The sequence below is a fragment of the Lynx rufus genome, unplaced genomic scaffold, assembly GCF_022079265.1.
Source record: "Lynx rufus isolate CCGP_SWC_20201006 ecotype Redwood Valley unplaced genomic scaffold, mLynRuf1.p SCAF_24, whole genome shotgun sequence".
In the NCBI taxonomy this organism is placed as follows: Eukaryota; Metazoa; Chordata; class Mammalia; order Carnivora; family Felidae; genus Lynx; species Lynx rufus.
In genome coordinates, this window is record NW_025814839.1 from 16,541,962 (window position 1) to 16,670,434 (window position 128,473).

The window sequence follows — 128,473 nt, forward strand, 5'->3', positions numbered from 1 at the left end:
TCCTGCTCAGTTTGCAATTATACACCCAAATATCTTTCAGCAAAATCTCAGTAGCTATATATATATATATATATATATATATATATATATATATATCATATATATTACATATACATAATATATATATTATATTAAATATAATATATATATTTAATGTTTATTTATTTAAGAAAAAAATTTTTAGTATTTATTTTTGAGAGAGAGAGAGAGAGAGAGGGAGAGAGACAGAGCATGAACAGGGGAGGGGCAGAGAGAGAGGGAGGCACAGAATCCAAAGTAGGCTCCAGGCTCTGAGCTGTCAGCACAGAGCCCAACGCGGCGCTCGAACTCACAAACCACGAGATCATGACCTGAGCCGAAGTCGGACACTTAACCGACTGAGCCACCCAGGCGCCCTAATGTTTATTTATTTTTGAGAGGGGGGGAGAGAGAAAGAGAGAGAGAGAGAGAGCGAGAGCATGAGCAGGAGAGGGGCAGAAAGAGAGGGAGACACAGAATCTGAAGCAGGCTCCTGGCTCTGAGCTGTCAGCACAGAGCCTTATGTCAGGCTCAAACTCACAAACCGCGAGATCATGACCTGAGCCAAAGTTGGACACTAAACCCACTAAGCCGCCCAGGCGACCCAGTAGCTACTTCTAAAGCACATTATGGAGAGAATAGCTGGAGTCAACTCATTAGATCTTACTCCAAAGATTTTTACCAACACGTTAGCCCTCTTTTGCTGACAAAAGATTCATAAGTCTTTTAACAGCTTTATGGCTTCCTTACCAGAGCCCTTCCACTAACATACTCTGTTATCAAGATGAACTGCCCATCTTTCTTGGGAAATGCTTTGGAGGCTATTTCCTGAGTTAACAATACGGCTTTGTCTCTCTGGATCAGTACTGATTTAATATGAAACCAAGAGTCAAACATCCCTGAAATATTTAGTAAGAGTATTGTATTCACAACATTGTCCTCAGGGATATAAACAATCCAAAATGAGTATATGAGTAGTGCTGTATCATATTATTATTGCAGGAATATTTCCAGAAGAAATATGAAATTTGGAGTAACTACAGGTCATGAAATATAGCCATATTGCTTCAATACATGACACAAAGTTCAAAACTAGATCAAGAAAAAGACCAAAACATCGTCAATGATGATGAAAGGCACATCTCTAACTAAGTCCAATTTCCCTGAGGAAAAAAGGTACTCAACCTATTATAATAGGATACGTCTTTGAAGGACTGAGAAACATGCCTATCATTCCTGAAAAAAATCAAATCACACTGATAAATACCTTACAGGCGAGAAAAAAAAGAGATGACTAAACTGAAAAAAATCTCCTCTGGCCTGTCTTATATCTTTTCCAGGTAGTGATGTACCTGATAAGACACATGGCACAAAATATGTTTTTTCTGTATATCAAGGTGTGTAAATTACAGCAGATAGTAGTTTTCTGAATAGGAAACTTAGATAACAGAAACAGGTAAAGAAGCTTTGGGATTCTGAGGAAGAAATACTGGCACCCCTATATGGACCCAGTAGATAATCTGAAAATGGTACTACAGGCTTGTGTATAGCCTGTCTCTATTGTAACTGGAGGGGAAAGAATTATAATCTGGCAGAAGTAGCCCTTCAGAGTCTGAGGAGCTTTTCATCAGACAATAATTGAGCACTCACTGCATACAAAGGCAATAGATTAGCTGCTGAGGAATCAATCCAAAAGAACCCCCTGCTGCTGTGAAATTAAAAACTGCATTCTCAGAAAATAGTAATAATAAACTGCATTCTCATTTTTGCAAACCTATATATTTTATGTAATGAAACAAAATGTGTATCATATTTCTCTTATAGTAGTGTAAGAGTAGGATCTGCAAGGAAAAAGGACCTCCTCTTTGGCCTTCTGCCTACAGAAAAAGCCTATTGGTTCCCTGAAAATAGTGTAAGCTTTCTTTAGCAAGTGAAATACACCCCATTGTTCTCTCCTTGATCCTTTCACTTTTTTTTTCATAACACTTAAGACCACCTGACACTTTATATATTTATCCTTTATCTTTCCCTACTAGATTGTAAGCTCCGTAAGGGCAGAGATTTCAAGTATTTTATTCACAGACAACTTGTCAGTATCTGGAACTATATCTAGTATGCAGTAAGTTCTCAAAAAATTGTAAAATTAATAAAAGTGTTTTTAAAAAGACCCCTGAATATTATGCGAAAATTATTATAAAATTTTGGCATATCTGTGTATATATATACATGTGACTAAATTTACAGACTCTGTGTAATTTCTAGCATAGGCCAAGTCAGGAGTCAGAGGATCAGAAGTTTGTGTGGGGAGACAGGAGCGTGACTGCAAAAACAAAGCAACATGTTTTATTAAAGGGACTGAAGGAATCAAACACAGTCAGCAAACTTCTGTAAAAAGTAAACTAAGTTTATCTCTGCCCTTTCCACGTCTGAAATCTGACTGTAGTAAATTCAAATTCACTTCACAGTGGTTGGATTGACATTAGCTTTCTTCCTTGATAAAGCTTTTGAAACTTATTTAAGGAAGTTTTTTTTTTCTGCTCCCTAAATTACTGCCTAAAGATACAAGCCCTCCGATCGAAACAGTCTCTCATTTCTATTTTGAGATTTGCCTGAGTCACAAGGTAGTCCTGGAGAATCACTCTGTTCTGTCTCCACATTTACTGAGGCTTCAAACTGGGAACTCAAACTGTCAGCCAAACAGGAAGAGGACCCTTCTGCCTAACTCCAAAAGGCCTAAGTCATATGTATGTGGTGAGGTTTAATGATGGATATAAATCACTGTGAATGGATTTCCCACAGGGTGGAGGGGGGGAAAAAAAGCAAACATTTGACTTAACTTCCTCTATGAATTCAGGGCTGGTAGAAAGGGTAGACTATTAAATATAGCTGAGCAAATGTCCCAACGTTTGCCTAACATGTGTTTTAAACTAAAGAGACCTCTTCTGTATACCTAATATGTATGACACTCCAAAAATATAAACAAAGGAAAGTGACTGATCTGACCCTGGCAATGTCACACTGTTGTTTTTTTTTAAGTTCATAAAAACATAGAAACCACAAAAGCCCTTTTTCTTTTTCAGGAATGAGTATAAAGAGTTACTTCCACCTAGATACTCTTTTTTGTGCCCCTTATGTGGTCTTGAATTCCTCCTACTAGTGTAGTTAGCACATTGTCCACCCTTGTGACTATAATTTCAAACCCTTCTCCCCACAATGATGCCTCTTGACAGAGTTACTCTTTCTGTACTCACACAAATGGAAACAGAAGAGATGAAAAGCCCTGGGGATGCAGTCAGTGTAGGTCTCAAACTGATTTTCTGCTAAGCACAACCTGAACTCTGCCTCTCTCTTCTCTGGGGGGAGTTTCTCTCTTGGCTTAGTGATCTTGCCTGGCATAGGAGGCTTAGGACCCAGGGGGCGCCTTTCAGCCGAAAAACACCTCGCTGCAGCAAGCTGGCTGGGAAGCTCCCAGTTCTAAAGAGAGGCTGTTTACCAGAAGAGCATAACAAGGGCAGGTCTGACTGCAAGGCTGGGACTGGGAGGCAGAGCCGACGCCAAGGGGACCCCGGTTGGGCACTGGTTGGTCAGTCACCTGCAAGACGAAGGAGAGGAGGATGCTCTTGGCCTGGGTGAAAACATTCCTCATCGGCAACATGCTCCTAGCAGAAGCCTATGGATCTGGAGGTGAGATTACAATCTTCCTTCCTGCAGCAACTTAATCAAGTAGAAAGGGTAAAGCTCCCTATTTCCTAAGCATGGCCAGGCTACACAGGAAGATGATAGGAAATGAAGCTTTTAGCTGGTTTCTGTTGTCCTATGAAGGCTTTTTTTTTTTTTTTTCTTTCTCCTTTCCCTGTCAGTGGCTTGCAGCTCCATATTTGCCATTAAGAACAAAGGCAAGTAGCCACTTTCTTTTTCTTTTTCCTTGTCTGGGACTCATGAGTGGGTGGAATTTGGGGTTCATCTCCCCTACTAAGTCCTACTCTTTTCAGGGGCTTTGCACAGGGTGTTTAGGGCACAGGCCCTCCTTCCCCAGCGTCTTCCTGTGACTCTCCTGCTGAGGGGAGTGGGAGTTTGGAGTCACATCCAGGCAGCGATGAGGCAGGTTCCCTCCGTTTGAGGCTTTTGCCCGACCGAATTAAGGCTTTTGAAGAATTCTCTTGGGAGGGAGTGTTGCTTGTCCAAGTGTGGTCACATCCGTGAAAGGAATACCCGAGTTTATGTAACATGGAATTACAACACAGGGATGAATTTCAGGGCTGGCTGCCCCCCGACCCAAAACTCCGAACGTCTCCAAAAAGGAACCCGAACCCAGACCTCCCCCACACCCTCCTCTAAAGTGGCCACAAGTTCCAGAGTAACAACCCCTTGCACTTGTGCAGTGCTTTCTGGCTTGAAAGAAAGAAAGAAAAGGAAGGAAGGAAGGAAGAAAAGAAAAGAAAGAAAAATGAAATGAAATGCTAACAAGCTAACGTTGTCTGAGCAATGACTGAGGGCCGGGCACCAGCAAGGGGCTTTAGAAGCGCTTTCTCTTCCTTCTGTTTCAGGCGTCACAACAACCCTTCAAGGCAGGTGGGGTTTTCCAAGTGAGGGCAGGGGGGCCCCGACGGGCCCAGCGTCGCCCAGCCGGGATAGACTCGGCTTCCCTGCCGGCCACTCAGTGTCCGGGGGGCTCCTCTTCATCACAGGCTGCTTCTGGGACAACGGCCACCTGTACCGGGCGGACCAGCCCTCCCCAGCGCCGGGCCTCCGATGCCTCAACTGGCTGGAGGCGCAGAGCGGCCTGGCATCTGCCCCTGCGTCGGGTGGTGAGTGTCCGCCCCGGGCGAAGGGCGGGCGGCGACCGCGGTCTGGGTCCTGGCCCCGTCCCATGGCGCCTTCTCTCCCTTCCCAGACACCGGCAACCACAGCTATTGCCGGAACCCGGACCAGGACCCGCGCGGGCCTTGGTGCTACGTCAGGGGCGAGGCCGGCGCTCCCGAGAAGTGGCCTTGCGAGGACCTGCACTGCCCAGGTACCCGCCCAGACCCTGAAGCCCTCAGGACCCCAGGGCCCCCAGCACGTTAGGCAGCTTGGGAGCGGCCCTTACACCCGCTGCGCACGTGCGTCCGCGCGTCGCCGGTCGGCCCCGCCCCGCCCCCGCGCCACCCGATTGGCCAGGGCTGTCTCCAGGCCGCAGAGCCCAAAGCCCATTGGCCGCCGCCGCCTCTCTGAGTGAGCTCATCCCCCGCGAGCGCCTTGTAAACAACCGTGGGAGGCGAGGCCCCACCCCTTGGCCGCGAGCTCCATGCTTGGTGCGCAGCCTCGGGGAGCCCGCGGGACAGTAGTCCAGGTCTCAACGCCCTTAGGTAGCCCCTCCCTCAGCGTTTAGTGATCGTTTGGGGAGCGTATGCTGTGTGTTAAGACACTCTATTCACAGTCCCTCCTGGAAAGAAGCTGGTTGTGGGATCTGAGCCTCAGAGAAGTTTAGCGACATATTCAAAGCAATGGCAGGGTCCAGATTTGACTCTGTTTCTCAGACTCCGGAACGAAGGCTTGTTGCTCCCGAGGCAGCAAGACCATTCTCTAGGGTTAGATTAAATGGAATATGTAAAGCATATAACATAGGGATTGGCAGGCAGTGTGGGCTCAGTAAATGTGAGCTGCTCACAGGGGTCGTGGATTGTTTCCTAGCGCAGAGGGGGACCCCCCCTGGAGAAGATAGCAACTGAGCTGGGCCTTGGAAGATGGCAAGGATTCGAACAGATGAAGACGTGGGAGGCAGGAGAGGCTCTTTCTTATGTCCTTCCCCTCACATTTGCCTTGTCCCAACTGTAGTGTGACCCCATCAGACCTGGTCTTGCTCCTGGGGCAAGGATTGATTTCAATATGTACAGACATTCTAAGGTGGACCCTCTCCCCCAACAGTTTCAGCTGTGGAGTTCACTCAGGCTACGCTAATGAGAGATATTTTATACTTCACCTCCAGAGACCACTTCCCAGTCCCCTCCAACCTTCACAACAGAAACTGAGGAGGCGTCTGAAGTGCCAAGTGGAGATGAGGTGCAGGTGTTCGCTCCTGCCAACGCCCTGCCTGCCCGGAGTGAGGCAGCAGCTGTGCAGCCAGTGATTGGGATCAGCCAGCGGGTGCGGGTGAACTCCAAGGAGAAAAAAGACCTGGGAACCCTGGGTACGATTGCCTCACCCATCCTTATGCGAATCATCAAGAAATATTTGCCGATGGGCTGGGGTGAGGCTAATGGGACCTTGTGTCCTGTCCTTGGCAGGCTATGTGCTGGGCATTACCATGATGGTGATCATCATCGCCATTGGAGCTGGCATCGTCTTGGGCTACACCTACAAGAGGTCAGTAGCTTCTCTTCTGGGCCCTCTGAAAGGACGGGAGGAAGGTACATAAAGTTGAATCAGACTTTTTTGTAGCATACATACCCAAAAAGGAAGTGAAGTATTAAAAGAGGAAAACAAGCTTAAGATGTACAGACTTGGTTCTAATCTTTACCAGGTGACCTTAGAAAACCCCTTTCCTTTAGTGTCTTTACTCCTCACCCAAAAGCATTGTGAGGTAGGAGTTCTTGTTCCTCATTTTACAGATGAGGAAGCTTTCATCAGAGAGGTGAAGTGACTTGCCCAAGGTCACACTCCCTGGGAGTGGCAGAACCTAGATTCAAACCCAGCTCTTTTGATACCAAATTCTCTGCTGTCTAATCCAACATGCCTGGTATGGAAGCGAGTGGCACTGCAGAAATCAGTCTGGACACTCACTGCAGGGTCCCAGAGATTGAATTATTTCTGTGAGTTATAAAATTCTACTAGAAAAGGTTCCCAGCTACTCCTTTCACAGTTTGGGCTTGAATTTCCTGGGCCGTAAGCAGGGATCTCCTATTTAGGACAGGAGGAAAAAAAAGAGCTGGAGGATATAGAATCTGCTACTCATCACTACATATGAGAAAGCCAAAGAGGCTTCTCCTGGGAAACTCAGGGACCTGACCTGTGGCTGGGACAACAGGAGGAGGAATGCTCATTTTGAGAGGGCCCCTGAAATATCATGTGGAAAAGGCTCTCAAAGTCAGTGGTGGGTGCATGATAAGCCAGAGTTGCATTCATTTTTACAGTGCTGGCTTGTTCTGGGAAAATTATTTGCCGTTCTGGGCAAAATCAGGGGATTTGACTTCTAGCCCCGAGTGCTTTGATACGTCTCTTCTGAGGTCTGAGAAGGCTTCCTAAAAGGGATGTGACATGGTGGCCTGCATTTTCCAGTGGTAAGGGCTGTGAGTTCACAGCCCCAATGGATCACCCAGCATTAAATAAACCTGGGGTGTCCTTAGAGACAGTGTAGTCAACCTCCTCATTTTACAGATGAAAAGGGTGAAATAGTGGGTAAGAATAACAACAACAACAATAACAAGAAAGTAAACACTAACCATATGCCAGACCCTGCTTCAAGCAATTTGCATGCTTTAATTCAGTTCACACAATCACCCTTATGGTATTATGGTTACAATAACTTAATTTAATTTTTTATGGTTACCTCACACTTTATCTTATGAGGTAAATGCTGTTATTTACACGTTAGGAAACCAGTTTACATGTTAGGAAACAGAGGCAAGAGACAATACGTACCTTGTCTGAGGTCACACACCTAGCATTTGGTGGAGCCAAGTCTTAGTCCTGTCACTAGCTGTGTGACTTTGGGCAAGTTGCTTCTATTTCCTACTGCAGAGCACTGCTGTAGCTAAGGTATGTGATTGCTTAGCTCAGTGTGTAGCAGATAGTAAGTGGTCAGTAAATAATAGTTGTTTTTTCTTTTCTGTAAAATGTGAGTACTGTACTAGCACTCTCTGAGCGCTTGTTTCTTCTCTGATTTTCTATGATTCAGGGAGCAGAGATGCAAATAGAATAAGAATTGACCTAAGAGGTTCTCTTGACCTCCATTCCAAGGCTGTTGCCCTCAGTGGGATGGTTAACATGGCAGGTCCAGGGACACCTGTTTGTTCATTCAGAGAGTTAGAGGAAATGATGTGGTAGCCTTGGCCTACAAGTCATAATCAGACCTAAACCTGTTGGCTGAGTTTAGCCTTTGAAATATTTCCTCTTAACTCAGCCACTGGATAGAGTATGGCTTTACTCCAATCTTGTGATGGTTTCCAGGCCTCTAGGTATTTGAACTGACTTAAATGTTCTTAATTCTGAGCTCAATTCTCATGTGCAATGAGGAAGCCAGGCCTTTTTTTCTTCTAAATTTGCTTCTTTAGGCTGTCATAGGACTGCCCTGAAGCCTAGCATTTACTATCCTGTAAACTCAGGGCAAGGCACCAAGTCACCAGACTCCCTGTCACTAACTACTGGTCCACCCCTTTCCTCAGCAAAAGTGCTCTGAGAACAGACTATAACAGGAAACCGCATGTGGTCTAGAGGCAAGCTCTCAGCTCCCATCTCTCTCCAAAGTCAGAGAACAGAGTGTCCTGGAAAGAACTGTTGTGTATAGGTTCGGTCATTCCTCTGCACCTCCGTTTCTTGACTATTGAATAGGGATATATGCCCCCTCCATGCACCCATACCCACCCACCCAAGATTATCATAAGTATTAAATATAAGCAGTAGGACACCAATCATGTTAGATAATCATAATAGCAGCCAACATTTATTGCATGCTTTTTATTTTTATTTATATGTTTACTTATTTTTGAGAGAGAGAGAGAGACAGAGTGCGAGTGGGGGAGGGGCAGAGAGCGAGGGAGACACAGAATCCAAAGCAGGCTCCAGGCTCTGAGCTGTCAGCCCAGAGCCTGAAATGGGGCTTGAACCCATGAACCGTGAGATCATGACCTGAGCTGAAGTTGGACGCTTAACTGACTGAGCCATCTAGGCGCCTCTGTTGCATGCTTTTTAAATAAATAGGGCCCTACTGAATGCTCTTCCCTGATCATCTGGCCCAAGTCTCATGACCACACTAGAAGGATCACTTTTTATACTGTTTTACAGTGAGCTGCTGAGACCTAGAAGAGTTAAGTACCACATCCAGGCTACACAGCCAGTAAGATGTGTGCAAGGATTAACAATATCTCCCAAAAGCTCAGCGAGGCTCAGCAGTGTCCTGCAAATTTGAATTGCAAAGGATATTAGGAAAAATGAAACTTTCAAAATAAAATAGCTGGACTTGTAAGTCAAAAGAACCAGGATCTAGTTCTGCAACTGCCATCAATTCTGGGTGCAACATTGGACAAGTAATTTACGTTCCTCATCTGTAAAAAGTGCAAAGGTAGGAGGTTGGATATGATGATCCTCTCAGCTCTAATATTTCCTAAAAAGGCAATATTACCTGTTGGTGGCTGCAGACAGTACTGAGTTCAAATCCTAGTTCTGCTGTTTGCTTAAATAAATGATTTAACCTTTCTGCATCTGCCTTCCCATCTCTAATCCTAATAGATACCATACAGGTTTGTTGTGAGGATGAAATTAGACAGTATAGTTGGACATAGGTTTTGTGTTCATAGCCTTAGCTGCCTTGAGGAACTTTTCCTGAGTAGCAGTGTGGTACAGCACTGCTTTCAACTGGGCAAACAGTGAAAAGAATATTTGGAAGAAACTGTGTTGCCTGAAGAAAGTCTGGGGTGTCTCTGTCACTCCAAAGAGGATGTCAGATGTGGGCAGCAGCTCCATCCACGCTTGCTGTCTCTGGCCCTGGGGCAGTCATGGATAGAATTACTGCAACCCCTGAACTCTGCCAAAGACCATGAGGCTAATGGGATGGAGATTTCCCCTGGCTGGGAAGGGCAAGCAGGAACCAGGCTTCCTCTCAGGGGAATAAGGATGGCAGGTGGGTGTGGGTGAGGGCTCAGCCTGTCGGGTCTTTGTCACGGTTGTCTAGGCTACAAGACTCAGCCAGCCAGTCTGCAGCTCCCTCTCCCTGCCCTAAGTGCAGTGTCTGTGCTATCCAGAGGGAGCATTTATTTTCTGATAAAAAGGCAAGGGAAAAACTGTAAGTCAACACCACTCCACCCCCTTAGGAGGAGCTGAGTCAGTGAATAAACCTTTTGTTCTATCTTGGCTGCCAGACAACAGCCTGCCCCCTATCCCCACCGCCCCCCCCCCCCAAAAAAAAAGGCATAAGAAGGGGCTGAGCTGTTTGATGGTCAGTGCAGCAGGCCTGGTGGCCTCAGATCTTAAAAGGAGCTGGGGACATCCTCTGCATCTCCAGGACTCATAGGCACCATTAACAGGAGGCCTGTGGGGTTGGGTGTGTTTTGAGGCTTGTAAATGGATGAGACTGTAATCCAGATGAATCCCAGCATCTCCTTCCTTTACCCTGACTGTTCTTCCAGTCCTACTCTGCTCCATTAATATGAATTGATTTTTTTCCCCCGAAAGACTTGTTTATGATGATGTATCCTGACTATTATCGATAGCTGGCCACAGCCAGATGCTTGGTAAAGGAGGTAGCTGAGGGGGGCACCTGGGTGGCTCAGTCAGTTAAGCATCCCACTCTTGATGTCAGCTCAGTTCACGATCTTGTGGTCATGGGATCAAGCCCTACATTGGGCTCCATGCTGAGTGTGGAGCCTCATTAGGATTCTCTCTACCTCTCTCTTTGCTCCTCCACCACGTGCGTGCACTCTCTCAAAATAATAAACTTAAAAAAAAAAAAAGGTAGGGGTGCCTGGATGGCTCAGTTGGTTAAGTGTCCAACTTCAGCTCAGGTCATGATCTCACAGTCCGTGAGTTTGAGCCCCGTGTCAGGCTCTGTGCTGACAGCTCAGAGCCTGGAGTCTGCTTTGGATTCTGTGTCTCCCTCTCTCTCTGCCCTTCCCCTGCACATGCTCTGTCTCTATCTCAAGAATAAATAAAAACATTAAAAAAAAAAAAAGGTAGCTGAGGAAAGCAGGACAACTCCAAAGCCTCAGTTTATCTATAAAATGTGGATAATACTATCTTGCAAAGTTAGTGTGGAAATGGTACATGTATAAAGTGCATGGCATCCAGTAGGTGCATAGGTAGCTCTTCTCATCCTGGGTAATGGGAAGGTCATTTCCTCGCACCTTAGTAGGCACTCCGGATGTATGAGTTCTCACTTTATCTCTTCCTTTAGCCCTTTAGAGTTTGAAACTCAGGCCCTGGCAAAGGAGACTTGCATACTCCACCTCTTTTGTTAATTGCCACTTGGCCTTCTGCTGGCTTGAGGGCTCCCTTAATAAAGTTAAACCCAGACCTACATAGGCAACCTTGAAGAATCTGGCCTTTAATATGGAGGAAAGGGTTTCCTTCTGTAGTGGCAGCTGTAACTGATGAGCAGTGCCCAAGGGCAAAGTGAATCTTAGGCTGAGTGGGGATGCACTTGGTCCAGACAACTGTCTTCCCAGGTCCCTCCATTTCCTTTTTGGAGTGCTCTGGGGGTTATTCTGCTGCAGGAGTTGGTGGTGTCCAGTAGAGACAAATGATAAGGATGGGGCAAGTGCTCAGGGTTGCACATGCAAAAAACTCAGTCACCTAGGGTGACTCACAAATTTGTCTTCTGTGACCTTATGAGAATTAGGGAATCAGAGCACATCTCCTATGAGGGATCATCTAGAATATCAGGGGCCTTGGAGGTTATCAAGTCCAACTCCTTGTTTTAAAAATAATAAAATTAAGGCCCAGAGAGGAGGGGAGTTACTGAGGTCACATAAACAATAATTGCCTTGGCTGGTCAGTAGGAGTTTCCTTGGGAAACCATATTAAGATAACATTGCTTGGTGAGTCAAGTCATATTCAGGGCAAATCATAATAATCTCCTCTGTGAGTTTTACAGCAGTTCCAGTGTTTTCAAAATGCATTCACATTCATTGCTATTTTGAGGCAGATACTGTCCCCCTTTCATAGATGAGGAAACCAAGGCTCAGCAAGGCTGTTTTGCCAGGTGTCACACAGTCAAGGCTGAGCTGGTACTAGAATACAAGAAAACTGGTTGATTTAAAGACAGTTCTGAGGCACCTGTGCAGCCCCCAGGCCCCTCCAGGCCCTGCTGTTTTCTCAATACTGTTCTCCAGTCTCTGGAAACTTGTCATTGCACCTTATACCATGATGAATATGTAATCCATCTGATCTCAGCTATCTTCCTGAGGTCTGAAGTAGGCTTTTTTTTCACCTAGTCATCCATCAGCTCTCAGTTTCAAGGCCTCTTTGGGGTGGGCTCCTTCCAGAAAGATTTCCCGTGACAGTTGAGCCCATGTTTCTAGTTGTGGCTTCAGAGTATGTTAGTGTGGACCCAGATCTGGGTCCTGGGTGCTGGTTGTGGTATGCAGTGTGTTAGGCACTCACCAAACCCTTCAGCCTGCAACAGGGGTAATCCAGGCCAGTGGGAAGGACCCTACATGTGCAGCCAGAAGACTGGGTTTGAGTTCCTGTGCCACTGTTTCTTTGGGGTGACTCTGATCGGTTCAGAACTTCTCTGAATATTAGTTGGAGTCCAGCAGACTTGGGTTTGAGCCCATTATGTTATTGGAGAATTCTTTCACTTCTCCGAGCTATTTCCTCATCTGTAAAATGAATGGTAAGACCTAATTCTTAGGGTTTAGCCAAGGATCAAGTGTGATAAGGTACACATCATCCTTAGCATGGAGTAAGCACTCCATTTGAGTAAAATGGGGCAACACCATGGCCTGAGTCATTAAGCACCATGAAAATTCAAAGATGTGTGAACCTAAAGGTGTCTGATGGTCATTGTCTCATTGTTTCCCACTGACCTGAATAGCCCTCAGTCCCTTTTGCCCACTGTGTGGGCTAGGGACAGTCCTTATTTCCAGCCAGGGCTCACACCTTCCAGCACTTTAGGACAAGACAGCTGTCTCAGAACAGATCAGTTTTCTGCACAACTTTATGGGTTAGGACTGAGATGGTTCTCTGGGTCTCTTGGAGCCCTGGGCTTAAAGAACAAAATCGTTATCTTAAGAGTCTCTCTTCTATACACTATCTTCATTGAGCCTGTCTGCAGCTGTGTGAGATTCAGGCTGCTACACACCCATTTTACAGATGAGGACGCAGAGACCAGAGGTGTAAGAACTTCGTGTCAGGGCAAAATGGAAATCTTATACCTCAGCTACTGAATTGCTGACCATGGTTAGCCTCAGCCCCTGCCTGAGCGCAGCATTGCTATTTAATGAGCAAAGCCATTCAGGAGGCACAGCCTCAATGCTTACCTCTTTTCCTGCCAGGGGGAAGGACCTGAAAGAGCAGCATGACCAGCGTGTGTGTGAGAGGGAGATGCAGCGAATCACCCTGCCCTTGTCTGCCTTCACCAATCCTACCTGTGAGATCGTGGATGAGAAGACTATTGTGGTCCACACCAACCAGACTCCAGTGGACCTTCAGGAGGGCAGTGCCCCTCTCATGGGCCAGGCAGGCACTCCTGGGGCCTGAGCTGCCAACAATGGGCAAGAGCCCATGCAGACACTGGTGCAGGACATCCTACTCTCCTTCAGCTGGGAGGATCTACACTTTTTGTTGTGGTTAAAATCCTCCCTCGACTTTTTGTTTTCTTAATTCTAAAACAGAAGCAGGTGGTGTGCTGAGGGCAAGTCTGGGTAGGGTCCTACCAATGCTCCTCCTCCATCCCTTGGAGCAGGGTTTTGCCTGTGGATGGAGACAGTGGCAGCCCCCACAGCAATGCTGCTGACAAGGGCTTCCAAACATTGCTTGTGCCCTGGATCTGAACCAGGGACAGGCAAGGAGCTCCCCCAGGCTCCTCTGTGCTTTATTATCTAAGATGGCCTCAGTCTCCGCCTTTCTGTTTGTTCTCCGTGTGCTTGAGTGGCGCATACTGTTATCCATAGTTCGGGACAGACAGGTCAGGAGGCAGTATTTCAAAAATATAGTTTTTAAAATATTTGGGATGGAACTCCCTACTGACTTTGAGAACCAGAAATGAATTTGTACAAAAGTCAAAACTATGGGTTGAGAATGGGATCTAGGCTGGAGGCTCCTGGGGGGTGCTCCAGCTTGCTAGCAGTGATGTGCCTTGATAACTGTGGGCTGGCCCTGGGCCCAGGGACTCTTCCTGTTTTGAAAGGAAAGGAAGGGAAGAATCGCACTGAACATTCCACTGGGAAGAAGGTAGAGAAGGATCTATGGCTGCCTTAGGCCACAGGACTCGAGGGGGACCTGGGGAACCCTAGACAGTTTGTTCAGGGTGGACATTGGCCTCTTTTCATTTTGCAGGGGTAAGACATCAGCCAACTAACCTATGGGAATTACACTGTGGGGCCTTGTGAGCTGCTTCTGAGAGGTTAACTCAGAAACTAAGCTCAGAGGCAAGGTAATAAAGTGCTTCAGGGCTTGCCCCTGCAGTGGCTTGAGTTTGCAGGTGGCTCTGTGGCCTCCAGGCTAATGCATTCCCGTGAGGGTAGTACGGCTAGGCTCACAACCCCTAACTTGTAAAACAATCAGAACCATTGGAAGGGACCTTAGGGTTCCTCAAGCCTTTTGGACACAGGGACCCAGAGGGGGAAAGTGATGCCCAAGGTCATAGAGCATAGGCATGGCTGAGAGGAAAGTAACATTTCTCCACAGCACTGTGCTTCACTGAGCCAATGGCTCAGCAGGGCCTCCAAGTCCTGATGTCACACTTGGAGGCCTTAGCAGTGCTCCCTACCCAGAGCTTCCTTCCACTGCCCCATGTGGAAAGGGGGCTTAGAGGGGCCCACTCTCTTCAGCAGACTATTCCCGGGAGTGGTTTGCTGAGGCGCCTAGGCCTCATGGGTCCCTTGGTGTTAGTGATGCTGAAGAAAAGAACAGTACATTACTGGTTTCTACTTTTCTATAAAAGCATTTCTCTGTGTACATGTTTTATATACCTCATTCTGATACCTGCATATAAAGTGCAGTAAATTGCTCTGCATTTGACTTGTATAAATTAAAAAAACAAAAAGCTGTGTATCACCAAGTTTTTATGGGGTACAAGGACATTCCTCCGCTAAGCTGGAAGTTTTTAGTTACCTTGTCCATACCTGTGTGGCAAGCTCTGGCTTTCCCTCATTAACTCTGGCCTGTGACTGGGAGATGGCAAGTGAGTGGTGTGTTAACTGTTGCCTCTGTTCTGTCATCACCAGGAATCATTCAGGTTGAAGCTGCAGGAAAGATGGGTATGCTGGTTTGGTCACTGCAAATCCTCTCCCCTTCACCATTTTTCCCAAGGTGGAGGTAGTTAAAATGAACATCCAGGCAGCCGGTGGCAGGGGCTGGAGACAGGTGTGATTGGTGGTGCTGCAGCAGCAAAAGGGAAGGATGGATGTGCAGAGGAGGCTGGGTCCTTGGGATGCAGGAAGCAGCTCTGAGCAGAGAAAGGCCCCTGGGGATGGTGAGGGAGGGGGGTGGGGTGGGGTGAGGGGAGTGGAGGGGAACTCTTAGAGCTCTAGAAGAAGTTACCAACAGGACTTTCAGCACAAGATTTCAACAACATGTTCTCTGCCTCTAGGAATACCCAGGGTGATCTCTGTCCATGCCTAGACATTGCTCTGTAGTTCTACAAATAAGGGGCACCCTAGAATATCAGTTTTGCCAGGAATTGGAGTCTGTCCTTAAGTTGAACTTAAGGGTATATGGATTTATACTGTGTCCAGGATCCCACTAGGCAGATAATATCCTGCCCAATGCTTCACATCTCCCATGTGTAGAAGTAAGAATAGGTCTTCTCTCAAGCATTTATAGGAAAACACAAGGTGTGGAGGTGACTTGCATTCATTTCTTCCCTTTATGAAGGTGGCACCCAACCCTGCAGGGAGGATATCCAGGCTTATAGGAGTGTACATGCATCAGAGAGTGGAAGTATATGGCCCCAAGGGAAGCACTTGGCTGGGAGGTCAGAGTCAGACCTGCTTGAAGGACTGGGTTGCCTCAGGTGGGATGTGCATGTTCTCTGGAGCAGGTTAGTATCTATATAAGAGGGGATTAGAGTTGGGGTGTGAGAACTCCTGCTATGGGGAGTCACAGGGCGGGGCCTGAAAGTGGCCAGCAGACCCTCCACATGTACCCTCCTCCTGCTGAGCCAAGCCCCAAGTCACTTTCTCACTCTCCATATCATCAGTTATGTTAACTGCTCAATTTATTTGGTCTGTTCAATGGCCCATCGTGGACCCACCACTCCCATGCTTGCTGGGGACAACTGAGGCACAACCAGCCACAAAATGCTGACTTAGGGCTGCTGGGAGCCAGGGCTCAATCCTACAGCAAGCTTGCACACTGCACACATTACGTATGGTCTATATAGCAGGTAAATTCTGTCCAGAGATGACATCTAATCCCACAATTTATCAGGTCTATGTACAGTATTTCACATATCACCCAACAGATACAGCAACAAAATAGTTTTAACATCAACCACTCTTCCTGGATCACTCCCCACCACCACCTCCCCCATCCCCAAAACAACCACCACACATTGCAGTAACGTCCCAAACCCATTTCCAATTTGTTAAATATGGTGCAAGCTCACAGGAGGAAAATCTATTTGTGTTGAAGAGTCCCTGGAGCTCTGGAAGCCAAGGTGGAGGGTGCCTCTGGGGCTTTTCAGCACCCATCAGCTGTGTCAGGAAGATACAGCCAGGAGCTAGTGAGCTGGGCCAACCAACAAGGGAGGTAGAAGCCAGAAAGGCCAGCTCAGGGAGTGGTCTCCTCCAGCATCCCAGCTCTGGAGCTCTGCCACCACCTCTTCCTGCCTAGGTTGCTGCCTGGACCAGGCATAGTGAAGAGTGAGCAGTGGTTGCCACAAGGACAAGACCAAGAGACTGCTGAGATTCCCACTCCCTTGGCTCATACACTGAGCCTGTGGCAAGCCACACAATCCTCCAGAACCCATCTAACACTAAGCTAAATGTCCTGGGCTTCTGACTGAGGTGCCCACCAGGCTATGAATGACAGCAGCCAGGATATGGGCTTTCTAGAAGACAGGGCCCCTTTCTAGCCCCTAGCCTCTTCCTGCACTTGTGGGTGAGTGCTTGTTGTAGGCAGAAAAGCCCAGGAGCTCTCAGCAAGAGCCGTAGTTTGTGAACATGAGGCGGAAGCTCCCCCTCACACTGATGTGGCCCCTAGGCCTGGGAGATGAGTAGAAACTAGCCCTTCCCTGACTCCTGGCCAGTTCCACCACAAACTAAGGAACTCTTCAAGACCTACTCCCTCAACCCTTGCCCCACAGGGGGGCGGGGCATGGGGTGGAAGGGGGGTAGCACCACTGTCATTTCACATCCTTGGATAGCCACCTGGCCACCAGTCTCTCTCTCATCCACACTCCCCCTTAAAGTCCTCCTGTATCCAGTGCGACCAGAGACTTCAGAGCCCACAGGCAGGTTCACCCTGGAATCCTGCCCAGCAGGTCCAGGTCACACTGATTAGTGTAAGCAACAGCCTCCCAGAATCACACTGCCAGGGAGCTCCCCAGTGGTCATCAGTAACAGATTCCCCCAGCCCATGGGCCAGGCTTTTCTTTTTCTTTTCTTTTTTTTTTTTTTTTCTTTCTTCACAGCTTTCAGGTGAGTGTTGGATTTACAGACAGTAACCAGAACCCCAAACCTGTGATGTGTTTCCTGGTGCTGCACCCGCTGGCCTCCTGGGGAGGTAGTAGGGATGGCTTGTTCTGCTTCTGAATAAGCCGCCAATCCACAGGAAGCCCGGACGGCCCTGCCCACAGCAGAGATGGGGCGCAGAGGGGGCAATGGTGGCTGCAGAACGCCCCCCTGCAGGGGGCTGGGCCAAGGCTAGGGAGGTGAGTCCCGGGTCAGGCCATACTGCATGCTCACAGTGTGGTCCAGCTCTTCCAGCTCTGCAGGCAGTGGGATGCCCAGCTCCCCCAGATACAGGGAGAGAGCCTCAAAGGAGTCCTCCAGTTTTGAGAATGCCGGTCTAGAAAGAAAAGGGGCGAGTTGGAGGCAGGTAAGACACGGACAGGGCCACGGGGTGGTGTGAAAGGCACCCAGGCCTGCATCTCAACCACTTCCTAGTTGTGTGACCTTGGGCAAGCCCCTTAACCTGTGCCTCTGCAGGAAATGGGGATATAATGTTACTGCTATTGTGTAGGGTTGTTGTGAAGATGGGAGATAATACTGTGATAAGGCTGGACTTGCTCAAAGGGGTAGCTTAAAAAAAGAAAGTCCAGGAGAAAAAAAGCTCCTCTCATGTCTTGGAGAAAATGCAATAATTTTAAGTGCCTTTTTAAAGATTCTTTCCAGTCCTTATACTGTCTTCACATCAATAGATCTGCTCAGGAAAGGACATTTCACAGACTCACCAGCTCTTCCCAAAGGGAAAACAAACACTGGGTTTCCAGTACTGTGGAAACAGTTTAACTGCCCTGGAACCCTAAGACAGCTCAGGCTTACTCCACCTCCTCCATGTTTTTGTTTAACCGTCTTATCACCTTCTCAGCGGGGCCCACTCACTCTCACCACCGTATTTAAAATTACAACTTACAGGTACCTGGGTGGCTCAGTCAGTTAAGCATCTGACTTCGACTCAGGTCATGATCTCGCAGTTTGTGGTTCAAGCCCCCCAACGGGCTCTCTGCTGTCAGCTCGGAGCCTGAAGCTTGCTTTGGATTCTGTCTTCCTGCTCTCTCTGCCCCTACCCCACTCACGTCTGTCTCTCTCTCAAAAATAAACATTAAAACATTTTTTAGGGGTGCCTGGGTGGCTCAGTCGGTTAAGTGTCTGACTTCGGCTCAGGCCAATGATCTTGCGGTTTGAGCCCCACGTTGGGCTGTGTGCTGACAGCTCACAGCCTGGAGCCTCCTTCGAATTCTCTGTCTCCCCCCTCTCTGCCTCTCCCATGCTCATGCTCTGTCTCTCTCTCGATAATAGATAAACGTTAAAAAAAAAAATTTTTTTTTAATTACAACTTCTACCCTACACATCCTCTTTCCTCAGCTCTGCTCTTTTCCCCATACTATTTGTCACTTTCTTTTGTTCAGTGAAGTTTATTCTATCTATTGTCTATCATCTCTTCTTATTAGAATGTGAGTCCTAGGAGAGCAGGCACCTTTGCTTTGTTCACTCCAGTGTTCAGGACAGTGTCTAACACATGGTAGGCACTCAGTCAATATTTTTTGAGTGACTTAAACACAGACATTTAGAATGACTAGGAAAGGATATTAGCAAACAAATACTGTGTAGCTTTACATTTTCTCCTCATGGTCTTACTCTGATGTTAGTGAAGGACTGCAGTCCTTTGGCCCATGAAGGAACAAAATGTAAAGCCTCCCACCAGCAAATCCCAACTCTAAACTTGACCTTGGAAACCATTTTATTTTTTATTAAAAACAATTTTTTTAATGTATTTATTTTTGAGAAAGAGATAACACGAGAAGGGGAGGAGCAGAGAGAGAGGGAGACACAGAATCTGAAGCAGGCTCCAGGCTCCTAGCTGTCAGCACAGAGCCCGATTGTGGGGCTTGAACCCATAAACTGTGAGATCATGACCTGAGCTTGAAGTCAGACACTTATCCAGGTGCCACCTGGAAATCATTTTAAAATAAAGGTTATGTGCCAACTGGTTATCTTGAGGGGATGGAGCAGGAGAGTGAGGAGTGCTGGGGAGCACATTGGTTAGTAGATAATAGAAAATGTATACTTCCTGTGCTATATATTTTAGTAATACTTGAATTTTTTTTTTTTTTAAAGAAACAGGATTTTTGAGAGCAGGAAAAAGTACAGATTCTAGTTTTCTAATGTACAAACTTGAAAACAACCAGGGTAATAATGAAAACTATAACCTGAGATAAATAAAGGTCATTTAAAAAATATTTCTTTAAAGGAAAAAATTAGTTAAATGAATAAAGATGCTCACTATAGTAATACCTATTGTAAGGAGAAACTGGAAAAACCTGAATATCTATATTACGTATATTATATGTTCAGACTATATCTTAAGTGAATTTCACATAGTCAACAAAATGATAAATGGGAAGACTGGGTAGTATACTTTTTGCAGGGCAAAATATAAAACTTCTCTTTATTTGAGGGGTGGCTCAGTCAGTTAAACATCCGACTTCAGCTTAGATCATGATCTCACGATTCATGAGTTTGGTCCCTACCTCAAGCTCCTTCCTGGCAGTGTGGAGACTGCTTAGGACTCTCTCTCTCTGCCCCTCCCCCATTCACCCTTTCTCTTGCTTTCAAAATAAATACATAAACTTAAAAAAATTTTTTTTCTTTATCTGAGATTATAGCTATATGAAAAAAAATGTATGTGTTTGGAACAGATAGGTGAAGAACACTTTTTCTGTTGGAATGGCACAGGTTTGTGTGAATTTTCTTCTGTTAAAATTTCTTTTCATGGCTGTGTCTTTGTTATATCCAGGTCACTCATGACAATGCCTTTGTCCCCCCTACCACCTCACCTGGCACATCAGAGTTGTTAGGGTGGCTTCAGTGGTTGGTATCCTTGAGCTCAAGGCTTTTGCCACCCTTGTGCCTGGGAAGGGCTTGGGGATGGCTGAAGGCTGGGGCAAGCATCCGGGCTTATGTGAGCTGGGGAGAAGGGGTAGGATACCAACCTGCTCTCGGGCTCCAGTTTGCAGCAGATGGCGGCCAGGGGGAAGAAGGCTGGGGGGCAGTCTGTGGGGACAAACTTCTCCCAGAAAAGCTTCACGTTGAGACCAAAGTCCAGTGTTCGGGGCAGGCAATCAGGATCTGCATACACCTGCCCGATGATCTGCAGGTGAGAAGATAGCTGGTCAGGAATGGGCTGTGGTGTGTGCAGCCATAGGGCAGGGGAGAGGGATATTGGTGTATGGACAAGAAGGATGGGCAGAAGAGGGAGGTAAAAACCAAGGTTAGAAAGCTATCCTCCATGCCCAAATTTTGCTAGTCCAGACTTGTCTCTCAGCTGAGAGTCTGGTTACTGAGGAGGGTTTAGAAAAGACTTCTCTGCAGCAAAAGCACAATGTTCCAAATCTGGAGGAGGAGCTTCTATACATCCCACCCTGCCCTGCTGTGTGCCCTTGTGTCTATGTCCCCTGCCAGAGTTCAGGCTCTGTGAAGTGAGGTTCTGGGTCTGATGCATGTCTGAAACTTCTTGGCACCAGCCTCGTGCTTTGCACACAGTATATGCTCAATTGATCTCTATTAAAGAAAATGATTTTAAAAAACCCTCCTTCCGTTATTCCAACTGTTCTTGTCTCTCCTCTACCACTCACCATTTTGTAGGAATTACAGAAGGCTCTGAACATATGTGTTTGATTGAGTGCTTTCAGACAGACTGAGCTAAGCTCCTAAGGGGAGGAATCTTTCCAAGACTCAGCCTATACACCTCACAGTGCTTAGAACTGTGCTAGACAGGCTAGCACTTCTTGTGATGGCTACTTCCACTTGTGGGGCTGAGGGCAACAGCACTATCAGGGCCTGGGGAATGGGGATCAGAGTCAAAGGTTACATTGGCCCAACAGCTAAATGGACAACCATAAGGACAGCCTCATGCCTTTCCTAGTGGAGTTCTGAGTCTCACCTGCCCCTTACCGGCTATGTGACTAAGAGGAAGCTGCTGCCCCTTTCTGAGCCTCAGTTTCCTCACCTGAAAAAACCCTGCCCCATCCTTCTCATGGGACTGATGAGACTCAAATGTGTCAACAGATGTGTGATAACTGCACAACCCTACATTCATGTTGACTTTATTGTGAGCTACTCATCGTTAGGAGAAGCAGTCCCAGTTCTGAGGCAGGGCAGAGCCATTAGGCCTTCTGCCTCAGGCCTGGCGTCTGTGCAGGCCGGAGCTCACCTCGCAGAGAACGATCCCAAAAGAGAAGACATCCACCGTCTCATCGTAGCTCTTTCCTTGGAGAACACAGGAGAGCAGGCTGTTAGGTTTGGTCTCTTATCTGCTCTACACTGAGTCTGGGGCCAAGCCAGGCCACAGCCAAGAACCAGGGCTAGAAGAGGCTCCATGGGGATGCCTTGAAGGCTTCCCAGGAGAGGTACCATCTGAACATCTTTCCTCAGCCCTGGGTGGGCTGCCTCAGAGAGATCTTATAAAACACACTATCCAAAATGAAACTACATTGGACATTGAAAGAGAAATGGATCAGGGTTCATCTGGACTCTGTCATTAGCTAGCTGTATGTTCCTGGGCAAACCGCTGAACTTCTCTGGGCCACAAGACTCCAAAAAGTGTTGGGGTGCCTGGGTGGTTCAGTCAGTTAAGCACCCGACTCTTGATTTCAGCTCAGGTCATGATCTCACAGTTGTGAGACTGAGCCCCACATCAGGCTCTGCACTGAATGTGGAGCCTGCTTGGGGTTCTCTCTCTCCCTCTCTTGCTCTCTCTCTCTCAAAATAAATAAACATTAAAAAAAGATCACCAACAGCTTAAAAAAAAAAAAAAGACTCTAAAAAGGGTTAAACCAGCAGGCCATTTCTGAGACCTCACAACCCTGTATATTTCAAGAATCCCAGCAAGCATCTCTGGCTGGTTTGAGCATTATCCACAAGGGGGCACCATAATTCAGTTCTCAGCAGGGAGAAGAAAAGGCTAAATCTCTTGGCAATAAACAGCCTGAGCTCTCAGCTACACTTGGGGCACAAAAGCCACAGTCAGATCTCACCCTAAGCCCAGGACTTCAGGGAGGAAGGGGTTTATAAGGCCCAGTCTGGCAAGGGATAAAAATCATCCAGCTGTTAGCTCTGGGTACCTGGCCTTCCACTTCACCCAGGACTCTGATGCAAGATGTGACTCCTAACTCCCCTCTAGGGACATGTCGCCTCCAGTGTCCAGTGTCAGGACTCACCATTCAGCATCTCAGGGGCCATCCAGTAGGGGTTTCCTACCACGGTATAGCGCTTCTTACGGTCATTCTTACGCAAGGTGCGTTTCTTGGTGGTGGCCTTCTCCACTGGGGGCTTTTTCCTCTCTTCAACTATGAGCCGTGACAGCCCAAAGTCTGCCACCACCACGGTCTTGTCCTGGTAGGACAAGGGCCAGATCAGGACTTGGTGAGGACATTCCCAAGAGAAATTGAGAAGGGGAGAAAAGGTATGTAGCAAAGGAGAGTCATAGCTCATGCTCTCTCTGGTAGATAAGGCTCAGTTATTTGTTTTCTAGCAGTCTGGTATCTGCTCCTCAGACTTCCCAGACTTGGGGGTGTTCACAACAGAGCCCCTGGAGCCTGGAGGAGTAAGGCTCTGGGACTTGCAGAGTGGAACTCAGAAGCAGGAAAAGGGATTTTTTTTTCCTTTTTTTTTTTTTACCCCATCCTGCCAGTTCCCCAAAAGATTTAAGGCATGGCTAGAACCAGGATAAGACAGAAAAGGATAAGGTGTAGGGAGTCAGTGGGGGGATTTAGAGGGAGACAAGCTCTTCAAATAGCTACAGGGCAGTCATGTGGAAAAAGGGTTACGATTGTTTAGTGTGGATCTAGAGGGTGGAGCCAGGGCCAGTTAGTGGATACCTGAGAAGCTAGATTCCAAGTTAATCGGAGAAATGACATGCTAACAGCCAGAGCTGATGGTTGGTGGGAAAAAATGCTGGTCCCAAACTGGCCACTGTACATTTACTAGCTCTATGGCCTTAGACTAAGGCTTCAAGGTGCCACAGTTGTAGAATAGGGTCCTCAGTGAGCTGCTTTACAGAACTATCGTGGTGAAACCAGGAAAAACAACAGGGCTCTTTGTAGTGTTAAGGAACTTCTGAAGTCCCTTCTAACCAAAGGATTTCAAAGGCTGCTACTGGGAGGAGGTATTATTGTGTCTGCATGTGTTTGAGAGCCCCCAGAAGACAGGGGAGGGCATCAGGCACAGCAGGAAGGGTAACACAGGAGTCCTAGTGACACCTAAGGTCTAAAGCACAAGGACAGTCTCCTTTGTGACAAGACATGAGGGCTGGCCCTGGGGAAGCCCAGAATGGTTGGGACATACCAGCTTGATAAGGCAGTTGTGTGAGTTCAGATCCCGGTGGATGATGCACATGGAGTGTAAATAGGCCTGGAACAGAAGTACAAGCTGAGGCCAATGGCCAGTAATTCAAGCAGATGCAGACCCTGGAACTGGGGGAGACTGCTCTTCTCCCAGGCCATCCCCACTCAGCTTCAGAACCCAACATGGACCTTAGGGCAGGGGCCTCCTGCTGTCACCCCCTTGTCCCAACACTAACAGAAAGCCAAAGATCGCCTGGGCTTCCTCTCTCTCCCTGCTGCCACCTCTTGCCCATCCTTTGGTTCGCTGACCCCAACCCAGTGCTGCTCTAGACCCTCATTGTTCCCTCCCAAAGTCCCCAACTCTACTGGGCCCTGGCCCTTGCATGCCCCCAGCCCCTCTATCCATTTTATGTAGACCCAGGCCACCTGAAGTGAAGGTCCTCAGATGTACTGCTCCAGTCCCCCTCACCACCATCATCACCATAATCTCTGGCTTCAGCCACCCTCACTGCCAGTGATCAGAGAAGTGACTTCCTCCTGGCCAGCTGGCTCTGTATTTCTGACATTCTCCTTCCCTGAGACTCAGCACCCTCCTTGTTCTTCTACACTTTAACCTCTCCCTCTTCCTACCCCAATGTTTTCACACAAGTCTTTGCTATTTCCACCCCTAGTCTCCACTCCTGGCTCCTGTCACTCTCTGTAGCCACTTCCTTTTCTTTTCTCTTCCCCAGCAAATGTGGAAGGAGCTTCCCTCCTCCCCTGTCCTTTGCAATAATGCTTGCATCCCCTAGGCTCCTGGCTCTGCTCACATACCCGGGGAGCTCTTCCTGAATCATGGTAGCTCTTGTGACCTGCCTGCTTGCCTGTCCTTTCCCCAAAGGCTGCCAGAACTTCTCCCACGCTACCTGTTCCTGAGACTCCTGTGTGGCTGCTGTTTCCTTCTAGAATCCTTGGTGTCAGCCCTTTTTAAAGCTGCCTTCTCTACATACGCTGATGCCCACTAACAGCACATCAGCTTCAGTCGACACTAGGTCTTCCCAAACCTGTTTCCCCAACATCACTGCCTCCCCAGTATCTGGTAAATGACACCACCATTCTTCTAGGTACCTCAAAAAAGCACAGCTCTGCTCACAAAACTTCCTTACTTAAACATCTTTTACATCTGTCTAAAAAGATGCTTCCTAAGCATCCTAAGTAAAATCCAGACTCCTTAGCCTGAAATATAGGGACCTTAATGTACCCGAGACCAACACTGTCTTAATGGACACCACATGAAGAGCGGTGATTAAAGCTTCAGGCTTGGGGTCAGACTCACAAGCCCAAGCTCCTCTCTCTTTCTAGCTTTCTAGCATCAGCTTCTCATCTGGAAACCGGGGCTGTCATGAGGAACAAACATATACATGCATGTCAGTCCCTCAGCTCAGTGCCTGGCATACAGAAAGCACTCAGCGACTGTCACTGGTACTACTACTACTATATAATTGGTATCATTCTTTCCCAGGTGAAATAGACTATTACTTCCTCTCTCCTCCCAGGTATTTGCTGCTATCATCACCTCAACCTTGGTGCCTCTCTGCCAAGAGGAACTTTTATCCAATTCTGACCCATCCTTCAGGGCTCAATTAGAACACTTCCCCCTCCTCTGATTTCATAGGCAGTGAGGTTCCCTGCTTGTTCCAAGCTCCTGCAGTGGCTAGACGCTACTAGTTTGCCTCTCCAGTTTTCCCTTGAAGATTTGGAATTCTTTGAGGTAGATTGTGAGCTAAGAAAAACAACTGGGGGCAATTTCAACAGCCCAGAAAGAAGCTCAATAAATGCTGTTGACTGACCTAGCCCATACAAGCTGCCCAGGATGGGGTCTTTGCCTTCCAGTGCCTGCCTGCAGTCCTTCCCCATCACCACCTCACCACCACTCCCACACCTGGCAGGGCTGTTGACAGAACTCACCATTCCAGATGCGATGCCTTTGGCAAATCTGACCTTCTGCTGCCAGGGGAATGGGTCCTATGGGAAGGGGGAATGCCCATCAGAGGCTGTTGGGACCTGTCCCATTTGTGGTCCAGGCCCCATGGGTCAATATCGTCTGCCAGTGAACCCTCCCTGCCTGTGCCCAATCACGCTCAGCATGTCCCTTTGTAGGCAAAGCAGCGAGGGTGGTGTGCTCACCACACTGCGCAGAAAGTCCTTCAGCGTGCCCCCTTCAATGTACTCTGTCAGCAGGTTCAGCTTCTTGTCCTTGTACAGCACACCAATGAACTTGAGCACATTGGGGTGGTCCAGGCTGCGCATCACCTTCACCTGGGGGTGATGAGGCCAAGGAAGGTGGATGGTTACTTTCCACTATGTCTTCCTCACCCCTTCCCTCCAAGGAGTCAGTCTGATAACTGTTACCTGCATCTCCTACCTCCAGTCTTATGTGATGGGGCAGGACACCTCCACATGGATAGGGATGCCTCACAGGCCTCACCCTGGGATGCTGCCTTTCTAGGAATTGTACTGGGGGCAACTGGAATGGGAGGGTCCAGGAGTGAAACAAAGGCCTGGAGGGCAATACCTGAACCACAGGAGTACCAACCGAAGGAATGGAACAACTTGGGAGAGGTGGTAAAAACTGTGTAAATGCTCAAGAGATGGCAGTTCTCTGGAAGGCCCCACTCCAGGCTCCCTTAGCAGGGTGTTCAGGTGGTGAGTATAATATCTAGTTGTCCTAAATTGGCCTGTTTTCATGTCCATAACCCCCACTAACTGTAAGCTCCTCTGAACCACATCTCGTTTGTTACTGTATCCCTTGTACCCAGATCATGCTGTCTTTAGTAAATGTTTATTGAATAGGTCATTATGCTGTAATTTAGAAGGGGTAGGATATTCCTCTAGCGCTATTTTCTGCCCAGCTTTTAAGAAAGTGATTCTAAAGTAAGTTTCCACCTAGGGGTGCCTGGGTGGCTCAGTCGGTTAAGCGTTGACTTTGGCTCAGGTCATGATCTCATGGTTCGTGGTTCAAGCCCCACATCGGGCTCTGTGCTAACAGCTCAGAGCCTGGAGCCTGCTTTGGGTTCCGTGTCTCCCTCTCTCTTTGCCACTCCCATGCTTGCACTCTGTCTCCTCTATCGAAAAGAAACATTAGGGGTGCCTGGGTGGCTCAGTTGGTTAAGTGTCCGACTCGACTTAGGTCATGATCTCATGGTTTGTGGGTTTTAGCCCCACATCAGGCTCTGTGCTGACAGCTCAGAACCTAGAGCCTGCTTCAGATTCTGTGTCTCCCTCTCTGTGCCCCTTCCCTCACACATTCTTTCTCTCTCTCTCCCTCCCTCTCAAAAATAAACATTTAAAAAAAAATAGACATTAATTTTTTTTTAAAAAAGTAACAAAATAAAACAAGTTTCCTCCTGAAACCATTATTTAGTAAGATCTACCCTCTTCCAAGAGTGACAACACACTCCTAACCCCTACCCCACCTTTTTACCTCAGTCAGAAAAGTCTTCTGTGTTTCCTCATCACACCGAATTAACTCCTTCATGACCATCACTTTGCCCGTGGCTTTGTGTGTTACCTAGTTACAAGGAGGACAACTATTAGTGGTGCAGAGTTCTGGGGAAATATGTGAAAATATATGCAACTGGCCATCCCATCCCTTGGAAGACATACTGAGCCAGATCAGACTGACAGAATTTATGTGTAGAAGACACAGCATGAGGCAACAGGGGCCTCAAAGGGGAGCGTACCCTCTTTGGAGAACGGGGCATGCATAGAGGGGAGGCAAGAATGCAGAAAAGGGAAGTGAGGAGGCAGGAAGGGACACTGCCAAGCCAAGCAGGGGCTCTGGTTATCTGACAAAGGAGTGAGTCCCTTGGGTGAACAGAAGTCTGGGGACAGTAGGGGTCAGTGCCACAGACATGCACCAGGGAACTAGGTGGGTCAGGGTGAGCTCTCCAGCCCCAATGCCCTGAAAGCTGAGACACATGGCTTACCTGACCCCCCCTCCCAGCTCTCAGCAGAGGAGGAGGAGAGAAAGAGAGAGAGGTTAGTCCCTAAGACTGTTCATCAGGGAGGCAGGAGCCACTCCCCTGCAGTATACCCAACACTCAGGCCTCTGGGTACCTAAAAACATCCCTGCCTGGAGATGGCAGGGCCATGGGCAACAACTCATCCCAACCTGGGTCTCCAGGTCCACCAAGCTCACTACAACAGCAACGCTGCCCTTAGGTGGCCTGGGAGGGCAGGAGTGTAGCCCTCACACCATCACCTGCAGCAAGGAAAGGGGCCTGGTGTCCTGCAGGGTATGTATGGGGTGAGACCATGTGGTAAGAGCTCCCCAAAAGAAGGTGAGAGAAGGGTAGGGGGCCGAGAAGCAGACCAGCTGCTGCCTGTGCTCACCTTGATGGCCTGTCCAAAGAAGCCCTTCCCCAGGATCTCCCCATGGATCAGGTCACATGGCCGGAAGATCTGCTGTGAGTAGCTGCTGGAACAGCGGAGGGATTCTGAGCGGCTGATGTCACGGCTAAAGAGCAGGGGCTCCTTTGGGGAGCTGGGGCCAGGGGACTTGGAGATGCTGTTACTGCGCCTGAAGATAAGGAAAAATGAGGGTAGGGATAGGGTAGTCCTCAGAGACTTGCCAGAAAAACCATGGAGGTAGAAACCCCAAAGCTACCTTACCACCCTATCCATCCCAATTTCTGTAGTTCAGGTGCTATGATGAGGGGAAGGAACTCTTATGTCAGACAGACATGCCATTTTGGGGCTACAAACATCAGTAGTTTATTTAAGTACAATAAAACCACATTCAAAGCAGGAACCCTATAGTGCTCAATATAGGACAGCACTGTAGGATGGTAACCCACCACTTTACATGCCTGCTTGATTCAAGGTACGGAATTGGGTTAGAGTGGTAGCCTACCACCATCCGAAAAATGACCAAATGGGATTCTGGCTATTTTGCTCATTTTGTACCTGTCTATATTTCCTGAAATTTAAAATAATAAGCATGTATGATTTTTACAGCAATAAAACCAGTGTATTTACATTTTTAAAAGCAGCCAGTAATAATAATGGTTGATAACTGTTACCGACTTCCTGAAGGACAAGAAAGGTTGAAGTCCACAGCACTGCAGGTGAATTACAACCCTGCAAACTTCTCTCCAGCACATCTTCCTGTTCCATTTGGGCTACCCAGAAAGGACCACACACAGGCTTCTCAACTCTTGCTCTTTTGCTCTGCCTTCCACCAACTGTGCCCACAGAAGCACACAAGGTGTGCTGCCTTCTGCAGTATGGCCCTCCAGAGATCTGAGCAGTCCCTAGCCACCCCACATCTTCCTGCTTCCAAGCCATGTTCTTAGGCCTTCTCTGCCCTCTGGCACCTCACCTCTACCAGCTCACTCGTTCTGAGGCCACAAAGACAGCCAGAAGTGCATGCCCAGAAATCTGTGGGGAGGGCCCTGTTTCCAAAGATGCCAGTCAAGGGCCCTGAGTGATTCAGTCTGTTTGATCAGGAGGGCAGATAAAGACCTGACTCCTAATGATACTAACAACACCTCACATTGAGTTAGTGCTGACCCTGTGATGTCACTGTGCCACTTTGCATTCCTTTCCACACTGAATCCTTACATAAAGGATTGTCCTTACATAAAAGACAGCCACCTTTGTCTTAGAACTCCACTTTATAGATGCAGAAACAGAGGCTTAGAGACATGAAGTGATGTGTGAAGGGAGGGAGCTCAGCTCAAAAGCATGGTATGGGTGTGTCTACCTGGAGAGCCACTGCTCCAGACTCCTGTTCTTTCAGTCTCCCTATTTGGCACCTGTATCCAGGGTGATTGCTCCCTCCCCATGGACTTGGAACTATGAGGTTATGATTGTTGGTCCCTCAAATCTAAAACAGCTTGCATCCATCTCTTGCTTTACAGTTTTCAGTGTTCTTACTTCCACTTATTAATTCTTTCTGTGCCCCAACTCCAACCTCTGAACCCCATGCTTTACCCATGGGCCATGCTGTCCTTTGGGGGTCAGCATTTCTGCCTCCTGAGTTCAGCTCAGAAGTTCAGTGGACAGAGCCGACTCTCTGGTTTCTAACGAAACCTGGCAGACAGCTGGGTCAGATCATGTACAGGCCCTGGCTGTGAACTGTGATCCCTATGGGGAGAGCTGGGTCAGCACAATCCTCATGGCCCATCTCTGGCCAGCGGGTTTCCTTCCTAACTCTGCTGGCCTCCCAAAGTCAGCTCAGCCTCATCTGAAGGATAGGCATGGGTCAGCATGGAATCAGGGTGGGAGGCAGCACCTCAGAGAGCGTCTCCTTAGTGTTCCTTCCAAATTCTCCTTGGTGTCCAAGGTGCTGAGAGTCGGGGAGTGTCCAGCATTCTGCATGCGGGGAGAGAGCCGTGCATCCAGCCGCAGCTGGTCCAGGCGCTGGGAGACGGGGTCATGTTCAATCAAGAGCTGAAGCGTCTGGCTTGTCTTGCTAATCGCATCCTCTACCTGTAGCCAAAAGCAGTGTAAGGCTGGCTCCCACAGGCTGTCCCATCCCAGGCCACCCACTGTCAGCCCACATGATCTTAGCACAGTATGGCCAATGCTCAAGTTGGCTAATGGTGGCCTCTAGCTGCCAGTAGCCCCAGTGCCCTCTCACTGGCATCCTGTCAGGTATCCCATCTGTCAGGCCATCCCTACTGCCCTGAGAATGTGCCAGGCTGACACAGGTCATCAGTGGTCACAGGCTCAGTGGCAAGACAAAGAGATAGACTGGGGGTGGAGAAAGGCAAAGGTCCGTAGCTTGATCTCCCAGAGGGTCTATACCATGTTCCACCCCCACAAGACAGACTGGACACACACTGTACCTCTTCCACTCGGAGTGTGCGGACAGGGGTCCCATTGATCTCCAGGATGCGGTCCCCGGGGTGGATGGCATTGCGGTTGTTGGGACTGATGTGCATCCGGTTGACCCTGGGCCAGACAAGAGTTGAGGCAGGAAGAAGGCATCCTAAAATTGTGCTTGACCAATTTTACTTGTATAGGAAGGTTCACCATGCCCCAGGCCCCTACATGCCTGCAAGGCCCAGACAACTCACAGGGGAAATACAACACCCTTTACAAGATGCCTCATCTCTGAAGGGCACCCCCACTCACCCAATGGCCTAAGCCAGAGCCTTGGATGGCATCTCCCCTATCCGGAGTTCTCTCACTGCTCCACAACCCTTACCATCTTCGAGAATCCTGCCTTCACTTCATCATCATAGTTACCAACATTTCTCACCTGGATCTTTCAACAGAACTGGTCCCTGGTCTCTACATCTGTTCTAGATTTCAGCTCAGGTCACAATCCCAGGGTTGTGGGATTGAGCCCTGTGTCAGTGTGGAGCCTGTTTAAGATTCTCTCTCTCCCTCTCTGCCCCTCTCTCCCAGCTTGCACATGCCCTCTCTCTCTAAAAAGAACCTCTGGTCTAGACAGATATCTCAATGAACTAAAGAAGCTCAATCACCTCTGTTCTTCAAAAAAACTACCCATCACCAACACCATTGCTGATGTTTAAGTTTTTATTAACACCACCCTCTACATTTCCAGGCTTGCTCCTCTTCTATCCAACATCCATGCCAGCAATCCCTCTAGAACACTAACCTGGTTGTATCACCTTGTTGCTTATCCCTTAAAAGACCTGCTGAGTGTTCATAATCCAGGCCCTATATAACTTAATAGCCCCCTTTTCTGGCTATTCCCAACCACCTAATTTACACCAGACACAATCATAGACTCCCACCTCTGCCCTGAACACAATTCCCTCCCATCTTCATCTAATGAGGTTTTAGTGCAGATCTCAACTCTTGGTGACTTCCCCAACCTTAATACCTCTCACCTGTACTGCAAGCACCTAGTAAGTGCACAATCACTATTTATAGGGTTGGCAGCCATAGATTCCTCATTACTGGTATTAGACGAACACAGGCTCTTTCCCCATCTGGTCTCTGGCCTGGACCTAGGATGAAGTCTTAACCTCTTTCTCCTCCATCCTCCATTCACTCAACCAACAGAACAATAATCAATGAACATATACTACATGCCAGACACAGTTCCAGGACTTGGACATACAGTACTGAACAAGATTAAGTTCCAGAAGGAACTTGTTGGGAGGACAGATGATAAATTAATACACATAATCAAGCCAGATAATTTCAAAGAACAAACGTTATCTGAAACTTGACACATGAAAGGTGAGCGGTTCTGTCATTAAGTATCTTGTGGGAAGCAGCCTAGGCAGAAGGAAGAGTAAGTGCCAAGGCCCAGGTGCAGTTACAGCACAGTGAGCTCCAGGACAAAGATATGAGATGTGGGTGAAGAGAACTCTGCACCCCTTGAGGCCCATCTATGGACTCTGTGTAAGGACTCCTGCTTCTGGGGTTCTCAAAATACTCACTCTTTTACTTGCACAGTGGTGGCATAGTTGGAGCAGGCACTTTCCACAGACACAGAGAAGCCCCGTCTGCCCTCCGTGGTGGCTGGCATGGAGATGTGTGTGACAGAGTAGGGCAGCTGGTCCTGAACAGACTCCGTGGAGAGTCTCTCAAACATGGGTGCCAGCACCACCTCATTGTGGCACTTCCCACTAGCAAGAGGAACATAAAGGTGGTTAAGATCCTGGAGCCCCACCTGGAAGCCCCCAGTAACCACTGTACCATGTGGCTTCAAGCAATAGTACCCACAATCCCACTATTACCATCCTTGCCATGATTCCAGTTGGTTGCTCAGAAAGAAGAGCCCAGGGTCTCTGGGGTAGGCTGGAAGTGGGGGTGAGATGGCCTGGGTTCTCTTCACTCTGCCTTTGATTCACAGTGAGAACCCAGCCCTCTTCTCCATTTTGGGCCTCAGCCTGACTTCTTTGCCAACTGAGGCAATTGCGCAAATGAACTCTAAGGGGCCTTTGCTTTTAATTTTCTGGGATCCTTCTCTGAGAGCACCTTCTGAGCCATTCTCTCCCTCTGGGAAGACTGCAGCACAAAATGTCATTATTCTCATGGTCGGTAAGGACAGAGGGCAGAGAGATGTTACTTGTCTTGCTTACAGATTACAGAGCTGGTTATAGGCATTGCTGGGATAGGAATCCAGTGCTCCGATATCCCAGTACTGTTTCTGCCCAACTTGCACTGCCATCTGTTCCTCTCTCTTGACTGCTCTTGTAGGGGAGAGGGACACCATCTTACCAGTAAAGGGTGGCATGCTGCACCAGAGCATATGCATCCCCATCCTCGATGATCACCTTGCAGCTCATACAGGCAAAGCACTCTGGGTGGTACTTGAACTCCCCGGCCACCTGTGAGCAGGTGGGGAGAAGGGTAGACAGATGACAGATGGAGGAAGTGAACTGTCACTGTTGCTGAGGGTAGGGGTGGGTGAGTGACCTCTTAACTGACTGAGACACCCAGGCGCCCCTAGAGAGACCTCTAATTAAGGATCTATAGGTCCTTTGCACAACTCTGCCCCAGAGCTTCCAGAGGACAAGTCAGATTGGTGCCTCTCTGTCATTTCTGAGATTACAAAAACTGTTTTGGTCCTAGCCAAGTCCCCAGAAGTCATCATCCTCACTAGAAAGACACATAGTTCCTCTAACACAGAGTTGGAAAATCCATGATTGGGCTTAAAGCCCTTTTCTGAAGCAGGTAGTGGAGGTGGAACCTCTCTCTACCAGCCCATTCCAGGGTCTCCTTTTCAGATTCCCTCTACACAACTTGGGTGTATTCTCCTCTCAACCTGTAATGCTCTCCTTCGAGGACTTTATCCATTGAATTAAGTCTCTGCCCTGCCCGCCCACCCACCCATTCCCAATATTGGACTGTTCAGTTTTGTTTTGTTTTGTTTTTTTTTACCTTAAAAAAATGTTTATTTATTTGTTTTGAGAGAGAGAGACAGAGAGAGCACACATGCTGGGGAGGGGCAGAGAGAGAGAGGGAGACGGGAGAATCCCAAGCAGGCTCTGTGCTTAATAGCACAGAGCCTGATGCAGGGCTCGAACCCACAAACCATGAGATCATGACCTGAGCCGAAATCAACAGTTGGACACTCAACCTACTGAGCTACCCAGGTGCCCCTGGACTGTTAAGTTTTTAAGGGAAGGATACTACCTGGCACTTAATTGGTACTTAACAAACATCTGTTAAGTGAAGAAATAAAAGGGGAGGCCTTGGCTGATGGAAGACTAGAAGATGAAAGGCCATGGGAAACCAGAGGAGCTGTCAATGGACTCTGATGACTGAGAGGGACTCACTCACCATGACAGGCCCTGTCATCAGCAGAGAACACCCATGGCAGAACTCCCCAAACTTCCCCCAGTAGTCCTTGTGGCAATAAAGCTTCCCATCCTTCTCATAGTACCAGTTGGTGAGGGAATCCTGGCATTCTGAGCACCTGAAAGGCAAGACAAGAAAAAATTGTTGTGGATCCCTGGAACCAGGCTACATAGGCTGCCTCTGGCTCCCAGGTCTAACAACAAAATGGACAGACCTTTCCTTGATCCAAAGCCAGGATGGAGGAAAGTTACAGTTTACTGCCATCTCCCCAAAGGAAGCTGATTCAGAATAAAGAAGATCCCAGAAACCAGTACTGTATTGTCTGCCTAACCTGGTAGACCAGTGTCTGTTTATTAATTTTTTTAACATTTTTGTGTCTTGAAGCCCTCAGAGAATCTAGTAAGAATCAAGAAGCTGCTCTTGGAAAAAGGCATGTACAAGGAAAATGTACATATTATTTAGGTATGGGTGTGTGTGTGTGTGTGTGTGTGTGTGTGTGTGTGTGTGTGTAGGTCTGAAGCCTAGTCATGGCCCCAGCTAAGAATCTCTGTTCTAGATTTCAGCTCAGGTCACAATCCTAGGGTCATGGGATTGAGCCTTGTGTCAGTGTGGAGCCTGTTTAAGATTCTCTCTCTCTCCCTCTGCCCCTCTCTCCCAGCTTGCACATGCCCTCTCTCTCTAAAAAGAACCTCTGGTCTAGACAGACATCTCAATGAACTAAAGAAGCTCAATCACCTCTGTTCTTCAAAAAAACTACCCATCACCAACACCATTGCTGATGTTTAAGTTTTTATTAACATCATTAACATGTAGCATTCTTGTGAAAAAATTATGCTAAGCATTAAGAAACAATCAGGCAAATCCAGAATGTGGGTCATTCTAAGACTACTGTTCTTGACTCTTCCAAAAAGTTAATGTCATGGAGAAAAAAAGGTACAGGGATTAAAAAAGCCTAGAGACACAGCAACCAAATGCAGCACCTAAACCTTGGATTCAATTCTGGATTGAAAAAGAAAGCAGCTATGAGTGTCATTTTTGGAACTGAGGAAACTTGAATTTGGGCTATATATTATACTGTGAAATTACTATCCATTTTCTTAGATGTAATAATGATACCTTGGTTAGATAGAAGAATTCTTAGAAGAAACATATTAGAGTAACTAAGGGTGAAAGTCAAGATATCTACAACTTACTTTTACATAGTTCAGCAAAAAATAAAATACATCATGTGTGTACATAGTTAAAGAGAAAGTGGCTTAAAGTTAAGTCTGGGTGAAGGATATGTATGGGTGTTCTTTGAACATTTCCTTCAACTCTTCTATGTATTTGAAATTTTTCGAAATAAAATAATGGGGGGGGGGAACAAAATTCCACTAGCACTGTGCAAGATATACATGTTAGACTCCACAGCTCCTTTCCCCTCCAATTACCTGGTTGTAAAGCTCCACCCCTCAGTCAGGCTGGGTGTGTTTTCAGACCAAGTTTGCACAAGATAAGCATTTCTGAACCTCCCAGCACCCAGAGCTAAGGGCTCCCTGCCCTTGGGAGCCCATGCCACGTCTTTCTTTCCAGTGAAGACTCTATTCTTGTTGTCAAGGCTTCACACCACCCTTCACTGGCCAAATCCTTGCTTCTGAGAGGCAGGATGGAGTGGCCTCTTAGTGTGACTCCTGACCCTGCCACTTACTAGTTAGCTCATCTTGGGGAAGTTACTTCACTCCTCTGACCCAGTTTCCTCATCTGTCAAATGGACTACTGTGGAAAGGAAATAACATGCACCAAACTATATATAGTTTATATAAAAGGCTAAGTACAGTAGGAACTCATGAAGTGTTAAACTGCTATTAAAGATGATGATAATGGTAGCTGCTCATACTATTTGCCATTTTTCCTCCACTAGCTGGGTAGCTTTGGACTTCTCTCAGTTCTTCCTCCTTGACAAAATGTGACTAATAGCACAGTACTACAAAGAACACCGTGAAGACTAAATGAGCTAATGTATGAGGAAAGCCTTTTGCAAACTGTGAAGAGTGGAACTAGCTGTATTATTATAGCATCTTGCTAGGCACTGCAGATATAAGAGATAGATATATAAGGTTCCCTACTACAATTTCCAAGAGCTTATAATGGGCTGGGGAAGAGAAAGTCTAAAACAAAACTTAATTAACAATGAAAGGTGAGAGGTCACAATGGGTTGCTACTACTACTGGGCACTGCAGGAGGGAGGAGGGAGACCAGAATGAGTTGAAGCAGCTATGGAAAGCAACTGAGCCAGGAAGGTCTAGAGAAGCAGGACCCTGAGAATCGCTCTTTATGGAGTATCCACGTCTCACTGGATTTTTAACACTGATGGCTTCTGCCATCAGTCATCCCCATCCTGTAGCATCTCCTACTTGTTCTTTTTTTTTTTTTTTTTTAATGTTTACTTATTTTTGAGAGAGACAGAATGCATGCAGGGGAGGGGCAGAGAGAGAGGGGGACAGATGATCCAAAGAAGCCTCTGCATCGACAGCAGCAAGCCCAATGTGGGGCTCAAACTCACAAACTGCGAGATCATGACCTGAGCCGAAGTTGGACGCCACCCAGGTGCCCCTCTCCTACTTGTTTTATGGACACTGAACTTAAGGGACTTGAGAGCCAGACACAGCATGAAGAGTATGGATATGAAATACCTAGAATGGTACAGTGTGAACCATTAATTCTAGGAGGCAAAGGGGGAAGACCTGTTCTGGACATGCAGCTCAAATTCCTCTCAATGTAAAAGGCACGCTGGATGAGCTCTGAATTGGGAAGAGGCCTGGTTCAAGTTCTTGGGAGCTACAGGCTCTTGGACAAGGCCCTTTCTTTCTCCAGGTATAGTTTCTCCACCTATAAAATGAAGGAATTAGACTATACCCACATCCCCTTAATTCCATGCAGATCTATGTCTTTCCCTAGATGATCTAAAGTTCCAATCTCTGAACTACCACTTACCACCTAAGTGATCTTGGGCTGGCTGTTTCATTTCTCATTTGTGAAATGAGACAAAGGGCAACATCATCACCTATATTCAGGGTAGCAGTGCGGACATTAAATCCAGTTCTGAATGACTGTGAGGAGCCTAGCAAAGGGCCAGCACTAGGAGCAGGGACTTCCTTCTTGCCTCCCAGCTTCTGATTTGAAGCTCCTAGGTACCTATCTTTCTCCTTCATTAGAGTGTGAGTTCCCTGAGGACAGGAACAGTGTCCCATTTACTGTTGGTAGACTAAGCACCTAACAAAGAGCCCAGCACAGTAAGCCCTAGCAGAGGTTTCCAAACCGAAAATGGTGGGAGTGGCAAGAACCAGCAATCCAGGTGGAAGCAAAAACATTCTGTGGCTCATGGTCAGCAGGTCCTGCCCTTCTGCTGTCTGCAACGGAGAAAAGCTGTTGCACACGTTATTTGCACCCAAATGCAGGCCTGGGCCCTGTTACACCCTCTCAATGGTATGTGTGCTGCAGGGCACAGGAGTACCAGAACACGTCCTCCTTTCCACTGCCAATATTCTGCTTTTGTTTGTTGCAGGTAGCCCTGGCCAGGCCCAGGAGAGTGGGGAGAGAAACGAGTGCAGACATGCAGGAGAGAGCCACGCCAGACTTCTGGGAAGAACACCTGCCTGGAGAGCGACATCACCAAGGCACACCATGTGTTAGGGAATGCCTTTGAAGGGCATGGCCAGAGAAACAGCCAAAGTTGGCTGACACAGGTATGTCTGAATAATAGGAAGGTGAACAGCTGATAGGAGGGCTGGTTGTGGGTCCCTAAGCTGTTTTGTCACAGAACACAATTGGTTCTCAGGTCACCCGAGTAGTAGACTTAGAGTCCTAGCTTAGATATTAAGAACAATTACTGTCGACTGTTACTTAAATGCCAACCATATTCTGGGCACTCTGTGAGGTGCCTTACTTATATCCTGGCCACATCCTGCAAAGTGATAGGATTATCCCTGTCTTATAGAACACTGAAAAGCAGAGTCAAGTCACTTGTGCAAAGTTGCCTGACACACACAGGATGGAGCTAGAGTCTTAACCTATGTGTACTTGGCTATGAAGCCATTTCCACTAGACTACATCACCTGAGCACGTGAGTAATGCAGCACATCTACTAAGCTGGGCCTCAGGATTTGCATCTGTGAAAATGAGAGCTCAAGTCCCCCTGAGTGTTAACACTTTGTGAGGGCTTCCCCTTAAATCCAAGTACTGAATTTAAATGGCACAATGATTCTCCTTCTTCCTTTAGTCCACAGCATTGTTCCCCAGCAGTCTCTGCCTTTTTAAGAAAAGAATCCATGGGGCACCTGGGTGGCTCAGTCTGTTAAGTGTTGGACTTCAGCTCAGGTCATGATCTTCTGGTTGGTGGGTTTGAGCCCCACATTGGGCTCTGTGCTGACAGCAGAGAGCCAGCTTTGGATCCTCTTGTCTCCCTGTCTCTCTCTGCCCCTCCCCAACTTGCGCTCTCGAGTTCTATCTCTCAAAAAGTAAATAAACATTATGGGGTGCCTAGGTGGCTCAGTTAAGCGTCCGACTTCAGCTCAGGTCATGATCTCACAATGTGCAGGGCGTTTCCTGGTTCGAGCCCCGCATCGCGTGGGTTTGAGCCCTGCTGTCAGCACAGAGTCCACTTCAGATCCTCTGACCCCCTCTCCCTGTCCCTCCCCTACTTGTTCTCTCTCTCTTTCAAAACTAAACATTAAAAAAAAAAGAAAGAAAAAAGTAAATAAACATAAAAATAAAAAGAATCCAAAACACACTCTGGAAATGTAAGGTGCTACCCCCAAAACGCCCCCCTCAGATTGTTAGAGGCTATGGCCACGATATGTTTCTCCCAAAGCCAAGCCTTTTTTATTGCAGCTTTCAATTTTTGAAAGTTTCAAGTGAATGTCAAAATCTGCCCTAGCAGCAGGTTGCCCAAGGGCATTCAGCTTGGAGGTAGTGGAGCTGGTGGTGGAACCCTAAATAGAGGTCTGAGGTATCAGACCCTCTCCTGAGCAACCAGAGGGAACAGAGCTGAAACCCTCCAGTCAGGGGAGATCACAGACAGGCCCACATGTGTTGAGGATAGCCGACAACCTTGAAAATTCCTCTCCCAAAGCACTATGGTCAGTTCAGTGGGCAGCTCAGATCCAAACTAAGGGCCTAAAAAAATTAAAAAAAAAAAAGACTTTATTTTTAAGTAATTTCTACACTCAATGTAGGGTTCAAACTCACAACCTGATCAAGAGTCATATGTTCCACTGACTGAACCAGTTAGTGGCCCCAAACTAAGGACTTATGAGTCAGTAGGGAACACAGTTTAAAAAAAAAAAGAAAAAAAAAAGATAATCAGGTTGAAATTCTCAAAATAACTCTTTCAAGATCTGGGTCCACATTCTTTCTTTGTCATTTACTATCTGTGTCACTTCAAGCCAGTTACTTTAGGACTCTGGGCCATAGTTTCCTTATTTGTATACCAGTGATGATAAAACCTCACCAGTTTATGAAAATTATGTACAGATGCTCAAGCAGGTGCCCAGTAAATGTCCATTTCCCTCCCTCCCCTCTTTAACTTGAGAACAGCAAGGGCAAAAGTAGACAGACTCCTTTCCCTCCTGTGCCTAAGCAATATGGATCTGCACCTTGGCCTGGAACCAAACAGATTTCTGTGAGTAAAGAAGGTCCTAAAATGAATCATTTATCTAATAAATGAGAAAACATTTATTATTATCAATTACTATCAATTAGGAAATAGTTACTGTGCATCTAGGATGTGCAAGACCAAACAGGCAAGGTGCTGTGCAGGGAGAGGCCAAGTGAGATAAGACATAATAAGCCCAGCCCTCACTCACATGCAAATTTTTCAGACCAAATGTTTACAGGTAATATTTCAACCTTATGTGGTTGAAGTAGTCACTATTACAGTAGATTTACACAAGTTAAAGAAAAAGCCCACCATGGGGTACCTGGGTGGCTCAGTCACTAAAGCATCTGACTCTTTCTTTTTTTTTTTTTTTTTTTCCAACGTTTTTTATTTATTTTTGGGACAGAGAGAGACAGAGCATGAACGGGGGAGGGGCAGAGAGAGAGGGAGACACAGAATCGGAAACAGGCTCCAGGCTCTGAGCCATCAGCCCAGAGCCTGACGCGGGGCTCGAACTCACGGACCGCGAGATCGTGACCTGGCTGAAGTCGGACGCTTAACCGACTGCGCCACTCAGGCGCCCCCTGACTCTTGATTTAGGCTCAGGTCATGAGCTCACAGTTTGTGACTTCAAGTCCCGCATTGGGCTATGCACACTAACAGCACCAAGCCTGCTTGGGATATTCTCTCCTCTCTCTGCCCCTCCCCCCTCAAAATAAATAAACAAACTTAAAAAAAAAAAACAAAAAAAAAACAAGCCCTCCCATGTCCTAGTAAAGGTCCGTTGGATGCTCATCGTTAGCCTCCTGAATGAGCAGACAGACTGTTGGGGAGAAGCTGTTTCTAGACCCTTGCCTCTGAGCTCTGACTGGGCTAAAAAGGGAAAATGGACAGGTCTCTGTGCCACAGCCTGAGGGTACTGTGACCAGGGATGCCAACTCTCCCCCAGGCACAGAAGGGTGGATGTAACAGGCACCTACAGATACTGGCCCATCAGAGCCCAATCTCCTACCACTAAAGATCCCTTTATTACTCCTCCTTCCTGTAGACTTCATAGACTGAAACAGGCTGTCAGTGAAGCTGTAATTATTATAGACTATGATGTTATCCTGCTTAAAAAAAATTAACCAAACACATAACAAGCCTCTGATCAGCAAGAAGTGTTACCAGAGTGCGTTGATTCAGTTCCAACCAAAAGCCAGGAAACCTGTAGATTCAAGTAATTTGTGCAGTCATACTGAAGTTAAGGGTAGAGCCTCCATGAGTAGTAAAAAAATGGAAAAGAGCCTGTGTGTCTTTGAGGAGCCACATGACTTGCGGAGTTGTAGGAATCATTCACCTGATCCAAGTCCTTCACTTTTTAGACGAGGAGTCAGGACCTAAGGCAGCTGCCAAAAAGTTACTGCTAAGCTGGGAAGAGTTAAGAATAATTTCTCCCTTTAAACACAGGTTGCTTTGGGATACAAAGATGCACCTATTCTCTTTAAGAGACAGTGTGTAAACCAAACCCATTAAATCAATGTTAGACATTAAGGGAAATTCTATAAAAAGAAAAATCCTTTAAAGATGTCAGACAAAAGTCACTCCTTAATTTACCTCTTCTGTAAATTCCAATTTGAGACATTTTCTTACTTGGAAGCACACCAAAATTGTATCTCCCCCTTCACACTAGTGGCACTCTGCTGAGGGCAGTCTGTCAGGTAGGGGTATATAGGGTACAGAAATTACATTCTTCATTCCCTGCTCCCTCTTCCCTCCCTTGTGCATTGTCACGCCTGATCATGTCCCCATGGAATCTGGTTGCATCACTTTCCTGCAACCACAGCCCTAGTCCAGTGGACTTTGTACTCCCCCAGAGACTTGAGGTCAAGGACTTAATTTGTTTCACAGAATCTGGCAAGGTTGTGTTCAGGGAGTCTAGGAAGCCCAATCCTATGCTCTGCAGAGGAGGAACTGAGGCCCAGGGAGGGGACTGGCACCAGGTCAGAAAGGAGCCTTTGAGAATGCCCTGTAATAAGGGAGGGGGCTGATGGTAGAAGCGATTTTCTGACCAGTGACAGTGGTGATCAATTAGACTGATACCTGGGAGAGCAGAAAGTCTGGGTGGTCCCTCCTGTGGGGCACAGAGCCCTGAGTGTTGGCTATCTCTTCAGAAGTGGCTCCAGAAATGTAGCCCCTCATCGGGGGAGGTGGAAGGGTCTAAAGCGAGTCAGTAACCCCCTGACTCCAGCTGGACAAATAAGAACTGGGGCAGAGAGAGGGTAGTCAGGTTCCCCAGAGGCATGGAGACAGAGCAAGACAAAGGACAGGTGGGACCTGGGTAGCATCAGTGTCATGACCCTCAAAGGTCCAGGTTGAGAGTTCATTATCTGCTTTAGCTCCTGAGTTGTGTCTTGTCCTGAGATTAAAAGGGGCACAGCATTCCTGGCTCCTAAGGGAACAACCCCTCCCCTAAACTGCCTTTCCAGGATTAAGAGTAAGAGGGATTAATGAGGCTCTGGCTAAAGTAGTGGCTATTTCAAACATTTAGCATCTTGATTCCACATGGTAAAACCTGCCTCCTAAACTCAAGATCAATTCCCATTGGCTCTTCAGAAAAGAATCTCTGCCATCCCTCCGATGTTCTAGGCAACCTATGGGGGCCCTTTCTGGATTCCCTCTGCTGGGAGAGAAAAGCAAATCTGAGACAGCCCTGGGGGGAGGTGCGAGCAGAGGAAGGTGCCTTTTGAAGGATGAAACAAACTCAGGAATACGACAAAGGCTGGCCAGAGAGACCCCACATGTTAACTCTGTTGAAAGTGGTTGCCTCTTCAGTAAAATGGGGATACTTAATGACATTAGGTTTTGAGAGAATCAAAGGATAAAGCGCCTAGGAGGGTGCCTGGAAGAGTCAGCCCTGAAGGCCAAGTTCTCTTCCCCCTCCCCCCATATCCAAAGGCTTCCCATCACTCAACCAGGGTCCAGTAATTCCCTGAAACCACATGGTATTCTGCTTTTTTGCTCAGGGCATGGCCACCTGACTAGTATCCCAGCAGCAAGGTCTGGGCATGAAGCTGCGTTGGGGAAGCCAAAAGGGAGAAGTCGACCAGGACCACTGGTGAGGGGAAGGCAGCCCTTGGAACAACCGGCTGCTCCCAAAGAATGAAAACAAGCCCCACCCCAGCCAGGAATGGCTCCATTCAAGAAGGGACCCGGAGGGCCAGAAACCCCCTGGGGAGTTTCTGTTGGAGGTAGGGTGGGGCAGTGAGCAAAGAAAGGCAGGTCAGAAGTAGAAAGTTTCTACACCTCCGAGAAGCCCCATAGAAAAAGGCCCCAGAAGTCTCAGGCCTGGGGACCTGACCTGCGTGGGGCAGGGGTGGGGTGGGCTAGCCTGAAGCTCAGGAACACCCCAAAGCCAACTGCCCCAGTCTTGGAAGCACCTGCCCAGGCCTTTCCTTAGCAACTGTACTCACCTGAGAGCTCAGAAACCCTTAAAGCCAGAGGCAAATATGCCTGCCATTAATAGAAAAAGCGTTTATAGAGCGCCTACTGTGTACTAGGCTGCCCACACCCAGGTTTTGCCAGCTTCTTCCATGCCGTTTGGCAAAACCTGCCCATCCTGCTTGTTGAGGCAAATTCCTGGCAGACAGCAAGGCCTGCAGGTAAGACATGTGAGAGCTGGAAGAAAGCACCCCATTTGTGCTCTTCCCCCGGAAGCAGTAACACCAAGAACAGGCAGGGTCAGTGGCATCTTTTGGAGGCTCTTTCAGGTGTGCCTGGGAAGGAAGGAGAGCCGGAATTCCCCAAGAGCTTCCATCTGGGCATATCCTTCACCTCACCATTCCTAGACCATGGTGGGAGCCTTCAGCAGGCCTATTCTGCTTGGGAACAGCTTCTACTAGCTTCTGCCTGACAGAACCGATGGTCAAAGGATTAGTGAAATCTGAGGCCTCTGCCCTTCCCTCAGGACCAGGGGCCAGAAGAGGAGATGGAAAAGGGACTCTGAGCCCAACTCACCGAAAGGGGTCTCTGGAGGTGAAGTAAGCCGGGACGGACAAGTAACTCCCCATCTTCTTCCCACACCAGATAAACAAGCTCAGCTGCAAACCCGTCTGGGAGTGCCTCAGGCTGGCTGCAGACGGCCACCATGACAGGCCCAGGGCTCCCGGCACCTCTGGCTGCGGGCGGTCTGCCCAGCGCTCACCTCTCCCTCCGGAGCAGCCGAAGGGGCGTGAGGACTCCGGGCCACTTGCCCCCTGGCAGATTCCCGCAGGGGCTCATGGCTGGGATGGCTCCTCCCCAGTTCTCGGAAGCTCCAGCAGACGCTGGGGACTCCGGGAGAACCACCTCTCTGCAGAGGCTATACACACACACACACACAGACAGGGATTCTTGGGCAGGGGCCGGTGACTAGCTAAGAAAGAAGCGCTGCTGTCAAGTTAGCCTTCTTCTTCGGTCCCTCCCCTGATGAGGGAGGGAGGGAGGAAGAGGAGGGGCTCCTCGCGGAACCGAGGTGTGTGGTTGGAGCAGCTATTAGGAAATAGACCTTGCAGGCAAGGGGTGGAGCTGGGCTGGAGGGAGGCTGCAGACTAGCGCCATAGACAATAACCAGGACTGGCTGAGCGTCCATCCCTGAACTTGGGGAAGGGCAGGGCAAGAGAAAGAGAGCCCATCTGCCCCCAAGTGTCCCTAGCCTGAGGAGTTGCCCAAAGTATAGTAACTCTGCTCGGAGGTGAAGCAAAACAAACATACCAACTCCAGGCCAAGCCACGCCTCCCCTCAAAAGGGGTGGGTGGGGGATGGTCTCTCCGGGTTGGAGAGACAGATCTAGAGACCCAGGTCCAGAGAACTACCCTCTAGGTTTTGTGCTCTGGGCTGGCATCTACTGGGTCCTAGTGTTAGGGTCCCCATTCATCCCTTCCCTCTGCCTGGCCTGAGGACAGCCCCCAGGGCTAGCCAATGGGGGCTGCCATTCCACTTCTGGGCAGAGCTGTGCTGGGAAAGAGGAAACAAGGCCTGGAGTGGTCACTGACACCTGACATTTCTCCATGTAGCAAGCACTGTGTAAGCACTCTCTTATTTCTCCGAGATGGGAATTACCTCTATAAACAAGGAGATAGAGGTTGAGAGATTAGCTAACTAACTCAGGCCAAAATACTAGTCAGTGGCAGGGCTGGGATTTAAATGTAGGCCCTTGTGAGAGCTCCAGAGCCAGAGCTCTGAGGCTGGAGCTTATTCTGACTCTTCAAGGGGAAATAGCTCCCTCAAAGCCCTTCTGCAAGTAGGAGACAGCATAGGGACTAGAGCCCAGATCACCTGTCACCCCTTTTTCATTTATTCTTTCATTGCCAGAATGCCATCCATTGGCCTCGGTGGGCAGTGGCACTTTTTCCATTGTGTCCATGGTAACCAAGCTTCTCAAACAGAAAAATGAGGCATGATGGAGGACAAGGCTGGGAGTGCCTGTGGGGATGATGGGCCTTAGTATCTGGAGTGGTGGTCTGGCTGAAGAGCACTGGCTGAGGGGATGACCAAAACATAGCCCACCGTTGGGAAAGCCTCTTGTTCCCCTGAGTGCAGGACTGTGAGGGGAAAAGCAAGGTTGCTAGATTGGGACACATCCAGACCCCACTGCTGGACTTGAGGGAGTGACAGTAGCTCTCTCCCACCAGGCACACATTCCTCTCCACTGAAGTCACCCTATCACCGTGACAGGAAAGTCTGTGGCAAAGGTGGTGGCTGGATTACAAGGGAACCTTTTCCCATTCCTCTATTGATTGGATACACGGGTAACAATGAATGTGATAAAACAGATTGCGTTTGCACCCTGTAATAAGCTACCACTTATTAAACACTTAGTTCCTAGCTCTGTATTAAGAGCTCTGCATCTTTCATCTATCATACTTTAATTGCCAATATATGGGTGTAGATGTTACCCCCATTTACCAGATAAGGAAACTGAGGTTCTGAAGGGTTATATCACTAGTCTGAAGACAAACAGCTAGTAAGTGGTATAGCTGGGTTTCAAAACCAGTAAGTGTGACTTACTGGTCACTTACAGGGTCAGGACACCTTTTCTGTAAAGGGCCAGAGAATAAATATTTTAGGCTTTGCAGGTCTACACAATTATAGATTGTCACAGCTACTCAACTCTGTCACTGCAGTGTGAAAGTGCCTGTATATAAAATGTAAACAAATGGATGTGACTATTTTCCAATAAACCTCTATTTATGGACAATGAAATTTGAATTTCATGTAATTTTCATGTAACATGAAACACTCTTTTGCTTCCCAACCCTCATTAAAAAATGTAAAAATCAGAGGCCATAGTTTGCCAACCTATGCTCTGCAGTGAAGGCACTCAACCACTCTGTTTACTGCCTCTAATAGTGAAGACCAGCTTTTGACGTATGTACAGAACTCAGCCACCTTTATCCACTGCCATACAGATACCACACTCCAGCCCCCAGAAGCAGCCAGCAGGAACAAGCACTGGCCAGGCGCTCACCCTGCACCAAGAACTAACTGCCCACAGTACTCATACATATGAATGAATTTTAACCCACACTAGTCAGTAGTGCTAGGATTTCTCCCTTTTTACAGAGATAGGAATTGAAGCACAGTCTAAACTGCTTGTGTGAGGCTACCCAGCTGTACAAGTGTGAGGTGAAGCCAGGATTCGAACCCAGGCTTTTTATACTGAGCTCCGCCATTGCTATGCTGGAGCCCAGTCTGGGCCCAGAGCCAGACTGTCTGGATTTGAATGTGACAACGAACTGCGCGTAAGCCCTTGGCACAGGGTCTGGAACACATTAAGGGTTGATAAATGTGAGCTGCTAATATCATTAAGACTATTGTTACTACCACTATGGGCTAGCTATGTGGCCTTCAGTAAGTTGTTGCCTCTGTCTGGGCCTTGGTTAGGTCTCTAAATAGCTTCCAGCTTCAACATTTGTCAGCCCTATGAAGTTGCAGAGGGCTGCTTGTTTTCCTTTGGTCTCTAGTGGAGTTTAAACCTCTTGAGCAAGCCCGGAGGTGAACAGGATCCCAACCTGGGAGCCACACAGGAGCCACAGAGGAGGTGGAGCACAGTGGAAAGGGGAAACACACAGGATACCAAAAGCCCTGTCCAGCTGGAGAGCTAGGAGCTCTCTTTCTCCCAGTGACAGAGCCAACTATTTCTCACCATAATCTATTATGTTCCCTTGTAATTCGATCAGGCAAGAAGGGGGCCCCAAATTAAGTTTGGAACTAGCAAATTATCTTCTAATTGCACCCTCTGATTTCCATCTGATGAACAGAGTGCGGATGGAAGAAAATGCAAGCCACAAAGAGACTGGGGCCAGGGAGCCCATGAGCATAACTCCTCTTGACATTTCACACAGCTCTGCTGTTCCAGCGGCGGCAGGCGCAGTGAGTCGGTGTCTAGGAATGCGAGCAGGAGGCTGCAGGCGTTCTCTGTTCCCCCCACTCTGCTTACAAAGGATTCAGTGGGTGGGTGGGTGTGTGGGGAACTAGTGTGAGGGCTTCTCAATGCCATGAAAACTGCCTCCCCCTCAAAGAGGGGCAGCCATCTCCCCATGTCAAGAGCTGAAGTGGAAGCCCCTCCTAGGTGGAATCCATGTGACCTCCATAAATCCAGACTTCAGGAGGAACCACTGAAGGACTGATCACCAGATGTGATAAGCTGCTGGCTGCTCAGACCCAAGTGTGTGGTTCCTCAAGGCCAACTTCAAAGGGCCTAAACCACCCAGAACTGGGAGGTGAAAGGTTATACTGGAGACTATATTTCCCCCTCCTGCCCTTGGATACTGGCCTTGCGTGGAAAGCTGCTCTTCTAGGTCCCTAGAGCAGCTGGCAGAGGATTCAACAGCTACAGCTGCCAGAGGCAACTGCAAGGATCCTTGTACTGGCAGTTATGGACAGGATAAGATGGCAGGAGAGGTACTAATCTCCTGCACATTTTACAAGTTGCAAACCTGACCAGAAGCCAAGCAATCTGATTCTTCAGGACCAGCTGAGACACAAGGCTTCAAGGTGTCTGTGAGAGGCTGGAGGCGACAGCCTTCAAGGCTGGTCGCCCTAAGCAAGCACTCTAGTGAGGAGTGGTGAATCACCCCCGGCAGCTCTGGTCAGATAATCCGAAGTCCAAGGAACTGTGTTGTGTGGGGCCCTCTACTGGCCAGGAGGACTCCAACCAAAAAATGGAAACGCTGGGACTCTACCACTTCTGAACCTTGAAAGGTGAGCATTTCCACTCCCATCTACTGACCATTGTTCCAGCCTCTGCTTCTCTTCTCTGTAGTGCAGAAACACTACAGCAGCCATCATCCTTCTAAAACAGGAGTCCTAGAAATTCCACTGATAGAAATTTTGCCCAGAGAAATATTTGTACGAATGTGCCAGGACATGTGTCCGGCACGATTTAATACTAAAAGATTAGAAACAGTCACGCATCCATTAATAGGGGTGGGCTAAATATAATTATGCAGGCATACAATAAAATATTATGCAGCTATTAAAAATAATTAGGTAAGGGCGCCTGGGTGGCTCAGTCGGTTAAGTGTCCGACTTCGGCTCAGGTCATGATCTCACAGTTCGTGAGTTCGAGCCCCGCGTCGGGCTCTGTGCTGACAGCTCAGAGCCTGGAGCCTACTTCAGATTCTGTGTCTCCCTCTCTCTCTGCCCCTCCCCTGCTCATGCTCTGTCTCTGTCTCAAAAATAAATAAACATTAAAAAAATTAAAAAAATAATAATAATTAGGTAGACCCTAGGTACTGAAACAGAAGTTGTCCCAGGTAAGGTGTTACGTTAAAATATCCTATGGGAATGCAAGGTGGTGCAGCCACTCTGGAAAACAGTATGGAGGTTCCTCAAAAAACTAAAAATAGAACTACCCTACGAACCAGCAATTGCACTACTAGGCATTTATCCAAAGGATACAGGTGTGCTGTTTCGAAGGGACACGGGCACCCCCATGTTTATAGCAGCACTAGCAACAATAGCCAACGTATGGAAAGAGCCCAAATGTCCATCGATGGATGAATGCATAAAGAAGATGTGGCATATATATACAATAGAGTATTAGTCGGCAATCAAAAAGAATGAAATCTTGCCATTTGCAACTACGTGGATGAAACTGGAGGGTATTATGCTAAGTGAAATTAGTCAGTCAGAGAAAGACAAAAATCATATGACTTCACCATATGAGGACTTTAAGAGACAAAACAGATGAACATAAGAGAAGGGAAACAAAAATAATATAAAAACAGGGAGGGGGACAAAACAGAAGAGACTCATAAATATGGAGAACAAACTAAGGGTTACTGGAGGGGTTGTGGGAGGGGGGATGGGCTAAATGGGTAAGGGGCACTAAGGAATCTACTCCTGAAATCACTGGTGTACTACATGCTAGTTTGGATGTAAATTAAAAAAAAATAGTAATAAATAAATCCTAGCATCAGAGAGTAAACATAATAATTCCATTGTTTAAAAATTCTATGTGCATAATCCTTAAAGACCATCTGGAAGATTGCACTACTTGGTTATCAGTTTCTCCTTTCAAGTAGTGAGATCTCTCGAAGCAGGGATAAAAACAGTATTAATTTTCTACCCTTTTGATACTGTTTCCATTTTTTCTTATACACTTAATTGCTGCTTTTTAAGGCGATAAATGAATAACAACAAAAAAGAAGCCCCAAGATTTAGAGCAAATGTCTCTTCACACTTTTTTCCTAGTGCTCTTGTCCAAAGGCAAAGCCTGCCTGGGTACACTGCACACAGAACTCCTGGGGCTGTTTCTTCAGCTTCCCTACCAGGGTCATGGCTTTGGCCACCTCTGGCCCCACTCTACTTCCTGACCTGGCCACACAGGCTTTCCCAAACCTTTGCTCTCTTAGCTCTTTCTGTAGCCTCCTGTATCTTCAGGCTGGTGGTTGCCTCCTTTTTCTAGATCCAGCTCCAACAGAGCACTCAATCTCCTTTGGGAAGAGTTCCCTTGATGTGTCCCTAAGCACCACACGCAGGAAGGGCTCTGACCCCATATCTGTCTAGTGCCAGATCCAACGACATGAGGCCCATACCAGGCTCACCCTTCATCCACAGATGCCCACTAAATAAACACGTAACTCAGGACCCCCCATTATGAGCAACCACAGTACTAGAATGGCGGTGGTAACTAATGTTTATAAAGCATTTTTAATTTACAGAGGGCTTTTATACTCATCATCCAGTTTAGTCCCTGTAACAACCTCACGAGGAATACCTATAGCACAGACCAGGTAAGGGCAGCCTAGAGGTATTAGGTGATTCATCCAAGGTTACTGCTGGGAAGTACAAGACTGAGATTAAAAGCTACCTTGCTGACCTCAAAACCCATACCTTTTCCTCAACATGAGCCCTAGCAAGGTGTTCAGGAATCCCACCTCTCCAATAGAGGGCCCCAAACTGCTGGGTGTGTTCAATTCCTGTATCTGATTTTTTTCTAGATTTCCTGCCCACATTCTTACTGTCAGGGTATCATGAAAGAGCTTATCAAATGTCTTAGGGAAATCAAGAGAGGGTCTCACAACTAGCAACCCAGTGAAAATATGAAGTCAAGTCTAATTAGTCATGGCTAATTCACTACTGCTGAATCCTAGTAATCGGCTCCTTTTCTAAGTGCTCACTGTCCACCTATTCCAGTATCTGCAAATTTCCACAGAATTCCATCAGAATTTGGTGAAGAAGTCAAGTTAAAAGGATTATGAGTTCACTTTTTCCAGCATCTCTATTTCCTTCTTTTTGAAAACTGAGCCAGTTAGCCATTTCCATCTTTATTTCACTGATAGGTCCTTGGTATATGGCAGGTATGGCTCAAATAACCATTATACTTGGGGTACTGCCCCCATTCGGTTTCTCAAAAGTTACTAATAGAGGTTCTGTTATTATGCCACAAAGATTTTTCATTTTTTTCTTTTTTCAGTATACTGGGAAAGAATTTTCCAGTCTAAAAACTAAACACATTTCATGTGATTGGGTGCCCTCATGCATCTTGGGCTTCACATCCTCCCTCCCTAGTTTCAAGTTCATGAGCTGTAAATCAAAGGATTGGACTAAATCTCTAAGGTTCTTTCCAGATTGCCATGACACTTAAGACGAATGCCAAAGATTATCTTTTGCTGGTGTTTGTTAACATGACACCACATTCCAGAAGTTGTGGACACTTAGCTCCCACTCTGCAAAACACTGACTAAGTTCCAGGAGTTAGGCACTGAGGTGGGCTTGTTCACATATGCTTTCATTTAATTCTAAAAACTTTGTGAGGTTGAGGTTGCTATCTCCTTTTCACATATGAGGAGCTAAGGTTCACAATGAAAGCTATTATTCAAGGTCACAGGTCTAGCAATCGGCAGAGCTGGGATTTAACCCAAGTCTTTGGATTTCAGGTCTGAGACAGTAAAGTTGCCTCAAATAACTATTTTACACTTGCTATTTGATTTACAGTGGTATTTCTGAAAATGTGGTTGAAAATGTGGAATAGCAGCATCAGACTCCCGGGGGGAGCTTGTTGAAAATGAAGACTCCTGGACCTTACCCCAAGCCTACATAATAGGAATGGCTGAGACCATGCACAAGAATCTGCATTTTAAACAAGCCCCAGTGTTTCTGATGCACATTGAAGATGGAATCCACTACTTTACTCTTTCCTATGGGCTTTTTTTCCACTTGATTTCATTCTTTTCTCATACTAACCTTGAGAGGCAAGCAGAATAGGTCACTATTACCTCCTGGCTACAAATGAGGAAATGACTTGAAGATAGGCTGTTCACCTTCTTATTCTGGATTGAGAATAATTAAAAATAAATGTTTACAAAATGTCTACATTTTGTAAAGCCTTGGCTCACTGGGGACTTTCACCTTCCTAGTGTTGTTCTTACTCATTTGCAACCCCATAGTAGCTGCCTCTCTTTTTCCTTCAGTGATACTGTAGTGTTACTCAGGGTATGGTGGGAAAAGAGGACTCCAGAATACAGGTCATCACATGAAAAGGCCACCTTTGGAACTGAAACAAAACACAAGGGCTGACATTAGCCAATTTCAGAAACAGCTGATGCTGCTGTTAAGAGTCGGGGCTATTGATGGGAGCCCAGTGGAGCATCCTTGGATCTAAGCAGGATCACTAAAGAACAGCCTCAGGAAGGTATTACCAGAAGATCACCAACAGAGAGAAAAAAAATTACCCTCAAATCTGGCCTAAGGTACTTGGGAGGTTTTTCCTGGTAATGGTGACAAATGTGGAGAAAGAGAATTTGCTAGCACTCCTCCAAATACTGCCCAAGGGAAGGGGGGATTCCAGCCCTTGGAGGAAAAATACAAAGCAAATTAGCACAGTGGACTGCCACAGTGCAGAAGGCATGCCATAACTTGACCTTTGATAGATTTCAGCTTTGGAATGACACTTACGGACAGAGGTCTTACTCCATGCTCCCATTTCAGAAGAAAAGCTCTTGCCTGAAAGAATACTGTAGAGCAAAGAGATGGTGAAGATGCATACTGAAAGGGCTTATCCATGTGTCCAAAGAGAAAGGTGGTCATTTGACAAAAACATCATTCGCCTAACAAACACTGAGCACCCACTGCATTCTGGGCACTCTGCTAAGCTCTGGGATACCAAGATGAACTAGATATGGCTTCAGACTTGAAGAATTTCATACTCTAAGAGTGTATGTGTAAACATACACTTAGATGTGTAAACTTAGATGTGTAAACAAATATTGACAGGACTATAACTGAGGTATGAGAATAACAAAGAGGAAGAAAGTCTCCTATGTTTGGTGGGGAAGGTTCAGGGTGGATTTGGCTAGGCTCCTCCACAGAGGATGAGGTGTATCAGTTGAATCTGAAGGTTGATTACCAGGCAGACAAGAGGAATTCCAGCCTGAAGAAACAATACGTGCAAGTGCACTGAGGGAGAAGAGTATGGTCCGTAAGCTGCAGTGCAGGGCACATGTGAAGGGTGATCAAGAGGAGGCTGGGATGGTGGGAGAGGGCAAGGGCAGATCACCAAGCGCCAGGTCTGCTAGGTGAAAGAGTCATCCACAGGCAGTGAAGAGTTATCAGAGGTATTTAAGTAAGCAGAGATTCTCAATTAATGGAACATAAAGCCTCAGACACCAAAGAGGGTGCTGGTTTTTAGTTGCCAATTAGTCTCCTTGAATGTGCATTTTTATCTCAAGTCTACAGCTGGCTGCACTTATGTCCATATGAAGTCTGCTGGCTAAGTGTTCACTAACGGCAGACCATGGCTTCATTCTCAGGCAACATCTCTACTGAGCTGGTCATTTTAACAACTGAGATTTGCCTGTATGGGCTGTAAGCACATAAGAGTGAAGTTGTAACCTCTTGTACATAATCATCTACTGTTGCTATGTGATACAACTGAATGTCCAACCTTCGGTGTCTAATGCTATGTTTACATATTCTTCTCCTGGCCACAATGAGAAAAAAACACTTTGGATATCTTAACAAATCTGTAGGTAATGCCAGGAAAAGAGCCCTGGCCTGAAAAGAGAAAAACTGAAAATGTGACTTGGCTAAAAACAGACTTGCTGTGTGATCTGAGGCAAGCCATTAAACCTCTCTGGGCTTTAATTTCTTCCTCTGTAAAAGGAAGGAGTTAAGTAAGCAAAAAATTCCACACACAGGAGGTCAATACTGAAGAGAGACATGAGGAAGGGGTTGTAGTCAGAGAAAGGTTGACTGGTTCACCATCTAGAGACCTCTCCAAGACTAGCATTTTCTGGCTGAATGATCCTACTTCAATGAAGCCTTGTTTTTTTGGCTTCTGAGGTCCGGAAACAGGGCTTCATAGCACCTGGAGAGGTACAGACATTCTAGGATGCCTCTAACCATTTATCAATCCCACGGTCCATTTACGAGTTGACACTTTAACTTAGAATACCCACATCCCCCATACAAGTACTACCTTTAGACCCTTCCTGTTATCAAGATGCCCAAGAAGCTGAATTAGGCATCAGAAGGTTGTTTTGTGAGTATGGACTTAAAGGGAGATGAGCAGCCATAGAGAGAAATTTCATTCTGGTACTGGCAAGCCAGCCAAATCAGCCCTGTCTATAACAAAGAACTCCCTTCTGGTGACCAAATTCAAATTAAATATTTTTATCTGGACATACTACTAATTTTGCCTCACTGATTTTTCACTTTCTGTTTCACTGCTGGCCACTCATTATTCTTCTGGGCTTTAAACTATTTTTTTCAGGGGTGCCTGGGTGGCTCAGTCGGTTGGGCGTCCAACTTCGGCTCAGGTCATGATCTCGCGGTCTGTGAGTTCGAGCCCCGCGTCGGGCTCTGTGCTGATAGCTCAGAGCCTGGAGCCTGTTTCAGATTCTGTGTCTCCCTCTCTCTCTGACCTTCCCCCGTTCATGCTCTGTCTCTCTCTGTCTCAAAAATGAATAAATGTTAAAAAAAAAAATTTAAAAAAAACCTTTTTTTCAAGTATTTATTAATGTTTCTTTATTTTTGACAGAGAGAAAGGAAGAGAGAGAGAGAGAACAAGTGAGCGGGGAAGGGGCAGGGAGGGGGGTGGGGGGGACAGAGGATCTGAAGCGGGTTCCACACCGTCAGCACAGAGCCAGATGTGGGGCTCAAACTCATGAACTGCGAGATCATGACTTGAGCCAAAGTTGGATGCTTAACCACCTGAGCCACCCAAGTGCCCCTCAAGTTTTAATTTAAATTCTAGTTAGCACATAGTGTAGTATTTGTTTCAGGAGTAGAATTTAGTGATTCATCACTTACATACAAGACCCAGTGCTCACAACAAATGCCTTCCTTAATGCCCATCACCCATTTAGCCCATCCCCCCACCCACCTCCCCTCCAGCAACCCTCAGTTTGTTCTCTATAGTTAAGAGTCTCATCATTTGCGTTCCTCTCTGTTATTTTCTTGCTTCCCCTATATTCATTTGTTTCTTAAATTTCACGAGTGAAATCATAGTATTTGTTTTTCTCTGACCTACTTATTTCACTTAGCATAATATACTCTAGCTTTATCCACATGGTTGCAAATGGCAAGATTTCATTCTTTTGATAGCCGAGTAACATTCCATTGTGTATATACCACAACTTCTTTATCCATTCATCAGTCGATGACATTTGGGTTCTTTCCATAATTTGGCTACTATTAATACTGCAGCTGTAAACATCAGGGTGCATATGCTCCTCCAAATCAGTACTTTTGTATACTTAGGGTAAATACCTAGTAGTGTAATTGCTGGGTCATAGGGTAGTTCTATTTTTAACTTTTTGAGGAACCTCCATACTGTTTTCCAGAGTGGCTGCCCCAGTTTAGTTCAATATATTTTTTTAAGTATTAATTTATTTTTGAGAGAGAGAGAGAGAAACAGAGAGAGACAGACAGACAGAGAGAGACAGAGTGTGAGTTGGGGAGGGGCAGAGAGAGAGGGAGACACAGTCCACAGCAGGCTCTAGGCTCTGAGTTATCAGCATAGAGCCTGATGCAGGGCTTGAACTCACAAACCATAGGATCATGACCTGAGCTGAAGTTGGATGCCTAACCAGCTGAGCCACCAAGGCACCCTGAATAAAATAATTTTTAATTGAAAAAAAATTAATTACTTCTTCAGATATATAACAATCACCAATTCACATATTATTCTGCTCTGGGAGACATTTGGCTCCCTAGTAGCTAATAATAAATGGCTAATACTCATGAGTGCTCACTGCACGTGAAGCCCTGTTCTTACCCAATACTACACAGGATTTCATTTATTTACCCCTCCTAATAATATTAGGAACTAGACAAAAGGTTAGTATCTTCGTTTTACAGATGAGGAAATGAAGCACAAAAAGGGTAAGTAACTTGCCCAATGTACACAAGCAATAAATGACAGAATCAGGATTCGAACCCAAGCAATCTGGTTCTTGAGTCTGTGCTCTTAACTACCATATGATACTGTTCCTATTACATGTAGATCTGACTAGTTTAACCCCCCAGAGGACAAACTTCATTTCCAACTTCTTGTGGAATCACCAACCTATTCACCCCCTCCCTGCCCCAAATCACCCATAAGTAAAAGATATTATGTAAATATTCCATTTTTTCCACTCTAAACTTAACGTACATCTTTAGCTAATATCATCTTTCAAAGACTTATAACATTTAAGAAATAAAAAAACTTACAATTAGAACTAAAACTTGTCAGATTTCAATTCATAATTAGTTTCGTCTAGAGTAGTTGGGCTCTTTCTTCCCTCTACTGCCTTTCTCTTCACAATTTGTTCCTGTCTGGCTGGTACCTACAAAGAAGCACAGCTCAAGACCTGCTGCTGAACAGGATTCCTGGGTCATCATCTCTGGCTCCTTTGGGGGCAGAAGACAAAGCTTTAACTTCTCACTTCAACATCGCAGGCAACTTTCCAAAACAACCCAATGTCTAGAACCAATTCCTCTCTGCCACTTACAGTAACTGCAGACACAGTGGCTGCTAAGGAAAGGATGTGGGGAAGAGGAAGGGCAGGGAAAGGCCTTGCTTACATCATGTCTCTTGGCCACCCTGGCAACTCATTCAACAAATATCCCTCACATGCCAATGATGTGCTCAGTGGTGACACAATGAAGGGCAAAATGTCCCATGGTCCGTGATCAGGTTATACTTACAGAATATTAGAGGTCTCAGGATGTTATTAAGGAGATGATCAAATGAATAAACATAAAATTAAAACCACAAAAAAAAGCATCAAAGGGAAGGTCTATGAAAGCATAAAACAGGGGGTCATGACCTATTCTATAACTATTTCTTTGAGACATTCAGGTAAAGATCTGAAGGATGAGCAAGAGTTAATTAGGCCAAAAGAGAGTGAGGGGGCATTCCAGGCAGAGAGAACAGTGGGAACAGGAGGCTGTCAGAAGGAAGCGGGGTGTGTTTTGGACCCTGTGAGGAGGAGCAGTGAGACTGAAGTAGAGTGAGCAGGAGGCTATGGGGAGAGGCCAGGCCACGAGGGGCTCTGTAGGCCACATTAGGGACTGGTTTTTATCCAAGAGCACTGCAAAATCATGGATGCATATAAGGATGGAGAGATGACAGTGTGACGTGCTCAGATTTTTTTTTAAGGTCACTCATTCTGGCCGCTCTGTGGAGAATGGATTGGGTGGTGCAAGTGACTATGCAGTTAGAAGGCTACTTTAGTCACCCAGGTGAGAGACAATAATAGCCTGGAATAGGGTGGTAGTAGGAGAAATGGAAAGAAATGGACGTATTCAAAATATAACCTGGAGATAAAACTGACAGGTGTGGATATTGGGGATGAGAGAGAAGAGGTGTCAAGAAGCACTTCCAGGTTCTGGCTTAGGCAGTGGGGTGGATGGTCATGCCATTCAGTGAGACAGGTTATACTGAAGAGAAGCTAATTTGGGGAGGAAGAATGAAAGTCCAGCTGGATCTGGGATGCCTGGAAGACATTCAAATGGGCAGGAGAGGTTCATAGTAGGATAGACAGGACAAGAGCCCAGTGGAAAGGTTTGGATTGTAGATACAAACTTTGGAGTCATCAGTGTGTGGAGGAAGCCATGGGTGTGGGTGAGATTGCCTAGGGAGAAACAGAGAGTGTGCCTGGAGGAACAGCAACATTTCAGAGTTAGATAGAGGATAAGTAAACTGGAATGACCAGAAAAGGGGGGGGGGAAGCAGGAGAGTATGGAATGTCATGGAAGTTGAGGGAAGAGAATGTTTCAAGAGTGACAAAAATACTGACATAATAATAAATGCTAACATCTATTAAGTCCTAATTATGGCCAGGCACTGTGCTAAGGGCTTTGAATACATGATCAAATTTAATGCTGCACAACAACCTTTTCAGGTGGGAAGCATTTTACTTCCCCTTTCATAGATGAGGAAACTGTGGAAAGAAACTCAAGGTCAGCTGACTCAAGAGAAACTCGGATGGAAACTCAAACAGGTTGACTCCAAAATCTTGTTCACTTTTCTCTACTAACCTCTAGTGTAACTTGGAAGGTCATACAAGATGAAGACTGAAGAGTGGCCAGTGGATGGACTGATGTGGCTGTCCCCTGGAAAGTTACTAAGGGAATACTGTTTCAGGGGAATGAGAATAGAAGTCACACTAGAGCCCACTATTAGGACTGCTCCACATTACCGTTTTTCAGCTGTCTGAGGGAGCCAGTTAGGAGACCAGGCCAGTATGTTAAATCTGTATCCCCAACAGCATCTAATTTGGTGCCTTTGGTATAGCAAATGATGCTCAAAATTATACGTGAACTGGTAACGTAAGCAGCACAAAATTCCCATGTGCTGCTCACTGCTAACCCTTCACATTACACCATCCTCATGTTTTCAGAGTGCTTTCTTTTGTGAGATCCTGACCTGAGCTGAAATCAAGAGTCAGATGCTTAACCAACTGAGCCACTCAGGTGCCCCTCAGAGTGCCTTCTTATCCATTACCTCCTTGATCCTCACAACAAGTTCATGAGGTGGATTACTTTTACTATATCTCATAGATGAGGAATTGAAGTTCACAGTGGCAAAGGAACTTGCCCACAGTTACAGCCAGCCTGGCTCAGCTAAGACCCAAATTCAGCTCTTCTGACTCTAAGTCTACTATTCTTTCTGGGGAGTCCTAGTGGAGAGAAAACCCTCTTCAGAGTCAGGGAGACCTGAGTTCAAATGTTAGCTCTGGGTGACCCTGAGCAAGTTCCTCTACCTTTCTGGACCTTCCTGTTTTTGTGTAAAATGCAGTTGTAGAGTTATTGTGAGGGTTGAATCAGATAATCTAAGTGAAATTCTCAATACAATGCTTAATAAATATCTGTCTTCCATTACTGGCTCCACCCTACCCCTCTTCATCTCTGCCCCAGACAGCAGCTGTGGGGCTTCTCTGGGATCTTAGTTCTCTCTTCCCAAAGAACAGAGCAGTATTAAGGCATGCTGAAGGTAACATACTGCTGCTATATACTAGAAGTCCCACTCCATGTTCACGCTGGAGTTGTTTGTGGGGGCAGAGGAAGGTCCAGCTGTTTGTCCTCTGTCAGGCAAGCCCTAGTCCGTTTAACTGCCAGCCTTAATGAGTTGCTGGCTGGCTCTTTCCTTAGAGATAAAGTAGACAAATAAGCCAACTAGAATCAAAGGCTTGGGTCAGTAAATGCAGCAGCAACATCAACATTACAACAGCAGATGGCAGGGTTGCTCCACGGACTCCCCCAGCAGGAGCCAGAGACCCAGGAGAAATGTATCGGCACTTTTGTTGACATTTGAGAATTCATAAAGCTTTTGAATCAATACCCTTCAGTGTTATCTGACACCACCTGTGTGTGGCAAGCAGGGTGAGTGTTTTTACTCTGAAGCTACAGAAGAGGAAACTGAGCCTCAGGGAGGTTAAACAACCTGACCATATTCAGGAATGTAGAGATTCATTCTTGTAAGCAAGGAGTCAGAACACCTGGGTTCAAATCTCAGCTATGCTACTTACTAGCTCGATGACTGTGAGCAAGTAACTTTCATTTCCCTATTTGTAAAATATGTATGACCAGTACTACAGTTATTAGGTTGTTATAAGAATTAAGTTAGATGATACAAATGTGAAATGCTTAGGACAGTGTCTGGTACATAGTAAACACTCAAAAAATGGTAGTTCTTACTATAATTATGATGCACCATGCTTGTTTAGATGGGGGTGTAGGTAAGAAAATGAGCATGGCTTGCAGCATCACAGAAGATACCCTGTCGTCACCCAGCCCATTACACCACCGTCTCTGGTGGCTACGTGTAAATTTCTTCACCGGCCTTTCCTGGAATCACAAATTTAGCGGAAATGGTCTGTTGCCTGATGAAGTGACAACAGCTTTCTATCTGTATTATTCCTTTTCCAGAACATAGGCATTAGAAATCACTTCTCAAGGGGAGCCTGGGTGGTTCAGTTGGTTGAGCGACTGACTTCAGCTCAGGTCATGATCTCGTAGTTTGTGAGTTCGAGCTCCGCGTCGGGTTCTGTGCTGATAGCTCAGAGCCTGTAGCCTACTTCAGATTCTGTGTCTCCCCCTCTCTCTACCCCTCCCCTGCTCACGCTCTGTGTCTCTCTGTGTCTCAACAATAAATGTTAAAAATAAAATAAAATAAAATAAAAAAAGAAATCCCTTCTCAAAAGAGAAAGCTCAGAGTCTGTTCATGATCCCAAGAAAGGAGGCCTTGAAGAGTTCCCAGGAGCCTTCAGGATGGTGGGTTTTTCCTTCTGACAATGCTATTAGGAACCAGGTCAAGTCAGAGAGTCCCAAGTAAGGACAATAAAGACTAATTAATAGAGGCAGTTTTTCCTCTTCCCACAACCCCTCCTCCTTGGCTAAACACTTCTGATGAGGGTGAAAGGACAATCATCAGAAAGCTTGTCAAGGTTCTTAGGTTTGCCAACATGCCAAGTCATTATACAACATGCCAGCTCCATACTTGACCTCAGCTACAAACAACATGTAGTCTGGCTGTTTTCCTGGCCTCCCCCATGGAGAGGGGAGCCAGTTTCAGAGAGCTTCAGAGAGAATGGCCCCAACTCTAGAACCAATGGCATTGCCAGGGGTACACAGAGTCCAAATAGGCCTGTTGGGAAGGTTGAGGAGAGGAAGCAGGAGGGCTGGTCAGCCAAGTATCCAGGGATCAGAAGGATCCTGGCCAGGCACCCAACTGTACCAGCACAGTTACAGACTAGGCTACTTCCAGGAGGTTTGTCAGCTGGCCTCTGCTGTACAGTCCCAGGTTCCAGCCTTCAGTGGCTTCCTATTGTCCGGGGCACCTGAGAATCTGGCAGAAGGCTATCAGAGATAGGATTACGGATGTGGCTGCAGATGCGGGGGATGGGGTAATGTAAGGAGGAGAAGGGAGGAGAGTTTGGGCCACACCCCAGTAATTTCTTCATTGAATATCCAGCTCCACCCTGTGACTAGGAAAACAAAGGTGTGGGGGAAAGGGAAAAGAAAAGTCATTTCCTTTATTGTAACTAACTCAACTGGGTAAGAACAAGGCTGGAAGGGAATCACAAAAAATGAATTTCTTTGGGTAGCATGGAGGGAGGGTCCTATTTTCAGCAGACCTGTGCCCAGACACTCTGAATTCATCAGAGAATCACAGATGAGCTAGGATGAAAGAAAATTTCAAAGACCATTCAGGCTGATGCCTCATGGTCCTTACAACCAGGTTACTTCTGGGGTCAAACAAATACAGTCCTTCTCAGCCCTGAAGATCTTCCTCCAAACTGGACAAAAGTCAGTTGGCTCCAAAGAAGCCAGTCTCTCCAGGGCAAATTACCAGGCTCCATCCAAGGACTTCATGTCATCCAGTTTTCGTGAGAAAGCTCAGGAATCAGGAAATGTGCTCCTTAAATAAAGCTGGATTAGAGAGATTATGTCCTTGAGACAAAACTATAAATAGGTCTCCTATTCCAGATGTTCTACTTCCCCCACAGGCATGATCTTTGGTGTAACTGTGCCAAGGTAGTTCAAAGTTAACTTTAATCCCTGAGGCTCTACATTAGAAGACCAAGAGGTGTATAACAAGAGAAATAAATCCATGCACATAGGTGTATATAGACACACACTCACAATATAATATAAAGTGACAGCTACGGATTATTATGGGTATTCTATGTGTCAGGTGTTATGCTGAACAGTTTATCTAGGTTATTACATTTAATTGTGATAACCTGTGGGATGAGTACTTATCCCCATTTTATAGATGAGATGCCTAAAGCTCAAGGCAGTCAACCCAAGGACAGTTAATAAATTGCAAAGCCAGGATTTGAAACCAGACAGCCTCCTTCTAGAGCCTGCACTCATCCACCATGTTAACGTGCCTTACTTCTTTCTCTCTACACATATATTTCTCTCTACCCCCCACTCTGACACACACACAACATGCACACAAATATGTTCCCTAACAAGCTAGCATCTGACCAGACCCACACTTGGTGCAAGAATTCAGTACTAAGGTCAGCTCTGACCATCCATGACCTGTCTCTGTACCTCTTTTTGTCTTTTTGGTTTCAGGCCTCTCAACTGTGATATGAAGGGGTTATGTCACACAATAGGTGTGTGGTTCCCTTCTGGTTCTGAAGTTCTCTAGTGTTAAGAGAATCCAGAAATTCAAAAAATTAGCTTCTTCTACCTTGTCCTGCTTATTTTGGATGGAAAATATTAACACAAATAGGAAAACAGCAGGGATAAATATGACCCTATGGGTTAGGTGCCAAGGTGAGCCTCAGCCTGGGAATTCATCAGGATTAGCTTCAGCTCTAAATGAAAGTGGTAGCCAAAGGTTTTATCTGTAGGGTCCCCTTATAGCTCCAATATTCTGCTCTAATCCTTATTAAGTAAAGGTAGTAAGTAAAGATAGAATCAACTTCCTTGAGGGTAAAAGGAAGAACCAAGGCAATTAGATCCACAGAGAAGACTGGAGAGCTCTCTGAATTAGAGCTGAAAGGGCAGAAAAAATGCTAGTTCCTCTCCAACTCTTCCAGAGGCCAGAGATCTCCAGGCCAACCCCCCACATAGTTCCCGGGTGGAGGCAAGTGCTTAAAGGTCAATTAAATTACTTGATATCAGCACGGGGGATGCTTTGCAACAAGAGCTGTGTGTGGGAGTTGGAATCTATAGCACATGGTGCCTGTCTACAGTCTGTCTCATTCTCAGGATGTGAGCAACAGCCCCACCACTTCAGACCATGAGGGCACACATGCCCACCCAGCCTCCGATGTGGAATGACTGTAGGCCAGGCACTGTTTTATGTTCTGGAGAATGCAGACAAGCTCCCACTCTTGAAGATTCCAATCTCACAGGGGAAAGAAGTAACCATTCAGTGGGTGCCTACCATGTGCTAGGCCCTTGGCATATATGATTTCATTCTATCTTAACAAATCTATGAGATAAATTTTTAACATCCGTGTTTTCCCGATGAGGAAACTGAGCCTCAGACAACAGGAACAAATCTGACTTTAAAGTCTCTGTTATTTTCAAGAAACTGGGCTGCCTTCAAACAACAATCTCAGAGCTATAATAAAATTAAATAACAAAAAGCAGGAAACTAGGGAGGCATCCTGTGGTGAAGAGCTGGCTCTGCCAACTGCACTCAAGAACAACCCTTGAGGCACCTGCGTCATCAGTAGTGTAGCTGTGGGAAAGTCATTCTTTCTGGGTCTCAGTTTCCTCATCTGTAAAGTGAAGGTGCTGGGATACCCTGGAAAAGGCTGCTCCAATCCCCCTACCCCATTTCTAGCTGTACCTTGCCCACATGTGGCTCTTCCATTTGTTCATGTGCTCTTCCTTGGCACATTCTTCCCTGTCCTCTCAACCCATACCAAAATGGAAACTCTCAAGTCAGAAGCTTGTTTTTGTATTTTCCAGAACACGAAGTAGTGGCTGGCAAAGACAGGAGGACAGACCCACTTACCGGAAGCAAGAGCTGTGCCAGGCTTCGTTGACAGTCCTGTACCACCTCTGGCTTGGAGCAACGTGGTCCCCACAGCCCCGACACCTCCAGGCATCTTCACCTACACACAAAACCAGGAGGTTCAGAGGCCCAAAGTAGCAGGGGGCACAGGGACGGGATTCCTACCATGCAGAATAAGACCGAGTCAACAGACTTATATTGAAAGGGTGGTCCAGTGCTCTGCTAAATACACAATTCCTGCCTCCACAAGATCTTTGGTAAGCACTTATCCAGCTTGCTCATCTCCCCAGGGACAGGGAATTCATGACCTCAAAAGTAAGCCTCATTCCATTTTTTAGAAATGGTTCCGATTATTCCTTTTTCCACAAAACCTGCCTTTTCCTAGAACTTTCAGCCCTTGCTTATTATAGCTCTGAGTAGATTAAATGAACAAGGTCTCTTTCTTTTGACTTCCTATGACTGTTCTCAACCAGCACCCACAAAAACTTCTCTGGGTTAAACATGTTATTCCCTTTTCCTATTCCATCACTGAGTCCAGGAGCTCATTCATTCAACCAACATCATAGGTCCTCTTGTCAGACCCATGGGTCCTCTCCAAGCTCTATGATGGAGACTGCTGGATAACATCATCTCTGTTCTTCAAGGAGCAAATCCACTGAAAAAGAACCCTTCTTCCACATTATAATTTTTCCCTTAGTAGAAGCAAAGTGCTATTTTAGTTAGGAGAAATTATGGGTATAGAAGGGAAAGAACATTTAATGAACACCTCCTATATACCAAGCCTTGTACTAGCTGCTTTCACAGACCCAATTGCATTTAATTCTCAAAACAATCCTGTGAAAGAGGTATTAAATTCATTTAGTGGGTGGGAGAACTCAAACCTAGGGCTAGAGGGTGACAGGCCACACAACAGATTTAGCATTCCAACTCAGGCCCAACTCATCCTAAAGCCCATGCTCTTTATACTCCACCATGTTAATTTCTGCTCATTCCACTTAGGGGAGTCAGAAAAATCTTTGTAGAGGAAGCTAATACTTGAGCTAAACCTTGAAGGATGGAGTAGATTTGCCAGGGGCTGAGAAAGGATGGAGAAAGGCTGTATAGGCTGAGAGATTAGCATGGGCAATAACACAGAGTAAATCCATGTCCCTCCAAAAGGGACAAAACACAATACTTCTGCTGTGGCTCTGATGCCAACTTCTTGAAATAAAGAAGGCAGCTGAGATCAAGCTATGGTACCTGACTCAGCCCTAGAAAGCAGGACAAGGTTGTTACAAGACTCCCTTGTACACTCCGTGTATGCAGCTTTGTTCTCTCTGGGTAACTCCAGACTGCCACAGGCACGGTGACAGTCACTGAACCCTGTTTCACAGGCACAGGGGTCATGAATAGACAATGCACATCTCCAGACACTTCAAGATTGCTCAGCAGCATTCTGGGGTAGCCAGAACACACAGGCAGCTGTCCTTATACCCCAGAGGAAAGTTAAACAAGCTGGCAGAAGGCTTTAAAACCTCGACCCACCTGCTCCTCTCCCCCAGTTCCATAGTGATAGGACATATATGCCATCATCACCTGAATCTAAAGTTCTCAGACTCTCAGGGCACCGGGGTGGCTCAGTTGGTTAAATGTCCAACTTCAGCTCAGGTCATGATCTCAAGTTTTGAGTTCAAGCCCCGTGTTGGGCTCTGTGCTGACAGCTCAGAGCCTGGAGCCTGCTTCAGAGTCTGTGTCCCTCTCTCAGCCCCTCTTCCACTGGGGCTCTGTCTCTCTAAAATAAATAAAAGGTTTAAAAAAAATTAAAATTCTCAGACTCTCAGGAGGGGTCTTTTTGGTTTTTTGGATGGTAGTAATCAGAGAGTGCACTATAATCCTCACAAAGTCCAAGGTTCAAAGTCTGAGAGACTTACTCAAATTGGGTTATGGACAGTGGGTGAGACAAAGAATTAGTGAGAAGGTTTTCAATGAAGACAGGCATCCAAATGAATCTTCCAAGTTTGTTGTTGTTGTTTTTTTTAAGTTTATTTATTTCTTTTGAGAGAGAGCAAGCAGGGTAGGGGCAGAGAGAGAGAGAGAGGGAAGAGAGAGAATCCCAAGCAGACTCCACACCATCAGTGCAGAGCTTGATGTGGGGCTTGAACTCATGAACCATGAGATCATAACCTGAGCTGAAACCAAGAGTCAGACGCTTCCAACTTATAGAGGTACAGATTTGAAACATTTTTGGAACTCTTGCATGGAAGGGTTTTTAGAGTCAGTTTGTGAACTGCTGTGTCCTACCCCCAGCAAGTCTCATTATTCTAAGCCATATCTTATTTCTCATTTTTACTTTTTAACTGAAAGGAATGGTCTCTAACTTGACCACCCACTTACTCAACAATTCAGCATTTTGGCCCTGGATGACTCTGGCTGTTTACAAAATTCAAAAAGGATCAGGACTTTCCACTATGAAGATATCTGAGGTAACTTGTTATTGACACACCCTCCAGAGCATGCCCTTTCCCCAGTCTTGAGAAACTCAAAGCCACTGAATGAACACTTATTTAGAACCTGCTTTGTGCTAGGCTCCAGGAGCACAAAATCAAGACCCCTACTCCCTTCTCTCATACCCACCTGGTTCCACCTTCCAAATGTTTCTCTAATCCTTCCCTGTCCTTCACCACAGCCTGAGTTCAGGTCTTTGGCTTCTTTTCCCTATCTACCACACAGTCTTAGCTGGCTCACTCAGACTCCCCAGTGTCCACAGAAGAAAAGGCTCAATTGTTTAGCATGGCACTCCTGTAATAGATTCCATCTTATCCCACCTCTCAGAAGATGTGCACTTTCCATTATCTCTACCACTACTCCCTTCCCCATTGGCTCCTTCCAAGTATTATTTAAATTAGTTCAAGTCTTTCCCATTAAAAAAAAAAAATCTGGATTCCATTTTCTGCTCTAGCTACCACCCTTCTTCCCCTTCACAGCCACACATATTAAAAAGCTGTCTACACATCACTGCTCTCATTTCCTCACTTCCCACCTGTTGCAATCTGACTTCCACCCTCACCATTTCTCTGAAACTGTCTCACCAAGGGCCAAAGTGACTGCTTATTGCTAAATTCAATGGACACGCTTCAGTCATTCTTTCAGCAAATATTTATTCTATGCCAACTATGTATCCAACCCTATACTGGGGAAAGAGCAGCAAATGAGAAAGAGATTCAACATAGATATGAAACAATAATATACTTATTTTAATTATAATTGGGGCAAGTGGTATGAAGGAGAAATCAAGTTCATAACTAGGAAAATGGGGTTGGGATAAAGCAAACAAGCATTCCTTAAGGAAATAATTTTTAAACTGAGCTCTAAAGGATGGATATGAGGGGTGCCTGGGTGGCTCAGTCGGTTAAGCATCCAACTTCAGCTCAGGTCATGATCTCCCAGTTCATGCGTTTGAGTCCCACATTGGGCTCTGTGCTGGCAGCCTGGAGCCTGGAGCCTGCTTCGGATTCTCTCTCTCTCTCAAAAATAAATAAAACATTAAAAACAAAAGGATGACATAAATTAACAGGCAGAGAGGAGGAGGGAAGGATAACACTGGAGATGGGAGTGGAAAGAAGACATGTGCAAAGGTCCTAAGGTAGGAACACAAAGTCCTCACATATCATTAAAGTTGGCTATTGTCAGCTCCAAAGGATGAGGGGAACCAAGACAGGTCCCTGGCCTACTGTAGTCCTTCAACAAACTTTTACTAAAGGAATGAATGGCCGTCCACAAGGTGACCCCAAAGAACCTTTATCTCTCATCAGCAACAAAGGGATGCTCTAAATCACATCTTGATCTATTTTCTGTTTCTGCCATTCACATTTATGTTCTTGTATCCTAGCATTCACATCTTGAGCTATTCTGTGTTTAAGATACTTTACTGCCTTTTCCCTTAATCAAATTTCTATCCTTCTTTGATGGTCCCCCAAAGGCAGACACTGTTTGTTCCATTTTGTCTATACCTGCTTTACATCATTTGTTTTGTAATTATAGTTCATTATGTTTCTATTTCCTTCAGTCCCACCCTCTCTGTGTGCCCCATCCCCACTCCCAGCTCTAAAGGACAAAGACTGCATCTTGATTATCTTCAAATCTCCAGGGCCTAGCATAAAACCTGGTACAGAACAGAAACTCTTTGTGTGGCAAATCCAACTGAAATGTTGGATCCAGCTGCCAACTATGAAGGTAATTTCCGAAGATAAGCTCCAACGGTCAGCAGGGATGATTCCACTCAATAAGTATTCAGGTTCTCAGGATGACTACTTATGGGTAAAGCCACATGTGGATGTGCAGGCCTCAGTTTATCTGTTATGCATTCACACTGTTTTTCAGTTAGAGTACCTGAGCAAGAATATTCACCCAGAACCTTCAGCTTCTCAAAACCAAATACTCTTCAAAAGGATACTCTTGGCTTCTTCAGCTCCCTACAGCCCTGAAAGTTGATGATCCTTTTGCATCTTTTTTTTTTTTAAGTAGGCTCTACACCCAATGTGGAGCCCAGTGTGGGACTCGAACTCACAACCCTGAGATCAAGACCTGAGCCAAGATCAAGAATAGGACACTTAACTGAACCACCCAGGCACCCCCAACTTTTTTTTAAAGTAGGCTCTACACCCATATGGGACTTGAACTCATGACCCCGAGATCAAGAGTTGCATGCTCCACTGACTGAGCCAGCCAGGCATCCCAACTCTCTTACAACCTTTATTCTAAGAAATGAAAGAGAAATATAATAATACAAAGACCTAGCAATTTCTGTGAGGCCAAATGAAAGACCCATCCAGAATCCAGTCTGCCTGGGAAATATTTCCTCTCAGAAAATACCTCATTGTACCAGGACATTTACTCTCTCCCTCCATAGTGTTTATCTCTCATATTTGCAGACTTATCAACAGTGGCTACTGATTGTCAGAGGCCAGAAAGGGAGTTTGATTAAGTATATGTCCCCAGTAGCCTCAAAACAATAAGGGGCCCTTAGTAAGTGTTTAATAATCAGAAAACTGTACCTTCACAGTTACTATTGGAATTTGTTGCTTTTAAGAAGTTGTAAATGTGCCATGCAAAGGGGGTGAGAATTACAACAAATGGTTCATTACAAAGGTTCTCACCTTCAGGATCTTTTGAATCCTGGTACAAAATATATTCAGTTTAAAAAAAAAAAAAAATATATATATATATATATATAAAATCAATTTACATATGCTTCTCTCCCCCAACTTAATAACTGATGATGTGATTCTCAAATAATCTGTGAATTCACTGGGGCAGGCACTAGGATGACAGGATGGTAAGGCTGGAAAGGCCTTTAAAAATCATCTACTCTAGTCCAATCCTTTCGTTTTTTTGAAAGAAAAATGGGCTTGAAGAAGGAGAGTCAAGTTGCCTAACCATCAGAAAGCTGGTCCGAGAGGGGCTCAAACCCAAGTTCTGAAACTACCAGACCAGTTGCATTTTTATTATTGTATGCAGCCTTAGACAAGTTAGGACTTGCTTAAGACTACACAGTTATTCAGTGGAAGGGCTCAGCCTGGTACTCCAGCCCACAGCCAGTGCATTTCCCACAAGACACTAACATTCCCCTTAATCTTGGTCTAAGAGCTGGGTTTCTGCAAACTAGTCCTTTTCAGACTTCAAAGTGGTGAGAAATTTCCAGGTACTGAAAGCTCATGAGACCATAAAGCCTAACCTGAACCAACATGCACAGATCCTATCCTTTCATTTGAGAAAAATCTTTGATGCTTCTCATGTTCCACTAGACAATGAGAACCAGGAACAAAACCCAGCCAATTCAGTGCAGCACAAAACAACAAGGATGGTAACTGCTGTGCCCCCCTGGGAACTGGCAGGTCAGGTGTATAAATCCCACTTGTTCCAGGATAAAGCAGGAAGCAGAGGGGCAGGGCAGCAACCGGTGATGAGCAGCCAAGAGAGAAAAGATCACCCTTTAATGAAGTAAGTACCAACAAGACTAACAGTATGATTAATGTTCCTCTAGATACTCTCCCCTATATCCCAAAGATTTTTCCTCTGCACTAGCTTCCAAATATTACCAAGGGGAGTGTCTATAGAAGAAATATGACATGATTTTTAAAGGACTTTCTGGACTTCTCTGAACCTTAGATTCTTCTTTCATAAGAAGTGGGATCAAATTATTTCTTCTAGCTCTGAGTTAGTGACACCAAATGAGGGTCTCTCATTTTGCAGGTTAAGGCACATACACAGACATCTCAGAAGGTTGATTTTTGCTGTTGTTTCCATCTGCCCTTTAGTAGTAAGGGTCAACCAGAAGAGCTGGAGTAACCTAGGTGTGAAACCTGGTTCTGTGTCCTTGGGCAAATTATTTAACCTCTCTGAGCTTGTCTCCCTTAATCTTTAAAAAGAGAATAACCATCTATACCTTATAGGATTCCCAAGAGGATTAAGAGAAATAACTAAATATATGTGAAAATACTTCCTGCAGTGCCTGACACTTGGTTGGCAACTGAAAGCTTTTCTTCTTTCTTTCATGTATATCTAGGGGGTTGGCAAGGGAAAAGGTTGAGCTGAATTACACTAACCTCTAAAATCTGAAGGGAACATTTTCAAAACAAATTCAGCAAATTTTTTCTACGTGCCCATGTGCAAGACAAAGACTATGTCATGAACTTCTGGGGCCCTTGGTGAGTACTCAGGCGGGTGACAGAGACAAGGGATATGTACAGAAATAACACGTCAGAGAGGGACAAACCAGTTGCTGGGAGCAGGGCAAACTTAGTAGGGTAATAGGATACTCGGTAGAGAAACAAGTGAGACAGATGGTTCCTGTGGCTTTCCAGCACTCAGGTTCTCACTTCCAACCATAAGTCTACTTAGCTGTGAATGAATAGGCATTTTCTTATCAGAGAACTGGTTAACCAATTAATACATTCCCAAACAGTAGTTCTCTACTCATTGTCAAAGATAGGGGGAAAAAAATTAACTACTTTGAGTCCTTACAATGTGCCTGGTGGTGTTCTAAGCACTATGCAAACATGAACTAATCAAATATAAAGATCCTATAAGATGAAGACTAGTATTGAAGGATTATTATTGTTCCCATTTTATGAAGAGAAAATTGAAATGCTCAATTAACAAGTATTAGATCTGGGTTTAGACCACAGGTCTGCTAACTCCAAAGTCTATGTCTTTATATTTAGATTTTCTTCCCTAGAAAAAGGAAATTACAGGCAGAAAGACTTGACATAGAATACCAGGGTGGATGATCAAAGTATATTCTAAGAGAACTCGGCAATGGTTTCATGTTCTAGCTACTGTTGGGTATAGATTAATAGGTAAAAGAGTCTAATTCTTGCTACTATATAAACAAAGTCAACAGTGAGAAGGAAGATAGGCTTGTAAGAGAATGCTAGAGCTCTAGGTCCTCTCACTGAAATGCCAAACTGATCCTGCGTACACACAAACTGATCCTGCATCCGTTCCTAATATGCCCCTGAACCCTAGCCCTTCCAGGTTGCAGGTAATTCCTGTGGTCAATGCCTTCTTCTCCATTCCTATCACTAACACTTCACCTCAGGGCCCACTGTATCACCCCCAGATTGGTGTCTTCCTTACTCTTGTCCAATCTATCATGCCCACCAATGCCAAATTGATACACACAAAATACACACATCATCATGTTCTCTGCCTCTAAACCTATGGTCTCTACTGTAGTCTGAAAAATTCCACAAATCTAGCATTAAACCCTCCACAGTCTGGCTTTACCTACCCTCTCAGCTTTATCTTTCACTTCCTGTAACTGCCCCATTTCTCCATTCTTGCCTCTATCACCCATATCAATTCACCATCCCTTGTGAGAACCTTGAAACTTGCCCAGCTATGCTTCCTACTTCCAGTTTCTTCCCTACCAGGATATCATACTGCACCCTCACCCCCACCACTTTTAATCTACCCAAGACTTCTCAAATTTTACCTCCTAGAAGTATCTCCTGACCAAATCTGGTAGCCACCCTGGACACCTTGCTGTTGTTCAAACATGCCAAGTACATTCCGGGCTCAGGGCCTTTGCTCATTCCCTTCTATTCCCGACACCTTAAATGTTCTTCCCTCAGATATCCAAATGGCTTACTCCCTTCCTTCATTTCTCTGCTTCGATGTCATTAATCAGGGAGGCTACCCTTCCCTGACCTCCAACTGTTCCTATGACTTTATCCTACTTTATTTCTCTTCAGAGCATTTATCCCTGATGTTTGATATTCATATTTACATACTGTCTATCTCTTCCATCAGAATACACACTCTGAGGGGTACGTTGATGGCTTAGTTGGTTGACTGTCCCACTTTGGCTCAGGTTGTGATCTCACAGTTCCATTAGTGATTTAGACCCCCACATTGGGCTTGCTGCTGTCAGCCGGTCAACACAGAGCCCAGTTCAGATCCTCTGTCCACCTCTCTCTCTGCCCCTCCACCACTTGCGCTCTCCCCAAAATAAATAAATACTAAAAAAAAAAAAAAAGAAAAAAAAAAAAAGAACACATACACATACTCTGTTAGGGAAGGGATTTGGTCTGTTTTGTTTCCTGTTGTTTCCCCCAGGGCCTAGAAGTGCCTGGCACGTAATATGAACTCAATATATATTTGTGGAATGGATGCATGAATAGAGTTCTTCAACATCTTTTAAATTCCATAATGTTATCACACACAGGCCTTCTAAAAATTTGTCCTGATTTGCCCATTTTTTTCTTAATTACTCTCAACTGACAGTGAATTTCTCAAAGGCACAAACCACATATTATTCATTTCTACAAATATTTATTAAGGACTTATTATGTGCTATGTCTCAAGTAGCCTGGAAAATTGGAAAGAGCACTGGAGGAGAAATCCTAGTTTAGTCCTGACTCTACCATTAGTTGAGTGACTCTAGACAAATCCATTTTTCTCCCTGGGCCTCAGTTTCTTCATACATGAAACAAGGAGAGTAACATTATCAAGTCTCTCCTGGCTCTAGCATCTGTTAAAATTTATAAGAGGTAAAACTTGGCCCAGCCCAGTGCCTTAGACATCACAGTACTCAGTAAACATTTGGTTTCTTTGTTGTTGATTCTCCCGTTACACAGGAATCTGAGTTGTCTTGGAACAGTTCGGACAGAACAAGTAAAAGTTTAAGCCCCACTTCCTTCTGACTCCACAGGATAATCCCATTCTAATGTTTGTGATAATAAAGAATTCTGGTGTTTGTGAGAGGATAAAGCACTGAATTTGAAGTTGGAAAATATGAATTCTCATCACCGCCATTTCCTTTGCCGTACAACCTTGAACAAGTCATTTCTGAGCCTTAGTCTCCCCATCCATAAAAAAAGGCATATTGGCCTACTCACAGCTCTTCATAGGCACCTTTTAATGCTGCTCCATCTACCTGGAATGTTCTTTGCCCTTTCTTTGCTGGACTTACTCTCTACTTATTCTCAAGGATCAGCATAAACTTGCTTTTTAAAGGAAAAGTGTCTTCTTGCCACTCTCCTCACCCCTGGTGTACTCTTACAGCACTTACTTCCACTGTTTATCTCAAATTATTATAGCATTTATTTCTATTATTACCTCAATTATTTACTATCCGTCTCTAAGGCTGTATCCACCACAAAGGCAAGGACTGTATCCATTTTGTTCATCATTTTACTACTCAGTGCTTGCATAAGCACAAAAGTATCCCACAGATATTCTTATGGACAAATGTCTAAACTAATACACCTAGACACTTTAATGCCTCTACAAAGCTTTTTGGTTCACTCAGAGAAATCTAATAAACACTTATTGCACTCTAAGATCTTTTACAAGTTTCTGAGAATCAAGGTTCGAGACAGGTAACTGACATACATGGAGGTTAGAAAAAAAGTCACTGGAAATCATTTGAACTGAAACACTCTGGAAGCTTAAAAAAAAAAAAATCAGAGAGAAAGGGACAGGGAACATTTTTACTCCTAGTCTTCTCCAGAAGCCTATTATCCAGAATGAAGAGAAAAATCCCAAGCTTCCATGGTAAGGAAATGACCCACTGGTGGCCTGGTCCTTGTATTCAGGATGGAGGAAGTGACTGTCCACAGGCTGAAAGCCAGGAAATGGGGGCAGATATCCAAGACAGCCTCCCTCCTCCACCATTCCCTTCTGTCACCTCTAGAAAACTTCTGGATGCTGACCCTGGTCGACCTAGAGGCTGGGCCTCCCACACAGGTGGCTGGGAAACAGAGGCAACAGAAAGTCCTAGTGCAGGGGGACAGGCAGGAGGGCAGGAAGCTGCAGGGTAATGTGTGAGGTGACCGAGAGGGGACTGTAGGCTCAGCTAATCTAACTCTGAAGCTACCCTTTACCTTTGGACAACTCTTCGCTCTAAGAGGTGTTTGGCCACATTCTTCTCCTGTCTCAGAGAGGCCAAGGGAAGACCTAGCTCCCATGGAGGGTCCAGAACGCGAAGTGGCCTACCTTCCCCAGGAAGAATGCTTCACTCTCTCCCTAACCCCTAATCCGTGTCCTAAACCCCAAGGAAGCCCACACTCCCAGCTTCCTGCAAAGAGCCCTAAGACCTGCCTAAGATCACAGGCACCAAGATACCCGTGAGACGCCCTGGATCCGGTCAGAAGTCACAACTATCCTCATTTCCCACAGAAAACCCAGAACCCAGGGTAACTCTCCATCCCCATATAACTGGCCCAAACCCTGAGAATCCCTTCCTTACTCTCCATATTCCACAAAGCCCTCACTCCAAGAGAACTCAGGCCCCAGCTTTCTTAGAATTTTATTTTTTTTAAAGTTTTGATTTATTTATTTTGAGTGAGAGAGACAGAGAGAGAGAGAGAGAGAGAGACAGAGAGAGAGAGAGAGAGAGAGACAGAGAGAGAGAGAGAGAGAGAGAGAATATGAATCCCAAGCAGGCTCGGCAGTCAGCGCAGAGCTCAATGCGGGGCTCAAACTTCCCAACCGTGAGAACATGACTTGAGCCAAAACCCAGAGTCGGAGGCTTAACCGACTGCGCCACCCAGGCGCCCCCTTAGAAAGTTTTCATTTGGGGACCTGCGGTCGCCAGATTCACAAAAAAAAAGCTGGTTCCTTCACAGAGCCCAGCATCCCTTCCTCGAGGGACCTCAACCCTCAGCAGCCCAACCCGCATATCCCTCGCATCCTTCTGTCTTCGGCCCCCCAATTCCCGAAGCCCCACAACCTCCGAGTCCTCGGGGAGCGTTGTGCTCACTTCCCCAGTTCTCCTGCTAAAGTGCTGGGGTCCATGGGGGTCCACTCAGCCCGAAACTCCCGAGGCTGCCAGCTCCCTTCAGGCGTCCTGGGCCCGGGCTTCCGAGATAACGGCGGAACAGAACGGCGCGGACCTTCCTTACCCGACTGGGCGGCCATGGTTCCGGGGACGCGGAAATGGGGAGGAGGTGGTGGGGACTACAGCAACTCCTCTCAACTCTCGCAGCCGTCTCAGGCGCGGGAGGATCGCGGCCCCCCGGCGCAAGCTAGATGCACCGCCTACGGCGCCCGGGGAGGACCAAACCGCACCTGGCACGGGGGCCCGCCCGCCGACGCCCCGCCCCGCTGACGCCAGGCCACGCCCCCTGACTCGGGCTTTGTGGGGACCCTGGTGCCTCCCAGAGAGAGCGACGCCTTTTGTTGAGTGCCTGAGCTGGTAAGGGTGATTGTCCGCGGCCGTGAGGTGGTTTGTCAGCATAGTCCCCGGGACTCCAGGGAGGTCTCAACAGGAGATCCTCAGCCCATTTTACAGATGGGGGCAGCTGAGGACCCGAGGAAAGAAGTTCTATTACCTCAAAATGGCTCAGCTCACTAGGAGCAGAGGTGAGATGGGAACCCAGGTCGCCTAACTCCCAGGCAAAAGCTCTTTCTAGTAGAGTGTTTAGGACCAAGAATATGAATATGGAGGGGCGCCTGTCTGGCTCAGTCATTAGAGCATTCCATTCTTGATCTTGGGGTTGTAAATTCGAGCTCCGTGTTGGGTGTAGAGATTGCTTAAAAATAAAAATCTTAAAAAAAAAAAAGGAATATGAATATGGAGAAGCTACTCCACAAATAACTTTGGGGATTTAGAGTGGACTTTTCTTAGGCTTCCAGCTCAAAGAAGCCACTTATCTGCCCCACTGTGAGTAAGCTGGCACTTAGTAGATAATCTCTAGGTCAAAGATGGTGTGAAGGTGGTGCAACCAGCATTCTAGGGGCAGATTCTTATCGGGGCCAAACAGGTATATAAATAAATGCAGCACACCAGATCTTCCAAATTTTCAAGACAAGCCCAAACTACAGGTATTTAGGTGAATTTTCCCACTTTTTAAAATGTTGGTAACATTCAGAAATTCTAAAAATGCCATGTAGACTAAAGGGGACACACTTGTAGACTGGATTTGCTCTGCTGGCTCTTCTTTGTGGAGGAGAGAGCCCTGGACAAGGAGTTAGAACAGCAGGCTGGTTCCTGGCAGCTGCTAGCTGGCTGAGGGGCCTTGAGAACCACTTTCTTTCACTGGGTTTGGGAGGGAATTGGGGTCCTCTATGTGACAAAGGGTGGGCTGCATCAGCAGGACCCTGCAGTCCTTCCCATCTGATTCTCCTGTGATGCGTGTTTGGCGACTGTCATTTCCTTAGACTGGATTTAGGTCATGGGAAAAGGGTCCAAATGACCAGGAAGAGGCAGGAATGGGGCCCAAGGAAATGGATCATGACACCCCCGCTAAAGACAAAGTTCAACTCTGCTGCTGTCTGGCTCCAGCACTCCAATAAGCAAAGGTGGGCACAATTCTCTTTTCTTCCTGACCTGTGTAATCCAAATAGGAAGCAGGTCAGATGTTTCTCCTCTGGGTGTGGCAGGTGGCTCCTGAAATCCTGAGTATAGAGAAAGTGCTGAGGGGGTGGGGGAGGGAATGTGCCTGACTTCCGGTAATTCCTGGGAAACTCCAGCGGTTGGCTTTACAGTTTCTGAAGAATTTCTGGTCTGATTATAGCAACTACAGGATTGTGTGTTGAATTAAAGTGGCAGGGATCCAGGGGACTCTGACAAGCCACCTCATGGTAGGCAAAAAGGGAGCAGGGATTTTATTCACCCTACACATGCAAAGAGGTAATGCTGTATTTTGCCAGGCACACAGGCACTGGAAGCTTTGGAACCAAGACCCCTGTTTGTCTTCCCTCTCCCTCAGCCCCACAGCAAGGCACCCAGGTCTGTCTTTTCTCCCTCCTTACCCTCTCTCTTTCCACTTCTTTCCCACCTCCAGCCTCATGGTGTTCACTGGCAGGGAGTAGGGGGATAACCAACTCCCCCAAGTTCCTTCCAGGGAAGTTTAGGTAACTCTTGAGAAATGCAAATTGAAATGTAAAGAAAGAAAATAGCAATCTGTAGAAATGTATAACCAAAAGATATCTTTCCAGTATAGGCCCAAAGAATATTCCAAGATCACTTGTGAACTCCAGGGGGATTTCTGGAAGACAGAAAATCCTGGGTAGGGAGAAGATGTGAGTTTCTAGCACCCAAGTCACCCGTTCACACTTTGATTACCCCACCATAGTTTGGTCTGTCCCTAAGGCCAGATCCTGCTGACTGACAATCAACTCTTTGGACCTATAGAAATGAGAACCTGGACACTGAAAAACACCTGAACGTTCTGACTCTGCCATCCTGAGGGAACGGGTCTACTGATTCCCAGCTATACCTTCCGATTGTCACTTACACTTTCATCAAATTGATCCTGTCTTTGGCCTCTAGTCTCTCCACTCCTAGAATCAGTCCCATCCAAGAGCAACTGATTAATCCTTCAGAATTATGTGTCTGCTCAAAAACCTTCAATAGCTCCCTGTTGCCAACAAAACAAAGGCTAAACCAGGCCCTCATGAGTGAACTACATCTCACTTTGCAGGCTTTTCTCCTACTCCCTTCACTCCAGAACTGTTTTTCCAGAATACATTCTGCCCTTGTACCACTCTACCATTTCCCTCCGTGTTCTTTGTAATTTTGTTGCCCCTTTCTACCTATTCTAGTTTCTAAATGCTTAACACATTATCTTCAATTATATCATTTTGCAAACCCTGTGAACTAATCTAAATCTGCACTGATACAATAGCCATTAGCACATGTGGCTATGTAAGTTAAAATGAAATAGAACTTAAAATTAAGTTCCTCAGTCCACTAGCCACATTTCATGTGCTTGCTAGCCACATGTGCCTAGTGGTTACTGTGTTGGACAGTCCAGATAGAGAACATCTCCATCATGACAGAAAGTCCTGTTTTAGACAATGATCAGTAAGGGCTGCTAACATCACAAAAAGGGACTGCCAGGCATCATGTGCCTCATGAAATGATGCAACAAGAGGTATATAGTACCATTTATGACATAGTCTTACTAAATACCCAAGCCTGAACCTGGTCAAGCTTCTGGATTTAACAATTTACAGGAAATACAAGAGTAAGAGGAGCTTATTAACACCACAGTGATGCATATAGCAAAACTGAAGCCGTGGGAAACTCAATAGGACAAATGACAGATAAACTTCGGGGTGCCCGGCTGGTTCAGTTGGTTAAGTATCCAACTTCGGCTCAGGTCATGATCTCACAGTTCATAGGTTTCAGCCCTGTGTTGGGCTCTGTGTTGACAACTCAGAGCCTGGAGCCTGCTTCAGATTCTATGTCTCCTGCTCTCTCTGCTCCTCCCCCACTTGCACTCTGTCTCGCTTTCAAAGATAAATAAACCTTAAATTTAAAAAAAACATGTAAACTGTAGAAGTAAGAAAAGAGGAACCTATGGATGTAATAAGAGACTTAGGAGACCTCCAATAGCAAGATATGGATCTGATTTGGATCTTAATGCAAGCAAACTGAACAAAAAAGTTGAGACAACTAGGAAAATTTGATCAATGATTGGATATATGATGACATTAAGGAATTATTGTTAATTTTTTCAGGTACATAAAATAGTATTTTGGTTGTTTTTGAAAATCCTTATCATTGAGATGCATATTTGAAATACTTAATAGATGGCATAGGACTAGGATTTGCTTCAAAATAGTCCAGGCAAGAGAAAGGGAGCAGTATGAGGGTGGGGACAAAACAGGATTGGACAGGAATTGATGGTTATTGGGGTTGGGTCATAGGTATGTAGAGGCTTTACTGTCCTATTCTACTTCAGTGCATGTTTTGTTTTCCATCTCTTATTGGGCTTATGAGTTCTTGGAGATCCCTGATCTTTGCATTTCCTACCATATCTTAGTGCTGTTCAACTTGATTAAAGCCTTAGGTCAAAGTGGAAGAGAGGGAGAAAAGAGACCTTTTCAGAGGGATGACCTTGTAGCTCTATTGTGTGTGTGGGGGGGGGGGGTGGGGGGGTGGAGCCTGAGGTGAGGCCAGGTTTGTAACCTATCTTCCATCTCATACTCTGCTACTGAGGAACCTTAGGGAGCTGTACATCCACTGCTCCAGGTAGAGGGCTTGGCCAGGGTCCCATCTGCCCTGTTGCAGAGCATGTGAATAACCTGTGATTGTCCTCAAGGTTCTGATTGTCCACAAGCTAAGCTCCATTGTGGTAGCCTTAAGCTTAGGAATTCCATACACTTGTCAGGACTAGGGCTGTCAGGTTACATCTTGGGTAGGACTGTATATGCAGCCAGTCCTCTAGCCTGTGCTTCTCATCCCTAATTATTGATGGCTGCCTGAGTCCCACGTATGCAGAAGTGTTTCCCAGAGGCCAAATCAGTGTGATTACTCCCCAACCCATTCACGCTCCCCCCCCCCCCATTTACACAGACAAGTCCACAGCTCACAGTAATGTAAAACCATTTGTTTAATTCTAAATCAAATCACTTTCACAACAGTGAAAATTAGTGACTGGTCAAGATGTGCCACTTTACATGGTGTCATTTTCTGACTGTGGTTGGGACCTGGTCCTAATCCACAAAGGTGGCAGGGGCGGGGGGGGGGGGGGCGGGCTGGACGCCAACATAGAAAACACACAAAAGAAACGAAAACTGCCTTGGCAGAGGGGCAAGGTGGTGAGCCTGCAGAGGGGTGGTGGGAAGGGGGTTTCCTGTTGGGGCTGAGCCAGCAGTCCCAAGTTGGCTCTCCTGCCCCAGCTCCCAGTAGAGGGTGAGTGGGGGGCCTAGAAGGTTCAAAATCAAAGGGTACATGGCCAACCTGCCTTGGCTCACAGGTTCCTGGGATGCTGGTGGAGTTCTCCTGGGCTCACTCTACTTCGTCAAAGAGTCCCAATAATTTGTCTTCCTACCCACAACCCTTTCTTTTTTAACTTTTCTTCTGGAAACCCATTTCTGTTGGGCCCATCTATCTGAAGTCCTCTCTCTCACCACTAGGTGGGGCTACTGCACTGAGCGATCTCACCAATTCACTTGTGCTGAGAGGTTGGGGTCCCTCTGACTTTTGGGATTTCCAGGAGGTGATAAAAAGAGCACTCTTGAGTGGGTGTCCCAAGAATGTTTAAAATCCATCAGGGACACTGTAAAGCTGGTAGCTTAGTCCTACCAAAAGGATTCGGCAAATGAACCACCTTTTCAACACTTAACGTTTTGTCTGATTAAACACTGAACTCTGGCATTGACAGGTACAGAAGGGAAGGGGTGGGGGCTGTGGACAGGAGAGGACTTCCCCTGTCTTCCTCAAGGTCTTGGTTTCCACATGCTATGCAGAGCCACAGCTGGAAAAAAGCACTAGGTGGGGCTTTCTACCACTTATTGGCGATGGCTAGGGGTGAGCCAGGAGCAATGTGGACTGGTAAAGTGACAGAGAGGCCCCCAGAGGAAGTCCATCTTCCACGACCCCTGGGATCTCCTGGAAGAGGCTGAGTTTCTAGGAAAAGGCCTGACCAGGAGAGTGAGAACCATTCCACAAGCGAACTGTCCTCCTGCCTGGAACCACTCCCTCAATCAGATTCTGAGGAAAAAGTTTGTGAACTAGAAAAACAAGTCAAGGGCTTGGGAAAATGATTCCCCTGGAAATTTCCTGGGGAAAACCACACCATGTCATCGTGCTGAGGCTCTCTAGGCCCTGCTGTCTGGCATTAAAAATCATCAAGGGTTGCCTGCTCCATAGTTGCATGATTCCCTGGTTTTAGTACACATACAAGGAGTTTTCAGGGGTATCCACCAAGCCATACCCAAATCAGGGTCATATGCGGATCTCCCCACTCCTGCTTCTTCCTAAAGGACAATTTGGCTTCTGGGGAAGATGGTCTTCAACATGCGCTGACTTGACAAAGCCCCCAGTTCCCGTTGGGTGGGTCTGAGAGGACGCACTTGGAGCTTTTGTACGCTTGGGGAAAGGGCTGCTTGTTCAGTTCCTACATCAGAGCTCCAAATCCCATCAGAGTCCCAATGGCAGGTCTTTCCTGATGCGTAGTCCTGGCTTCAGCAGCAGTCTCGGCTGTGTGTCCTCTGGCAGAGAGGCGCAGATGCACGTATTTTTGGGGGGAGAGAGGATGGGAAATCTGTGAGTGAAACCACATGTCTCTGGGGATAATACACACCAGGAAACCAGGAGGTCATTCAAGCCACTCTCTGCAGCCAGAGACTGAGCATGGCCTAGAGCCAATAAAAGATCTTTGGCTCTCTGGTGAATTCATGAAGTGACTCCAGCTTTAGATGCTGCAATTATGATCTTTATAGGACAGCAATTTCTTGCATTTCTGCTAAGGAGGAGGAGGAAATAGAACACAGCAGCACTGGGATCTGGAGCCTCACTATATGGGGAGTCCCACTGATTTTGGAAGCCACTTACCAAGGGGTATTTAAAGAGATGAAAGAAAGTTTCTATTTGGTTCATCCCTTTGTTTTTGTAATATTAAATTCAGGTGAAATTGTACTGACAATTTCTCTTTTCCTGCCTCTTCCCTGTGCAGAGTCAAGACCTGCTAAGCTGGTTGGAACAGGACTTCATGGTGTAACTCATGAGAGACGACTCAATGCCAAAGACTGAGGTTACAGCAGGGTGTTTACAGCAGTGGCCATACTCCAGAGTCCTTGACAACAGGTCTTGAGTCCCAAAGCTCTGATGGAGAAGCAAAACTCCTTGATGTGTTACTGACCCCACCGATTCCAGGGGTCAGGATTAGCCAGGGAGCCAAACATCGAGAGTGGGTGTGGCATGTCACCAGTCCAGAGGCCCTGCCGTGGATATAGGCTGGGACCCAGCATTAGGCAATCAACAGCCAGAACATGATCACCAGGGCCACAAACAGGAAGAGGCGTGATAGGAACTGCTCATCCACATACTGGGGTGTTCCAGGGACAGCTGGAGAGAAAGGAGGGAGAAGAGAGGCTGTCAGAACACTGCAGCTGTGATCACTGCCTGTCTGGGCCAGAATTGAGAACATCAATCTTCATCTCTTTAGAACAGAACTCTGCACACTAAAAAGATTTCCAAACCCCAAATAACATCAGGCAAAACAAAACTTGAATTATGAAGATATGTGGAATAATATAACAATGAGGACAAGGTCTCCAATTTATCCTAAGAGAGTCTGGTCTGCAGATGTACATAAAACAGGAAGCTCTTAGAGGAAACAATAAAAGAAAAGCTGCTGTTAAGCCTCTTCTGTGTGCTAAGTGTTTTGTACACACACCTTGCTGGGTATTATTATTTCCATTTTGTGTAAGTAGAAACTGAAGCACAGGTATGAGGTGACCTGCCCAAGATCACAAAGTTCACAAGTCAGTGGCAGAGCCCCAGTCATGCTCTCAGCCTCTCTGCATGCTGCCTTGAGTCACAGAGTCTCTAGATTCTGGCACTGTTGAGCATGGAGGGGTCTTAGCCCCACATAGAGTGCCTTCCTTTTCTAGAGGATAGAACTAGGGCCCAGACAAGGCAAAATGGCTTGTCTCTTCCATCACACAGCAAACTAGGGACAGAACTGGGCCTCCACTCCTCCCTGCTGTGAGAAAAGCTATGTAGGGCCCCCTGTCCAGACTTTGGGGGAATGAGTGTATGAAAACCAATCCAGGATGGGCAAACATATCAAACATGATAAAGGAAAACTGTGATTATAGCATGGGGATAAAGTGATCTCTGGATCAGTCTAGTCTGGCTATAGAGCTCTCTTTAACTGAAGAACCCAGGTTGAGCCCTGGACCAGGAAGAAGGGAAGGAAGCTGCCAAGCAGGTTCTTACTGCCTCTACAGGGCCCTGTCCCTCCTTCAGGGAAGGGTACACCCTGCCCTGTGGGGTCTCCTTCCTTTGAGAAAATATGTAAATGAAGGAGAAACCTTTGAGGTGAAGGAGGTACAAAGGGCATTTCAAGATTTCTTGATGCTATACTATTCCCCAGACAGGTGCTCTGATGATTCATGCAGGCAGGCAGTCAACAAAGACTTACTGATTGCCTGCTATATGCCAAGCATCAGGGTAAAGGCCAAAGAAAACTGGGATGACCCAGGAGTAGGTTTCTGTCCCTAAGAGCATAAGCTTCTGGCCAGGAACCACACACTGGTTCCTTCTGCAAATGCACTGAGTCCATCACAAATGAGGCTCCAATGAGTACAAGCAGAATTCAACCAACTTCAGCACCTCTGCAGATTCCATGGTAAGGATCTTGGCTCTGGTGTCAGATTGGGATAAAGTACAGGGTACCCACCTTGCCGCCTAGTTCTACATGGAATGCAGCTGGTACCTTTAAGCTGGCTGGAAAGAGAAAGGTAGTGGCAGGTAACAGACCTAGAAAGAGTTATCAAGGGGATAGGACTTGGGACCAGCCCCATGTGTATCCTGAGGGAAGCTGGACAGAGATGCCAGAGAATAGAGAGGCTCTGAATCCTGGTGGGTTGCCTCACTCTTCCCTGCCCCCAAATGGTGAAAGTGGGGGATACGTGAACAGGATGAGGCTTTTCTTCAGCTAGGTATACTAGGCATTATTTTATTCTTTTTCATTTTATAGGCACATAGTATGTCCTGGGAAACATACTGAGCATTTTCTGATTTGTGAAACGGAGCTAGCTAATTGCACACCCATCCCACAGGTGTACACAGGCTTGTGGTGAGGATCCCCTGGGTTTGTGATGGCAAATATTTTGAACATGCCTAATATTTGACGGGTGTGCAATATCATTATGACTACCAGTAATCTGGAAAGAGTTCACATTTTGAAAAGCCTAAACTTCCAAGCAGTGACAACTATCTGTAATCTTCATACTAATGAATTCCAAGGAGGCTCCAAGCAGGATTACCAAGGAGATAGGGTCTTACCTGGAGGAGGCCGCCCATCATTTATATTAAATGCTGTGGCAAATATCCCAAAGGGAAATGCCCCAATTCCAAAAGACATCTGGAAGCCACCATCTCCAAATCCAAATCCTTGAAATCCCTGTGTGGAAGAAGTGCAATTCAGAAGAACAAATACATTTCTCCTGCACCTGTCAAACATGTCACCTGCAGGTGGCACCTGCCTTTCCTCCCTATCCTCTGCCACCTGTTTCTAAAGGGGGAGGGACATCTTTTCCTCCCATCTAGACCCCAAGGCAGAGGAACCCTGAGGTTCCCCTAAGGAACCCTGGTCCCGCTAGCCTTCAAGGAGTCCCAGCCAAGGAGTTGTGAATGCCAGAAAGGCCTGGTCCTGGTCCAAAGTAAAACAGTCTGCTGATGCAAGTCAGGGTTCTTAGAGCGCCAGTTTTTTCCCCAGAATCCCACACTAGTCAGTAAAATTTTCTACATGCTTTATAATAGCAAAATTGGCAACAATCCGTACACACACATTATTGGTAATAGCAAAAAAGTGGAACCCTAATTAACCGACAATGGAGGTCATGATCAAAATCTTGATACATGCTCTCTAAAGACCATTATGTTGATAGTGCAGCAACACAGAGAAGCCCTTGTGACCAAGTTATCAAACAAAACTGAACACTATGGTCACAAGTACATGACAACATGTAGGTATGTGAACAAGATACAGGTAAGTATTTTCCCTCAAAATTTTCTTTTAATATTTTTACAAAGAATTTTAAAAAATGTAAAATACTTTTTCTGATTACAAAAGTATATATGCTTGTTATAAGAAACTTATACATTAGAAGAATAGTGGACATAGAAAGTCAGAGGTCTCTTCATTCACCATTTCAAGGCCATGCTCTCTCCAATAAACACTGTTACCAGTTTGGTGTATTATCCTCAGCTTTCCCCCCATAACATGTTCTACACTACATTGTCTTTCATATGAAAAGACTCAGTAAAGGGGCACCTAGGTGGCTCAGTCGGTTAAGCATATGACTTTGGCTCAGGTCATGATCTCATGGCTTGTGAGTTCAAGCCCTACGTCAGGCTCTGTGCTGACAGCTCAGAGCCTGGAGCCTACTTCAGATTCTGTGTCTCCCTTCTTCTCCCCCTCCCTTGCTTGTGCTCTGTCTCTCTCTCTCTCTCAAAAATAAATAAACCTTAAAAAAAAAAATAAGATTCAGTAAGAATTACAACACTGTGAATAAGCAACCCATTTTTTACCTTGACCAAGGTTGCACAGCTTGTAAAAGGGGTAGAGTTTAGACTGGAAACTAGGTCAATATGATCTGAAAACCCATGCTCTTAATTATTGTGCACATCTTACAAAAATTTTCTCTCCTCCCCCACATCCCTGGGTAGATCCTTAGAACAAATGATTAAAAAATAGTAAGAAAATTTACTGGGTCAACTGCTTTCCACAAAGAGCTCACTGGCCTTCATTTGTGAGTCTTTTGCAAGTTATGAAAGTGGCAGTTCCTTATCCCATACCGAGCAGCCTGGCATCCAGCTCCAAACTTCTTGCTGGGTGGCACTACCTATAAAACCTAACAGCAGATAAACTAAGAGAACAAATCTACAGAGAAGAAAAACAACCAGTTTTCCATCTCCTCAGTATAGAAATGCCTCCTATTCAGACCCAGCATGGTTGAGTCTGAGGGCTCCTGGGACTGAGGCTGCCTTACCCAGAAAAGTGCAACTGTTTAATCAGGAACTACCACTTCATTGAGTGCAATCCCGAGGACTGACCTTCTGGCCTCCCTTTTAGCAACATCTATACAATCCCCTAAGTCCTTACATTTGGTGGGTATATGTTCTTGGGGCAAAGTAGACAAAAAGCATCACTGGTGGCTGTGGGTGCTTGTATATGCTGGAGGTGTGCACCACAGTAATTAAGGCCAGGGCCTCTGGCTTCCTGAGGTTAGGAGCCAAAGTTCTGCTGAGAAACAGAGCCTGGAAAGGTTAAGGTGATATTACATGGTAGTCAAGGGGTAGCGCTAGATCAGTATGTCCAACAACCTATGATCCTAATTCTTTTGGAGAAATGAAAAACTCTTGTGAGGACCAAATTATCAGACAAAACTGAACACTATGGTCACAAGTATGCTCAGGACAATATGCTGGTAGGTGGACAAGATATAGATAAGTATTTTCCCTCAAAATTTTTCTTTTAATATTTTAATTTAGAGAAATAAAAATATACTTTTTTGGGGTTCTGGTAGTATGGATAAGTATTTTGCTTTTAAAATTTCTTTAGGGGTGCCTGGGTGGCTCAGTCCGTTAAGCATCCGACTTCAGGCTCAGGTCATGATCCCACCGTTCAGGAGTTCGAGCCCCGGGTCAGGCTCTGTGCTGACACTCAGAGCCTGGAACCTGCTTCGGATTCTGTGTATCCCTCTCTTTCTGCCCCTCCTCAGCTGCACTCTCTCTCTCTCAAAAATAAACATTTTTTAAAAATAAAAAAAAATAACATTTAATATTTTAACTGAAAATTTTAACACTACATCAGATTTAAATGAGCAAATTTTTTGGGGCGCCTGGGTGGCGCAGTCGGTTAAGCGTCCGACTTCAGCCAGGTCACGATCTCGCGGTCCGTGAGTTCGAGCCCCGCGTCAGGCTCTGGGCTGATGGCTCAGAGCGTGGAGCCTGTTTCCGATTCTGTGTCTCCCTCTCTCTCTGCCCCTCCCCCGTTCATGCTCTCTCTCTATCCCAAAAATAAATAAACGTTTAAAAAAAAAATTAAAAAAAAAAAAATAAATAAATGAGCAAATTTTTTGAGCTAGTGATTCTTCTATGAATTTGTCCTGGTAAAATAACCACAAACCTGCTAAAAAATGTATCTATAAGTTCATCGGAGTATTTTTAAAATAAAAAAAAGAAAACAATTCAATGTTCAACAAAGGATCAAATAATGTTAAGTTCATACAACTAAATACTAAACAGCCTTTAAATAAAATATTACTGACATGTAAAATCTCAAGATACATCGTTAAAAGTCTCCCCCTCTGATATAAACTCCCTAAGTTTATCTCTGCTATGTTCACTGATCTATCACCAATGCCTAGAATAATGCCCAGCATAGAGAAGGCACTCAGAATGAATGAAATTTTAAAAAGAGTTACAGGAGCAAAATACTGTAAAAAAAATAATAAAATATATGTATACATAATATATCTATAAATACATGCACATAAAGAGATTTACAAAATTTATAGAACAATAGAAAATAGACCAAAATATTTCCAGCAGTTTTTTCTGGATGGTGTGATTTTAAGTGATTTTTTTCTTCTCTTTCTCCTTTATGTATTTTACAATTTTTCCTTTACTTTTATAATCAAGGAGAAAAAGTGTAGGGCCAAGATGGAAACTTCTAAAGCCATGAACTCATTTCTAGAGGCTTCTCCTAGAATGTTCCTCACCCCTCTGTTCTCTGGCTCTGGCCTCTGTCCTTGAGGACGGGGAGGGGTCTTCTCTCTGAAACAGAAACATTGTAAAATAAATATTATAAAATGTTTACAGCTGTTCCTTGAGTGGAGTGGGAGCTCTTCACCAACAGGGTAAGGTCCACTGTGCCTAGCATACGAACTTATGCCAAATTAAACCAAATCCTAACCTTCGTTCTACTTGCAATGGTTTTTTCAACCGTATAGAAAGCCAGGGAGAAAATTCACGTATAAGATGTTCACCATATTGCACTACAGCCTACTCCTCTCACAGAGAGCCTGGCTCAGACTGGTTATGAACGCTAGCCAGACACCCTCTTTGAACTTGTGTAACATAGGGGTCATGGATACTAAAAATCCCAAATCCAAACCAAAACAGAGCTGAGATTCAGGGTCTCTCTGATCTAGCCCTGTTAACTTCAGCTTTACCTCCCATTATTCCTTGGTAAGTACTCTGCACTATGCTTTTTGCTTCTGGGTTTAGTCCCTACCATCATTCATCCCCAAAATACTAGACTAAGGGTTTGCTACCCATTAGGCACTAGGCAGGATATGACCAATACTAAGCCTGTGACAAACCCTACTCTTAAGGTGCTTATGGTTTAAATGGGGGTACACCGATCACAATACAGCATGAGAAGGGACTTCTTGAATAGAGGTATCAACTACCTAGGGTGGAAGCATGGATGAGAGCAACTAATGTGGGGAAGAAGGGTCACTTCAAGGAGGGGGTAACTTCAGGCCTGCTCATTAAAGACAGATAGAAATTACTTGAGGAGGAGGGTGTTGAGCAGGCCCAGGGAGGGCAGAAGAGGCGAAGGGAAAACAAATACAAAGGCTCATGAATGTGAAAGGGTAAGTTCCTTTAAGAGAGGTCCAGTATGTCTAGGTACAGGGTATGCTGGGGTGAGGTGGGTTAAGAGAAGGTAAGAGATACCGCTGGGGAGCTTCGGGGTGTGTGAGTGCATATATGTGTGTGCATGCATGCAACAGACTGAGACCAGCTCTCAGAACTTGTGTCTGTAGGAAGATCCACACATACTTCAAACTCTGCAAAGCTTTCCAGACCTCCTGTCTCCTCCTCCCTCTATACTTTATGTATCACTATTGCAGCAACCCCCTCCTTGCAAACTCTCCTGCTGGACACCCTGCTTCCAAAGCTGCTATTTCACAGCACTCTGCACACTTACAATTGTAATACCTTGTGTGCTGCCTAGCACACTGCCTGCCCACTGGCAGATGCTCAGTGTATTACAGTCCAGTGAATGGCAACTTGGGCTTCCTCCCTTCCTGACAGACTGCCATCTGGATCCTAAGTGCCTCAAAACTGAGGGTAAGTACTTAATAAAGGGTGGGGCGAGAAGGTGCTGAATGGAAGAGAATTCCTGTCCAAAGTAAGGAGTGGGTGTAAGAGGCCTCACCTGGGGTCCTGCTGCCCAGTGCTGCCCCTGCCATAGAGGGGGATGACCTTATCTCGGCTGATGCCAGCTTTGCAAACTGGACACACCTGTCTGTTAGGTCTGGTCTCCAACCACTGCAATCAGGAAAGAAAAATGCATGAATGGCGCAAGAAGCCCACCTCAGAGCAGTCAGGGTCAGAACAATATGGACCAGAGGCCTCAAACTGGAAACACCAGCACCAACAGGGAACACTTCAAGGAGCCCAACTCCTGATTCCTACTCCTGGCACTCAGTAAATATCTACCAGTGGTGAAATCAAAATTGCTTTTAAACACCATCATAAATTAAACAGGCTTCCTCATGCATCATGATCTCTAGTGGCTCCCAGCAATATAGCAAGAAGGAATTGCAAGCCTGGAGCTGTGTCAAGGAGTCTGACTGACCCAGCTGGTATAACGAGCTTTAAAATCTCTGCATTCCTCAGTAGACCAACTGTAAAAAATAAATTTTTCTCTCTGTGATTTCTCATTTTTACAGCATTTCCTCAACAACTCTGTATCCCAGGCATCAACATCTGAACATAACTTGGCCATTTTCTGGTGATTTACTATGTGCTAAAAGACAGACTTTGCTTATTATCTAAATTTGTTGTTTTTTAATGTACTTTCATTGATTTTTGCACTCAACTACTTCTTTCAATACTAAAAACACTAGAATTCTATTTTGGGTTTCCCAGGCTCTTTCACTAGTTGTAAAGCATTTTGCTTAACCTTCTCTAAAACAAATAAAAATGATAAGAACATATTATCTGTAGTGTCTTCGTAGACATTAAATAATTTAATACATATATATTTTCTCAGAATTTATCTTAGAACATAAATTGTATCTTTAGATCCAATGATATAAAGTTTATTATATAAATGTGAATCTAAGATTTTGGGGCCAAGGAGAAAGCATTTAGTGATTTTATATCCCACTTCCTTTATCTTACTGTTGAAAGCTTCAAAACTTATGTGTTATGTGCTCTTTATAAATTTACAGAAGACATGTTCTACCAGGTTCCTCTGGAGTCAGAATGCACAGCTCCGAACATAGTGGGAATCCCTCTCTTGTTTCCCCCGCTCCTTCCTCCTACCTGAATTCTGAGGCTCTAGAGGTCTGGAACTTCTGTCCTCCCCCAATGTTCCCAAGCCACCTACTACTATGGGGTTCTGCCAACAACCATGGGGACAGTCAGCACACAGTAATCATCCATAGCCAGTTGTAAATGCCAGGCCCTGCTCTGCCTCACCAAGCATGTGGCTGGGTCTTGGTGAATACTTACTAACTGGTTTTCATAATCATCTGAAGCTAGGAAAACAGATTTTCTCCCCTCTCACAAAAGCTCTCTGTTGAGACCAAAAAAATTTCCCTCTTTTTAACATGTTCATAGTTGATATGTAGGAAATACATATTTTTTGTATTTGTAGAGGCCTTTTTGTAGAGGCCAAATCTCAAAAATAAACACCTAACATACTATCAAATCCAACCCAATCTACAGATGGAAAATTGTGAATCAGAGAGGTGGTGGCCTGCCAAGGCCACAAAGGCCATCAGTACAGTCAGGACCATCCCAGGTACTCCACTGACCCCTTCATCGGTAGGCAGATGTATAAAGAGGGTTGGGGGTAAAGCAAGCAAATGAACCCACAAACAGGGGAGATTGCACCTTCTGACAGTAGTCTCCTGAGACTAGGGGTGTCTTGTGCAACCATAGCTGATGAAAGACAAAGTAAAATGAAATGCATCTTACCTGATGTAAACATGGCCAACTGCCAGAGTCCCCAGGGCACCAGTCATCAAGGAGAAAGAGAATGGGGGTAAAGAGAGAAAAATGCTTTCATTAGCAGAGACACTGAGGGTGGGAGGAGTTTAAAACTGGGACACAAGGTGGAACTGTGGAGTACTGCAATCCCACCGAGTGTCTGTGGGGAATCACTAGTATCAGAAATTAGAAAAGATTGGGCTAAAATCACAGGAAAAATGAGGCAATACAGACAAGACCCCAGTCTCTACCCTTGGGATCCTACTTGTGAAGGACCTCCAGGTCCCAGACCATCCCAGACTCAGCTTCTCTACAAGTCAACCTTTGAGAGGTTGTGGCATCTGAAGGAATCCAATAAAAGCTAAAGACCCTTTGTACAGAAAAAAATTCATGGAGGCATTCTCATATATACATGCATACCTAAGTCTCACAATGTGTGACTCTAAATCTGGTTTAACAAAATCCTCAGGCTGTCCTCAACCCTGAGTGCTCTGCTGGCAGGAGGTAGCTTATAAATTCAAATCTACTATAAAAACATCTTTAAGTAATAAAAAGCATGGGGATGCTGCTTGGCAGAAAGGGCTACCTTCAGCTTATATGAGCTGCACTACAATGAATTGCTGCCCAGTCTCTCATTTTTCAAATGAGGAAACCAAACTCAGAAACATGAAATGACTTACCTACGGCACCAGGACTAAAAAGTAAGCCTCCTGACTATTCTATCACCCAGCACTAGGTGCAAAACAAGACATTTACAGAATTGAAGGAAAAGTTACTCTAACTCCAGATTTTTCACTTTTTCTCTCTTGATTCATTCATCCAACTAACAAATATCCACTGCACACCTATGAGCCAGGAGAGTGGAAAATGTGGACATGGTTTCTGTCCCTCATAAAACATGACTCCTCTAGCCGAGTAAAATTTGGACTCAGAGGATAATTCCTTTCCCAGTTCCTGAACCAGTTTAGCCTCACAATCCAGATATGCAATCTCACTGGATATAACAGACACATCTGACATCTGACTACCACATTAACCTTGCAGTACCATTCCAAACTGAGCCTAAGGCACCTCAAATCATGGCAGATCTCCCCTAGCAACTTCCTTAAAGGCTGTGGGGGAGAAGTGAAAGTAACTTTCCTTTAGGGGAAAGTTCAGAATTATAACAAAGATGGTGATCACTTCCATTTATTAAGCAACTATTGTGTGCCAGGCTGTGGCTGACAAGCTTTTCATTTATTAATATTACTGGAGGGTCATATTAACCTATGACAAAGTATAATTATCTCTTCATTGCACAGATGAGAAAACTGAAGTACAGAGAGGCTGGTAGATTTGCTCAGGGACAAACCACTCTAATTGGAAGCATCTGTTTCATTTTAGAGTCTGTGTTCTTTCCAATGGTACCTTCATTTAGTTCTTAATTATGACACTCATTTCAAGTCCTGGTTATATGATTCCCCAGAGAATATCCAATTTCTAGGAGACAATAGTTTCTGCATAAAACTTAATGATTAGGGCAAGAGCTACCAGAACAAAATCTGCCCCATTCTATTTATTCACCAATAAATTTATCTTTGTCACTGCTGCCAACTTAAACTCCCTTAAATACTGCTTAAACGTCCCTTTCTTCACACCACTTCCCTGCTCAAAAATATCCCACAGCTTTATGTCCTCAATCAAATCTGGGTTTGATAATCTGGCCCAACCCTCCCTTAACCACTCTTGTTTCCTAACACTTCCCAGCCTCCCATCCAGGGTGCTATTTGAGGTATACAGCAGCCTCGGGGTCTCAAGGTCTCATATCTAAGAGTGCATATGTCCATCCCTAGAAAATGCCTGCATTGGAGGGCACATATTCTTTGCCTTATCTGTCATTCTTACCCCTCCAGTTACTCCAATTCACTCTTCCAGGTCAAGTTCAAAATCAAGAGAGAAGAATAAAATCTCAATATTTACCCAGAATCTCAGAGCCAGGAGGGGCTTCTATAACGATGGAGGCCAGAATAAAACTAACCCTGCCATTTCATTTTGATACATGTAAAATATAGCAACAATTATTAGGATCATCTATTAGGATCAACACTAATACATAGTATTTACTGTGTGCCTCATGTTCTTCTAAGCTTTTTATGTATTTAGAGTCATTTGATGCTCACAAACAACCCTGTAAAATGAGACAAGAGTGTGTGTAAGCATCTTGCCCAAGGTCATCCAGTAGGAAAGTAGCAGAGTCAGGATTCAGAACAAGGAAGTCTGGTTCTACTGTCCTTGCTCATAACCACTGTACATACTGCTTCTTTGCTCAGCACAGCAAGTGGCACATAGTAACTGCTCACTAACTGGTAAGTGTTTTCATTTCAGAGGTGGGGGTACAGAGTCCAGAGTTGGGACATGATTTGCCCAAGGCCACTCAGCTCATCAGCAACAGAACTGGCATAAGAACCCAGGCCTCCTGCTTCTTGGGCCTGATTGTATCAGGAGATCCAAAGTGGGTGGGAAACCCTTGTTCCAAAGCTGCCCAGGGCCACAGGCTTTCAAAACTTAGCAGTGTGTCTTCTGGGGTGGTGACAGGGATACTGACCAGAAGAGGTGGCCACACAGGCTGATGACGGCGTCCTTGGCTGTGTCCAGGCAGATGTTGCACTCGAAGGTGCTGTCCTGCCCTCCACTCTCACCAGCACCATTGCTGCTACCACTGGGCCCCCCTGCACTGGAGTTCTCAGGGGATGCAGAGGCCGAGGGCCCCTTGCTTGCCATCTTTGGCTGTCAGAAACGGAGTGAAGATTCTCCCCAGGAAAATCCTGAAAGACAGAGAGTCCTTGATTGCCCATTTCTACAGCCCACTCTCCCTAGATTCCATAGCAATACCTCCATTGTTTCTCAGTTCTGAAGTTCAGATTATGACTGGACCCCTAAACAGACTTCGCAGAGGCTACAGAGGATGACACTCATGGGGTACCACCCAGAGAACAATGACTCAGATACTTTCATGGACATGGACTAGAATGTACCACACAAATACACTGCACAAATACACAGCATCCTCCTTCCAGATGGTTCTCCAGAGGAACTGACAACCTTTCCCACATGACCCTACATTCTCCCAGGATAACCAATCCAGGTAACAAATATGTGCTTGATAAAACTGAATGTGCACAGGCTGTCCTTTAACTTTAGACAGCAACTATATTGGCGGGTGAATCGGGTTAGGCCAGAAAAGTTGTGACTGGTATATGCCAGAATATAAGTGTAACTGTGAAAGGTTAGGAAGCTAAGAAGAACCAGAAAGGCCATTCAGCCCAATGTCTTTGAAAATCTTTTGCATTCTGTCTTCTATCGGGTTAAAATACTATCTACTTTGGGGTGCCTGGGTGGCTCAGCCGGTTAAGCGTCCGACTTGGGCTCAGGTCATGATCTCGTGGTTTGTGGGTTCGAGCCCTGTGTTGGGCTCTGTGCTGACAGCTCAGAGCCTGGAGCCTGCTTCAGATTCTGTGTCTCCTCCTTTCTCTGCCCCTCCCATGCTCATGCTGTCTCTCTCTGTCCAAATAAACGTTTAAAAAGAATTTTTTTAAAATACTACTACTTTATTTGGTCTAAATCTATCAACTCTTTAGACTCAATACATTAAAAAATTTTTTTTAATGTTTATTTATTTTTGAGCAAGAGAGAGACAGAGCATGAATGGGAGGGTCAGAGAGAGAGAGGGAGACACAGAATCTGAAACAGGCTCCGGGCTCCGAGCTGTCAGCACAGAGCCCGATGCGGGGCTCGAACCCATGGACTGCGAGATCATGACCTGGGCCGAAGTCGGACGTTCAACTGACTGAGCCACCCAGGCGCCCCTAGACTCAATACATTTAAAGAAGAGATTTATGTCACTGCTGTACATGGAAAACCAGTATTAGTTACCATAAGTGAAAGATAACTACAAACATAATGATAGAAAAGCTGTTTATCCGCATACTGAGATCATCTGGCACATACTATGTGTTGGGCAAACTTGATCTGGTCCAATCTCTTTAGGAAACTGCACCCCAAGACCTGTCCTCTAACTGATGAATATGGAGCTAAGACCGGGACTCATGACACCCAGTCTGTATTCAAACCATTGTACCACCATAGATTAAGCTGGCCAACAAATGCTAGGAGAAAGACACTATTGTTCAACACTGCCTCCAAATAAAAGAACCTGCCAGAAGCTGAACACAAAGAAGGACAAAACCAACCCCAACCACACCCAGAAATTCTGGGTATAGATTAAGAATCTGTCAAGAGCCTGGTCCAGCCACCCTCACCACCCTAGAAATTCTAAGTAGGAGATGCTGGCTGGTAATCATAGCCAGAAAACCAGCAGCTTGGATGCTGACTTCAGTTGAGCCTCCAGCTTGCTAGGTGTTTTGGGAACCTCCCTTCTCCTCTGTGGCCAGTTTTTTCATCTGTAAACTGAGGCACTGGACTACATTGTCTCCTAGTTGTTTCCTTCCAGCTCTAAGACTGCCATCCCAGGTCATCTCATCCACTCTCTCCAAAGCAGGCAGCCCCACCACAAGTCTGGGACTCACCACTGGAGTACCAGAAGACTGTTCTGATTCCAGCTTCCAAAGTTCAAAGAGATGTAAAGACCAAAAAGCCAGTCTTCTCAGACCAAGAAGCCTTCCTACACACCACCAACTTAGAACTCTGGACTCACAAGCACCCTCCTCACGACAGCAGCTCAGTGACTTGAGCAGGGAGAGGAAACCAGCTCACCACCACTTTTTCACATAGTTACATCATTTTACATAATGTCCCAGAAGGGCAGCTGGCTGCTGGCAGCACCAGTGCCTCCCTGGCCTCAGCTCCAAGTCCTTCCCCCTGACCCAGTGCTTCTTTCTCTCCATATACAAGTGTTCTCTCCTTCTTAGGATGGAGCGTGCTTCTGAGGGCCATGTTATGGCCTTCACATGTCGTTCCAGCTCAAGTACCTGACAGGTGTGAGTTTCTTTAAAATATATTTACCTTTTAAAATTAAGAACTGTGTATACAGAAGTAGAAAGACAATCATAAAGTCAGGTTCACTGATCAATCTTAATGATAGTCTCCTGCTGTGATGCAATAGGAAGTACATATCACCAACAACGAAGCACTCTTAATACATAGACTCTAGGGGCGCCTGGGTGGCGCAGTCGGTTAAGCGTCCGACTTCAGCCAGGTCACGATCTCGCGGTCCGTGAGTTCGAGCCCGGCGTCGGGCTCTGGGCTGATGGCTCAGAGCCTGGAGCCTGTTTCTGATTCTGTGTCTCCCTCTCTCTCTGCCCCTCCCCCGTTCATGCTCTGTCTCTCTCTGTCCCAAAAATAAATAAACGTTGGAAAAAAAAATTAAAAAAAAAATACATAGACTCTAATCATATCTCTAAAATAAATTACCCACTTACAGAAAATATGGGGCATAGATGCATGTGTTTAACAACTCCAGGAGGATGCAATCAGCAAATCCAGAATGTGGGACCTTTCATAGGGCAAATAATCCAAGTTCTCCAAAAAATAAATAGCATAAGTGGGGCGTGGAATTCTAGATTGAAACTTGAGACATATCTGCCACTGGAATTGTGTGGATCTCACTGGAACCAGGTTCAAACAAACCAACTGTAAAAAGACATTTGTGAGATGATTGTCAAAAATTAGATTTAGGCTGGATATTAGTGGTATTAAGGAATTATTATTAATTTTATTGAGTATGATAATGGTATTGCATAATTTAGAAAATATTCATCTGCTAGAAATCCACACTTAAGTATTTATGATGGAATGATATTTGGGATTGGCTTTAAAATACTCCAGGAGGAGAAGTGAAAATGGAGAGAAAAGATGAACAGGGAAGGTGATGGTTGTTGGAGCTGGATGATGAATGGCGATTTATTCCATTAGCTTATTTTTGTGTCCTTATAAACTTCCATAATAAAAGGTATTTTTAGAAACAAGTTAGATTGCAGAAGAGTATGTGCCTGAACTTATTTGGGTAAAAACAAAATACATAAATGAATACACACACACATACACACAAATATATGCAAAGAAAATGCCTAAAAGGCACAAACTAAACTATTGACAATTATTTCTCGGATCAGGGGCTGGGGAACTTTTGAGTTTCATATTCTTATTCTGATTTAATGTTTTATGACAAACAGGTATTACCTTTATAGTAACATTTAAAAAATTGGGGTTGCCTGGGTGGGTCAGTTGGTTAAATGTCTGACCACGGTTCATGGGTTCAAGCCCCATGTTGGGCTCTGTGCTGATAGCTCAGAGCCTGGAGCCTGCTTCAGATTGTGTCTCCCTCTCTCTCTCTCTGCCTCTCCCCCCGCTTCAAAAATAAACATTAAAAAAAATTTTTTTTAAAGAAATTGTAAAATGTATGTGTAATATTACATTTGTTACAATAATGATATTATAAAATGTCTTTTAAAGTGTGGAAAAACATACCAAACTGTTAATAGTGACTATCTGCATTGGTGGGAGCTTAGAGGTAGTGATTTATACTTTTTAAGTCCCCCACATTTACAAAACTGACATTTTTACATGTATTAATTTTGAAATGAGACAAAAGACCAACAGTACATTAAAAAAAAAAAAAAAAAAAAAGGACACTTTCCAATCTTCTAGTTTCCTCCAATCCTGAAAAGCTCTGAGTTCCAAGTCCTGACTACACCACTCTGGGTAGATACCTTGAAGGCTACAATCTCTGTTTTCACCTGAAAAGTGAGGGTGTCATGCCTCCTACAAAGGGCTGTGAAGGTGACCCTATGAGATAACACAGTGACCCAGAGGGCACAGCAAGGTAGGATGTTGCTACTGGGGAGATGTATATAGACACCTCTTAACCTGGTCCATTACCTCTCTGCTCCCTGAACCCAACAAGGCTCTGCATGGCTCCTATTCCTTAGGGATATAAGGCTTGAGGGGACAGTCAGGACCAAGGTAGGTGTTGGAGTGGGAATGGTCAGGAGACAGTTAACAGGACAGACAGCTCAGTGTGTAGGCAGTGGCAGGCCTGCAGCAGGTCAGGCATTGGGATAGGGCTGCACATTCCAACTCCAAGCAGACTACATCACTCTCATGTTAATTCTTAGTAGACTGACCACATGGTCGCTACTCAGGCTCTAAAGCCTCCTCCTAGTAGGCACTCAAATATTTGCTGAGTGAGTGGGTGCAGGCATGTGTGATTGGTTTTGGTCAACTCCCAGGCCAGCTGCTCATAAACCTCTCTTTGCAATAAATACATCCTGGGCCCCAGAGTCACACACCTATCCCCAGAGACCTCTCCACACCTCCTTTCTACCCTCCTGTACAGGAACCTCACCATACCAAGGCGACATGGCAGAGATGAGCAGCCTTCCCTGGGGACTGTCCACTAAACACCTGCAGAACAACAGAATGTGGCCACAGCTTCATGGGCCCAGGAATGGGACAGTGGCTCAGAGGACAAAGGGTCCTGGTCGGCTCAGGAAGTGGACAGAGTAAAAGGAAGGCAGGCCCTTAGCATGCCTGAGCTGCCATCTTACTCAAACTTTCTTCTGGTCCCTATAGGAACCAAGAACTTCAACCTGACTACATAGCAACCTTGTTGTGGCTGGTTCTGTGCCCCTGTCCCTACTTTGACCATTCTTCACTCCTGATCTGAATCAGCTTTTCAAACATATTCACATCTATTACCACTCTGCTGAGGTAATAGCTTTTACTATTTTACACTCCATTTCACAGATGAGGTCATCAGGCCAGGGAGGTTAGGGGACTTGCACAAGGCCAGGCCATCACACAGTGCCAAATTCAGACTTTCCAACACAACATCAGTGCTCTTTTCATTCTGACATGCTACCCTTTAATATGCAGCTTTACAAAATTAAATACCTGGTCTTTGTTTCACTCAAATTCATTGTGCAATGCTGCAACTGTTCTTTGGAGTGTGAAGCAAACTCATCACTCATGCATTTATGCGTTCAATCCACAGATCTCCAATACCAACTACATTTGATGCTTGGGGCTACCAACTGTGTGTGTGGAGGGGCGTCACAAAGAAGAGCAAGGCCAAGTTGAGGCTCTGGAATCTAGAATAGGAGCTAACGAAGACACATGGATAATTATAAGAATTATTAATAAGGGGCTCCATCAAACTTGCCTGTTTTTCCTAAACAAGGCACCCTCCCAGAAATCTGGTTCCTAGACCTCCTCAGTGATTTAAGTAGGATTTGGATCTGGATAGTGCCCAAGAATCTGTTTTTCAAATAAGAATCTTATTTTCAAATAAGGGTCCCTACTTTCCACTCCAGGTGATTCTTTGATGAAGAGTTTGGAAACCCAGCTCTCTAAAGGGGAAGAACTCTACCAAAAGCACAAAGCAATATGGCACAGCACAGAGTTTGGGAGGGACAGTGATCACAGGGCCTGTCCTTCAGAATATACACCCATCCCAGCTACAGTCCACAGGCACTATGAAGGTCAGATAAATCTTTGGGTTGGGGGACAAGTCTGCTGAGATCTCAGACCAGCATGTGCTCCATCCAAGACAGAGATGATCATTAAAGAAATAAATTCATAGCTGGTAGCTGAAATTGATTGACCCAGCCTCACTCCTATTACCTTCCCAGAGCTGGCCTGGCCTACCTCACAGGAACTGAGCAAGGGAGAGAATGGAAAAGTTGCACGTCCCTGCAGGAAACACTGGGGAACTCGACCTCATGAAGAAATCTCTTCGTAACATTCTTGTATTCAAGAATTCTCACGTTCTGGAGAACTGTAGGTATTCAAAATCTGCCTTCTCTACCCCCTTAAAACTCTAAGAGTTCCTGGACCAGGGTGTACCAAGGCATCTAAGAATGTTAATCCTAGTTATGAAGATTACAAATTTGGGTGATAAATAATTGGCATGATCCAAGTGGGTACCCAGCAGAGTTCTTGTTCCTGTGGGCACATGCTTGTTCATACAGAAGCTTTCTTCCAGGAAATGTAGCTTGCCTGAGCCTGTCTCTACTGCTCATTAGGATGCTGTTGGACCACATGTAGGCAGAGGCGAGACATGCATTCTGAGAATGCCTATATCACACTCACAGAAGTTTGGAGTGGGAAGAAATCTGAGTAAGCTGATTGGAACTTGGAACACATAGAAACCAGGCTCTAACATTTTAGAGTCTAAAATGGAGTTTAGGTAGGTCTCAGAGGCCTGGCCCTCAAATATAGGACCAAGGGCATGAATGGCCTTTAAAGTCTCAAAGGACAGAGGAAGTTGAAAAGACTGGCCTCTTTTCCTTGGGGATGCACTGGTTCTTTTCTATGGCACCCTTTAACCTCCCTATCTGTTTAACCAACCCCTCTCTTACCTTCAAAGATTTATTAAACAGCTTATTTGCCAAGCATTCAGGATACAGAGATAAAGATTTTATCTAGGGAGACGCAGACAAATAAACCAACAAGGCAACCTTACCTTCAGCACAGCGCTTAGCTTACTATCAGCACAGCGCTGAGTGCTGATAAAAATATGTACAGAGTGCGTGACGGCAGGCAGGGCATGGTGGGGAGGACGAAACACACAGCACATAGGACAAGTGGACAATTTATTGTGCTGAGTTCAATGGCTGGAGCCCAGGGCACATATAGGAGTGGCAAGACAACAAGGTTGGGACTGAGGCAGGAAGAAAGGCCTTGGAGTCCTTGTGCCCTTCATATCTAAATGGGGATTCTGGGGTCAGTTGTTCCTACTTCTTCAGATTTTCTTCTGCTATTTTTGAATCGAAAGGGTTTTTTGTTTTGTTTTGTTTTAAACTTCAATGCTTTTTCTTAAAGCTTATCAGGTTTCCTAAGAAAGGATGAAGCAAGATTTGGACAATCCCTGGCACAAGCTTTTAAGGGTCACCCAAGAGCTGCCTTTTGTCATCCTTTACTGTCTTAAAATGTTCTTTAATTTTTTAAGGACTTTTGTCCTTAAAAACACACATGGCAGAGGAATTTGATGGCTTTGGGTTCAAATCTCAGCTCTGCCACTTACTCTGTAACTTTACATGTTATTTTCTCTCTGAGCCTTTGTTTTACTCATATATGTAAAAGGGGCTATTTCCTTCCTCATAGGATAGTTTATAAGGATTAAAGAGATGCAACAATAAGGGACTACCACAGTGCCAACACAGTTAAGTGCTTAAGAAATGTTAATTTCCCCTCCCTGTAAGGTCTGACGGAGTACACTGAAGGTGTACTGCTTCTTTATATTCCCCACAGAGCTATGTAATCAGGTACTTGTTTAATTTGCTGAATGAATAAGTCACAACTTCCCTTTATGAATGATCATCATTCTTTGAAGGTATAGTAGGTGAAACATCAGAACCGTGTATGAGAAAATCCAGAATGTGACACACTTAGTTTGGTCCAGGCAAAATCCGATTTTCCATGAAAGTATTAAAATTAGGAGTCATGTTATATATGTTATCACCATGAATAATATCAGCTAACACTCAGTGCCATTTACATGAATTACCTCATTTAATCTTTATACCCTGCCTTTGAGGTAAACACCACTATACCATTGTTAGCATCCCCTGGGATGTTAGATTAAAACTTAGATTAGTTAAATCATTTAATCATGGTCACAGAGCCAGTCAGAGGCAAAGCTTCCCAACTCCCAAGCCAATGTGCTTAACAGTACCTCAGTGATCTGTTCGTACGTCTGTCTCCTTGAACCCAGACACAGCTTCCAGGTGCCTTACTCAGCACAGGGGCAGGTACCTCAAGGACACCTCATAAATGTGTGTGGGTTGATGGACCTGATGGCAAGGAGTACTTAGAACTATACAGCTCAATATGACTCAGTTTAGCCAATTGAAGTTGTAGAAATCAGTATCCTAAAAGAACAAGATATTCTTGGGGCTCCAGATATTCTGGGTGGCTCAGTTGGTTGAGTGTCCAACTTGGGCTCAGGTCATGATCTCTTGGTTCATGAGTTTGAGCCCCGCATCATGCTCTCTGCTGTCAGCATGGAGCCCACTTCAGATTCTCTCTCTCTTTCTCTCTCTTTGTACCTCCCCTGCTCACACTCTCTCTCAAAAATAAAAAACATTAAAAAAAAAAAAAAAAGACATTCTTCAGCAGTGTTTTTCAGAACTGGAAATGTTAACATAACTGTTTTAGACCCTTTTTTTTTTTAAGTTAAATATTGCCCAAACTCTTAAAGAAATGAAAAAAAAAAAAAAATCAGGAATTTGCACCAGAAAAAGGTTTGGGTTTTCCCAAATTGGTACCCACCTCTATTAGAGATAACTACTGACACAGAGGTTGAATTATTCACTGAACTTTCTATTTCTCACTCTAAGTCAGACACCTCCTAGAGCCACAAGCACAGTTCCTGACACAAAGTAAATGTCTGATGAATGCATATGAATGAATGATGAGGATCTGCCAATTTCAATTCAAACCAATATAATTGCATAAAATATTGTGTTAAAGCAAACATCTTCAGATTGGACAGATCTTAACTGAGGACTGTGGATTTCTAGGATAACACAGTGAAAGGAAGAATCTGGAGCCAGAGGACCTAGTCTGATGCTCAGCTCTGCCACTCACTAAGCCAGAGTCCTCACATGCAAATGGAATAATTGTATCTACCCTTCCTTTGTTATCAGAAAAAGTTTTCATTTTTTTTTTTAAAGTTTGTTTATTTGAGAGGGAGAGAGTTCAAGTGGGGGAGGAGCAGAGAGAGAGGAACAGAGTATCCAAAGGGTGCTCTGAACTGACAGCAGAGATCTTGATGTGGGGCTCGAACTCATGAACTGCAAGGATCATGACCTGAGCCAAAGTCATACACTTAACCAACTGAGCCACCCAGGCGCCCCCAGAAAAGTTTTCAAAATGAGACTTTTGCTTTTGTTTTCATGCAGTCAGTAAATCCTTGTTAATATAGATTCTATAAAATCTCATTAATTCAGATTTTACCTGAGGTTGAGCTAAAGAGTGCTAAAATATTCTGACAGTAGAATAAAAAGAAAATGAATGACAAGATTTAACTAATTAATGAGAAAACTTTTTTTTTTAATAAAATTTATTTTGAGGGAGGGAGAGGGAGAGAGAGAGAAAGAGAATGCGAGCAGGGGAGGGGCAGAGAGAGAGACAGAGAGAGAGAGAGAGAGGGAGGGAGAATCTCAAACAGGATCTGCGTGCTAGCGCAGAGCCTGACATGGGGCTCGAACTCAAGAAACATGAGATCATGACCTGAGCCAAAGTCAAGAGTCAGACACTTAACCGACTGAGCCACCCAGATGCCCCAAGGAGAAAACTTTCTAAGAACTTAAAAACATCCAGCTCAGGGGCGCCTGGGTGGCTCAGTTGGTTGAGCGTCCGACTTCAGCTCAGGTCATGATCTCGCAGTTTGTGAGTTCGAGCCCCGCGTCAGGCTCTGCGCTGACAGCTCAGAGCCTGAAGCCTGCTTCAGTTTCTGTGTCCCCCTTTCTCTCTCTGCCCCTTCCCCGCTCATACTCTCTCTCTCAAAAATGAACAAACATTAAAAAAATTTAAAAAAAATAATTAAAAAAAACCCCCAAAAACATCCAGCTCATACTTGACAAAGCAATAATCTCACTTCTCCATTCAAAGGGAGGTCCCAAGGAGGACCATCAGGAGAACATATATAAGATAAAACAACTATGGTTTAAGATAATAAAACCAAAATGACATCATTTTGAATAATATGTAAGATTGACTTCTACAAATCAGATTTGTGTCCTGAGCCACCTGACATTAATTGTCAGAGCAGTTTGGGAAACATTTGGAGAATGGCCAAGAACTATGCTCAATGAAATACTGAGCAATATTGAGCAATTAAATATAAATCAGACAAAGTCTGGTTCCTGTCCTCAAGAAGTCTATAGTCTAGTGAGAATTTAACTGACATTAAAGAAAAAAAAAAAGCATCTCACACTGAAAACCCACTCTGCAGAGATGGCAGTAAGTAAAGACAAGTAATTTTCCTGGGCTTTTGCCCAGTATCCACTCCCATATTCAGAGAGCTGTCCATCTTTAAAAACTCCCTCCATGCCTATTCCACAAGGCACTTCTGAGGAGCAACTGAGAGCATGGATATTAAATAATCAGGTGCTATAGAGACTACCAGGGGAGTCAACCTGGTCCCAGGGTGGAATGGCCAGCCAGACTCCTAGGCCATTTCCACAGAAACAGGCATAGCCTACTGCTTCTGATTTCTGTGTGTCCTTATGCCAGCTGGGGGACAAAGGAGCCACCATTCAGTTATGTCATGTTCCCACTGCTCAATGGAGATGGATTTATGACATCCTAGCTGATGTGAAGAGTAGAAAAGTAGGGTCCATGATAGCTATGTGGCAGTTCAGGCCACTTCTGAGAATCTTAAGCCAAAACCCACTTGGTAGCTTTTTACATGCTTTAAATACTACATTTCTGGCAGTGATTACTTGGTTAACACATCAATGGCACAAGCAAAGAAGAAAAAATAGACAGATTTCATGAAAATTTAAAAATTTTGTGCATCAAAGACACTATCTAAACAGAGTAAAAAGGCAACTTACAGAATGGGAGAAAATATTTGCAAATCATATATCTGAGAAATCAGTATCCAGAATATATAGAAAATTCCTAAAACTCAACAATCCCTTTCAAAGAAGGACAAAGGACTTGAATAGACATTTCTCCAAAAATACACAAGTGACCAAAAACAACATGCAAAAATGCTTAACATCACTAATTAGAAAAATCCAAGGGGCACTTAGGTGGCTCAGTTGGTTGAGCGACCAACTCTCAATTTTGGTTCAGGTCACGAACCCAGGGTTATGGGATTGAGCCCTGCATCAGGCTCCATGCTTAGCCTGAAGTCTGCTTGGAATTCTCTCTCCTCCCTCTCTGCACCTCCCCCTCTCACACTCATGCACGTGCTCTCTCTCTCAAAAAACAAAAACGCATATATATATATATATCCATGTATATACGTGTATATATATATATATATATCCATATATATATATATATCCATATGGATATATATATAAGAAAAATCTAAATCAAAACTATGAAATACTACTTCATACCAATTAGGATAGCTACTATTAAAAAAAACAAAAACAAATATATAAAACAAAAATATATATAAATATATATATAACAAAAACAAATATATATAAATATATATATATAACAAATATATATATAACAAATATATATATATAACAAAAACAAATATATAAAACAAAAATAAATATATCCATATGGATATATATATAAGAAAAATCTAAATCAAAACTATGAAATACTACTTCATACCAATTAGGATAGCTACTATTAAAAAAAACAAAAACAAAACAAAAAATCCACCAAACAGAAAATAACAAGTGTTGGTGAGGAGGTGGGAGAAATTGAAACCTTTGTGCACTTTAGGTTGGAAAGTATAATGGCACAGCTGCTATGGAAAACACTATGGCAGTTCCTCAAAAAGTTAACAATAGGGTTAGCAATTATGCTTCTGGGTATATATATCCAAAAGAACTGAAAGCAGGGTCTTGAAGAGGTATTTGTACACCCATGTTCCTATCTGCATTATTCCCAATAGCTAAAACATGAAAGCAACCCACGTTTCCATCCACACATAAATAAATGGATAAACACAATGTGGTATACGCATACCATGGAGCATTATTCAGCCCTAAAAAGGAAGAAAATTCTGATACACACTACAACATGGATGAACCTTGAGCACATTATGCTAAGTGAAATAAACCAGTAGCAAAAAGACAAATACTGTAGTACTCCACTTATGTAAAAAATTTTTTAATGTTTTTTTTGAGAGACAGAGAGAGACAGAGTGCAAGCGAGGGACGGGTATAGAGAGAGGGAGACACAGAATCTGAAGCAGGATCCAGGCTCTGAGATGTCAGCACAGAGCCAGACAAGGGGCTTGAACTCACAGAGTGTGAGATCATGACCTGAGCTGAAGTTGGATGCTTAACCGACTGAGCCACCCAGGTGCCCCTGTAGTACTCCACTTATATGAGGTACTTAGAGTAGTCAAAATCATGGAGACAGAAAGAATTGTGGTTGCCAGGCATAGGTGAGAAAAGGGACTGACAAGCTACTGCTTAATGGGAATAGAGTTCCAGTTTTGCAAAATGAAGAATTCTGGAGATGGATAATGGCTGCACCACAATATGAATGTACTTAATACCACTGAACTATACACTTAAAAATGGTTGAGATGATAAATTTTATGTTATGTGTATTTTACTACAATAAACAAAACTGGAGGGGCGCCTGGGTGGCTCAGTCAGTTAAGCATCTGACTTCGGCTCAGGTCATTATCTTGTGGTTCGTGGGTTAGGTTCCCATGTTGGGTTCTGTGCTGACAGCTCAGACCCTGTAGCCTGCTTTGGATTCTGTGTCTCCCCATCTCTTTGCCCCTCCCCCACTCACACTCTGTCTCTCTCTCAATCTCTCAAAAATAAACATCAAAAAAAAGGTGGAAAAAAGATCCCTATATTTCCACAAAAGGTAATTTATTATACGATTCCCTTAACAGAAAATGCTACAATAGGGGTGCCTGGCTGGCTCAGTTGGTGGAGCATGACTTTTGATCTCAGGGTCGTGAACTCAAGCCCCATGATGGGTGTGGAGCCTACTTTAAAAAAATAAAATACGGGGCGCCTGGGTGGCGCAGTCGGTTAAGCGTCCGACTTCAGCCAGGTCACGATCTCGCGGTCCGTGAGTTCGAGCCCCGCGTCAGGCTCTGGGCTGATGGCTCAGAGCCTGGAGCCTGTTTCCGATTCTGTGTCTCCCTCTCTCTCTGCCCCTCCCCCGTTCATGCTCTGTCTCTCTCTGTCCCAAAAATAAATAAACGTTGAAAAAAAAAATTAAAAAAAAAATAAAATAAAATAAAAATGGGTGAATACTGTCTTTAAAAAAAAAGAGAAAATATCTACAGAAGACAAATTCATAGAGACTAGAGTGGATTAGAAGTTACCAGGAACTAGGATGAGGGGCAAATGGAAGGTTATTGTTTAATGGGTATAGAGTTTCTGTTTGGGGTAATGATAAAGTTTTGGAAAGATAGTGATGATGGTTGCACAACATCGTGAATGTACTTAAATGCCACTGAATTGTACACTCAAAAATGGTTTTAAAATAGCAAATTCTGTGATGTATATTTTACCACAATAAAAGTTTTTAAAAAATAATCTGGGCTCCTTATTAGAAAGAAAACCATATTTCCACTCACTAAAAACATGCTGATTAATTGTTGTATATATCATTATCTATACAATAAGATTTACTGACTTATTAAATAAATGAATGGTTAAGTAAATGTATCAGAAGCAATGCTTACCGAAAAGGCTGGCAAAAGCATGGGGACATTAACATTACAATGCTAACAGGAAAAAGCAAGCTATAGAACTATGTGCAGTGAATGATTCTAACCACTAAAAATGTACACTGTGGAGGAGAAACAAGGAAATAAAGCAACTGTAACAAATGCTCTCTTCAGATAAGGAGCTAGAGATAATGGGGGGTGGGAAGAGAGGGAAGTTTCTCTGTAGTTTCCAAAATGTCTAAAATGAGTATATATTACTTTAACAATTAAACTTACTGTTTTGTGTCCCTCACCCAAAACAGTTTTAACCTAGAACTTCCTGATTGTTTCTAAAAACAAGTCCCGATGTTATTTGTCCTTTTTAAGGTACCGTGATACCAATTAATAAGGGAAATAGGGCTTACTAAAAAACAAAATGTGGAGAATTTATTTAGGTTGAAAGAAACCTCTGTATTTCATACAGTCCTAACTCCTTGTTAAATAACCCTCACTTCTTTGCATAATAGCTCCAACCTGAGGCTGGACACTGGACAAAGAAAAATTTAATGGTGGTCAGCAGACACCCCCCACCCCCTGCTAACACCTGCAAAGATACCTCTCTAGGACCTCCTGACACAACACTGCATAATTCACTGTACAAAGTACAAAAAGACTGGTTTGAAGAAGTATTAAATAGGGGCGCCTGGGTGGCGCAGTCGGTTAAGCGTCCGACTTCAGCCAGGTCACGATCTCGCGGTCCGTGAGTTCGAGCCCCGCGTCGGGCTCTGGGCTGATGGCTCGGAGCCTGGAGCCTGTTTCCGATTCTGTGTCTCCCTCTCTCTCTGCCCCTCCCCCGTTCATGCTCTGTCTCTCTCTGTCCCAAAAATAAATAAACGTTGAAAAAAAAAAATTTTAAAAAAAAATAAAAAAAAAATAAAAAAAAAAAGAAGTATTAAATAGAACTTATTATCAACACATTATCAATGTAGCTGATTACCAAGTCTAATCTAATCAATACAATATTTCTTTTGACCTAGCTGGTCATGTCCTTTAATTTCCCTATTTTATCATCTGCCTAACTGCACTTCTCTCCACCACATTATTATTAAGAGTATGCATGGGGCACCTGGGTGGCTCAGTCGGTTAAGCCTCAGACTTCGGCTCAGGTCATGGTCTTGCGGTTCATGAGTTCAAGCCCCACATCCCCACTGGAGCTTGTTTTGGATTCTGAGTCTCCCTGTCTCTCTCTCTGCCCTCCCTCCCTTGCTCACACTCTGTCTCTCTCAAAAATGAACATAAAAAAAATTTTTTTAAAGAGTATGTTTAATATCTCCAGAGATAATTTGTCTAGTACCTACTCCAGCGACTTGCTTCTCTAAGCTTTTCCCTAAGATCTTGTTTTCTACCCAACTTCACCAACCCACTTCTGTGGCCATTCTCTAAAATTTGTCATTAACTATTACTGGACTTTTTTTTTTTTTAACGTTTATTCATTATTGAGAGACAGAGCAAGACAGAACATGAGTATGGGAGGGGCAGAGAGAGGAGGAGACACAGAATCTGAAGCAGGCTCCAGGCTCTGAGCAAGCAGTCAGCACAGAGCCTGATGTGGGGCTCGAACTCACACACGAGATCATGACCTGAGCCAAAGTCGGATGCTTAACCGACTGGGCCACCCAGGTGCCCCAACTATTACTGGACTTTTAAAACATGTATTTCAGGGGCACCTGGCTGGCTCAGTCGGTAGTGCATACAACTCTTGATTTCTTGATTTCATAAGTTCAAGCCCCGTGTTGGGCATAGAGCCCACTTAATTAAAAACAACAAAACATGTATTTCAGTAGTTTCATCATCTGACCACCACTTTCTAAATTCCAGCAAATTTCCTCCTCCTACTATTCAGTTTGATAAAACTTCAAATAACTGGGATGGCCAGTTCATTAACTTTACCCCTTTTTTACTGTATATCAAGACTCTTCAAGTCCTTACTTCCCTTTTATCTCATTTAGATCTCATGGTCCATCCTTTTATCCATATGCATACCTCCATAATTTCCTTCCTCTCCCTTAGTTTCCATCAAATAACTTACTTTAAAAAATGCAAACCTAAAATGTAAACCTAAAAAACAAACAAAAAAACCAAAAACCAAAAAACCAAAAAAAACCCCCAAAAAACCCAAAACAACAACAACAAAATGTAAACCACCTAAAATCATTGTTGCACTATATGCTAACTTGGAAATGAATTACAGAAAAAATAAATAAATAAAAATTAGAAATAAACTTTATTATCACAACCATTAAAAAAAATGTAAACCAGCAAAATAATGCCTTCCTACTTATTGATACATTAAAAAAACTGAATATGTCCACACAAGGAAGAAGGAGATTTGGTGCAAATCACTTTACCGTGAATTTATGACCTCAAAAGACCCCTTGCAATTTCCAGCAATCCTTCCATAGTTTCAGAGTCAATCTAACTTATCAGTCTGTGAGGGCTGTTTCATAACTTTTTACTCCTTCAATTACAAATGGCCCCTACCTTCTCTTCACCTTCACTAATGACCATCCTTATTATTTCACTGAAAAAAATAAAAACACAATCTGCCTTATCTTCCTACTTCCAAATAGGACAACCTGGCTGTCTGTAGGCTTATATTCTTTTTTCTCTCTTTATTACCATGCATGAACTATCTCTGCTCTTAACTAAGGCCAAAGTTTCCATCCATACCATGGATTACATTTCCTCTCACCTGTTCAAGATATTTGCTCCCCAGAATATGCTTTTTTCCTTGCATCTTCAAAGTTTGGCCCTTGGCTAAATCTTTTCTTATTTCTAAATCAGTAAGAAAGATCTGTGCTATCTATACTGTAATGTCTCCCATTTAAATTTCTACATACTCTATTAAAATACTGTTAAATTGAGTGAATGACTAAATTAATGTTTTTCAGGAATATGCCTCTATTTGGTTCCTAATTGTGAGGATAACCATATCTCATTCCTCATCCCCCAGTTCTTCCACTCTCCTTTCACAGACCAACTAATCTCTGGAAAAGGAAACATATAGTTTCTAAACTTTCAGTCCTCTAATGCTAGGAAAGCTCCTAATATGGTATTAAGCCTGAAGTAAAGAAGGAATAGTGCATATTAGTCTTCTTGAACGGTCCCCTTTTAGTTGAATGTAAAGATTTTGCATTTTGGACTATATTTTTTTATTATGGGCACAAATTCTACCAACAAATAAAATGCCTGAGGATAACATAGACAATCCTTGCTTGGCACAGTAGTGCACACAATAAAAATGCAAGCTGAAGCTATAAAAAATGATCACAATAATAAATGGGAAAAAAATCACAATTGTCCATGAATTTAAAAATTTTTATCACATTAAAAACACTCTTACTATTGGTACACATGTACAGTGAGGTGAAAAAGTAAAATTAATACTCATTTAGTTTACTGTAGCAAAATATTAGAAGCATTGAAAATTAAAATTTTTTTCTTTGTAAAAACTTGTATTTTTGAAAATATTTTTAAAGTTTATTTATTTTAAAGTTTATTTATTTTGAAAGAGAGAGAGAGCAAATAGGGCAAGGGGCAGAGAGAGGAGAGAGAATCCCAAGCAGGCACCATACTGTGAGCACAGAGCTTGATGTGGGGCTCAATCCTACGTACCATGAGATCATGGCCTGAGCCAAAATCGATACTTAACTGACTGAGCCACCCAGGTGCCCCTATTTTATTCTGAGAGAGAGAGGGCATGCACACACATGGGAGGGACAGAAAGAGGGAGAGACAGAGAATCCCAAGCAGGCTCCACACTGTTAGCATGGAGCCCAATGTGGGGCTCGAACTCACAAAGTACGAGATCATGACCTGAGCCAAAATTAGAGTCGGACACTTAACTGAGCCACCCAGGTGCCCCATCTTGTAAAAACTTTTTCAAAATTATTGTTTTATTCTTAATTATATGTTTAAGATGATCTGGTTATATAGCCAAATGCTTTGGGGTCAAAAGAGGCATAGGTGCACTGGTAGCTCTGCCACCAATATCACAAGTCCAGGGTATCCCAAACTGCCACTGACTCCTCTACTCCCTGTCTGTGACCAGACAACCATGAGAGTAGCTCCCAGGTGGCAGGATCTCCTAGTGGTCTTATCATATTTTGAATAATACTGTAGGACCTCTTTTACTTGACCATGGCCACCCCAGCTCTGCAAGATCAGCAGGAGTAGTTGGGGTTGAACAAGCTCTGAATGGTCAGCAGTTTCAAAGGAGCAATTACTCTGTGCTTCAGCATGTCCAAATCCAACTCCATTCAGATCAGGGCGTTATTGGCATTGCCTCAGAGTTTGCAGTTCAGCTCACTCTACGTTACTTCAAGGGGCTTCAAGGAATCTGCAAAGTCTTTGAATACTTACATGCAAAATTGTGCATGGTGACAAATTACGCAATTACAAAATGGGCAAAGGATCTGAAAAGACATTTCACTAAAGAAGATACACAGATGGCCAATATGCACATGAAAAGATGTTCAAGTCATTAGAAAAATGAAAATAAAATCTTCAACGAGATGCCACTTCACAACCACTAGGGTGGATGTAACAACAACAACAACAACAACAACAACAACAACAAAGGACAAGAAAATTGTTGAAGAGGATGTGGAGAAAATGGAACCCTCACATATTGCTAATGAGAATATAAAATGGTGCAGCTGCTATGGAAAACAGTTTGGCAGTTTCTCAAAAAGTTAAATATAGAGTTGCCATATGATCCAGCAATTCCACTCCCAGGTATACACATCTAGGAGAACTGAAATTATGTTCAAATGAAAATTTGTACATGAATGTGCAGCGTTGGTCATAATAACCAAAAGGAAGAAACAACCTAAATGTTAATTAATTGATGAATGGATAAACAAAATGTGGTATAACCATAGAACAAAATATTACTCATTAATAAAAAGTAAAGAAGTACTGATATAAAACACAACATGGATGAACCTTATGAAAACATTATGCTTAATCAAAGAAGCCAGACACAAAAGGCCACATATTGTAAAAAGGTCACATACTGTGTGAATCTATACTAATGGTTGCCAGGGGTGGGAAGAGGGGAAAATAAGGAGTGATTGTTACATGTACAGGTTTTCTTTTGGGAGACATGAAAACACTCTGGGTTTAAAATAGTTGTGATTGGGGCGCCTGGGTGGCGCAGTCGGTTAAGCGTCCGACTTCAGCCAGGTCACGATCTCGCGGTCCGTGAGTTCGAGCCCCGCGTCAGGCTCTGGGCTGATGGCTCAGAGCCTGGAGCCTGTTTCCGATTCTGTGTCTCCCTCTCTCTCTGCCCCTCCCCCGTTCATGCTCTGTCTCTCTCTGTCCCAAAAATAAACAAACGTTGAAAAAATAAAATAAAATAAAATAGTTGTGATGGTTGCACAACCTTGTGAACATACTAAAAACTACTGAACTCTTTAAAATGGTGAATTTTATGGGGCACCTGGGTGCCTCAGTAGGTTAAACGTCTGACTCTTGATTTCAGCTCAGTCATGGTCTCACAGTTGTGAGATCCAGCCCTGTGTTGGGTTCTGCACTATCAGTACAGAGTCTGCCTGGGATTCTCTCTCCCTCTCTCTCTCCTCCCCCACTCTCACATGCACATTCTCTCTCTCTCTCTCTCTCTCTCTCTCTCAAAATAAATAAATAAACACTTAAAATGGTGGATTTTATAATGTATTAATTCTGTTTCAGAGTTAATTGAAAGACATTCTACAAAATAATTGGCCAGTCCTCTTCAAAAGTTTATCGTCATGAAAGACAAAAAAAAGACTGAGGAACTGTCTCAGATTGTTAGATATTAAGAAGCCTTGACAACTTGGGAATGCAAACTGGTGCAGCCACTCTGGAAAACAGTATGGAGGTTCCTCAAAAAATTAAAAATAGAACTACCCTATGACCCAGCAATTGCACTACTAGATATTTATCCAAGGGATACAGGTATGCTGTTTCAAAGGGGTACATGTACCCCAATGTTTACAGCAGCACCTAAGCCAAAGTACAGAACGAGCCCAAATGTCAATCAACGGATGAATGGATAAAGAAGATGTGGTATATATATACAATGGAGTATTATCCGGCAATCAAAAAGAATGAAATCTTGCCATGGATGGAACTAGAGGGTATTATGCTAAGCAAAATTAATCGGAGAAAGACAAATATTATATGACTTCAATCACATGAGGACTTTTAAGATACAAAACAGATGGACATACAGGAAGGGAAGCAAAAATAATATAAAAACAGGGAAGGAGACAAAACATAAGAGACTCTTAAATATGGAGAACAAACAGAGGGTTGCAGGAGGGGTTGAGGGAGGGGGGGACAGGCTAAATGGGTAAGGGGCATTAAGGAATCTACTCCTGAAATCTCTGTTGCACCATATGCTAACTAACTTGGATACAAATTAAAAAAAAAAAAAAAAAGAAGAAGACTTGACAACTAAATGCAATGTGGGAAACTGGATTGGGTACTGGAACAGAAAAAGGACATTAGTAGGACAAATGGCTAAATCTGAATAAAGTCTACAGATTCGTTAGTAGTACTGAATTAATGTTAAATTTCTTATTTAGATATTTTAAACACAGTTTTGTAAAATGTTAACGTCAGGGAAAATTGAGTGAGAAGTATACAAGAAGTTTGTGTATTATTTTTCCAAGTCTAAAATTATTTCAAAATAAAAAAGTTGAAAAAATGGGGGTGCCTGGGTGGCTCAGTCAGTTGAGTGTCTGACTTCAGCTCAGGTCATGATCTTATGGTTCGTGGGTTCAAGCCCCACGTCAGGCTCTGTGCTCAGAGCCTGGAGCCTGCTTTGGATTCTGTGCCTCCCCCTCTTTGCCCCTCCCCCACTCACACTGTGTCTCTCTCTCTCTTTCAAAAATAAATAAATATTTAAAAAAAATTTTTTTAAGTTAAAAAAATTAACACGGTGTAAGTCAGGGACTAGCAAATTTTTTCTGTAAATGCCATATAATAAATATTTTAGACTTTGTGAACCATATGGTCTATGGGCAACTACTCAACTCTTCTGCCAAAGACAATCTGTAAATTAATGGGTGTGGCTGTGTTCCAATAAAATGTTATAGTTTTAATTTTCCTTTAATTTTCACATATCACAAAATGTCCTTCTTCTTTTTTTTAATGTTTATTTTTGAGAGAAAGAGGGAGAGTGTGAGTGGGGGAGGGGCAGAGAGGGGGAGACAGAGAATCAGAAGTGGGTTCCACTCTGATAGCAGAGAGCCTTGAGTGGGACTCGAACTCACGAACTGGGAGACCATGACCTGAGCCAAAGTCAGACACTTGATCAGTTCAGCCACCCAGGTGCCCTAAAAATATTCTTTGGATTTATTCTCCACCATTTAAAAATGTAAACTTCATCCCTACCTCACATGCCATCCAAAAACAGACAATGGAGCAAGATTTGGCCCATAGGCCATAAAACGCAGACTCTCTAGGTCAGAATTTGCCAAAGTTAGGGGCACCTGGCTGGCTCACTCGGAAGAGCATGAAACTCTTGATCTTGGGGTCATGAGTTCAAGCCCCATGTTGGGTGTAGAGATTACTTAAATAAACTTAAAAAAAAAAGTATTTGCCAATGTGTGCTTCAATTAAAAAAAAACAGTGTTTTAGGGGTGTCTGAGTGACTCAGTCAGTTGAGCATCTGACTTTGGCTCAGGTCATGATTTCACAGTTCATGGGTTCGAGGGTTTGTGCTGACAGCAAGAAGCCTGCTTTAGATTCTCTGTCTCCCTCTCTCTCTGCTCCTCCTGGGCGTGCGCACTCTCTCTCAAAAATAAATAAACAGTAAAAAAAAAAAAAGTGCTTTACATCAATTAAGTTTGGCAACAGTACATTAAACAAGATTAGACATGTTTCTTTATTACAGGATATCTCAGTGCCTTTAATGTGGTACTATACACTGAGAAGTTCCAAGAAAAGATAATGATATACAGCATTTTCCAAATTTATTTTTACTATAGAACACTTTTTTTCAGAGGCATGTCTTAAGACTAGTGGCCTGAAGAACACACTTTGGAAATGCCAATTTAGGTGCTTTTTGAAAAGGAAATGTTCAGATTAAGAAGTGTTAAAGACATCACCAAATTACAATCATTTTACCCACCACCTGGATAATATCTGAAAAAGCATTCACATCCTTTTTGTTTAATCCTAGGAAACACAAGCAAAGCAGGAAGGTGAACACAAGCAGGAAGTCTTGGCTCAAACCCAAACTATTTTGGGGGGTGGAAAGGATGTGAGCAGAATTGGGTCATAATATGGAATCTTTGTTCCACAGGGCAATGTAAGCATTCCTACAGGTTTTGAAAAAGTTATCTGCTTGGAGTTTTCCTATCCACAGAATAGGAACTTTGACATTTGATTAGAAAGCTGAAAGATATGCTAGGGGCATTATCTGTAGTTTATGTTAGTGAGGATGAACTGGCAAGTCATGTCCCTAAGAGGACTGGTTTTAAATGCTGGATGAAAAGTTGGCTGACAGATTGCAAAAATTCTCTCATTAGACACAACAGCTATACAACACATTGCTGGAGAGAGGATTAAAGAGGGATTTACATCCCAGGGAGGAAAGGCTGGCCTGAACAACCCTGAGGGGCCCTTCTGATCAAGGGTCCTCAATTCCATGATCTTCAAAGAGTTCACTGGCTTCTACTGATCAAACACAAAGTCTTTAGCAGCATTTCCAAGTTATTCTAAGAACATAAGCTACAAACCAATAGGGTGGGGAATCTCCTTAGTTATTCAACAATAATGGGCCATTCCAAAGTCCTTGAAAAGAAGGATAGTGCACAGGACAACCAGGAACAGACTGCATTAATTCAAACCCACTGGCCTTCTAGAAAATGTAGGCTGGTAGGGATGGAGGTGTCAAGAAGAGAGGCCAGAAAAAAGAAGTCAATCAGCACCAGAAAGATTCAAAATAGTTATTCAGAATCACACATTTCAAATTGCAAAAGACTGCCATCTAATACCTATATACCTCCTTCAACAGGGAGTTCATTACCTTTGAAGGCAATCCATTCCATTGCTGGTCATCTCTGACCAGCATTAAGTTCTTCTATGAAGTCAAAACCTTCTCTTCCTGTAGAATCCACTTATTGGTCCTAGTCTGCCTCTTTCAACCCCAAAGATAAAGTGGAAGCGCTCTTAACCATAACAATTCCCTGCCCCCCCCCCCCCTTAAAGACAGTTTCCTTCCACTGCTCTCTTTTCTGGGCTAAACATCCCATCTTTCAAAGATCCGGAACCGGCTCCAGCTGCTTCAAACCAAAGAATGGATAACTAGTTCCCACAGCAGGAAAGCACTTAAAATCAGTGGGCTTCAAACATCAGTATGTACAGAACCCCTGAGGTGTACGTTCAAAACGCAGTTTCCCAGGTTCCAACCCAGATTCTAATTCAGAGGTCTTATCTGAGTCTGAATGCAGAGGAATGCATTCAGAGTCTGAATGCAGGTAACCTGCATTGTAAAGCATGTTCCCAGGGCATTTCAAAGCAGTGTAAGAACCATATTTTGACAAACACTGCCCTGTTTTACAAATGAGGAAACTGAGGGGCGCCTGGGTGGCTCAGTTGGTTGAGTGTCTGACTCAGATCATGATCTCGTGCGGTTCCTGAGTTCGAGCCCCGCGTCGGGCTCTGTGCTGACAGCTCAGAGCCTAGAGCCTGCTTCAGATTCTGTGTCCCCCTCTCTCTCCACCCCACCCCTGCTTGTGCTCTGTCTCTGTCTTTAAAAAATGAATAAACATTAAAAAAAATGAGGAAACTGAGGCCCAATAAAGGGAATGGATTGGGTCCATAGCGCACAATTAGTTAAAGTGGCGAAGTCTCTAATCGGCTCCCTTACTGCCAAGCCCAACTCTGTCCCCCACGATTCCCGGCCTTGGCCTCTCCACTCGAGGTAAAATCATTACAAGCACATCCATCTGAGAGAGGCGGCCTCAGGCCAGAGCCAAAGAGTTAGAATGAGTCCCTGCCTGGAAAGGAGAGCTTGTGGGAGCCATTTCCCTTCTCGTGGCCTCAGTTTCCCAAACTGTAATCACAGGACGGTAGAACACAACGCCAGCTCGAGCTCTCTTCTGGGGCGGAGGGCGCGGGGCAGAGCCGAGGTTGTTGTCTCTGCGCCGCTCGGGCAGGTGTCTCAACCCGTGGGCCCGGTAAAGGCAGAAACCCTGCCCGCGTCTCTCAACCTCGACGGCCCGTACGCTGACACCCTAGCCCATCATGTACCTACCTCTATTCAATTAATGCCTCTGAGGACACCCCAGCGTATCCATCCGTCGTCCGCCCGGCCAGTCGGTCCCTTCAGGCTGTCGGATAAAACCTACAATTCCCTCCTACGCGGACTCCGGTCACCTGACACAGGGCCGCCCCTCTCCGAGGGACTTCCGGCTACAACCGGAAGAGGTTGGTCCGCAGCGCTGTTCTCCGCCCCAGTCGGCTCTAAGGTTCCGCCTGAGGGCAGGAAGCGGAGAAACAGAGACCGGCCGCCTTTCAAAGAACCTGAGTCCGGGCAGGGAAAGTACCAGATAAGCTTGAAACATCTTGTTACACCAGAATGTAAGGATAATGGGCATCAGAATGATGGGAGCATGTCAAAGGACACGGGAGCTAACTTGAAGGAGCTACCACTGGCTCCTTCACACACAAACTGGCTGTTTGAGCATCAAAGTAACATGTTAGTGACAGAGTATAACTAATTGAATAAAATGGTAACCCATGAATCTTTACTGATATAAATAAGAAAGTAAATAAATAAATAGGGAGAAGGAAAAATTCCTTTTTTTAAAGATGTAGTTAGAAAATCAATTATGAATGATAAAAATAGAAGACGAATTATTTACACAGTAAAAGTGTCTCTCATAAATTACTTATTGACTACAAAAGGAAAATGGTAATTTTACAGAGGTATAACCTCGAAAAACAAGTGAATCAAAAATGATCAAAGTTAACATTACCAATTATAGGTCAAGTAATGATCTTGTGTCTCCCAATGAGATGCACTGAGAAAGACACAACATCTCTTCTGTGATATTTCTGTCAAAAATGCATAACCCAAATCTCATGAGGAAGCATGACATAAACCCAAATCGAGGGCACTCTACAAAATAATTGTCAGTATTATGAAAGGCAGAGAAAGGCTGAGGAACTATCCTGGTTTGAAAAAGATTGAAGAGACATGACAACAAGATGTAGTATGTGATTGGATTCTGGACTGGGAAAACAAGAAGCAGAATAGGTGTAATGTACAATACTGGGACAAGTGACAAATTTGAATATGGATGTGGACTAGCTCTTAATGCATATTGTATCAACATTAAATTTTCTAAAGATTACTGTATTGTAGTTAAGAGAATGTCCTTGTTCTTTTTTTTAAATTTTTTTTTCAACGTTTATTTATTTTTGGGACAGAGAGAGACAGAGCATGAACGGGGGAGGGGCAGAGAGAGAGGGAGACACAGAATCGGAAACAGGCTCCAGGCTCCGAGCCATCAGCCCAGAGCCTGACGCGGGGCTCGAACTCACAGACCGCGAGATCGTGACCTGGCTGAAGTCGGCCGCTTAACCGACTGCGCCACCCAGGCGCCCCGAGAATGTCCTTGTTCTTAGGAAATATTCACTGAAGTATTTAGGGATAAAAGGGCACACTGTCTCCAACTTAATTTCAAATTATTCAGAGAAACGTGTGTGTGTGTGTGTGTGTGTGTGTGTGTGTGTGTGTGTGTGTATTTGGGGGGGGATGATTAAGCAAATAAAGCAAATATAAACAAGTAGTGAATCTAGGTAAAGGGTACATGGGAGTTCCTTACGTTCTTTTTACAATGATACAAAAATTAAAATTTATCCTCCAAATGGAGGCAGTTCCTGTGTTTTAGCCAATTTACTTATTTATTTATCAAACATTTGTGTATGTGCTAGGCACTGGTGATATAGTAAGAGACAAGATCTTTGCTTTAATGCCTAGTGGGGAGAATATCAAACATGATCACAAAGCTAATGGAGTACTTATCCTGAAAATAACAATAGCTAACATTTGCTGAGCTGAAGTAAGCACACTCCACACAACAGTTCATTTGACCCTCAGAGCAGTCCTTTGAATGATTTTGATGATTATCTCCATTTTACAAAAGGGTAAAGAAAAACTTTTTAAAGTTTACACAATTTTATCATTTAATTAAAAATTTCCAAATCACATACTGATAAGTGGTGGAGATGCGATTTGCTCCTAGGCAGTTGTTCTCTGGAATTCTTGACATGTTCATTGTTTCATTAATTCAGCAAACATTTATTAACTGCCTACAATGATCCCAGGGACTGTATTAGAGGTTGAGTCTGAGTAGGTGGTGAAGGTAGTAGATGAAATAAGTGCATAGATGAAATTCCTCATCTGCTAGTCTTCTTTTCAGGTTTCCTGTGGAAACACAGGAGATGTTTCCAGTCACACAAACCTGGATCTGAGTTCAGGCTCTGAGAAAAAGAAAAGCAATCTCTGATATCTAGGAGCTGGCCTGGCACTCACAGGTAGGTCTTGGTGTTCTCCTGTTGAACATACTCCCTGCCCCCAAAGTATTTAACACAAGCTCAAATCCTAAATGTCCTTTCTAACACTCTGGTACTGAGATGTCCCATCATTCCTCCTGATTCACATCCCCTGCTTTGCTGTAACAAGTAATAAACCTAGCCTGTCCAACCACAGGTGTGTTCTTGGTGGTCTTTGATTGGAAGGCATTTAAAGTCCCCATGCTTACTAGCTATGTGACTATAGACCAGCAGTTTCACTTACAGAAGCCTCCATTTCCTCATCTTTTTAACGTAGAAATTTGTTTCTACCGCAAATGGTTGTTGTGAGGATATAGAACAGGCTTAGCACTGAATAAGCTCTCAGTATACTTTTAAAAATTCCTGCTTGAGCTATCTCCTTTGAAAAAGTCACCAAGTACCGTCATTATAAAAAAGACATTGAAGCATTAGCTTCAGTTAAGACAAACTCATTGATTATATTCTCCTTTGCTGTATTTGTTGGGCTCATCAGGCAGACTTAAAGGCAAGAGTTCAACTTTTCCTTTGTCAGAAATCAGGTCATCCTCATGGTCTCTTCTTGAAAGCAATAACCACATTCCTGAAACTTTAATGTTAGGGAACCAGCACTGTTTATTTCTTCATGCTCTTGTTATTAAAGATGTTCCCAAGAAATAACAGAGTTGGAGCTACCAAACTTAGAAACACTTCAGCTTCAAAAATATATTGAGTAATAGCTTCTCTATTTTAGCACACTAAGGCACTTATGGACCATAAAAGCACTGTTGGTGATGTTTGCATTTATCCTGCTAGGACCCAGCCTGGATTTCATATTATTTAATGCTTACAACAAATTATGCTGAATAAAAAATATTCAGTGGGAAAGAATAAAATAAATAGAAATGTTCCGATTTCTTCCTCTGCTTGCTCTGAGGATCCCAATGGTTCTCATTTTAATAGCTCTAACATTTCTCCTGCCCCGTCCCCTCCTCTCCCCTTACCCTTCTAATACTAATACTAATATTAATACGAATACTAGCAGCTAATATTTGTTGAATGTTTATTGATGTGCTACACATTATGCTAAGGGTTTTGTGCAATTTAATCCTCACCTTTAAATTGTGAAGTAATACTATATATGAGGAGCTAGAGGCCCAGAGAAGTTAAGCAATATACCCAATGCCATACAACTGGTAAGACTCAAGCTCAAGATTAGACTCTGCCTACAAAACCTGCTCCTGTTGAAATGCTGCCTTACCACCCAGGGCCAGAGAGTAGGGTCTGTGAAGGGATGGAAGGAGGGGTGGGCTGGAAAGGAAGAAAAAGGTGTGGGGGGGGGGATGGTAATCCATGCAGAGGCATTCAGATCTTCTCCAGAGTACAAGGGGGGGAGGTGGAGATTAGGAGTATAAGACAAATAGGAGGCCAGTGTAGAGTCTCAGAGGGATCAGGAACCTCAGTCAAGGAGTTTGGGGGCCAGGAAGGTCGAATGGTGGGAAAAGAAAAGTAATTAGGTGGGAGAAAGCTGTGATTAAGGACTTGAGGCCACAGGTGTATATCTGCCAGGTGAGGAGAGGCCAAGAGTCTGGTACCTTCTGGCTTATTTGATCTGTTGAGGCTCATAGGTCCTTGCTCTTCTCTGAGCCTGTTTTTTCTTCTGTTCAGTGCAGGGAGAGAAAATTTCAGGATCCTAGGAACCAGCCCAGTTCTATTAAGGTAGCATCACTTTTTCCTCCAGTCTCCTCACATGACATAGGAAAGAATGTTCCCTGGGCATGGCACATCACCCACCCTCATCCCAGGTTGGGGTCAGTCTCCCCTCATGGGTATAGGAAGCTCAGAGAGGAAGACCTTGTCTGTAGACAGAAGGGTGAATATGCCAGATAAAGTGTCCCCTAATCCTACTGAACTCAATCCTTCCACAGAGAAGGTTGGCCGGTTAGGAACATGGCCTCATTTGTTACCCAACCTGAGGCAAATGTGCAAATCTTGCTGCATGGCCTTCAGGCACGTTACCAAACCCCTGGGCCTTAGGCTCCTTTCATTCTCTGAGCTTGGGTCCTAAGGTTAGGATGAAGCTCACTGCCCCCCTACATTCAAGCCTTGTGCTCTGGGACAGCTCAGGGTCAAGTTCTTCTGCCTCCTGCTGGGGCCTGGCATAGGTCTCTGCCCATATGGTGACCCTGCTGGCTGAGGGCAGAGTGAACAAGTCTGGGTTGCTAAGTTGGGGTCTGAATAATATTATTTGTTTAGGGACATGGCCACTAGGTGGTATCAGGGCCATATTCTGGAATCTACTGGGAGCTGGATCAAGAAGACCCTATTCCTGGGTGATAGGCTCTTCCCAGAGGATTCTGGGATGTTCCCAGCATAGATGAAGTGTGGACAAATCTCTAGAAAACCAAGGAATGGAAAAACCAATAAAGAAGAGGAAAATCTGGAAGGCACTAAGAAATCATGGGGTCCAACCCCTGGACAGTGTAGGGAAGGAGATAGGGCATTCACTGGGCAGCCCATCACTGCCCTGCACCTCTAGAAGCCCAAAAAGGAAGGGTTGAATGTTTACTCAGGGCCTAATAATATGTGCCAGGCCTAATGTGTGCTAGGCATTATGGAGAGATCCTTCTTTTTGTTATTGTTGGAAAATTAAAAAAAAATTTTTTTTAATGTTTATTTCTTTTTGAGAGAGAGAGACAGAGAGACAGAGGATGAGTGGGGGAGGGGCACAGAGAGAGGGAGACACAGAATTCGAAGCAGGTCCAGGCTCTGAGCTGTCAGCACAGAGCTGGATGCGGGGCTTGAATACATGAACTGTGAGATTGTGACCTGAGCCAAAGTTGGATACTTAACCAACTGAGCCACCCAGTTGCCCTGGAAAATTTTTTTTAATGTTTATTTATTTTGAGAGAGAGGGATAGAGAATCCCAAGCCAGCTCTGATCTGTCAGCGCAGAGCGCAAGGTGAGGCTTGATCTCACAAACCCTGAGATCCTGACCTGAGTTGAAACCAAGAGTTGGACGCTTAACTGACTGAGCCACCCAGTTACCTTTGGGAGATCCTTCTTAAAAATTTTTCTCAGTGAATCTTCTCAACAGGTCTTTAAGGAAAGAATTGTTGACTATTTTACAGAAGAGAAAGCTGAAGGTCAAAGTGATAAAGAAATGTGGCCAGCATCACACAAGGAAGTAGAGCTAGTTTCCGTGCTTCAGAGTCCTGGAGGACGAGCTAGAAGTCAGGTTGCCAAGTAGAACAGACAACACCCAGTTAAATCTGAATTTCATACAAACAAACATCTGAGACATAATTATACTAAAAAATTATTTGTTGTAGGGTGTCTGGGTGTCTCAGTCCATTAAGCATCTGACTTTGGCTCGGGTCATAATCTCACCGTTGGTGAGTTCAAGCCCCACGTCAGGCTCTGTGCTGACAGTGCAGAGCCTGGAGCCTGCTTCAGATTCTGTGTCTCCCTCTCTTTGCCCCTCCCCTGCTCATACTCTGTCCCTCTCTCTCTCTCTCTCTCTCTCAAAAATAAATAAACATTAAAAAATTAAAAAATTATTTTTTGTTTATTGTAATTCAGATTTAAGTTGGTGACTTTTATTTTTTGCTAATCTAGCAATCCTAGGTAGAGGAGATGCCCATGGCCCCAACATGAGAATAGGCAGAGCCTAGGACTGTGGAGTCCAGGAGAGAAGTTTGAATGGCACTGTGACCCCCTCTCAAGTCTTGGGGACAAGTCCCAGGCACCAAGGCCACTTGTTCTCTGCCACCTGGACAGCTTCTGGTTAGGTGACCCTGGAAACTTTATTAGGGTCTGGGGGCAACAAAGACCTAAAAGAACAAAGATCCTCACACTCAGCTTTTTCTCACCCAGCACCCCCTTGGTTCACATTCAACCTCTCCCATTCCAGGAAATTGTTCCACCCTTTGTCCATCTGTGTTCGTGCTAGAAACCTGGAATTACTCTTTTTTTCCCTCAAGACTAGATATAATTTGCATACAAAAAGGTCAAAGTCTTAAGTGTTCAGCTCCACAAATTTTTACATATGTACACATATGTAACAGCCACACAGATCAAGATACAGAGCTGTGCTGTCCAATACAGTGGCTTTTAGCCTCATGTAGCTACTGAGAGCTTGAAGTGTGGAATCCAAACTGAGACACACAGTAAGTTAAAATACCAGACTTCAAAGACTTAGTATAAAAAAATAAAGTAAAATAGATCATTAATAATTTTAAAATATCGATTACATGTTGAAATATTTTACACAGGGATTATGTGAAAATATGTCATTAAAATTCATTTCCCTTGTTTCTTTCACTTTTTAAACCGGAGCTAGAAAATTCCAAATTACTTTTTTGGCTCACATTAGTGTTATATTTTTCATCACTGGTATAGACAGAGTCTGATTTATTCATCTGTGAAAAAGGGACTCAGAGAGGTGGAGCTGACGTTCACACTGACCAACTGTGGCAGAACGAGATAGGAAATCAGGTCAGTTTTAACCCTGAGCCCATGGTTCCCCACGTGGACTGAGTGGACTGCCATTTGACCTCTTCCAGGGTGATATCTTCTTTGAAACCTAAATTATTCTTTAGTGGGGACCTAAAGTACACTTGCCCATCCTGAGTTGGGGGCGTCAAGGAAGAGGGGGCTTCCTGGAGGGAGTAATTAAATTGACACTTGAAGGATGAGTAGGAACAAGCCAGGTGAAAGAGAGTGTTTGGGGCAGAGGGAATAGCATGTACAAGGACCCTGAGAGGGACTGGTGATTGAGGAGATGAAGGTAGCTCTGTGTCGCTGGAGCAGAGAAGTGGGGACCTTGTAGGTCAGCCAGGCTCAGATCCTGCAGGGTATGACAGACTTTGACCTGAAGTTCAGGGTGGGTCAGGGGACAAACCTGGCTAGGCCTGTGCTTTAGAAAGATCAGGCCAGCTGCAATTTGGATAACCCTTATTCTAAAAGAGAAACCTGAGATCCAGAGAGACAAAGGGCTTGTCAGGGTTCCATAGCAAGTCAGAGGTAGAGCCCAGATAAGAAGGAACAGGCAGGTGCAAAAAGGGACGAGAAACTTGCGAAGACAGCCTTCCTTGTTCAGTTTCTCTAAGAGGTGTTGGTTTTGGGTGCCCACTAGATGGCAGCAGAAGCTCAACGAAATACTGTGGGTTCCGGAAAGGCCTACTGTGCTGTCCCACAGGCCTTCCTGCTCCCATGCCCTGGTATGGGCATAAGAGGGCTCCTCCCTGGGACCTCTTGTCCAGACCCCAGAGCAACAGGAAGAGTGCTGGGGATCCAGAGGCTCAAAGTCTGGTTCTAGCTCTAATTCCCATCTGCTGTTGACCTGGGGCAAATTCACAGATAGAACTGTGCTTGAGAACTTGAGTCATTGGGTGTAGAAATGGGAGATTTATTATTTAGTCTGCCAGCACCTGAATTCTGCAGTCAGATCTCCTCCTACCCTCCTGATCTTTCCATTATGCTCCCCACCCACCCTCTTAATCTTGTTGAGTGAGTTAGACTCACAGAGCCCCTCAAGGGCCCCAAGGGCCAATCTAACCCCAAAAGGGAAGGAGGGGGTATGAGCTAAGGTCTCTGAGTTATAGCCAACAAACAACCCAGGTTTCAACCTCAGCCAAAGAGCCCTGTGTATAATGAAAAGGTGAATAAGCAGCAGAGCTTTGGGCAAGTCCAATCTCTACCCTGTACCTCCTCTGTGAAGTGAGACAAAGAGTTGCTGCCCTGCTTGTCTTTCCTCACTGCTGGGTAGGGTAACCAGATATAGCAAATAAAAACACCGAAAACCCATTTAAATTATAATTTCAGATAATCAAAAATAATTACAATGTTGGGAGCATTCAATTACACTAAAAATTATTCACTGAGTTCTGAAATTCAAATGTAACTGGGCATCTCTATTTCATCTATCAACCCTACCACTTGGGCTTGGTGAGAATATAAAGGTCAAGTGCCATGTGAATAAGAGGGGTGTGATTCTTGCACTCAGTGGAATCCTGTCCCATATCCCAATGCCTTCTGTGGCCCCCGTGTTGAGCTAGACAGAGCTCTCAGGGCCTATTTTGCCCGCTTGTTCCTGTTGGGTTTTCCTACATTTCTGGGGGTAGGATCTCATGCCACATGAGTGACTCATGTGGGCTATTCATGACCTAATGTGAGGTTTTCCCCTCAGTAAGCTCCTTTTCCATTCTCTGATCCTTACCATAGTCCCTGGGAAGTAAAAAAAAAAAAAAAAGAGGTAGGCATGAGCATATCAGTCAATAGATTACATCATGGGGATTCAGCCAAGACTAAGATGCCCAGCGAAAGGAAGTGGAGCCAGAGGTTGAATCCAGATAAGGATCTACTGAACCTCTTAGGACCCTACCAGCAGGCTGGAGTCAGTTGGGAGAATGGAAGGATGCCACATTCTGCAGCCTGGGGAACTGGGCATTAAATTAGTCACACTGTGATCCTGCCTGGCTCCTACCTTCAAATCCCCTTCTACTTATCAAAGCCTGCTGTATGTCAGCCACTGAAGTACCTTATATACACTTATATTAATCCTCATGGTGTAGGTACTATTCTCATCTCCATTTTACCAATGAGGCACAAAGAGGCAAAAGGACTTGCCTAATATCCCACAGAAAGTAAGGGAGAAGATAGGACTCAAATCTGGGTCTGTCCTGGGCTTCTTCTATTCCATTACACTGCTTTCCCTACCCGAGGAATTGGATACATCTGCAGTTTCTAGGTAGCTAAATCACTCTACAAACAATGACAGTTTTGTTTCTTCCATTTCAGACTTGACAATTTGTATTTCTTTTTCTTATGTTATTACATTGGCTGGGACTTCCAATAGCATTAATAGTAGGCACCCATGACATATACCTAATCCTTCTCTGTTAGTTGTGTATTGCTTTGTAATAACTATCTCAAAACAACAAACATTTATCATCTCACATAATTTCTGAAAGTTGGGAATTAGTAGCTTATTTGAGTGGTTCTGGATCAGGGTCTCACAAGGTTACAGTGAAGATATCTGCCAGATCTCTTCAAAGAAAATATGCAAATGACCAGTAAGCATGAAAAGATGAACAGCTGTTAGGAAAATGCAAACAAAACCCATAATGAGATGCCCACCAGAATGGATATAAGATAGATAATAACAAATATTGACAAAGATGTGGAGAAATCAAAATTCTCAAACACTGCTGGTGCGAATGTCCAATGGTGCAGCCACTTTGGAAACAGTCTGGCAGTTCTTCAAATGGCTAAAGATAAAGGCACCGGAGTGGCTTAGTTGGTTCAGTGCCTGACTCTTGATTTGGGCTCAGGTCATGATCTCACGGTTTGTGAGATCAAGCCCTGCATTGGGCTGCATGCTGACAGCACAGAGCCTGCTTGGGATTCTCTCTCTCTCTCTCTCTCTCTGCCTCTCCCATGCTCTCTCACACATGCACGCACTCACTCTCTCTCTCTCTCTGTCTCTCAAAATAAATAAATAAACTTTAAACAAATAAACAAAGGGGTGCCTGGGTGGTGCAGTTGGTTAAGCATCTGACTCTTGATTTCAGCTTGGTCATGATTTCATGTTTTGTGGGTTTGAGCCCCACATTGAGCTTTGTGCTGACAGTGTGGAGCCTGTTTGGGATTCTCTCTCTCTCCTCTCTCTGCCTCCCCCCCGCGCTCTCTCTCTCTCTCTCTCTCTCTCTCTCTCAAAATAAATAAATAAACTTAAAAAAATAAAACAATCAAACAAATGGTTACAGATAGAGTTACCACATAACCCAGTAATTCTACTCCTAGGTATGTGCCCAAGAGAAATTATAACATATGTTCACACAAAAATGTTTACACGAATGTTTGTGAAAGCATTATTCATAATAACCAAAAAGTGGAAACAATCCAAGGGTCCGTCAGCTAATGAATGGATAAACAAAATGTGGTATATCTATACAATGAAATATTATCCACTCTTAAAGAGGAATGAAGTTCTAATATATGCTACAACACAGATGAACCTTGAAAACATTATGCTAAGTGAAAGAAGCTAGTCACAAAAGACCATATATTGTATGAGTCCATTTATATGAGATGTACATGAAGTAGATTAGTGGCTACTTAGGGGAAGGGAGGAAGGCAGAATGACTGTTACTGGTTATAGGATTTCTTTTTAGAATGATGAAAATTTTATGGAATTAAGTTGTGGTGATGGTTCCACAACTTTAGATATACTTAAAACCATTAAGTTGTATACTTAAAATGGGTGAATTGTATAGTATGTGAATCATATCTCAATAAAGCTATTACCAAAGGCGGTGGGTGTAGGGGAGGCCAGGTGATGCAGTATTCATCTGAAGGCTTAACTGGGCCTTAAGGGTCTGCTTCCAAGTGGCTCACTTGCATGGCTGTTGACAGGAGCCCTCAGTTACTCACCACATAGGCCTTTTCATAGGGTTGCTTGAGTGTCCTCATGACACGTCAACTGGCTTCCCCAGAGCAAGTGATACAAGAGAAAGAGCAAGAAGGGAGGTACAATGCCTTCTATGACTTAGTCTCAGAAGTTACATCAGGTCCACCACATTTTATATATTAGAAACATGTGACTAAGTACAGTTCAAACTGAAGGGGAGAGGAAGTAGTCTACACCACTTTACGGGAGGGGTATCAGAGAATTTGTGCCCATCTTTAAACCACCACAGCTTCTAATGTTGTTCAATTAGGATAGTTTCCATGGTCCCTCTGACTCCCCATCTCTCTCTCTCTCTCCCTTTTCTACTCTAGTTTAATAAGCTGTTGAATTGAATCTAATGTGTTTTTTCTACATATTGAGATGGCTAGTTTTAAATACAGTGTGTCTCATTATTTATTCCCTCAGACCTAAGACTAGGCTTAGTTTATACCAGGTATTCTTGGGGCTGAAATCCTACCTGGAAATCTTATGAGGGATGGTCCTGTACCACAGAGAAGACTGCCTTCTGGGCTTCCTCCCAGATTTTAGACTCCATCTGCCCATTGAGTTTCCTCTTTTGGTCTGTAGTGGGGGCTGCCTCAGCCAAATGGGTAGATAAATTCCCAGGTGTGGCAGCATCAGCATCTGTAGCAGCATTGGAGTGGATGCCACTGTCCTCCTGGACAGCCCCCAACCAATGACTGGGCACAGCCAGGCACTAGGGCCTGCCTATTTCTGCCCAGCCAGGGCTCTTCCATGGGCAATTTTTACATCAGAGCTCCCTGTTGGCTGGCTGATGTTTGCTCAGAGTGGCACCTCAGTGTGATGCTCTTACCCAGTTCTCCATCCCTTCTACTCTCTCCCCATAGATGTCAAACTTGCAACACAGTCTGAAGGCTTTCCCTGCCCAATCCTGCTTCTTCCCTCCCCCCTTTATCTTTCACAGGCACTTCCTCCAATAAGTCT

At 44.7% G+C, this 128,473-nt stretch overlaps 2 protein-coding genes and 1 long non-coding RNA gene across 9 annotated transcripts; 2 read left to right on the plus strand and 1 right to left on the minus strand.

Annotated features, from left to right (window-relative positions):
* Positions 1 to 3,474: 3,474 nt before the first annotated feature.
* On the plus strand, positions 3,475 to 14,932 carry PIK3IP1 (phosphoinositide-3-kinase interacting protein 1). Of its 3 annotated transcripts, none has more exons than XM_047088084.1 (6): positions 3,475 to 3,702; positions 4,566 to 4,826; positions 4,913 to 5,032; positions 5,987 to 6,187; positions 6,285 to 6,407; positions 13,206 to 13,312. In XM_047088084.1, exons 1-6 carry the CDS (start codon positions 3,633 to 3,635, stop codon positions 13,217 to 13,219), a joined length of 789 nt encoding a protein of 262 aa, XP_046944040.1. In that variant the 5' UTR covers positions 3,475 to 3,632; the 3' UTR covers positions 13,220 to 13,312. The 3 variants fall into 3 exon arrangements, with proteins under 3 accessions (XP_046944040.1, XP_046944038.1, XP_046944039.1); XM_047088082.1 differs by having other exon boundaries at positions 3,476 to 3,702; positions 6,285 to 6,363; positions 13,206 to 14,932; XM_047088083.1 differs by having other exon boundaries at positions 3,476 to 3,702; positions 4,707 to 4,826; positions 6,285 to 6,363; positions 13,206 to 14,932.
* A 1,140-nt stretch (positions 14,933 to 16,072) lies between these two features.
* Positions 16,073 to 116,889, minus strand: LOC124518218 (E3 ubiquitin-protein ligase RNF185). 5 transcript variants are annotated; one of them, XM_047088077.1, is made up of 21 exons: positions 116,773 to 116,880; positions 92,721 to 92,940; positions 90,125 to 90,143; positions 88,353 to 88,465; positions 86,908 to 86,962; positions 83,465 to 83,582; positions 63,232 to 63,331; positions 34,136 to 34,271; positions 33,071 to 33,180; positions 32,287 to 32,475; positions 30,715 to 30,820; positions 30,159 to 30,355; positions 28,256 to 28,442; positions 27,345 to 27,431; positions 26,048 to 26,179; positions 25,829 to 25,885; positions 23,883 to 23,948; positions 22,757 to 22,931; positions 21,751 to 21,806; positions 20,531 to 20,688; positions 16,073 to 17,883 (listed from the first exon to the last, which is right to left on the minus strand). In XM_047088077.1, exons 2-21 carry the CDS (start codon positions 92,894 to 92,896, stop codon positions 17,739 to 17,741), a joined length of 2,382 nt encoding a protein of 793 aa, XP_046944033.1. In that variant the 5' UTR covers positions 92,897 to 92,940; positions 116,773 to 116,880; the 3' UTR covers positions 16,073 to 17,738. The 5 variants fall into 5 exon arrangements, with proteins under 5 accessions (XP_046944033.1, XP_046944035.1, XP_046944034.1 ...); XM_047088079.1 differs by lacking the exons at positions 83,465 to 83,582; positions 86,908 to 86,962; positions 88,353 to 88,465; ... (1 more) ...; positions 92,721 to 92,940; positions 116,773 to 116,880 and adding an exon at positions 74,619 to 74,714; XM_047088078.1 differs by lacking the exons at positions 63,232 to 63,331; positions 83,465 to 83,582; positions 86,908 to 86,962; ... (2 more) ...; positions 92,721 to 92,940; positions 116,773 to 116,880 and adding an exon at positions 74,619 to 74,968.
* Positions 74,940 to 81,813, plus strand: LOC124518221 (uncharacterized). Its single transcript, XR_006963639.1, has 3 exons — positions 74,940 to 75,078; positions 75,877 to 76,017; positions 81,126 to 81,813. It is a non-coding gene; the product is annotated as an uncharacterized LOC124518221 (long non-coding RNA).
* Positions 116,890 to 128,473: the final 11,584 nt, after the last annotated feature.

Excerpts from the sequence above, each read along its gene's own strand:
- PIK3IP1 (XM_047088082.1), top strand. The coding sequence starts at position 3,633 with ATGCTCTTGGCCTGGGTGAAAACATTCCTCATCGGCAACATGCTCCTA. Across the intron at positions 3,703-4,565 it reads AGAAGCCTATGGATCTGGAG|GCGTCACAACAACCCTTCAA; the intron begins GTGAGATTACAA and ends CTTCTGTTTCAG. Across the intron at positions 6,188-6,284 it reads AAAAGACCTGGGAACCCTGG|GCTATGTGCTGGGCATTACC; the intron begins GTACGATTGCCT and ends TGTCCTTGGCAG.
- LOC124518218 (XM_047088077.1), bottom strand. The coding sequence starts at position 92,896 with ATGGCAAGCAAGGGGCCCTCGGCCTCTGCATCCCCTGAGAACTCCAGT. Across the intron at positions 28,443-30,158 it reads CTAAGGAGACGCTCTCTGAG|GCGCAGTAACAGCATCTCCA; the intron begins GTGCTGCCTCCC and ends CCTTATCTTCAG. Across the intron at positions 20,689-21,750 it reads TTGGGATCGTTCTCTGCGAG|ATCATCGGGCAGGTGTATGC; the intron begins GTGAGCTCCGGC and ends TCTCACCTGCAG.